Here is a 144,179-nt window from a genome sequence, read left to right on the forward strand (position 1 = left end):
GCCTTCAAAACAGATGGTTCCTGGGTAACAGGATGTCCTCTTGTCTTGTTTACTCAAGAACAAACTGCGTCTTTGAAAACGCTAAAGTCATAACACAAGATCCTCACTGGGTCTCGCCATCTTTGGGAAGAATAGTTGCTTTAAGTCAGTGTTTTTCAAACTGCGGTTGTGACCCATGAATGTTGTGAACCAAGTTAAATGATGTTTGACTAGTGTGTTTTAGTGGAATGTAACAGAAGAATCAAAGTGCCTCTCATCTAGTTTTGTGAAATTTTTGTTTCAGTGGTGTGTATGTATAACAGTATGTATGTGCCAGTTTGTAATGGAAAATGTAGTTCTTATGGTGGAGCAAGATCCAAAAACTAGAAAAATATTGCTTTAGGCAACTTTAGAAGGGAAAGAAAGGATTGACTGTGGTATACCAATATTGTGGTATGTAATTAGCAGAGTGAGCACACTCTCCCCACCTTTTTCCTTAGATGATGCGTGTGCATCTGTGTGTGTGCCTGTGTGTGTGATTCCGCATGATGTGCTAGGCAGCAGCGTACTTCCTCCTAAGAATAACATGTCATAAGATCCAGAGGTTTATTTAAGGAAACATTGCTTAGAATGATAATTTAGAAAATCTGAGAAGCAAATCTATAGCTCCACATCAGGGCTCTTAAGATGAAGAGATCCACCCTCTTTCCATTGACTTAAAATTGTAAATAAGTCCTTAAATGTTTTTTTTTTAGGTCATATAATATCTTTGCCTAAGCACGAGCCAGTCACCTCAACAACAGTAGCATAATTTTACATGGTTTATGTTAAGAAGAAAAGGTTTCACCTGAGTTATTTATGGTGCCTGGCTCCTCACGAGGCGAGTTTCCTGTATATGTATATTACCCTAACAGAAATGTAGAAAATCACCCATACTGCCTTCTGTTTCCAAACACATTGAAAAATGTTTCTACCTTCACATTCCCTGTTAGCCTTTAAAGTCTGACATCTGGTAACAAGGTAAGTATCGAAAACTAAGCAGCCACACCTCAGGGATGCTGGGGAAGTCCTTTGATAGAAAGATGAGGCAGCAGGATGCTCAGAAACTCGGAGACATTATCACCTATTATTGGAAGATTTATTAATATTTGTAAGGTGCAGACTATGATACACAAAAAGACAGTGATGTGAAATGACAGGCGTCTTCATCAGAGGTCTGCTTTGCAGCCTGTGAGTTTAGTTGTCAGCAGTACATTCAAGGCTGAGGACTTGGCGACTTGGGTTCCTTTGCCTCTGACACAAAGCAAGGACTTTCAGTAACAGCTGATGCTCCAATCAGTTTTTTGTTCACACACACTGTTGGCCATAGGAATCTTTCTTATATGCCTTCCAAGGAAACCAATACCTACCTCCACCACCATCACATTGCAAACGACCAAAAGCACATATGTTCATGATGCTTTGTTCAGAGCTGGCCCGAAAATGAATCCATATGAGAGGCACGTGACAGGAGCTGGCTATGAGACTGACTTAAGACAGCAATGGGAATGTCCCCAGGTTAATGAACTAGAGCATGTTCAAAACAGAGCAGGGAACTACCAACCTCTTCCTTCTGAGAAGATCTGACAGGCTCTTTGGCTGATTTGAAAGCAGTCCCCCTGAAGCTGACCTGGTTCTAAAGTTGAAAATGCTAAGTTTACCTTGCCATATCCTCTGACATTTTCATAGGGGTTTATTTTATGCTGGAGGTTGCTGATTCTTCCAAAATCTGGGTTTCTGGGATTTGCTGTTTATTCAGCAGGAACCTACAAAGTCTGTGTTTATTCTTGACTGAAAGAATTGAATCCACAGCATCTTTCATCATAAATATAATGCCCTGGGAGAAGATACAGCAGCAAACCAGACAGATAAGGTCCCCTGTATCCAGTACAGTGCCTAGCACACAGTAGGCACCTTAATAGTCATTGAACAGATATATGAATGATATCTGGGCTGAGATGGTCGAGGTCACGTTGGTGTTTTTACTACAATGCTTTGCATCTCTGAAATCACAGACTTCCATTTCACAAGTTAGCAATGGTATTTAATTTTCCTTGGCCAATGTTGAGTTTGATTCATGCAATAAAAAGTATGGACCATTATAATTATCTTAGATTTCCTCTCTGCGTATCTTTTTCTGGCCAAATCTTCATACTAAAGAGATGTTAAGCCACACTGCATTTTCTCTAACTTGCCTGCAAAGATTTACTAAAATAAAACAGATTGATCTTATCCAAGTAACAAAAACAAAAAAGTTATGAAATCATTTTGCTGCACAAATCTAAAATACTATTATTAACCATAATGTTAGCTTACTTAGGTCAATTCTTCAATTGCACTATTGCTTCGAACTTTCACAAATTGTCATTTTCCTTCCATTCTAAATATGACAGTTCAGTTACTAAGGAATTGTTTTTAGTTAACAATTACTTCAATTTCATATGAAACATGAGCTAACACTCTCATCAATTTTTATTCACAATTACCGTTGCTTAAGAGTTCCTACTTTCAAAAGAAAATTTGTAATAGCACAGAGGAAAACAAAAATCTCATTTTATAGGTAAATGTAAGTATCAAATAAGTGAGTAGCTTATACATTGTATCCTATTACTATCATTCTCAGTGCCTGAATACTAATCAGTTTAACTGCTTTCAAGCTGTATATTTTTAAATGCAATTAAAACATACAGTCTCACAGTAAATTTCAATGGCTTATTAAAGGCCTTTACATGGCATCAGTATCATATGTTAGAGATGAATGGTGTTTCTAATTTGGTAGCCACTTGGGTCAAGTTTAAGCAGGAAGCGTATTTATACAAGTAATGGTAATACAAACGGTCTCTTGGGAAAAGCTGTTGGTAAGGGTTTAACATTTTTGAAGTATGTTTTTGTATATCTTCAAAGTGGGCATTTTATAGGCATTGGGCCAAAGCATCTTAAAATCATGCTCCTTAGTACAGGCATAACTATTGTCAGTGCTGCCTGAATGCTCAGGTAGACTCATGAGGTGTGCATTTTTAAGGGTGAGTTGAGGTCAGGTGAGGTTCAGGGAGTCGAACCACCTTCATTTGAATAACACTCTTTAGGACCAGGACCCTGCTCCTTAACGTATGGTGGGTAAGGCAGCAGTATTGTCAGCACCTGCACCTGGGGGCCTGATGAAACTGCAGAAACTCTGCCCCCAACCCACTGAATCGGAATCTCCATTCAAACCAGGTCCCCAGATGATCTGCAAGCACTTCAGTGTTGGAGAAGCACTGGGCTAGGACCCCAAAGCCTCTGCTTACCAGGGGCCAAGTACAATGTGTGGCATTACTTTCTTTTTCCTTCTCTTTCTGAAATCATCCTCTTTTTATGATATCCCCTCAGCCAGTTTCCCTTTCTTTCTCCTCACTCCCACACTCAGTCCCCAGATCCACATGAATTTCCCAGCTCTGATATCCTTGCTTGTTATCAAGAAACCACTTCTAGTGCTCTCCACCTGAAGTCACCCAGGGCTCTCTGCTCCTGAGTAACCCTGGGAAGGTCAAGGCGTGGTAATGACTCCCAAGGATTTATTCTGCCTTCCTGCGGCTGGGCCTCCCTTTCTTCATTTATTCTACATGGAGATGCCATCCTTCTGAGTTACCCACCAAAATCCAATCTCTCTTTTCCATTTTAAATGCCTCTGTTCTGAAGGGGGAATTTCTTTGTCCCTGTTTCCGGTCATGGAATGCTGCCTTCCTAACCTGGCATGAAGCTTCTTTGCTAATATTTGCAGGGCACAGTAAGGACAAAAGGGAGCCATGCCAGATGTTTGGGGGAATCACAGACAGGGTTTACTCAGTAGAGGGAAATAGTATGCAGTTACTAATGTCCCACTTAGCAGACCCCTTAACACACTTCATTTGGCCCCACTTTTGCATTGAGGGACTCAGCCTGCAAGAAGCAATTGGAGATCCAAATTCAGACCCAGACTGGCCAGCCAGTTGACTCCTAGAAGCAATTTGGTCCCTCTGTTCTAAACTGTGCAGGGGTAAAAGGCTCTGCAAAGAAGTGAACTGGGCATTTAGAAGCAAGTTGCTTACAAATTCAGGCTCTGTGGGCTGGGGGTTAGCGCAGCCAATGGTCAAGGGAACATTTTTGGGTCAACCAGGTGAGGACCCCTCAAAGCTTCTCTGGAGTGGTCAACACCCAGGACAGCTCTCTTTAATCAGAAGAGACTGGCAGAGGGAGAAACAAGATTGCTTTCTGGCCATAGTGAGTCCGAGGACCGCGTTTGCAGCTTCCATTCTTCTTGAGGCCAACAAACCAATTCTTCTCTGCATGCTTCTTGGATATATAGGTGTTGTAATGGTTCTCCTCCAGCCTTTCCAGGAACAAACATTCCTCATTTGGTGTCTGCTAAAAAGATAAAACCAAAAGAGAGTAGGACAATCAGTGAGTAGTTTCACATGGGGGTCCCCATTTACTAGCTCTGTGACATTGGGCAAAATACTAAAGCTCTCCATGCCTCAGTCTCCTCTTCAGGAAAATTGGGGTCATGGTGGAACTTATTTCACAGGGTAGTCATAAGGACTTAGAACAGCACCTGGCACTAAAGAGCCTTCAATATGCATTTGCTATTATTATAAACTCCCTTTCCATTTAAAATCAATTTTAAAGTAATTAAGATGCTACTGATAAGAGCCATCCTGCTCGACCATAAGTACCTTGAGGGCAGGGCTGGATCTTTCATCTCTGTAGTGGCCTGGCACACAGGCCTGACCATGGAAAAACATTCAAAATAGGTAAAAACCAGACTGTGATGTAGTTGGTTGTTGTTGTTGTTGTTGTTTTAACTTGATGACTAGACTTAGAGAATAAACAAAAAGCTGCTAAAATGCCTTTTTATCCTGGTGATTTTCACTAACATTAGGATTTTACCCGAGTATTGTTATGAAGATATGCTTGTGCAAAATCTATCCTAAGCATGAAACATATCCTAGAGTGTAAATGTTTTTTTTAATGAAAATAGCTTTATTTTTTGCTACTTATAAAAAGAATCTTATAAATAGATGCTACTTGTGGTCAGGCACAGTGGCTCATGCCTGTAATCACAACACTTTGGGAGGCTGAGGCAGGAGGATTGCTTGAGCCCAGGAATTTGAGGCCAGTCTGGGCAACATAGCAAGACCCATTCTCTACAATTTTTTTTTTTTTTTTAATTAGCTAGGTGCCATGGTGTGTGCCTGTCCTCCTAGCTACTTAGGAGGCTGAGGTAGGAGGATTGCTCGACCCCAGGAGTTTGAGGCTGTAGTGAGCTATGATTGTACCACTGCACTCTAGTCTGGGTGACAGAGCGAGACCCTGTCTCTAAAGAGTGATAAAAATGCTACTTATAAGAAGAATTGTACTTTTAAAAATATACCTTTACTTTGTAAAAAGAAAAAACTATCCCAAAACCCACCACCCAGATATAGGCAACTGTTAATCACTGATGAACATCCTTCCCTACATCTCTTTATGTACATACAGACTAGATAAGGCTATATGGATATAGACTTATGATATCATCAAAATGTCATGTTTTATTTGATGTTTTAAAAATGAACAACAAAACTATGAAAACATTCAATACTGCTAACGAGAAAAATGCAAACTAAAAATTATTTATCATATGTTAGCTATCCTCCTACGTGCAAAGATAAAAAAAAAACCATTTGCACAAAGATAAAAAACCATTTGCAGGACTTAGAATGTGGGAACTAGGCACTGCCATGCACAGTTGGTGAGAAAAATTAGTGGAAACTTTCTGAAGACAGTTTAGCAATATATATCAAAATTTACAAGATGTATTACCTTTGACTCAGCAATTTCACTTCTAGGAATCTACCCCTAGGAGATGGTTGAGTAAGTGTACAACTGTATTTTTGAGGATGGTCTGTGAACCAACGGTTATAGGGGCAAGCGATTAGGAGTAACCTATATGTCCATGGAAAGGTGATTGGTTAAGGGGATAAAAGAATATCCGTACAGTAGAATCCAGTGCAGCTGCACATTTATTAAGTTGAAAATCAGCCACAACATGGCCGGGCGCGGTGGCTCACGCTTGTAATCCCAGCACTTTGGGAGGCCGAGGCGGGCGGATCATGAGGTCAGGAGATCCAGACCACGGTGAAACCCCGTCTCTACTAAAAATACAAAAAAAAAATTAGCCGGGTGTGGTGGCGGGTGCCTGTAGTCCCAGCTACTCGGAGAGGCTGAGGCAGGAGAATGGCGTGAACCCGGGAGGCGGAGCTTGCAGTGAGCTGAGATTGCGCCACTGCACTCCAGCCTGGGCGACAGAGCGAGACTCCGTCTCAAAAAAAAAAAAAAAAAAAAAAAAAAAGAAAATCAGCCACAACATATTAAAGAGTGCAGTTACTTGAAAAAAATCCAGCAACCGCTATTTTGCTTACTTGTAGTTAATCTGTTGGTAGAGGGGGGACTCAGTTTTTGAACTTTCTATTCGTCAAGATCTTAGAATATATTTATTACATTTGGGTCTAAAACAGGTATATTAAAACACTTATGCTGGGAACTGAGACATCTGACTTTGCTTTGCCTTTTTCTTTTTTTTTTTTATTTTTTTTTATTTTTTATTTTTTATTTTTATTTTATTATACTTTAGGGTTTTAGGGTACATGTGCACAATGTGCAGGTTTGTTACATATGTATCCATGTGCCATGTTGATTTCCTGCACCCATTAACTCGTCATTTAGCATTAGGTGTATCTCCTAATGCTGTCCCTCCCCCCTCCCCCCACCCCACAACAGTCCCCGGAGTGTGATGTTCCCCTTCCTGTGTCCATGAGTTCTCATTGTTCAATTCCCACCTATGAGTGAGAACATGCGGTGTTTGGTTTTTTGTCCTTGCGATAGTTTACTGAGAATGATGGTTTCCAGTTTCATCCATGTCCCTACAAAGGACACGAACTCATCATTTTTTATGGCTGCATAGTATTCCATGGTGTATATGTGCCACATTTTCTTAATCCAGTCTATCGTTGTTGGACATTTGGGTTGGTTCCAACTCTTTGCTATTGTGAATAGTGCTGCAATAAACATACGTGTGCATGTGTCTTTATAGCAGCATGATTTATAGTCCTTTGGGTATATACCCAGTAATGGGATGGCTGGGTCAAATGGTATTTCTAGTTCGAGATCCCTGAGGAATCGCCACACTGACTTCCACAATGGTTGAACTAGTTTACAGTCCCACCAACAGTGTAAAAGTGTTCCTATTTCTCCACATCCTCTCCAGCACCTATTGTTTCCTGATTTTTTAATGATGGCCATTCTAACTGGTGTGAGATGGTATCTCACTGTGGTTTTGATTTGCATTTCTCTGATGGCCAGTGATGATGAGCATTTCTTCATGTGTTTTTTGGCTGCATAAATGTCTTCTTTTGAGAAGTGTCTGTTCATGTCCTCTGCCCACTTTTTGATGGGGTTGTTTGTTTTTTTCTTGTAAATTTGTTTGAGTTCATTGTAGATTCTGGATATTAGCCCTTTGTCAGATGAGTAGGTTGCAAAAATTTTCTCCCATTCTGTAGGTTGCCTGTTCACTCTGATGATAGTTTCTTTTGCTGTGCAGAAGCTCTTTAGTTTAATGAGATCCCATTTGTCGATTTTTGCTTTTGTTGCCATTGCTTTTGGTGTTTTAGACATGAAGTCCTTGCCTATGCCTATGTCCTGAATGGTATTGCCTAGGTTTTCTTGTAGGATTTTAATGGTTTTAGGTCTAACATATAAGTCTTTAATCCATCTTGAATTAATTTTTGTATAAGGTGTAAGGAAGGGATCCAGTTTCAGCTTTCTACATATGGTTAGCCAGTTTTCCCAGCACCATTTATTAAATAGGGAATCCTTTCCCCATTTCTTGTTTTTGTCAGGTTTGTCAAAGATCAGATAGTTGTAGCTATGCGGCGTCATTTCTGAGGGCTCTGTTCTGTTCCATTGATCTATGTCTCTGTTGTGGTACCAGTACCATGCTGTTTTGGTTACTGTAGCCTTGTAGTATAGTTTAAAGTCAGGTAGCGTGATGCCTCCAGCTTTGTTCTTTTGGCTTAGGATTGACTTGGCGATGCGGGCTCTTTTTTGGTTCCATATGAACTTTAAAGTAGTTTTTTCCAATTCTGTGAAGAAAGTCATTGGTAGCTTGATGGGGATGGCATTGAATCTATAAATTACCTTGGGCAGTATGGCCATTTTCACGATATTGATTCTTCCAACCCATGAGCATGGAATGTTCTTCCATTTGTTTGTATCCTCTTTGATTTCATTGAGCAGTGGTTTGTAGTTCTCCTTGAAGAGGTCCTTCACATCCCTTGTAAGTTGGATTCCTAGGTATTTTATTCTCTTTGAAGCAATTGTGAATGGGAGTTCGCTCATGATTTGGCTCTCTGTTTGTCTGTTATTGGTGTACAAGAATGCTTGTGATTTTTGTACATTAATTTTGTATCCTGAGACTTTGCTGAAGTTGCTAATCAGCTTAAGGAGATTTTGGGCTGAGACAATGGGGTTTTCTAGATATACAATCATGTCATCTGCAAACAGGGACAGTTTGACTTCCTCTTTTCCTAATTGAATACCCTTTATTTCCTTCTCCTGCCTGATTGCTCTGGCCAGAACTTCCAGCACTATGTTGAATAGGAGCGGTGAGAGAGGGCATCCCTGTCTTGTGCCAGTTTTCAGAGGGAATGCTTCCAGTTTTTGCCCATTCAGTATGATATTGGCTGTGGGTTTGTCATAGATAGCTCTTATTATCTTGAGATACGTCCCATCAATACCTAATTTATTGAGAGTTTTTAGCATGAAGGGTTGTTGAATTTTGTCAAAGGCCTTTTCTGCATCTATTGAGATAATCATGTGGTTTTTGTCTTTGGTTCTGTTTATATGCTGGATTACATTTATTGATTTGCGTATGTTGAACCAGCCTTGCATCCCAGGGATGAAGCCCACTTGGTCATGGTGGATAAGCTTTTTGATGTGCTGCTGGATTCGGTTTGCCAGTATTTTATTGAGGATTTTTGCATCAATGTTCATCAAGGATATTGGTCTGAAATTCTCTTTTTTGGTTATGTCTCTGCCAGGTTTTGGTATCAGGATGATGCTGGCTTCATAAAATGTGTTAGGGAGGATTCCCTCTTTTTCTATCGATTGGAATAGTTTCAGAAGGAATGGTACCAGTTCCTCCTTGTACCTCTGGTAGAATTCAGCTGTGAATCCGTCAGGTCCTGGACTCTTTTTGGTTGGTAAGCTATTGATTATTGCCACAATTTCAGAACCTGTTATTGGTCTATTCAGAGATTCAACTTCTTCCTGGTTTAGTCTTGGGAGGGTGTATTTGTCAAGGAATTTATCCATTTCTTCTAGATTTTCTAGTTTATTTGCATAGAGGTGTTTGTAGTATTCTCTGATGGTAGATTGTATTTCTGTGGGATCGGTGGTGATATCCCCTTTTTCGTTTTTTATTGCATCTATTTGATTCTTCTCTCTTTTCTTCTTTATTAGTCTTGCTAGCGGTCCATCAATTTTGTTGATCTTTTCAAAAAACCAGCTCCTGGATTCATTAATTTTTTGAAGGATTTTTTGTGTCTCTATTTCCTTCAGTTCTGCTCTGATTTTAGTTATTTCTAGCCTTCTGCTAGCTTTTGAATGTGTTTGCTCTTGCTTTTCTAGTTCTTTTAATTGTGATGTTAGGGTGTCAATTTTGGATCTTTCCTGCTTTCTCTTGTGGGCATTTAGTGCTATAAATTTCCCTCTACACACTGCTTTGAATGTGTCCCAGAGATTCTCGTATGTTGTATCTTTGTTCTCATTGGTTTCAAAGAACATCTTTATTTCTGCCTTCATTTCATTATGTACCCAATAGTCATTCAGGAGCAGGTTGTTCAGTTTCCATGTAGTTGAGCGGTTTTGAGTGAATTTCTTAATCCTGAGTTCTAGTTTGATTGCACTGTGGTCTGAGAGACAGTTTGTTATAATTTCTGTTCTTTTACATTTGCTGAGGAGAGCTTTACTTCCAACTATGTGGTCAATTTTGGAATAGGTGTGGTGTGGTGCTGAAAAAAATGTATATTCTGTTGACTTGGGGTGGAGAGTTCTGTAGATGTCTATTAGGTACACTTTATGTAGAGCTGAGTTCAATTCCTGGATATCCTTGTTAACTTTCTGTCTCGTTGATCTGTCTAATGTTGACAGTGGGGTGTTAAAATCTCCCATTATTATTGTGTGGGAGTTTAAGTCCCTTTGTAGGTCACTGAGGACTTGCTTTATGAATCTGGGTGCTCCTGTGTTGGGTGCATATATATTTAGGATAGTTAGCTCTTCTTGTTGAATTGATCCCTTTACCATTATGTAATGGCCTTCTTTGTCTCTTTTGATCTTTGTTGGTTTAAAGTCTATTTTATCAGAGACTAGGATTGCAACCCCTGCCTTTTTTTGTTTTCCAGTTGCTTGATAGATCTTCCTCCATCCCTTTATTTTGAGTCTATGTGTGTCTCTGCACGTGAGATGGGTTTCCTGAATACAGCACACTGATGGGTCCTGACTCCTTATCCAGTTTGCCAGTCTGTGTCTTTTGATTGGAGCATTTAGCCCATTTACATTTAACGTTAATATTGTTATGTGTGAATCTGATCCTGTCATTATGATATTAGTTGGTTATTTTGCTCGTTAGTTGCTATTGTTTCTTCCTAGTCTCGATGGTCTTTACAATTTGGCATGTTTTTGCAGTGGCTGGTACCGGTTGTTCCTTTCCATGTTTAGTGCTTCCTTCAGGAGCTCTTTTAGGGCAGGCCTGGTGGTGACAAAATCACTCAGCGTTTGCTTGTCTGTAAAGTATTTTATTTCTCCTTCACTTATGAAGCTTAGTTTGGCGGGATAGGAAATTCTGGGTTGAAAATTCTTTTCTTTAAGAATGTTGAATATCGGCCCCCACTCTCTTCTGGCTTGTAGAGTTTCTGCTGAGAGATCAGCTGTTAGTCTGATGGGCTTCCCTTTGTGGGTAACCCGACCTTTCTCTCTGGCTGCCCTTAACATTTTTTCCTTCATTTCAACTTTGGTGAATCTGACAATTATGTGTCTTGGAGTTGCCCTTCTCGAGGAGTATCTTTGTGGCGTTCTCTGTATTTCCTGAATCTGAATGCTGGCCTGCCTTGCTAGATTGGGGAAGTTCTCCTGGATAATATCTTGCAGAGTGTTTTCCAACTTGGTTCCATTCTCCCCATCATTTTCAGGTACACCAATCAGACGTAGGTTTGGTCTTTTCACATAGTCCCAAATTTCTCGGAGGCTTTGTTCATTTCTTTTTATTCTTTTTTCTCTAAACGTCCCTTCTCTCTTCATTTCATTCATTTCATCTTCCATCAGCGATACCCTTTCTTCCAGTTGATCGCATCTGCTACTGAGGCTTCTGCAATCTTTGCGTAGTTCTCGAAACTTGGCTTTCAGCTCCATCAGCTCCTTTAAGCCCTTCTCTCCATTGGTTATTCTAGTTATCCATTCTTCTAATATTTTTTCAAAGTTTTTAACTTCTTTGCTATTGTTTTGAATTTCCTCTCGTAGCTCAGAGTAGTTTGATCGTCTGAAGCCTTCTTCTCTCAACTCATCAAAGTCATCCTCCATCCAGCTTTGTTCCGTTGCTGGTGAGGAACTGCGTTCCTTTGGAGGAGGAGAGGTGCTCTGTTTTTTAGAGTTTCCAGTTTTTTTGTTCTGTTTTTTCCCCATCTTTGTGGTTTTATCTACTTTTGGTCTTTGATGATGGTGATGTACAGATGGGTTTTTGGTGTGGATGTCCTTTCTGTTTGTTAGTTTTCCTTCTACCAGACAGGACCCTCAGCTGCAGGTCTGTTGGAGTTTACTAGAGGTCCACTCCAGACCCTGTTTGGCTGGGTGTCAGCAGCGGTGGCTGCAGAACAGCGGATTTTCTTGAGACCACAAATTTAGCTGTCTGATAGTTCGTCTGAAAGTTTTGTCTCAGAGGAGTACCTGGTTGAATGAGGTGTCAGTCTGTCCCTACTGGGGGGGTGCCTCCCAGTTAGGCTGCTCAGGGGTGAGGGACCCACTTTAGGAGGCAGTCTGTCCGTTCTCAGATCTCCAGCTGCGTGCTGGGAGAACCACTACTCTCTTCAAAGCTGTCAGTCAGACAGGGACCTTTAAGTCTGTGGAGGTTCTTGCTGAGTTTTTGTTTGTCTGTGCCCTGCCCCCAGAGGTGGAGCCTATAGAGGCAGGCAGGCCTCCTTGAGCTGTGGTGGGCTCCACCCAGTTCGAGCTTCCTGGCTGCTTTGTTTACCTAAGCAAGCCTGGGCAATGGCGGGCGCCCCTCCCCCAGCCTCGCTGCCGCCTTGCAGCTTGATCTCAGACTGCTGTGCTAGCAATCAGCGAGACTCCACGGGCACAGGACCCTCCGAGCCAGGTGCGGGACACAATCTCCTAGTGTGCCGTTTTCCAGGCCCGTTGGAAAAGCGCAGTATTGGGGTGGGACTGACCCGATATTCCAGGTGCCGTCTGTTTCCCCTTTCTTTGACTAGGAAAGGGAACTCCCTGACCCCTTGCGCTTCCCGAGTGAGGTAATGCCTCGCCCTGCTTCGGCTTGCGCACAGTGCGCTTCACCGACTGTCCTGCACCCACTGTTAGGCACCCCCTAGTGAGATGAAACCGGTACCTCAAGCAGAAATGCAGAAATCATCCGTCTTCTGTGTCGCTGGGGCTGGGAGCTGGAGACCGGAGCTGTTCCTATTCGGCCATCTTGGCTCCACCCATCTGCTTTGCCTTTTTCAAGTCGTGTGACCCCTACAGTCTCTCTTCACCTACAGTGGTTGGTGATTCCCTGTCTGGTGGTTTCCGATTATGTTGTTCATTGTTCTCTATGTGTGAGCATGTTTGTTTCTTTAGATTATAAACCCTAGTGAGGAAGGAGATGGAATCTTGTTGGTCTTCTCTCCATCCCCCAGACACAGAGCCTTGCAAATAATAGGTGCTCACCAGCTAAGTAATGCGTTTAATTTGATTCTTGAGACAATATAAAGCAGTCAGTAAAGTCAGCCTTTCTTAGTAAGGAACTGTGTAACAGGAAGTATCCTGCTTCTTATTCATTCATAATCTAGTGAAATGACAACTGGGTGAGACACTTTAGATCATTTTGGAACAAGATGAGATATAAATATAATATTTTATTGGATGACTCTGCTGCTCTGGAGGAACTTGGTGCAGACATTCGTGTTTGATGCACATGGTTTCGGGTAGAAGGAGGTAGACAGCTTGGACCTATGTGGGTTGCCCACTCCCTTGTAGGCAGGACTCACCCCTGACACCTCATAGTGGGCATCAGGCCTGTGTTCTGTGATGAAGGTGAGGATGGCCACATTCCCCACCTGATGTCTCTATTATACTGGAGCAGTTGACACACACAAAATAGCTGAGTCACAGGCTGAGTCAGCAGGCCAGATCAGCGGTGCTCCGTCCCTCCACCAGGATTTGTCAGCACTCATTATGCACTTGGTACAATGCTGAAGATGTGTGGGTTAACTATTGATTCATGTTTGTTGTTTAAATTTTCTTCTTTTTTATATTTAGCATGTTTCCCCTCCCACTCTAAATTACATAGGTGACATATACTTACTGTAAAAAAAATTTGGAAAATATAGGAAGTTATTCACATATTATAAAACCACCCATTCTCCACCCCCAGAGATAACTATATCAGTATTTTGATATATAGCCTTTCAAACTTTAAAAAAATATATATATCCTTTCCACACGCACAAGTTTGAATCAGGATGGCTTAGTGCCCAAATTTTGTGAAGAGCATGAAGCAGAGCTTTGAGATATCTCAGAACTTCTCTTTATCAATGGGGAAAATGCAAACATTTTTAGGCGTAATATATTAAGATCATATTTCAGGTCAATTGTAGTGATGGCCATGTCTATGGTGGGAGAAGGGGGTGCCTGGAGCCTATCGGAAATTAGATTCTGGGAGTTCTCCCTCAATATTTTTATATAAGTGAAAGCAGGTTACCATAAACATCAAAATTTATTTAAAGGGGGAAAAGCCATAAAACTGTGGCATAACCTAAGACAGAGTGAGGGTGAGGGGCTTCTAAGCTGATGACTTGTCTTACAGCCACCAGTGGTCTGCGACGTGCCAGCCGCTCTGATGGGCGCATTCTGTGTGTTGCACTACTGAACCCACGTACGCTCTGTGTGAGGCGGTTATGATCCATGACCGTCCTCATTTTAGACAAGGCTCAGAGTGGGTAAGTGACTTGCCAGAGTGGCAGAGGCATGAGATTTAATCATGAGTCTGAGACTGAACGATTGGCTGATGGATTGATTTTACTGCCGCTTGGAAGAACTACCTTAAAAAAATCCCCTACTGCCAAACCCCTTAAAGCCATCCCAGGTGATCTGTACTGAGCACATAGCATTTTAGAGGTTACCTATTACCTTGGTGATTTAATCTCCTGATCCCCAGTGGGCAGTGAGAGGAAACAAAACTGTATTCACATCGGGACCCTTGGCTGAGACGACAACTTCAAGAGGGTTTCCTGTGCCCTCTGTCACTTGACAATTGTATAAGTTGAAGCTCCAGACTAAAATTCCCCCTACTGACTGTCTTTTTGAAGACATCTTCATAAAAGGGAGGAAAGGGGTGTGGATTGGGCTAGGAATTACAGCCAAGCCTTAGTTTATCAACTGTTAGGATACAGAGGAGGGAACATTAAAATCTAGAAATAACTTCAAAACCTGCAGTCGTTGGTTTAAGCTGTCTCTCCAGTTAACTCCTGTCACAGAGATACCAATAGGGGCAAAATCACATTGCCTCTATTTCTGTTCCTTTCCCATAAAGACCTATCTATACATGGTCAAACCTGTATAAAGCATTAGCTATGATAGGGAAAGGGCAGGGAGCATGGAGGATTTTAGCTACTGAAGAAACAATTAGACTATGCCTCTCCATGCAGCTCATTCATCCTCACATCCTTTCAGTACCTAACATGGCACTTAGACACAGGAGACATTTGATAAATGTTGAATTAAGTTATTAAGCTTTCTATCCTTTTAGGTGATCCTTTCAGAATAAAAGGGGCTATTTTCAAAGTTTAATGCATGACATATAAACTGCGAAAGCCCAGGCTCTGCCATTTGTGTAAAAAGAAATAAGAGACACACCTATAGCACGTAGTACCTAGGTATTCAAGAAACATTTTTGAGCTGTGTGTGGTGGCCTATAATCCCAGCACTTTGGAAGGCTGAGGCCGCTCGAGCCCAGGAGTTTGAGACCAGCCTCAGCAACATAGTGAGACCTTGTCTCTACAAAAAATAAAAACATTAGCCGGGCATGGTGGTATTCTTCTGTAGTCCCAGCTACTCAGGGGGCTGAGGGGGGAGGATTTCTTGAGCCCGGGAGTTCGAGGCTTCAGTGAGCCATGATTGTGCCACTGCACTCCAGCCTGGGCGACAGAGCCAGACCCTGTCTCAAAGTGAAAAAAAGAAAGAAAAACATTTTTGGAATGAATGAATGAATGAATGGAATGGGATTAGATATTCTAAAATGAGTGACTGAAGAGTTACCAAAACATCAATCAATCTTTCCTCTGTGTTTATATGATAATACATTTGGGTGTTTTGAGAGAATACCACAAGAAACTCTTTTATGTTTGTGCCTAAAATAAAGCAGGGTGAGGGTGGGAATCCTTCTGGAAAAAATAACAAACAGAGACTAATTGTTGCTTTATAGTTTGCCTCACTCCATGTAACAAGATTTCTGGAAACCTCAAACCTTGGCCACGTCTGGAAGCATGTCAGCTTCATACTTACTGAGCCGTATAAAAGCCCGTCGGTGTCCATGGCCAAGTACTGGCCAGTCTCGGTACTCTTTATATACACCTCCCCCACGCTTTCCGCACTGAGCTGCAGCTGAACTGGAATAAAAATAACATGAGCAAAAGTAAATAAACACTACGCTTTTGCCGATAGGACCCGGCAGCCAGGACAGTTGGCCATGGAAAATTCTGCTCATTCATTTCACGGAGCCCTCAGGGATGAGCCTCAGATTAATCAAAACATAGAAATACAGTCCCTTTTTCTTTGCCTTCCAAAGAAAGCTGTCCATCGGGAATTACGTCCTTGGGAAAGGAAGGAGAGACAACAGCCGGCTCACCTACCTGTCCACCCTGTTGGTTACAAAATGACCCTGAGTGCACCTTCACGGTGCCTCGCTCCTTTCTTTCTGTCACCTGTAGGAAAATAATCACAGGAGGAAATGGCACTCACTCCCCCGGGCTCCCTCATCCCTGCAATCTTGGGATGCCACAGAGTAGGATCTGGCCAGCCTGCATGTGTTCTGCTTTCATTATCAACCTGCATAGGGGTGCCTTTTAATTGTCTGGGCCTTCTAGTCATGGGAGAGACTCCTGTCCGCAGATCGTTATTTTATAAAATCTGAGATTGCTATTTTCCCTGAGACAGAAGAGGTTCCCAGGGAGTTAGGACTGGTTGCCACATGTGAAACTCGGGGAACTCCCTCACAATGAAGTTTCCGTCAATCCCTCAGCCTCTATGGCACCCCACCTGGGGTACAGGCAGAGGGGAGATCGCCAGCTCCTGATGGAGAATGAAGCCGTTACCTGGAAATGCAGTGATGAGAACAGTGGTTCTCAGCTGGGGGTGATTTTGCTCCAACGGGGACATTTGGCAATCTCTGAAGACAGTTTCTGTAGTCACAGCTAGGGGGGTGGGTGCTACTGGCATCTGGTGGGTAGAGGCCCGAGATGCTGCTAACATCCTGCAATGCACAGGGCAGCCCCCACAGCAAAGAATTTTCCCGCCCAAAGAGTCAGCAGCGCCCAGGTTGAGAAACCTGGAGATGGAGCGAAAGGACTACGAGTTACAGAGTCACACTCTCCTCATTCACACTGATTGACACTCCCAAGGTGCTGGACACTTAATTGGAATCCAATATCCATTTGATAATTATTAACTTGTTTATTCACCCTAGGGTGCCCTCTTGAGAGAGGTGCTTTGATAATTCACATTTGGGAATTGGAATTAATTCTAGACTCTTCGGGATAATTTATTTGGTCACTAGACCGTCACAACCGTCATTACGACTAGGAGTGAAATCTAGACCAGGAACCAGTGGCTGCCCAGTAGTTAGTTCCGTAGGAGGATGAGTGGGCATCTCTGAGATTCGTCTTGGCAGAGGCCGAGGGGCAGGAGAGGCTGGAACACACAGGGCTTTGGTTGGTAGATCTAGACCCCTCATTGCCTTTTCTTTGTTTTCTTTTCTTTTTTTTTTTTCTTTTGAGACGGAGTCTTGTTCTGTTGCCCAGGCTGAAGTACAGTGGCGCAATCTCGGCTCACTGCGAGCTCCGCCTCCCGGGTTCAAGCAATTCTCCTGCCTCATCCTCCCCAGTAGCTGGGATTACAGGCATGCACCACCATGCCCGGCTAATTTTTGTATTTTTAGTAGAGACGGGGTTTCACCATGTTGGCCAGGCTGGTCTGGAATTCCTGACCTCATGCTCCGCCTGCCTCAGCCTCCCAAAGTGCTGGGATTACAGGTGTGAACCACTGCGCCCGGCCTGTTTTCATTTTTAATTTAATTTCTTTGAATAGGAAATATACTTCCATGTTTCCAAATAGCAGAGGAGATAGTGAAAAGCTTCCTTCTGGAGTGCACATCTCCTGGGGGGGATGCAGAAACAAGGAAACCCCTCCTAGACACCTTGTGTGTGTATCCTTTCTAGAGAGCTTGTGTGCATATATTGCACAGTTCTGCACCTTGCTTTTTTTTTTTTTTTTTTTTGCTTAACAACTAATTGTAGATCTTTCTACATCAGTGTGGAAAGAGTGAACTTCTTTCTTCTTGCCAGTTGAATTGTGTTCCGTTATGTAGCTATACCATAATTGTTTGACAACTTCTCTGTTAATATGCCTGTATTTTCTTATTTCTCTTTGCTTTCCTTATCTCCTGATTCACCCCCAGGATGATACATAGTTTCATCACCCTTACCTAAGATGCAATTCTCCCTTCCTTGGAAGTCTTTGCTGTAGAGACTCAGGACTTCCTCCAGCTTCCTGTGGCAAATGGAGTTTATTTAATTCACAGGAAGGAACTGGAAGCCACTGATGCACTTTTTCACAGGTCCTCCTAGGAGTGGTTAGCTCTGAGAGTGTAGCCATGAGGGAACAGGCCAATGGGCCTCCACTGTAAGGTGGGCCCTGCTCTCTCAAGCCTTCAGTCACACCACTTGCTCGCTCTGTCTTTCTGCTCCTATTCAATTCAAACTTTCCCTGTTTTCCTGGGATCTTTGCACATGCTATGCCCTCTCTCTGGGACCTTCTTCCTCCAGATATTCACAAGGTCCTTCTCCTCCAGGCCTCAGCCTAAATATCCAAAAAGAGGACCTCCCCGGTAACCTGTGACACTCTGCGCACTGGGTCCTTTCATCCCCACTCATTCTCCCTGCCAATGCCACCCTCCCCCACATCCTCCTCCTTCTCTGCCCCTTGTTTCTTTCATGGCACTTGGTACAACATGCAATGATTTTATTATCTAGGGAGCTACTGATCTATTTCTGCCTCCTCAGGAAAGTGTACACTCTGAGAGGAAGGGCAGAGATCTTGTCCTGTTCCCTCTGGGGTCCTCAGCACCTCCTACAGTGCCCTGCACAGAGTGGGCAGTCTACATTATTTGGCGAATGAATGGTGTTGGGCTAATATTGGCAGAGACGATTCTCCTGGCCCATCATCAATAATCTGTGCACTTTGAGTTATGTTTCCAATAACGCTCTGAGGGGTGCAGTAAGATGGGACCATGTGGAGAGTTGTAAGGCTCAAGGCTGGGCTCTGAGCTGAGTGACCTTGGCTAGGCTGCATAGCCTCTTAGACACAGTCTCTTTTTCAGTAAAATGAGGGGTATTTACGCTCAGTCTCCATAAAGTTATTTCTCAGTCTAACAGTCTATGGAGCAGGTAGATACATGGAATGCCAATATAATATTCTTTGGCAATAAAAAGGAACAGAGTTCTGAGGCGTGCCACAACGCAGATGAGTCTGGAAACAGTGCTGAGTGGGAAGAAAGCATCACAAAGGACCATGTGTTTTATGTTTCCATGTAAATGAAATGTCCAGAATAGGCAAATCCATAAAGACAGCAAGTAGATTCAGGGTATCCAGGGCCAGGGTGGGTGGAGATGGGGGAATTATGGTTAAAAGGCATGGGGCTTCTTTTTGAAAATATTCTAAAATGGATTGTGGTGTTGGTTGCACAACTCTGTTAAGTTGTAAGAAAATCCACTGCATTGCACAACTTAAATAGGTGAATTGTATGGTATGTGTGTTATCTCAATAAAGCTGTTTTTTTTTTTTTTTTTTTTAAATGGTTATCAGACTTTATGGTTTTCAGAGAACATTTACATATACTTTTCTGTCAATTTCTCAGCATAATCCTATATGTTTAAGAGAGATCAAAGGAAGGGGCTAACTTTATTGATCACCTACAATGTGCCGGGCACCATGCTAGTTTCTGTCTTGATATAAATAGTATAAAATTAAAGAGTGTGGGCTCCAGAACACAACTGCATGAACTCAAGTTCTGCTTGGCTGCCTATTAGCTGTGTGATCATTGGGCAACGCCTCTGTTTCGTTATCTATAGTGGGAGTTGTTGTAAGGGCTAATGCATGGAAAGTGGCCAGTACTCGTATGACTGTTTCCTCTGTGCTTTTGTGACCTTTTCTCCTCGAAGCATTCCCTGGAGGAAGGTGGTGCTTGCTCTGTCCTTTAGGTGAAGAGCTGGAGTTTGGTAAGAGTGTGTTTTATGCAACATTATACTTCTAAGAAAGGGAAAAATCATGACCAGACCCCAGGCTGAGTACTCCAAGTATCCTACTTTTTCCTGTCTTTCACACAACCTCTTGGGCTCCAATTATGGGAATGGATTGATCCAAACCCAGCCATACTCTCCTGCTCGGACCCTCTTGTGTTCAAGATCACACATGGACAAGATGGCGGGTGGCCATCCAGGATCCCATTTGTAGCCATGGAATGGAGTGAGGTTAGTTGCCTGGGACTCTTTTCAACCTATCGCCCGTATATGTAGATATTTAGTCAAACACATTATAGGTGCTACAGAAACCCCAAAGGGGAGGTCTTTTTAGGTAATCAAGGAAGTTTTTGTTTGTTTGTTTTTTCTTTCTTTTGAGATAGAGTCTCACTCTGTTGCCCAGGCTGGAGTGCTGTGGTGTGATCTCAGCTCACTGCAACTTCCACCTCCCAGGTTCAAGCGATTCTCCTGTCTCAGCCTCCTGGGTAGCTGGGATTACAGGCACGCACCATCACGCCTGGCTAGTTTTTTTTTGTTTGTTTGTTTGTTTTTGTATTTTTAGTAGAGACAGGGTTTCACCATGTTGGCCAGGATGGTCTCAAACTCCTAACTTCAGGTGATCCAGCCCCCTCGGCCTCCCAAAATGCTGGGATTACAGGCGTGAGCCACCCTGCCCAGCCAATCAAGGAAGATTTTTAAAAAGCTTTTCATTTCCTATGCATTTCTGTTTTGCTGCCTTCAATAGCACCTACTTGTCTGGCCATGGGGCTGAATAGGGTTGGCTTTGCCATTTGTGGAGTTCCATCATGGCCATGAAGAGGCCTCATAGAGGTAAACAAGAGCCAGAGGCCTGCTTAGCACATGACTTCAGCCCTCAGCCATGAGTCCCGACACCAGGTTTGTTGTGCCGGTGAGAGTTCGTCTCAAGAGTTTCCTCTGTAAATATTATTTCTCCAGGATGTCCAAGTTTCATAGCTCATTTTCACTAGATTTCTTTCTGGCTAAGTTTCCTAAACATATATCCTTCTGCAAGTAGGGCTGGCAGGAAGGAGCAACACCCAGGCTGAGCGGCTCGTGTAGCTGGCTTGGTGTCCAGCTCTCTAGTGTGACTTCATTCCAGTTTTCCAGACTTACATCCTCTTGCAGCTGCTGCTGAGGACGGGCAAGGAAGGAGAGAGCATGAGAAAGGGGGGCCTTGGGAAGAGGGAGGGGGCTGGCTACACAGCAGCAGCTCCTTCCTCGGGTAGCAGCTCAGGGTTGGGGGACGGAGAACCATTCAGTCAACACATATTCATCTACTAGGTGCTGGGACTTACGCTCAGTGCCAGCCATGGTCCCTGCACTTGGGGCTTCCGCATGATTAGGGATACAGACAAATGAACCTGGGAGTGATACAGCAACACAATAACAAAAGCTCCACTTGTTTTTGAGCTAAAAGCAAACAAAAGCACAAGAACTGCAATATTCTTTCTCTCTCTCTGTGTGTGTGTGTATGTGTATGTAGTTTTTTTTTTTAATCCCCTTTCAAAGAAAGGCAGAATATAACATATAGTGAAAAAAACAAAATTGCAGTGGGAGAATATAGTAAATCCTTGATGAAAATTATATTAAAAAACACAATACATTCGGAGGCCAAGGCAGGTAGATCACGAGGTCAGAAGATCAAGACCAGCCTGGCCAACAGGGTGAAACCCCGTCTCTACTAAAAATAAAATAATAATAATAATAAAAAAAATTAGCCAGATGTGGTGGTGGGTGCCTGTAATCCAAGCTACTTGGGAGGCTGAGGTGAGAGAATTGCTTGAACCCAGGAGGAGGAGGTTGCAGTGAGCCGAGATCGCGCCACTGCACTCCAGCCTGGTGACAGAGCGAGATTCCGTCTCAAAAAAAGAAAAGAAAAAAAAAACACAATACAACGTGTGTAGCTCATGAATATATCTATAGTAAAATATAAAACTGTGCACCAGATACTGACCAGAGTCATACAAGTAGCTGCTTTGGGAAGGATAAGAGGAACTAAGACTGGAAGAGGAATTGAGGAAATGTTTCCTTCATCCTAACTCTATTTCTTTATAAACAGTTCTGAGGTAAGAACAGCCAGCTGGTGACACTGGAGGACTCTGAGTGATGGGATTCCTGGTGTTTGCTGGTGTTTAGTCTATATCTAGTGCATAGTTTTCTATTTTACTACATATACATGAACTATGCATATTGTTTTGTGTATTTTACAAAATTTTCATCAGAGATTTGCTATGATCTCCCCTGATTCTCCTTCATACATTTTAGGATGGTAGCTGATGTGTTAAAGCTCCGTTCATAGTCAATGGGACACTTAGAGCTGGCCAAGACTCCCGCTTTTTGTTCCTGGTGACCCCTGAGATGTTGTATGACCCAGCTTAGGCTTGAGTCCATGTTGCATCTAGACCAGAGCATAGGCACTTATAAAAGGTGGGTCTTCTTGGGGGCAGATAGGGACCCAGGAGAACTGGGGAGGCAGGACGGGTGGATGAGGCACCACTAAAGCTCTAACTTCTCTGTCCACTCCCTTTTTCAATACCCCCTGACCAGGTTAGCGCACAGAGCAAATGAGGAGGAGCAAGCATCTCTTCTTTATCCCATATAGGGATCTAGGAGTTGCTATCTATGAACAGGAAGGTCAGTGTCTCTCAAGCATCCCAGGGATGAAGGGGCAAGTACTTTTTGAAAAACAAGATACATCCATGGTCCGTAGGGTAGGTACTTCATTTTCCCCTTCTGAAATGGGGACATTAACAATTAATTTAGCTGAAGAAATGGAAAGCAACTTTTAAAAAGGTACTCTAATGATAGAAATTTCTTGGAGAAATTCAAACTTAGATAAAGCATTGTAAAAATGTATGGGAAGAGGGCTGGAAGTGTTTACTTGGTGGATTTGTGACTGTATGTGCCCCCAATAGAATCCAGAGTCCTGCTCCTTTACTAGGAATGAGTTAAGAAGTGTTGGTTTGAAAACGGCCTATTTGTCAGAACTACATGTCAATGAAACTGAAACGTGCAAACTCACCTTTGTGGGTCATGGTCTTCCTTGTCCCATGCTCATTATTTAAACTGCTTCACGAGTCCCTGCATACCTGGGAAACCTACATAAAGGGGAGCCTAGAGCTTTTGCATGGCTGTGCTAGCCCCCAACTAGGTGTTCACAACTTTTGTCTGAGGAACTAAGTTTGTAGCTTTGGTTTTCTCTTCTTCTCCCCAAAGCCCTCCATTAGGTCTTAGCAGTAGTTTGTTCACAGTAAGAATAGCAATCCCTTACTTTCCAAAAGTAGAAAAAAGGAAAAAGGGTTATGAGCCTGCCAGTGCCAAGAGAAGTCAACTTTGAGGTCTTTCACCCTGTTTCTGAGCCCCAAGCTATCCTAGCATCTTCCTGTCCCATCCCAGGAAGATGTAAAGATAAGACCACAACTGGTGCATTCAATGAGGAAAATGCCTGGACAGAGAGGTTCTGCTTCTGTAGCATGTCTGTCTGTGGCCTCTAAGCCTGCTTTCCGCCTCTGCTCTCCAAAGAGAGGCCAAGAGAGATTATGTGCCTGGTTTATTCTGGGTTGGAGACTTCCCGTCCTTTGCCGTGTTTACCCAAAGTGAGGTCAGCCTCATTCAGAACTTGGTGAGGTTGTTTTATGTCAGTGGCATTTATAATTAAAATGTAACCACAAGCCGGGATTGGTAAAACATTAGAGAAAGACAGAGAAGGGAAAAAATCGAATTTGGGGGAAAATAATTCCAGTGGTAAAAAAAATATATATACACACATACATATATATATAAATATATATACATATCTATCTATCTATCTATATATACACACACACATCTATGTAAATATATATGAAAAAAACACCTTATCTTAAAAGGTGTTTGCTTCTTTAAGGTCTGAAAAAGTTGCCTGGAAAATTTTGATACAGTCCAGAGACTGAATGACATATATATATATATGCATGTGTGTGTGTGTGTATATATATATACACACACATACACATATATACACACATATATATACACATATATATATACATACACACACACCATATATGTAGTATATAGTATATATTATATAGTGTGTGTGTATGTGTGTGTGTGTATTTTAAAATTTATGTATAAAAATCCTCTATGTAATCAGATGAGGGTTGTGGGGAGGAGGGCAAGGACTCCTTCCCATCACATACGACCGAGGTGAGAGCACCCTGTCATGGAGTACATTCCTTCCTGGAGACCTTCCCCTCTCTCTGACTTCTGGCAGTGGGGTCCAGCTCTCCCCATCGTGGTCATTTGAAAAACTGTTTTGACTTCAGGTCTATGCTGGTGGGGAATAAAGTGCCTTAACTGCTAGGTGTTGAGTGATCCCAACCAGAGAATAGAAGTCTAGACTCCCCTAAAGCAACAGGGCAGGAGGCATTTCCTGAAGAGGAATCTGCCCTTTAGAAAGGGCTGCAAGGTAGGATTGTTTTGAGCAGTGAACTCTGCTAGCGCCTTTAGGATGTGGCTTGATTTATAAATATTTGATTGGCACACACTTTGCTTAAGAACATTTCCATTTGTGCAGTGAGTGGTGCCGGTAATTCTGCTCCCCACGTAGCCTCTTGCGTGCTTGGGGAGCTGAGGAGTTGTGGGCTGTGGCAGGCAGCTGAAGGTTTGGAATGCTCGTGAGGAAATAATTCTCTAATTATTGTTCCAGTTATTAATCCCATTGAGGGATAAGTCATGGTCCCCCTTCACCCGAGAGGAAACTCCCCAGAAAGATCAGAATCAATCACAGAGCAGACTTGCCCTGCCAGAGGAGTGAGACGGGGCGGGGCTTGCTGCACCTGTGCCTGGGCACATTATGCCTCCGTGTCAGGCCTCAGGGGCTTCAACTCAGATAGTCCCAGAGAAGCTGAGACAAAGAGTCACCCTCAGTTCCGCGAGCAAGCATAGCATTCACTTAATCTAACAGACTTGAAAGGTCAGCTGGTTAGGTGAGGAAGGCTCAGGAATCCCGGAAGAATGATGATCAATACCATTTTTTTTTGAGCACTTGTGTGCCTAGCAGTGTGCTAAACACTCTTACAAACATTATCACATTAAAACTCCTGTGTTCCTATGAGTGGGTGCTGTTGTCATTCTTGTTTTTAAAACAAGGAAACTGAGGCACATTGAGAAGTAACTGTCCCAGGATGATACAACTGGTGAACAGCAGTGTTGGGACCTGACCTACACCCATCCGATCCACAACACAGATGTGTTTATTGAATCAGTTTGTGGGGCAGAACTGCTGTCATGATGTTGGTGTCGGATGGTGGTGGGATATGGAAGGAGCCTTAGTCCTGGAAGCAGAAGACGTGGTCGGTGCCAAGCCCTCCCAGTTAGGAGCTGGTCACGCCTGTCAACTGCAGTGTTCTTAGAGTGATAATAATTAGTAACTTCTCAAGGTTGTGGTTAGGTGGAAGTGAAGGAGTTCAGCATAATGCTCAGCACATATCAGGGCTCATAGATGTTTATTGAATATATTGTTGACTTTGAATTTAGCTGCCACCAATACACTTCAGTTACTTATCAAATCAATGTTTACTGGGCATTTTACCAAGTGGCAGGCAATGTGCTAGACACAAGATTTGTAGTGTTGAGCAATAAGAGACAAAGTCCTTGTCCTCTAGGAGTCCAGTAGGAGGGAAAACCATTAAATAATCGCACAAATAAATGGAGAATTATAACCCTGAGGACAACTGCATGGTACGTGAGACACTCCTCAAATGCTTGTGTCCAAAATGGAACTGGCCATCTTCCCCTGGACCTGATCCTCTTCCAGGACCTCCCCCTCTCATGGTGACACCACTTACGTGTCCCCCTGAGCTGAAGCTTAGGGGCCAACATGAACCTTCTCACAAACTGTGCCCATCAGCCCTGGAATCTATGCAGCACTCCTTGGCTGATTCTGCCTGGCCTTCCTAGCATGGCAGCGTAACAAATGTTCGCAGTCCATATTGGTAATTGCCTGCAGCAGCGATCTAAGGAATGGTAACGGGACAAACCAAAACCATCTTCTCTGCAGGCCAGAAGTCCACCAGTAGAGACATTCTACTCAGGTCTCTATTAGAACAGCCCCCACACGAGCATCTGCCCTAGGGTTATACCACTATAAGAAAGGTTAGGTACTTGGAAACTCATTCTTCTAGAGGTAGGAGGAAGATACATTTGCCCAGGAATGATCAATGACTTGGGGACAAAGAGCAGCCGCGAAAGGAGTTATTTCTGCCTTGTAGAGCTCAAAAGCATACAGTTCTATCTTGTGTGATTTGTTTAAAATTTTCGATTGGCTTTTAGAAACGCTCTTTCTGAAGGAAGTCTTAACGTGTGACTCTGTCACCTCAGTCTCTAATTATGCTCAAACTAGTCAAGGAATCGAAAATATCTCCTTGCCAGGCCATGCGGATCACATTTAGTCAGGGAGCATCCGTCTCATGCCTGGCCGAGGCAATTCTGTTTCTGAATAACCCTTGAAACTCAGAAGGGCTCTGGCAGTACCACTACTGGGCAGAAGAGGGCGACAGAACCACATTCAGGGAGTACATCCGTGCCCAAGACTCCTCTCACCTGCAGAACCCTAGTAAATAGAAGTTTTGGCTTTGTGAGGCAAAATGGCAATGCTGCCATTCCCATTCCACAGGTGAGGAAACTGAGTCTCAGCAAGATTAAACGATTTTTCTGAAAAGTATCTGGGAACACTAGAGACACTTCAATTTCTAGTCAGGAAAGGACTGGAAGAGTCCCAGGGCTGGGGGGCTTGAAGCTTCTTTTGCAGAGTTTGCAAACAGAAAGAATGCATAATGGCAAGAATGTTAATTGTCCAGGGCTGCTCCAGGTAGAAAGGGGCAGAGTAGGCTTGAACTCGAGCCTGCTGACTCTGCAGTGGAATATCCAGTTCCAGTACTGACAGGTACAGGGATGGGCTTCTGGCCACCCACCCCACTTACTCTGATCTCTGTCCTCTTGGTCCTTGTTCTTAGTTCCAGAGTAAGCAAATAATAGGCCCACACAACAACTCCGAGCGTTGGCAGAGAGACCCTGAATCTAAGCCTGCATCTAGCCCCTTGGCTTTCCTGGGTGGCAGTACTGTTAAAAAGAGGAGTCTGGAAGGTCCTTAAATACAACCCTGTGTTACCATATGCTAGGCTGATTATATGGAAAGCTTGATGATGATAACTGCAATATGAACCAACACGTGCTGTGCTGTTCCTCTGTGCCAGCCACTGTGTCAAGAACGCTCACTATATTATCTCATTTAACCCTCCCAAGAAACCTGTGAGGCAAGGAATATTAGTATTCTTTTTATACAAATGAGAAAAGTGAGGGCAGCAAGGTGCAGCTGTCCAAGTTCACTTGGAAAATAATCTGGCATTCCTTGAATGCAGAAATCCTCACCTGCACTCCCCGGGCTACGTTGTGCTGCTTTCTAGGGGCTCCTGACATCTTAAGTCAGGTGGCCAAATCCACTGTGGATTCCAGAAGTTGTGCCAGCGTTACACACCCAGAGTGCAGTCTGTTGTGCTAATGATGGAATGACAACAGTGAAGCCATTTTCCATTGCTACAGAAATTCCAGTATCGGAGCCTTTTGTTACTCCAGAAGTCAAGGTTTCCAGAAGAGCTAGCTTAACCCCAAGGAACATATCACGAAGTTTGTCTTTCCTCTTGGGTTCTGAGGACCGGAGAGCATTCCCTACTTTTTCAGAAAATTGGTAAGATGTATTAGGAACACTTAAAACCCAGAGGAATTAAAGCTTGTTCCTTTGTGTTGTGTGGGGCAGATCACGTGAGCTGTGTATCATGCCTGACACAATGGACTACAATCTAAGTTTGCTAATTTGCAGTGAACATTGCTTATGTATGCTTTTTAACAAACTAGAGTCTTTTTTTGCCTCATTCTGACACCTGCTTTTCACTGAGTATAAGGCATTCAGCAAGCTCATTTGAAGATAAGCCATCAAAACAAAGCCCAAAAGAGGTAATCCTGCAGCTGCAAGCCCCAGCCTCAGGCTTCCTGCTCCTCATCTCAAGGGTCTGTGCGGTGGGTGGGGAGGAAGGAACAATGTCACCTCATGTGTAAACGCCAGCGTCCATCCCCATTACCCATGCCTCTGAGGGTAGAGCGTGAGCACCAGCAAAGTGGTCATTTGTGCTTAGAGCCTGCAACCTCCGGTGCATGGTCCATGAATAATTAAGACCACCTGATATATAAACCATCATGTCAAAGTGAGTATTTTGCATTGCATTTTAAAGCCAGTCCTACAGAAACTTCCTGCCTGCCTGTCTTCTTCTGGGTCTCCTGATTTTCCTTCTCTTGATTTGTGGCATGTTTGACTCTTGAGATTGCTGACCCTCTAAGCAGGGACTGGATCTGACTTTAGGCTTCTTTGTAACCTCTGATGCTGCAGTGGGACTCAGGGAATCTCAGATAACATCACGATAGGACCTGGACACCTAATATCAAACATGCACACCAATGCCAGAAGTACCAAAGCAGAAGGAAGAGATTTTGTTATACTTAGATAGTCAAGAAGATCCTTTTCTCCAGAGTCATACCTTCATTTATCAACACCTCTGAGAACCGGGCTGCCAGGAAGTCCTGGAAGAGATATTCAGCATTTGGCGCTAGTTGCTCCTGCTCTCCAGTTTCTGTAAGGTCTGGAGAATGAGTTTACCACTGCTGGTTACCACAGCCACATCTGCGTGATACGCAGAGGGAAAGCTGCATAATTTATGATGTGTAAGACTACAATTATGAACTAGGATGTCACAAATCAAGCCCAGTGGAAACATAACCAGGAGAGTCAGTTGACTTGAAACGGAGCCCACATCTCCGTGCAGGATTTACCGCCATGCCCATCTGGTTCATCCCATCATGGAGCGTGCAGGCCCCTGACTAGCCTTCGGGGCCAGATCTTTCACTAGTTACAGAAACCTGGGAAAACATACAGCGATTGAGCACGGCAGCCAGTTCTGTTGGGTCAGCAGAGAGTGCTTTAAAAAACTTGAAATAGAACACATTTGGGTAAGTGGTGGCCCCCACAACTCCCTATTTTCCAAACCCAGACATTTTACACATTTATGTGACTCCACCTCTGAATTGTCATGCCTGAATAGAACCTTGGAGAAGCAAGTACCTGTGCTTAAGTATGCACCTTCCTCCCACCTTGACTACAGGAGATGTCAGAAAGGGAAGGGGGTGCCATAGAGATGGGCTTACTGTGCTGGTCGCTCCTGTCCCTTGTCCCATCCACTGTGCCATCCGGAAGGATCCTCAAGAAGTGGCCCCCGTTGCTACAGTAGAGGAGTTTGGGTTTCTTGTAATTCCCTGGAGGCAGATTAAACTTCTCGGTCAGGGCTGTGAAGGTGGTGATTTCCCCTTCGGCCATGGCTCAGCAGCTACTGCTTTTGGCGCTTTCAAGACTGTAAGAAATTGAACAAACCTGTGGTCGGTTCTTCCAGCAAAGGCACAAAATGCACTTTGAAGAGAGGAAGGACAGCTCCAGGGCACAGGGCTCCTGGGTAGTGAGTAAGCACAGCCTGCCCAGGTGATGCCCGCAGTCCGCGGGCCTGCGAGGTGGCTGGTGGTTAAGGAAGGATGGTCCCAGGCCCGGGAGGGGTTTCCAGGGCATTTTTCTCTCTTCCCAATTGGACACAGCTTTGGACCAAACTGTGCATTTTTTAGAACTTCAAATTTAATCATCTGACCATGGGGAAAAAAATCATGTTTTGGTCCCTCCTTCTGGTCCACACACATCCTCAAATTAAACACCAAAGTTGCACTAAAATAGCACCCAGGGTCTGGCTGAAACCCACAAAAGCCGAGAGGCCAGGACCAAGGTTCTGCCCTCCACCCTCACGCTGCGTTGATGAGGTACCGTGAAGCAGATAGCACAGATGGCCTGGATGTTCGGGACCTGCAGCTAAAGGCACAGGAGGCCTTTCAGGGACACAACAGGGAAAGCAAAGGGTTAGTAAGTTAAGGGAACCTTCTGGATTTGCTGGGGGAAACAGAACTGGAACCCGGGAAAAAGGTACAGAGTGGGAGTAAGTGGGGTTTTTAAAGGGCAAACACCGTATCAAAGGAAATGTTATGAGACAGATCATTATGAAGGCTATGCCTGGTTCCTGCCCATTCCGTAGCTTTCCACATAGCTTCGTGTGGCACAGAGAAGGTGGCTCTGTCCCTTGCACGCAGGCTGTTTTCATCCTAGCTATTTTCTAATGTGAGATAGAACACAGAAACCACCATATTATATATAATATACCTTTAACATTATATGTAGCCACTACATGCAAACTTATATTATTAATGTGAAAATGCATCACTTACACCTCAAAGGATTAAAAAACAAAACGAATGAGCATTAGAATTGGTTAAAACATATACTTGCCCCCCCCCCATTTAGGAGAAGGAAGTGCTGGTGACTCTAAAAACTGAAAAGAAAGAGGCCAAAAAGAGACCAGGAAACTAACGTGTGAACTGCACTTTTTTTTTTTTTTTTTTTTTTTTCCGAGACGGAGTCTCTGTAGCCCAGGCTGGAGTGCAGTGGCACGATCTTGGCTCACTGCAACCTTTGCCTCCCGGGTCCCAGTTCAAGCAATTCTCCTGCCTCAGCCTCCCAAGTAGCTGAGATTACAGGAATGTGCCACCACACCAGGCTAATTTTTATATTTTTAATAGAGATGGGGTTTCACCATGTTGGCCAGGCTGGTCTTGAACTCATGACCTCGTGATCCGCCTGCCTCAGCCTCACAAAGTGCTGGGATTACAGGTGTGAGCCACCGCACCTGGCCTGGGAGCTGCACTTTGTAAGTGTGAGTAGTGAATGTGATCATTAATACATATTGATTACCAAGTGGTCTTAGAATAAAAATCATCCTCCTCATCATTAACGTATTTTGGGCTACAGGTTATCTCAAGTAATCTCACCATAATCCCTTGAAGTGGACACTAATATTATCCTCATTTTTAATAAAACCAAAGCTTAGAGATGTTCAGTGACCTGCCCAAGGGCAACAGCTAGTAAGCGGTGGAGCTGAACCGCAAAAGGAGTCTGGGAACAGAAAGCCCCAATTTGCCTTTGATCACCATGAAAAGGTTTAGTGACTTTATTAACACTAGTCTTTTTATGAGGAGTGGGGTTTTTACCCATTGCCTGGCATGTACATCTGCCACCATAACTTGTCATTCATATATTTGTGACCCAAAGGTTGGCTGGTCTCCACCAACAGCCTCTCCTTTTGTCCCTATGCCATCTGTGAAACAGGACTCCATGCATCTCCTCCTTCTCCAGGAGAAGCCCACCCCAACAGCTTCGTGAGCATCATGGAAGACCAGCAGCTACCCTGCCTTCCCTGCACTAACCATCCATCAGTGCCTGTAGCAGCCGCGTGGAGCTGCTCTCATAGGAGACGGTTCCATCATAAATCAAGACACCAATTACAATAATTTGTCCTTATGACTTTAAAATGAGGGCTCGTGTTGGAAGCCTCCATCTGTTTTCTCTGCTCCTGGCATGTTAATGTTTCTGGTACATTTTTCCCACTCTGCCGCCACATGGGCCAGCCATTGTCCCTGGTTTCAGCTACTGTTGGAGGTGCCTCCAAGAACCCCAAAGAGAATTTCGCATATACCATATAAACTATATTTAAGGTCAGATCGTCCCAAATGTCCCCTCTATCCCATATGGTGAAACTTCGATTAATTATTTTCACGTAATATAGCAACAGACAGAAAATAAATATAATACTACATATATATAATTTTATTTATGTCAATTTCACAGAGAGGATTGCAGAGTTTACGTTGCATAGTACAATCTCTCTCCATCGTCACTGTCTCTTCCAAACCTTTCTTTCTTATCCATAAGCCTCTAAATCCTTCTGTGCCCACCTCTGGCTCTCTTACTCTCTGTCCCTCTGTCTCTTCCTGTCTCTCCACTCACTCCTCTCTCCACCTACCCTCTCACTCTAACTCCTCACTCCACTCCCTTCTGGATCCACTTCTAATGTAAAGCAATTTAGCTCTTCCCAGTGTGGGTATCTTTACCCCTCACCTCTCTATTAGCACTCAACCATTACCAGATTCCCCTTCCTTAAAGTACAACTAAGAGATAATGATTTTTTTCTTTCATTTATTTTTTCCAAGCACTTCCTAAGTTATGTACTTCATTTGGTACAGGAGACAATAATTATATACCAGTGGTTGCCACTTAACTGCACAAATAGTCATTTGTATTGTCAATCTTAGGTGGGCCAAATTTTGTTTCTCCTTGTCTCTGGACTTCCTCCAGTGTAGGTCCCCATTTGCCTCTGATTGTGGGGCAATTTCATGTTAAGAATGGCCTTTCAGGCCAGATGTGGTGGCTCATTCCTGCAATCCCAGCACTTTGGGAGGCCGAGGTGGGTGGATCACCTGAGGTCAAGCGTTCAAGACCAGTCTGGCCAACATGGCAAAAACCCATCTCTACTAAAAACACAAAAATTAGCCAGGTGTGGTGGTGCATGCCTGTAGTCCCAGCTACTCGGGAGGCTGAGGCAGGAGAATGGCGTGAACCTGGAAGACGACAGTTGCAGTGAGCCAAGATTGTGCCGTTGCACCCCAGCCTGGGCGACAGAGCGAGACTCCGTCTCAAAAAAAAAGAATGGCCTTTCTTCTAGATTCTGGACCATGTGTGTATGAGCCATGCAGCCCAGATTTCATCACTGTGGAGTTTTCACTGGCTAAATGACCTCGGCCAGAGCCCAGCAGGTCCTCAGGGGCCCCTCCCTCCTGACCACAGTGTACCTGCATTTACACAAGGCCACACCTCTGCTCTCTGCCTGCTCCTCTCAGTGAGAGGGAGCATCATGAGGGTGCCTATACTGATGTCAGATGGCTCCCCAAACCCTTCAGATCCACACCTGAAAACCTGAAGGAGACGTGTAGGCTCCTGAAAATAAGCCTGGCGTCAACATGAAACTGACAGACCATGGTAGCTGAGATTGATGACTCAGCTGAAACATACAAAAAATGAAATCCCTTTTTGTTGCTAAAGGAGACCCCAGGGGCATGAAAAGCCCTTATTTTAAGCTTTATTTGTAATTTGCCTATAGTTTGAGCAGTAGTTGGTCCAAAGTTCCTTGCCAATCCACTGTTTGTTAAAGGATAGAAATAAAGGAAGTATATGGCGTGATAAAACCATAAGGCAGCAACATTAGCGGGCCCTTGGAGATTTACACAAATTGCTTTAATAAATGAATCCATTAACTAGGTGAAATCAGGCATTAAGTGTAATGGAATTTTATAGGCTCTGCTTCTTGTTACTATTTTCTTTTTAGTGGCTGTCAGAGGAGGGGATTGTCTGTGTTGTGTTGGGAAATGGAGAGGGAAATGGAGAAGATCAAGCCCAGCAAACTCCATGTCATCATTGTGCACGAAGCCCAGCCCTTTGAGATTTGGGGTACGGGTGAGATTTTAGGAAATCCAGATGATTTTTTTGATTTATCAGTGACACCTAGGTTAGAGGAACACCAAGCCTATTGGAACATCTGTGTTAAGGCTGACATACTTTGTCAGCTGTGGCCTCTGGAAGGGAATCTGAACTCTGACACATGAACAGGATGTGGATAGTAAGCAACCACTTTGGCTCTGGGAACCTGGGCGAGTCATTCACTCCTTCTGAGATGTTTCCTCTAATACTTCTCATCCTGCCTCTCGCACAGTTGTCTGAAGGATTAAATGGGTACAATATTCATATAGCACTTGAAAAATGGGACCTGACCTATAGGAGATAATAGTAACTGGTTATGTTGAACTAGTTGGAGCCTGGTGTGATCTAAGTCAGCTATGATTAAATGCTTAATTTAAAATAATTTTTTAATTGGTTTGAAAATAGAAGTTTTTCCTTCCCATATTTGGCAGAAATGAGCTAAGCTCCTCCCCCTGTGATGTAAGCCACAAACATAGCAGAGAAGATGAAAGACGCAAAGGTAAGCTATGGTTATGTAAGAAAAAATCCTGGTCTGCATTTCAGATTCAGTTCTTCAGCTTATCAACAGTTAATATAGTGACAGTTACTATATAGTTATTATAGTTATTTGTGAAGCCCATTATTTCTAGGAGACATTTGTGCTCAGCTTCGCCCTGGAAACTAAGCTGGAAGGAAAGACTGTGATGTGTTAAGAATCAAAGGAAGGCAAACACTGACATTTATTTTTTAGTTTTGTTTTTAATCCCTGTCACTGTGTAAGCAATGTGGAATGCCCATGAAGGAGGATATTTTGCAAAGTGTATAAAGCCACTGAAGGTAGATGTGTAGACACACAGGTGCTAAGGTGATAATTGGATGTATCCTCAAACCCAGCATATAAAAAACGGGCCTTAGCTTTGATTCCAAATATGCTCTAAGTCCTTGCTCCCTGTGCTTATGAATGGCATCACCCAAAATCTTAACTCTCCCTTAGAGATATTAACTTTAAATTTTGCTAAGTCAAATATACATGTTAAATGTTAAAGGTAACTACTAAATGAAAAGAAATAGAATGTATTTAGTCCAAGCAGCAACTGGTAGGGATAAGGGGGATAAGGTGGAATAAATAAAACTGTGCTTATCTTCGTGACCAGCCTGACGAACATGGAGAAATCCTGTCTCTACTAAAAATACAAAATTAGCTGGGCATGGTGGTGCATGCCTGTAATCCCAGCTACTCAGGAGGCTGAGGCAGGAGAATCGCTTGAACCTGGGAGGCAGAGGTTGCAGTGAGCTGAGATTGTGCCATTGCACTCCAGCCTGAGCAACAACAGCAAAACTCCGTCTCAAGAAAAACTAAAAAACAAAAGCAAAAAAACCCTGTGCTATTCCAAAATAATCTAGAAAAAGAAAAAAAGACAATAAAGTAAAAACATTGCTCAAAATTAGGTGGCCAAAATAAATCCAAATATAGGTATAATCACAATAAATGTAAATGTGCTAAATTTACTAGCTACTTTTTTTTTAAATCCATCTGCACTCTGATTACAAGAGACACATTTAAAACATAATGACATAGAAAAGTTAAAAGCAAAAGAATGAAAAATAGATACCAGAGAAATGTTAACAAAAAAATTGAAAACTCGGCCAGGCGCGATGGCTCACACCTGTAATCCCAGCACTTTGGGAGGCCGAGGCGGGCAGATCATGAGGTAAGGAGATTGAGACCATCCTGGCTAACATGGTGAAACCCTGTCTCTACTAAAAATACAAAAAAATTAGCTGGGCGTGGTGGCGGGCATCTGTAGTCCCAGCTGCTGGGGAGGCTGAGGCAAGAGAATGGTGTGAACCCAGGAGGCGGAGCTTGCAGTGAGCTGAGATCACGCCGCTGCACTCCAGCCTGGGTGACAGAGCAAGACTCCGTCTCAAAAAAAAAAAAAAAAAAAAATTGAAAACTCGTGTGGCTATATTAATATCAGATAAAGTAGGTCTAAGACAAAAAGAATGACTAAAGATAAAAGGGATTGCCACATAATAAGTGGATTAATTCAAAAGAAAGATATACAAATTCCAAACATGTATATATCTAATGACATAGCCTCAAAATACATAAAACAAAAATTGACAAATGTGTAAAAAGAAAATGACAACTCCACAATTACGGTGGGAGATTTTATAATACATTTCTGTCATAAATGATAGAGCAAACAGACACCAAATATTAATATGTGGAAGATTGAAATATACAACTAGTAAACTTAATTGATGAGTGTATAAAAGAACCTTGTACCCAACAATGAAGTGAACATCATTCTTATCAAGGACACATGGAACATTTACAAAAATTGACCATGTACCGGGTCATAAGGCAAGACAACCAAATAGAAAAATTTGTTTCATTCAGACTATTCTTTGGGCAGAATAGAAATCACTCCCACCTGTTCAGTTGGTGACAATGCCCTTTCAGTTTTACCTTTTTAGTGTCTCCTAAAGCCATCCTCTTTTCTCCTCACTTCTGTTGCCTTAGCACAGACCCAGCACCTGTCTCACCTGGGCTGCTGCAGCAGATCTCACCTTTCCAGCACTGCCTTCTTTCAATCCACTGTCAATTCTGCTGCTAGTGACCATTCTAACTCATCATTCCCCTGCTGTAGATCTTTGACTAGGTCATTGATTTCCCATTGTCTTTCAAGATAAAACCCAGACTCCTGCCATGACCTGTGAGGCTCTCATCATTTGACCCCTTCTTAACCCTGTGACTTTTTCTCTTATTGGCCTCTTTTTAATAGTCCCCCTACACCCTCATACTCACCCAGGTCTTAGCCCAAACATTCTGCTGCTGCCAACAGTATTTTTTTTCTCTCTCTCTCTCTCTCTTTCTCCCTCCCTCCCTTCCTCCTTCCCTCCTTTCCTCCACCCTTTCACCATGATCTGACTAAGTCACACTCACCCTTCAAAAATTTAGCTGGATATTTCGGATATTTCCTCCTTGAGCAAGCCTTATTTGGACACATCCCCCAACCCTAACCTCCCTACTCTTTCTTAAAATTCACATATACCAGTTTAGGTGGGTTCATTCCCCTGTGCTCTCCCAACAGCAGACAGCATTTCCTTTACTTCACTGCAGCGCTGGGTGTAATTCCCATCTATATCCCCCTGCCTAAACTCTTCAGTGATTTCCCATTGCTCCGGGACAAAAACAAAAGCCTTGCTGTGGCCTGAAGGACTCTGGGAGGTTCAGCCCTTACTCCCCCTCTGCCTCATTTCCCATAACGTCTCCCTCCAAACTTGCCTTCCATTTTCTGATTCCCCCCCACCCTAGGACCTTTGCCCATGCTGTTCCCTCTAGAGTGATGTTCCTCTCTTTCTCTCTACCCTACTCCCCTGGTTAAGTCCTAATTTTTCTTCAAATCTTAGTTCAACTCTCAATTCCTCATGGAAGCCTTTCCTGTCTTCCCTGAACTGAGTCAGGTTCCTCCAGTTCTCATAGGACCATTTAACATTTCTTCACAGCTCTTACTACCAGTATTTAATTACACGTTCACTCTTGTGATTATTTAATGTCTCTTTTCATGACTAGACTGTCAGCCCCATGAATAGTACAAACCAATTGGTCTTGCTCACAATGGTATCCCAGTGCCTAGCAAAATGCCTGGCACCTAATGGGCATTTGATAAACATCTGTTGAATGAGCAAATGAATGTAATTTAACTATGTTTACTTGACTGACTCCTTCATTAGTCTCGAGACCCTGGGACAGAAACTATGCCTTTTCTTTATCTAGCATTGAGCAAATACCCATGCATTATTAGTGTCCTGTGAATTCCTGTTGATTGAAGGGCCAATCCTTTCTCAGGAGCCTCTCGTGGAACATCTTATCAGACTACGTAATTAGCAAGTGATGTCCTATAGGTATTGAGAAAGAAGCTAAGCCAAGAGTCTAAATGTATTTTAATTGGGTTCGAATTAGGCCAGAATACCCTACCTTTGGTTAAAGGCAGGCTCAATCCCTGTCCTCATCTTGGAATAAATACTTCCTTATTTCTTTAAAGAAAATACTATGGAAATTAAGGATCTCAGAAAGGAAGTGATCAGCTCCTTTAGTCTCAAGTCTCAACTTATCTAACCAAGAAAAATATTTGTAGGTGGAAAAAAAAAATCCAGGTTTTTTTTATTTCTGCCACTGCGTGTTAGGCTGGCAGGGACCCACCTTCCACTCCCTGGTGAAGGAAAGTTTGCCGAAGAAAGGGAGGCAGTGTGTTCTTTGCTTTCTATTTCTTCTGCTCCACCCTCCATGATCTGTACTGGGTCTGAGGTAGGAGTGTAGCCATGGCTGACTGGCCTGGGCTAGTATCTCAGCATGTTGCCCCCAAACCATTTCTGTTCCATGAGCTGAAATCTCATCTTCCGTGGTTGACATTAAACTGTGGGCTTGACTATGGGATGGACTTGACAACGGTGTGCAGGAGACAGCTCCCACAAGCTCATGAAAGCCAATTATTAAATATTCAGGAATTTTACTATTATTAAATCCATTAATATCTTGAAATCAACCCTGCTGAGAGTATTTATATCATAGAAATTGGCAAATGCCAGGGCTTTTAAAATTCTCCTTTTTTTTCCCCTCTGATAGATGGTTGACCCAGCATACTGCTAAACTTGGGTTTGAATCCTGGTTGGACACTCGCTAGTAAATGACTCATTCTCACAGTGCCCCAGTTTCCTCATCTGCAAAATGGCGCTGCATACCAGTAGCTACTGAACAGAGTCACTGTAATCTCAGCACTTGAGAACTTGTAAGTGTTCGATAGATGTTAGCTTGACTATCATCAGCTGTGTACCCTTTTGTCGCTTTTTTTTTTTTTTGAGACAGAGTCTCGTTCTGTCGCCCAGGCTGGAGTGCAGTGGCGTGATCTCGGCTCACTGCAACCTCCATCTCCTGGGTTCAAGTGATTTCTCCAGCCTCAGCCTCCTGAGTAGCTGGGATTATAGGAACATGCCACCACGCCCAACTAATTTTTGCATTCTTTTAGTAGAGATGGGGTTTCTACCATGTTGGCCAGGCTGGTCTCAAACTCCTGACCTCAGGTGATCCACCTGCCTCAGCCTCCCAGAGTGCTGGGATTACAGGCGTGAGCCACTGCGCCTGGCCCCTTTTGTCACTTTTACGAATCATCTGGTATTGATTTAGGATTGAACAAACGATTTTTCATATTTAGAAATATTTTGTGTCATTTCATTAAAAATTTTTTTTTTTTTTTGAGATAGGGTCTTGCTCTGTCACCCAGGCTGGAGTGCAGAGTGCAGTGGTACACTTATGCTCACTGTAGCCTCAAATTCCTGGGCTCAAGTGAGCCTTCCACCTCAGCCCACCAAGTAGCTGGGATTACAGGCATAGGCCACCATGCCTGGCTAACTTTTTTTTGTTTGATTGAGACGGAGTTTCGCTCTTGTTGCCCAGGCTGGAGTGCAATGGCACAATCTTGGCTCACTGCAAGCTCCGCCTTCTGGGTTCAAGCAATTCTCCTGCCTCAGCCTCCTGAGTAGCTGGGATTGCAGGCACCTGCTACTACACTTGGCTAATTTTTGTATTTTTAGTAGAGATGTGGTTTCACCATGTTGGCCAGGCTGGTCTCGAACTCCGGACCTCAGGTGATCCACCTGCCTCAGCCTCCCAAAGGGCTAAGATTACAGGCGTGAGCCGCCATGCCCGGCTGCCTGCCTAACTTTAATTTTTTCTTTTTGTAGAGCTGGGGTCTCACTGTGTTACCCAGGCTGGTCTTAAACTTCTAGGCTCAAGCAATCCTCCTACCTTGGCTTCACAAAGTGCTGGGATTACGAGGCATCACACCTGGCCCATTTAGTAGTATTTTAGGAGTGTTCGAAAAATACCATGTTCTAAGTGATAGGTTAGAACTTTCCATTGTCATTTATAAGCAACGATGCACTCCTCTCATTTGCTTAGGTGCTCAACAGGATGTGCTAGTGATGAATTTTCAGTATATTTCATGGGTCTACATGTGTTATTGTTCAGGATGACAGAGAATGTGCTTCATAGTCTTTCTCTTCTGTTCTTTAATTTAGGTTACTTTTAATTCTAAAGATTCCCCAAGTCACTGAGAATAAACTGTCCCCTGGTTTCTAGAATGAAATATTATTTGAGGGAGATCAAGATGTCACATACTCTAGAAGTCAACAACTTCTACTCAGTGCCTGCCATGGGCAGAATGCTGCAGATGTCCTGGAAATTTAAAAAAGAAAAGAAAGAAAAAGAAAGACTTGAGATCCCTAATCCACAATTCTGAAATTCAAAAAGCTCTGAAAACTAGAAGTTCTTTCGTAATAGATTGTGGCAAAACCTGGCCCAAACTGTCCTGAGACTTAAACTCTATTTGTTCTGCTTTGTGTTAATAATACTTATATAATCTGGTACAATTACTAATGTGTTTGATTCTCGGGTGGTGTCCCAGACCCCACTGGAGTTGTTCTGTAATATACAATATATGCACCATACTACCTCGCTAAAATTACCGAAATTCTGGATTCTGAAACATATCTAGCCCAAGGCTTTTGAAATAAGGGATTATGGGTTGGTAGTAGAAATCAGTTGCTGCCTTTAAGGAGTTTACAATCTAGCCACACCAGACTCATCAAGCCATGTTTCAGATAAGAGGGACATAGATGCTTGCATCTAGTGTAACTGGCAGGAAGTGGGGGCTGTTATCTAATCCAGCTGTGTCACCAAACAGCTCAGTCCCAGCCCCAGCTTGCACACTTCTTAACGAAGAGTAGAGAACTACAAGCAGACACACACACACACACACACACACACACACACACACACACACACACAACACACACACACACACACACACACACACACACACACACACACACACAGATGTCCTGTAATGTCCTTTATTTCTTTCCTTGATTCTGTATGTTTTTTCCCTGCAGTCTGGCTTATTCACCCACAAAACACTCCCCCTCATACAGCATCATTCAGTTGGAGGTCAGGAATTCTTTTAAGTGCTTAGAGAAAATAGCATCCACTCCAAAAGGAAAAACAGAGTGCTCCCTGGTGCAATGGCGTGCTCTGCCGGCCCCCATTCTGTGTGAATTTTAATGGTACACCACGGTCCAAACCTTCCTGCCGGCCCTGGGCCATCCTGAAGACCTGCACACATCTTAAATGGAAATATCCTTCCTGCAGACGGACACATTAAAGCCCCAGGGATTCACACCAAATGCAAAGTGATTCTGCAGGGGCTCTGGCAGCCCTTCACCGCCTCCTTTAGCCTTCTCTTACTGATGTGTCTCCAAAAATCTTTTGAATCTGTTGTTGTGCAAGTTACAATTTCCAGAACCAGCCCAGCAAGGACATTCCTTTCTCGAAATCAGCCAACCTTCCAGCTTATAGGAAGATGATCTGTTGCCTGCATCTTTTTTTTTTTCTTCCCTCTTGACCTAGAAAATCTAGCTTCTCCAGACGCAGTCTTTTGAAGTATGTGTTTGTTATCTCTTTAGAAATGCGGAGGGCTTGCCCTACCATTTGTTACTCAATAGCCGACTCTGGACCTACCCGTAAATAATAAAATATGTCCACAAATAATAATATAATGACCCTTTTTGAACATTTACTGTATGCCAGATATGGTTCTAAGCACATTACATTAATTAATGCTCAAATTCTGTTAGGAAAGTATTTTTGTTTTTGTTTTTGTTTTTGGCTAGGAAGGAAATGAATAGAATAATATTCTCCGTGCAATCACCTACCGTAGCCTGTTTTAATGCCCCAACGTTCCAAAGTTTAATTAACAGAAAAGGGAAGCTGTCCTCGACTGAACTCAAGGCATTGTCTGAGTTCCCCCATTTGGCAGCTAAGGAAGTGAGGCTCAGAAAGTTTATGTCATTTTTCTAAGGTCATACCACTAAATATTAAAAGTAATGGCAAAAGCGCAATTACTTTTGCACCAACCTAAAACGTGTTGGAGCTGAGATCGGAAGGTAGGGTTTGCTGACTCCAGAGTCCACTATTTTCATTGCTGAATAAATGTGGGTAAGAGAATAAAATGCCCCTTGAACTGAGTGACTCTTGAACTTCTCTATTCTTTTTACTCTACCAGCCCCTGGAACGTGTACAGCCCATTCGTTCATGTTCTAAAGGAGGTATCCGTTTTTATTGAATGGAACTTTGCAAGTTCCTCCCCTGATGGCCTGTTCTCTTCACCGGGGTGCAGCATCCCACCATCAGCACTTTCCTGATTGTCACTCCTGTGCCTTCTTTAGGCGACCCTGCAGCCTGTGAGACCATCTTGGCCCTTGTCAGGGCAGCGATTTGCCAATGCAGATGAAGGGTGGGGGAGAGGCCAGAGACTCCTTCAGACTGGGTTGGAAATGTCATGAAAATGGAAATTCTCACAACCTGAGAGTCATAGACCTGGACTTGGGTTTCTGCTGTGTCATTAAGTTCTTGCAACCCAGGCAAGTCATGTAACCTTTCTGGTCCCCAGTTGTCTTCTCTGTAAAATGAAGCTGTTAAGAGCTCTGATCTCATCATGTTGCCATGAGAAAGGAATAGGACAAGGCCCAGGAGGGAGCTTGCATATAGTGAGTGCTAGGAAATGTCAGCTATCATTATCCGTGTTAATATGAACCTGTGTTTAGTGGGTTGATTATCTGAACTTTGATAGCAGTTGGGGTTTCACGGAGCATTTGGGATGAATAAACAAGCATCTCTGGATAGCTGTTGTGTAGACACTATATGAGGTACTTCATAATCATTTTGTATTTGCTGTTCCGCTATCATATGGGCTAGATGAACACCTCTCCGTCTTCTCCAGCCAAGAGAAGTGTGATGCCGAGAGACTGGACAGCTTACCAAAGCAAATCTGTGGCTTAGTCAATAATAAAACCCTCAGTCCCGAAATACCAGTTTATAATGTCATCCCCATTTCCAAGGGGCCCAGCCTCCCTCAAAACATTAAAAAATAAAAAGGACAAAACTCACATTTCTGCTAGACAGACAATATCCAGGCATCTCTGGAAGAACAGTTAGCAATCCCAGCATGTGGATTTGTGTATTAAGGTGCTTGGATATGAAGAAGGAATGTAAACCCCATGGAACTGGTTTCATATGTCAGACTCCATTCTGGATCTTGAAAGGGGGCCATGGAGGCCCTAGCATGCCCCGAGCACCACGCAGGAAGCAGGCAGGGGAGCAGGACCCAGGATATGCAAAGCGACCCAGTTGGTATCACAGCCAAAGGGCAGGAAGAAAACAGTCACTTGCCCCAGTGCTAGCCTTCAAGGGCCAAGTTTTTGCAGAGCCTACACTAGGACAATGTAAAACTTGTTTCTTTTTGCATTTTTTCTTTTTAAGGATGTGGTCTATTTTTAGAGGTTCCATATACTTGCCAACTCCCTTTGATCCCACATAAACAGTCCAAAAGGAACTGTTCTCCCATTTGCACTGTTTGCTCCCTGTTTCAGCACCACCGATGGCTCTCATGGTCCTGTGACCACATCATTAGTATTCTACACCTGGTTCCACTCACAACCCAGCTGTTGGCAGGCAAAGGAATCCTCCTTTATGGGAAGGAGATGGCACAAGAGAACATCACCAAAGGCCCGAGCACATGACTGGTGTCTGATAAGGGGGGAAAGGGCTTGGAGGTGAGTTAAAATCTTGAATGCAAGAAGCTAGACTAGGAGATGAGTCTGCCTTGGTATCTAGCATCTTCAGGAAGGTGCACATTGCAGTGAAGATGTCATTTATCAGGGCTGGGCATGGTGGCTCACACCTGTAATCCCAGCACGTTGAGGGGCCGAGGCAGGCAGATCATGAAGTCGGGAGTTTGAGACCAGCCTGACCAACATGATGAAACTCCGTCTCTACTAAAAATACAAAAAATTAGCTGGGCGTGATGGCACGTGTCTGTAATCCCAGCTACTTGGGAGGCTGAGGTAAAGAGAATCACTTGAACCCAGGAGGCAGAGGTTGCAGTGAGCCGAGATCGCACCATTGTACTCCAACCTAGGTGAAAGAGCGAGACTCCGTCTCAAAATCATGAGGCTAGAGATAGTTGCCAATAACTATGTCAGTAAACTCATCTGTCAAACATGGCCTCTCATGGGAGTTTTCTTTAACTTTGGCAGGTAGCTTAAAACATGGTTTGCTTTTATCCCTTCAACTCCTCGTGGTTTCTCTCCTTGTTTCTTTTTTTCTAACTGACCTTTCAAAGCCATTTATATCCTTCATGTCCACTGCCCCCTGTCATGTTTAGAGATTAAAGAATCACTATGTTGGGTGGAGTTGTTTGAAAAATGGAGAATTTTGAATTTATTGGCCTTTGAAAGCAGATTAGGCAACAAGAAGTAAGGAGGAACGTCAGAGTGACTTCTCCTTGCTTCTCGGAGCTGCCATCTTTTCGCACATAATTCCTCTTCACATTCAAGATCCTGCATTCCTTGGCTCCTTCTTGGCGTTGTCAGGTTCAGTGGGCTCTTATGAAGTTTGATAAATCTAGATGTTTAGATAGGCCCCTGGGGTGGGGCAGACAGAAGGCAGAACTTTTCCTAGTGTTTCACGATCTTGTACTCTTGAACCCTCAGTGGTGAGAGCAACTTTTCTATAGATCTGTTCAAAACTTTCCAGTTACTAGATTGTAAAATTTTATACAATGTAGGAAGTTTGATAGGCTTGATTTGCAAAAATTATCTTTCTGTGTGTAACAGGTTCTTGCTGTGTTCCCCAGCTTTTATTTAGTGCAGTGGCACGAATACAGCTCACTGCAGCCTCAAACTCCTGGGCTCAAGCGATCCTCTTGCCTCAGCCTCCTGAGTAGCTTGGACTATAGGCACGTACCACCACGACCAGCTAATTTAAAAATATATACATTTTTAGTAGAGACAAGGTCTTGCTATGTTGCCCAGGCTGGTCTTGAACTCCTGGGCTTAAGCAGTCCTTCCACCTTGGCCTTCCAAACTTCAGGGATTATAGGCATGAGCCACTGCGTTGGGCTGCAAAAATTTTCATTAACACATAGCATTTCCAGGCAGAGCATTTGCCTCCGAATCCAATTGCATTAGGCCCAGCCTATCTAAGGAAGCCCTCCTGACTTCCTTGTCCTCTATCTCAGACCGAAATGTGTTTCTTTCATGACAATTATGATAATTTAGGATTGTGTTTACTTTTTTGTTTACTTGTTATTGTCTGTCTCACTCCACACAACTGTACATGCATGCACACTAACGTAAGCCTTGTAGGGGCCCATTTCAAGTTTGTTTTGCTCACATTATCACTGTTACTCATCCTGTCTTTATTATTATTATTTAATATTTTGTTAATCACAGATATTTTTGCATTAAATTGGATTTTTGAAAAATACTGCTTAAAATATGATATTATATATACATACATATATATATATATTTTTTTTTATTATTATTATTTTTTTTTGAGATGGAGTCTCGCTCTGTTGGCCAGGCTGGAGTGCAGTGGTATGATCTCGGCTCACTGTAAGCCCCGCCTGCCGGGTTCAAGTGATTCTCCTGCCTCAGCCTCCCGAGTAGCTGGGATTACAGTCGCCCGCCACCATGCCCGGCTAATTTTTTGTATTTTTAGTAGAGACGGGGTCTCACCATGTTAGCCAGGATGGTCTCGATCTCCTGACCTTGTGATCCACCCACCTCAGCCTCCCAAAGTGCTGGGATTACAGGCGTGAGCCACCGTGCCTGGCCTAAAATATGATTTATCTTGAGTGCTTGAGTACATTTTTACCCAAAGCAAGTGCCTCCCGCACCTCACCCTAGTCCCAGCTGTGTTAGCTGGCTGACTTCTCTGAGGTCTGCCAATCGAGCCCTTGGACTGCCGTGAGGGGTTATCACATTTAAGTACTTATTACCAACCCCACTGTCCACAGTGGGTCCAATTCACCAGCATCTCCTATCTTACCTTCTGAAATAGCCCCAGCTTTTGTTCTTGGCCCCCTCCCATCACTTTTACACACAGAGCCAGAGAGATCTTTTAAAGATTATATCAGATTGGCTACTCCCTAGCTTAAAACCTGTCATGACTTTCCATTTCCATAAAGTAAAATCCAAACCCTTACCATGGCCTATGAGACCCTGTATGGTCTGGCCTCACCTACGGCTCCTCCTTCCCTTTGCCCCTCTATTCTAGCCACTGCATGTACCCTCGGGTCCTTGAGCCCACTGTGGTCTCCTCCATATGGCTGCCTTCCTACAAATTGGTCCCTCTGCAGCGGTGCCCTTCCGTAACAGTTTCCCATGGGCTGCCTCCCATGCCCCTTTCAGAGGGCAGCTAAAGTACCACCTCCTCAGAGGTCTTCCCTGGTCTCCCCAACTAAGGTAAGTTCCTTCTCTACCTCCATGATTCTCTTTTGCAGCCTCTTGTTCTCTTTCTTCCAACATTCACCATCATCTGTAATTAATTATATATCCATCCGTGCGTTTCCTTGTTTGACATCTTTTTCCCACGCTGGACTGTAAGCTGCTGGAGGACAGAAGCCATGTTTATTCAACACCTTCTGCCCAGCCCTCAGATGATGGCCGGCACAGAGGAATTGCTCAGATATTTATTGAGTAAATGAGGGAGGGAGGGAACAAATGAACAGACAAATTTTCAGCTTGTAGAATCTTGACCTAAGGACTCTGCTACACACAAAGGGACTTCAGTGTCCCATTCTGCTCTTTGTTGTAATGAACTTTGCTCTTCTAAAGCAAGTGTTTTTCCCCTAGATTATTTTTATAGAAAAAAGTGAAGCAAATATAGAGATAATTATTGATTCTCGCTCATCAAGTCCGTGTTCCCTATCACCAACATCCTCCTGAGAGCCTGCTGCAGAATTCCTGGGAACCACAGGAAATACGTCCACTAACCACTTGAAAAACACTTATAAAAATAGACCGGACTTGACCTTCTTCCTGTGGAAGGGCCTCTTTCCTTAGGGCAAACATTGCAAAGAAATTTTATCTCTTCTTAGGAACCTCTCTTTCCAATCACTTTCCCAGCAGGATTTATCTGGACATTCTCAGAATCCTGTTCCGAAATTATTTCCCCGCTGGGTGGGCCATCACTTGAGCAAACTGCTTATGTATTATTTCCATGCTATTGTTTTTATATTAAAATGATAAGATAGAAATCAAGACCTGGGGGAACTATTGGGATATTTCAGTGCACAGACGTTCCAGTAGGGGTAGCTTTATCCTCACCTGGGGTTAACACCCGTTGCCTCAGACTTCAATACAGGTGTGCTGCCTTCCTTACTTTGATCATTATCCTCTCAACTCATTCCTTACTTTTAAATTTTATTTAAATTAGCTAATTTTTTTTTTTTTTCGAGACGGAGTCTTGCTCTGTTGCCCAGGCTGGTATGCAGGGGCACAATCTCGGCTCACTGCAATCTCCGCCTCCCGGGTTCATGTGATTCTCCTGCCTCAGCCTCCCCATTAGCTGGGACTACAGGCGTGTGCCACCACGCCCGGCTAATTTTATTGTATTTTTAGTAGAGATGGGGTTTCGCCATGTTGGCTGGTCTTGAACTCCCGACCTCAGGTGATCCACCCGCCTTGGCCCCTCAAAGTGCTGTGATTACAAGCGTGAGCCACCGCACCCGGCCTAATTTTCTTATTTAAAGCAAGCTTTATCTCCCTGGTATAACCGCAAAAATTTCCTATAAATAGAAGGCAGTGATAAAGATCAATAAAATGAAGCACAGCAATGGCATTGACTTCTGCTTAGATGCTGCCTTCTGTCTGCTGAGCTCTTTTGGTTATAAAGAGAGAAGAGCAGTTCTTCTAGGGAAGTTGAAAACATAATTGTCCCAAGCCAAGGTTTTCTCCTTGAATAACCAAAATGACTAAGGAGACTGAAAGATGGGGGCTTCCTTTCTCTCTGCAGTGTTGTTCAAAGATATTTCTCAGTACCACTCAGAATTTATCTTATCAACAGGAGCACATGTACCATACTTTTGGGAAACAAAGAAATAATATTTAAGGTCTGTTCCTTTAGTGTTGTATCAATTCAACAAAGCAGGGGACATCAGTCCACTTACAAACCCTTAACTATAAGGGAGTGATATAAAAATTAGAAAATACAGATAAACAATAAAAAGTTTTAAAAGATTGTCCATGATCATATCTGCCAGAGATACCTTCTGTTAACTTTTTTGTTCATAGAGATGTAAGCATCTTACAAAGCAGAATCATATATAGAGAGAGAACTGTTTTATAACCTGCTCTTTTATGATCTGACTTTACTCAATACATTAGGAATTTCCCCCTCATTAATAAACAGAAACCTACACCTTCATTTGTAATGGTTGCATAGGAGTCCACGATAGGAACATGCAAAACTGTGTCAACTAACCTTTTATTGTTGGACATTTAGGTTGCTTGCTTTTTTTTTCTTTTAGATGGAGTCTTGCTCTGTCGCCAGGCTGGAGTACAGTGGCACAATCTTGGCTCACTGAAACCTCCACCTCCCGAGTTCAAGTGATTCTCCTGCCTCAGCCTCCTGAGTAGCTGGGACTACAGGCACCCGCCACCACACCTGGCTAATTTTTCGTATTTTTAGTAGAGACAGGGTTTTACCATCTTGGCCAGGAAGGTCTCAATCTCTTGACCTCGTGATCCACCTGCCTCAGCCTCCCAAAGTACTGGGATAGGTTGTTTACTCTTTATCACTATTATAAGCAAAACTGCTGTAGTCATCTTTGCCAACTATCCCATTACTTCCTTGGGAAGAATTTACGGAAATGGAATTACTGGGGGAAAGCACATACATTTTATTAAGGTTTTTACTCAGACATTTCTGAACGTGTGTACCTTTTACAGGCTTGAGTTCCATTTTTACTCCTTGACTTCTCTCTACTTCCTTTCTGATGTATATGTCTACTCTTTAAGGTAGAAGAGAAATTAATGTGAAAGTTTTAGATCTGCTGACTTTGGTGTCAAAATCCCCTTGTAATAGAAGAGGCTTGCTTCCTTTGCCTAAACTTCCTCTGAAGACATACAGTAGCATTCATGGAATTTCCCTGCACCCATTTTTGTGCATGTGCCCTACCTGAGGGACGCTCTTCCAGCCTGTGACTCTTGCCGGAGTCCAGCGTGCCCCAGGCTCATGGGGAGCAGAATGCCCACTGCAGCATTGGCTGAAAGCAGCTTTGGACTTGCCTTTTGCCTTTGACTCTCTGGGGCCCAATTTACTGCTTTGCTATACCACCATCAGAGGTGTCTCAGCTCCGACCTCTGTTCGAAGCTCATCCCCTGACTTCTGACCTCTCCTCCACTCCTGGCATCTGTTCAAAGCTCAGCTCCTCCATGAATCTCCAGGCACCTAATGACTCTCTTGAATCAAGACCTCCCTCGGCTGGGCGCAGTGGCTCACGCCTGTAATCCAAGCACTTTGGGAGGCCGAGGCGAGCGGATCACCAGGTCAGGAGATGGAGACCATCCTGGCTAACACAGTGAAACCCCGTCTCTACTAAAAACACAAAAGAATTAGCCGGGCATGATGGCGGGCGCCTGTAGTTCCAGATACTCGGGAGGCTGAGGCAGGAGAATTGCGTGAACCCGGGAGGCGGAGCTTGCAGTGAGCCGAAATCGCTCCACTGCACTCCAGCCTGGGCGACAGAGCGAGACTCCATCTCAAAAAAAAAAAAAAAGAACTCCCTCTAGTGAAATCATCTCTAAAGTTTTATGTGTGTTCCTTTTATCCACTGTGACCACATCTCCCACTTATTAAATGCAGGGCTTTTGTGCCTGGCACAGAGCATAGCGTATTGAAGTAATACTTGCTGAAATAAGAATCCAGCCAGTCTCCCAGATTGAAGTGAGGCTTAGCACAGCCAAGTTAAAAATGGCAGACGGTTGTGAATTCTTGCTCACTTAGCATTCCAAACGGTATCCTTGTATTTAAAATAAGAGACAGCCTAGATTCAGGGTAAGAACCATGGCTGGAATTCAGACTCCTTGCCACTGAGCAGATGTGTGACTATAGGCCAGTTGCTAGCCTCTCTGAGTCTGGTTCCTCATCTGAATAGTACTTACTCATAGAGTTGCAAAGATCAAATTCTATAATAACATGTAGAGGGAATAGTGCAGTACGCAGCATGTGATAAGCTCACCACAAATAGTATTATTAATGGCTTTCATCCTTTGGGAGTTCACAAAATAATGAAGCCTCCCTCCTCAGTTTGGACTGCAGAGCTCCTGGCTCCTGCACTTTTGTGGATAATGGGACTCTTTGACTTCTCTAAAAATCTGCTGACTCTGCCCTTCCATGGAGGAGGGAAAATAGTTGCTTTGATTATTGCTTTTTTTTCTTTTCTTTTTTTTCCACGACTCCTTGTAACAAAGAATAACAAATAGTCAGTCTGAGTAATTAGCTAGAACAGGGTAAGTCTCACCAGATGTCCCCAGGTCGATTGCTCGTTGTTGCACAAAGCTGTATAATTTGGTGTTCTTCTTTTGATTTTTTTGTACCTTTTCCACCTAATTTAAGTATCAGAAAGGCAGGGGCTGAATGTCTTAAGGGAGACTTACACTATAATGGTTGAGACTAGACTCCAGAGTCCGGGACACCTGGCTCCCCCTGTGGCTCTGCATTAACTTGCTGAGTGGCTTTGGGTAAGTCACTCCACTCCCCTGTGCCTCAGTTTTCTTCAGTTTTCTTGTCCACAGAATGGGGATGATAATAGTACCTCGCAGGGTATTGGGGAGGACTAAATGAGATAATGAATGTAAAACACCTGGCACATACTGAGGTCTCAGTAAATGTGAGTTATCGTCATCTTCATCTTGCTCAAATCCACTGCCATCATCACCTTTCTATTGTACCTGGCACAGGCTCTTCCCTATGGGAGCAGCTCAGTCAGTGTCGACTTAAGTGAATAAAATGAATAGAATATGCCGCCCGCCCCTTCCACAGAAGGTGAAATCAACAATCTTCATTTTTCTGCATATCCGAAGTCAAGCTTACGGTGCTTTATTTTAAATGAGGTTTGCAGCGCCTGACGCTGGAATTCCCAGTTACAGACCTGAGCTTCTTACCCAAGCTGCATCTTGTGTTACAAGGCACAGGACATACCATGGCACTCCCACCCTGAGCTTTCTTCCCCAAAGTAGGGCCTACCTGCATGGGAATCACATAGGTTCCCCTGACAAAGGGTTCTGATTTGCTGGGCTGAGTTGGGGCTGGCACCCACATGTTCAACAAGACTCCACAGAGGATTCTGATGTGAGACTCCCTAGTCTGGGTGATATTTTTTCTACATCAAGATAGAGGAAAGCAGTGCAGCCTAGAAAGGAAGGGAAGGCTTGACTATTTTTCTCTTTTTAGCAAAGCCACTGAAATATCTCCAAATCTACTCTTGTTTTATTTAAAAGCAGTGGTCCTGGGGACACTGCCCATTTTGATATGTTTATTTTTTTCTATTTCTTTCCATTACTCGTATTTCCTTTATTGAATTATTGTTTGTTGCTGCTGGGGGGAAGAAAATAAAACAGAGGGTGAGGCAACATAAGTGAAGACACCCCCTCCTTCTTGCTCTGTTTTGCTGTGTGAGGCTGGGGCTGGATTTTCTGCTTCTGCAGTGAGACGAGAGGCACGGGCCACTAGCAGGCACATCAATGCATCTTCCACCTTATCTGATTTGCTCCACAGTTCTGCTTTGCTGATCATGATGGTGCCTGGTGGAAAGGCCCAGCTTTCTCTGAACTGAGCCAGAAACCGGATCTCAAAAACTGGGACCTAATCACAACACACAAGCCCATAATATGATGACATCAGGCCTTTAGGGTGAGGAAGGGAGGTGGCTCAGGATTACCATGAGGTCCTGTTACATTTCAGTTTGTCTCTGCCTCTTATTTTATTTGGTAAAGTTGTTCCCAGCTGTTTAACAATCGGAGGACTCATTCCTTCACTTGACACATATTCAGTGAGTACCTACTATGTGCCAGACATAAGGAATATTGTGAATAACAAGGCAGACACAGAGAGGCTCTCTTGAAGTTTGAATTCTAGTGGGGAAGACCTTTCCCCATGCAAGCAATTTTGAATGAACTGAGTACTATAGTGGCAAAGTCCAGGTTGCCCTGAGAGCCAGGTATTAAGCAATCTATAGGACCTGGGAGACTTTGGAAGACTTCTTAGAGGAAGGGGTATTTCTATTACTAGTGAGTAGAGAGAGGGAGGTTGCAGGTAAAAGTATGTGCAGAGGTCATGAGTCCAGAAAGAGCAAATTTTACTTGGGGGGAACTGAACAGAGTCCATTATGGATGAGGGGAGAAGGCTGTGGCTGGGGAAGCTGGCAGGGCCAGGCTACACAAGGTCCTGTAGGCACCTGTCTGAAGAACTGTGGGAAACTATGGAATACTCGGGCTGGGATGTGATGTTATCAGATCTGCATTTTTAAAATGTCATTCTGGCTGCTGAGTGACTAAATTGGAGGAAAGGCAAGGAAATCAGCTGCAATTGCCCAAGTAAGAGGTCTTGGGACCTCAGATCAAGTGGTATATGTGGGTATGGGCCAAATGCTGTGTCCACTGCTCACAGCTTTCCAGCCAGGACACCTTGAGTATGTCAGCCCAGCGGCCTTCTCTGGGAGAGACAGTGGCATTTAGCCAGGGCACGGTACTGGGAGATGAACTAAACTCGAATTTTAAAATCCCAACACCAAAGATACCAGGAATATAATTTCCAAACAAGATGTGCTGCTTTGAGAATGTGGAGGTCATTGACCTTCAGAAGCAGATTTGGAAGTGAAGCACCGTGGCGTCTCTTTTTTTTTGAGATGGAGTCTCGCTCTGTTGCCCAGGCTGGAGTGCAGTGAAACGATCTCAGCTCACTGCAAGCTCCGCCTCCCAGGTTCACACCATTCTCCTGCCTCAGCGTCCTGAGTAGCTGGGACTACAGGGGCCCAGAACCACGCCCAGCTAATTTTTTTGTATTTTTAGTAGAGACAGGGTTTTACCATGTTAGCCAGGATAGTCTCGATCTCCTGACCTCGTGATCTGCCCGCCTCGGCCTCCCAAAGTGCTGGGATTACAGGCGTGAGCCACCGTGCCCGGCCACCATGGCATCTTAATAGTTGACAAACAGTGCTGGGAGCCGGAGCTCCCTCGTTGCCTGCCATGCAGCCTGGGCATCCAGGACTGTTGTCCCTGCTCTTCTGCACCCTGCCCTGGACTCACCAGATGACTGGACACATTGTCTCTTCCTTGGTGTGAGTATGATCTCAAGAACCCAATTTACAAGTCATGCTACTGTAGTTTATAACATCTGCAAAACAGTGCCATTTGTGGGAGGTTTAAGGGCAGGACAGAACCTGGAGGGGAAAGGGTGGACCAGCTGGCTCTCAAGATGCCTTCTGGTCTTATGACTCTGTGGGGCTTGGTGATGCTAAAGGAGAAAGCTGAGACCATCTGTGAGGGTTTCATTCATCTACTCAGCAAATGGTCATTAAGAATCTACTATGTTCTGGCTGCATCCTCAGACAGCGAACAAAGCATGGCAGTGAACAAAGCCGGCAGAGATTTTATTCCAGTCATTTCCGGAGGACAGCTGGTGACCCACTCTGCCCCAAAGTTCTCCTGGTCTTTGTACTGAGTAAAGACAGACGGCCCAATAGTTCCCCAGCTTTGAACCATCAGTGGCCTCAAACAAGAGTGAACTCCTTTTAGTTCTCAAATGTGCCATGCTTACTCTCACCTTGAGCCTTTGAACTGGTTTTTCCATTGGCATGGACCTCTCTTTGCCAATATCGCCACCACCTCCACCTGCTACAACCCCCAGGATATTCCTTCTTCTCCCTCAGACTTCACCCCAGAGGCCTCGCGTTAGTTATTTGAGTGTTTCCTCCGACTTTGCTCCATAGGGCAGAACCCGTATCTTGCTCAGCTTTTTATCCCATGTCTAGCATAAGCCTGGCACATAATATGTGCTTAATAAATATGTGTTGACTCACACAAAGTACAAAGATCAACTCAAAATGAATTGAAGTCTCACATGTAAGACCAGAGTTTGTAAATCTGCTAGAAGAAAACATAGGGGAAAGCTTCTTGATGCAGGTCTGGGTAATCATTTTTTTGGATATGATTCCAAAAGCACAGACAACAAAAGCAAAAATAGTTCAATGGAATTGCATCAAACTAAAACGTTTCTGGGCAGCAGAGAAAACAGAGTGAAGAGAAAACCTATGCAATTGGAGAAAATATTTGCAAACACATCTGATAAGGTGTTAATATCCAGAATATATAAGGAACGCAAACAACTCAACAGTAAGAAAGCAATCCCATTAAAAATGGGTAAAGGACCCGAACAGATAATTCTCAAAAGAAGACATACAAATGGCCAGCAGGTACAGGTAAAAATGCTCAACACTGCTAATCATTAGGGAAACATAAATTAAAACCACAATGAGATACCACCTCATGCATGTTAGAATAGCTAATATCAAAAAGACAAAAGATAACAAGTATTGGTGAAGATGTGGAGAAAGGGAAACCCTCGTACACTATTGTGGAAATAAAAATTGGTACAGCCATTATGGAAAACAGTATGGAGGTTCCTCAGAAAAATAAAAATTAGCACTACCACATGATCCAGCAATCCTACTACGGGGTATATATTCAAAGGAATTGCAATCAGTATCTCAAATAGATATCTGCACTCCTGTGTGCATTGCTACATTATTCACAATAGCCAAGATATGGAATCAACCTAAGTGTCCATTTACGATGAATGGATAAAGAAAATGTGGTATATACAGACAATGGAATACTATTAATTCATAAAAAGAGGAAAATCCTGTCATTTATGACAACATGGATGAACCTAGAGGACATTATGCTAAGTGAAATAAACCAGACACAGAAAGACAAATACCACATGATCTCACTTATATGTGGAATCTAAAAAAAGTCAAACTCATTGAAGTAGAGAGTAGAATGGTGGTTGCCAGGGGCTGGGGAGAGGGGACTGGGAATAAGGAGATGTTGGTTAAAGTGTACAAGGTTTCAGTTAGACAAAATGAATAGGTTCTAGAGATCTATTGTACAGCATGGTGACTATAGTCAATAATGTGTGGTATACTTGAAGATTGCCAAGAGGGTAGATCTGACATGTTTTCACCACGCACACACAAAATGATAATGATGAGAGGTGATGGATATGTTAACTAGCTTGATCATAGTAATCATTCCACAATGTACCCATAGATCAAAACATCACATCATATTCCCTAAATATGTGCAACTTTTATTTGTCAATAAAAGCTGGAAAAAATATTTGTTGAGAGAAAGGATGGTGGGAGGGATAAATGATGATCTGTTCCATCCAGTGTGGCATATCAGTTTACCTGAAAAGATGCATGCTGGCTCAAGTCTCCTCACAAACCAAAGTGTGTTAAACTCTGCTAGTTTGTCAATTGCCATACTGAACCCAGGTATGAGTATTTTTTGATTAAGTCACTTTGGAATGAATCATATATATTTTCTAAAACCCTGGACCCCTCTTCACAAAAACAAACCAGAGAGAGGAAGAAACTCGAGAAGAAGAGACTGAATTAAACTATTATTCATTAATTCATTCAACAAATATTTGTTAAATACTGTGATTCATCAGGCACTGGGAACACAGGGGTAAACAAGAAAAGCAAAGACCCTGCTTTCCTTGTCAATTTTGATTCCTATAAGGGGGAGATACCACATTTTTAAAAAGTGAACAGCTGACTAAGAAAATCTAAAATGGTGCTAATTCCCGTATCTCCTGGTAGAAAGGAGCCCATGGGGGCTCAAAGGGGAGAGTGCACCAGGAGATGAAGTATGGTAGGGGGTCTCTCTGAGGAAGCAGCATTGGAGCTGAGGCCTTTGCCAGGGGGGTCAGGGTTGTGCACAGAGCCACATGCACCTAAGCCTGTCTTGTGGGCTGTGATGCGCGTGAGCAGGGAGATGGCCTGTCTCAGAGAAGAAACAGCAGGATGTGGTACCTTCTTCCAGCTGTTATCCAAGAATAGGCAAGAGACTCGAAATAATCCACCAATTGAGGGGTAGGGCACAAGAGTTAATACAATCTTTTTAAAGTCAAATGCTTCTCGGAGAACCAATGCTGCCTCCATCTGAACCTGTCCTCATCCCCACCAAGTCAAAAGTCATTTCCTCCTATGACATCCTGTGCATATTGGCTGTAGCTGTTTGTGGCAGTCACTGCATTCCACCCTGTAATTAGAGCTATTTGCATCCTCTGGCCTCCCTTGGGAATCTTCAACTCCTCGAAGGCAGGGATTGGATCTTGTGCACTCCCTTCCCCCACAGACATATACTCTCTCCATATACTTACTAGATGCTCCGTGAATATCTGTTGGTGTTTATTCAGTTGAATACTAGGATTTCTGGATAACACTTTGGAGACATATGTATTACAAAAAGAGAAGAGTTTTGATTGCAGGGAAGGGAAAGATAATTTGGGCGTATAGGGACCCCACACTTAGGTGGTTCTTCTAATGGAGAATGTTGAATGCTTTGAGACTTTCCAGTGGAGATTGGCCAGGATAACAAAATAAGTTGTGAGGGCCACAAAAAGAAGATGGGGCAATGAGGACTAACTGCCTATTTTGCTGTTTTGGTCTTAGTGGTTAAAAAGCCATCGAGAATTATTTTGCATGCTTCCTTCAACTCTTGGTCCTTGTTTGATCTGAGATTTCTGCTGTTTGCTTAGCTGGTTGATTTAGGGTTCAGTTAGGGTTTCTTGTCTTCTTGTGTTTGTCATTTCCTTTTTCTGCGGGGGTTAATTTTCTATATATTCGGAATGTTTTTGTCTCGAATAATCTAAATATATACAGCTAGAATGTATTTTTTATTTAATTAGCATTTTTGAAGTATTTTCAGTTTAAGCTGAAATTCGTTTTAAATGGAACTTGATATCAATAATGAAAATGAAAAACCAGTATCACTTGCCACAGATGATCATTGTAAAGGTAAATTTGTTGTAAAAACATATTGTAATGAATCTAATTTATTTGTACTATATTATTGAGTACTTTGTTATGTCATGATTTATTATAACAGCACCACAGTATAAATGGTGTTATTTCCATTTTTACAGATGATGAAACTGAGATCTTGAGAAATTAACTCCCAGGGCTAAGAGATATTTTAGGCATCTGAATAATTATTCAATTTCAGTTTACAAATGGAATACGTAAAGAGAATCTTATGATTCCATTTTTACAGATGATAAAACTGAGATCTTGAGAAATTAGGTCACTCCCAGGGCTAAGAGGTATTTTAGGCATCTGAATTATTATTCAGTTTCGGTTTACAAATGGAATATGTAAAGAGAATCTTGTGAATTTCATGGAGCTGAAAAATGGATCTGAAGGTGGCACTGGAGGTGATTAACCTCTCAAATAGACACATAAATTAACTGCTTACTTTTGTTAAGTAAAAAGAAAATCAAATGAAGCATGGAAAAACAAAGCAGAAAAGCAAGAGTTAAAAGAACCCTCTTCTAGGAGGAACACAATAGGGCATCCACCACTGTCAGAGAAGCCAGCTGACCCTTGGCTTCCTGGGTCACCAGATGGATGCTGTCAGCAGTGACTTCACCTCCAGGACCAGGAATGGCCCAGGAAGAAAACGTTACATGGAGACAGGAAGGGAAGAGAAGAACTAGGAGCTTTGGTTCCCTCTTGGCTGTCACTTATGAAGTACACTCAAGTTCATTTTCCTTGTCCCCTTGGCCTGGGGGTAATGTCCTGATCAAGGCCTGAGGGGATAGTTCTGTGGGGCCTTTTCAGGGTCAGAAAACTCACATGCCAGCAACTTTATTTGCATCAGCAAATCCAGCTGCATCATGCAAGCACTTGACTGGCCACTGACTCCCAACACAAAGCAGATGTCAAGATATGAAGAGGGAACACACAGGGCTTCTGAACTGGTAGGACTTTGTCTTGATGATCTGGGTAAAGGACAAGAATGGGTGGCATATGGTATGCCAAGAGTGGACAACAGCAGCCATCCAATAGATCTGGCTTTGTGCTGGCTTGAGCCACGTGGGCTCCCAGAGGAGACACTCACTGAGGTCTGTGAAGGCCTTGCTGCACTCCTGCCTGAGAGAGCCAAAGAGCTGTGTGTGTTGGACTGTGGCTTTTTGAAATATGTTTGGCTGGGAGATGGGAAGAGCTGGGATCCTGTTGACCAGTGAAGGGGAGGTGGGATCAGGACAGACTCCACTTGGAGCTGAGTCCTAGAAACTGCTCTTCTGTTTTTTTGTGAACACAACATTAATGAATGCCATGCATAGGGTAGAGTAGGGAATAAATCTCTCCTAATAAATATATGGTTGCCTGATTAGGTTAGTCATTATGCTAAGCATTTGTTTCGGCAATGCTTACCAGCTAGAAATATTAACAAATAAGGAAAAACCAAGTTTTTCTTAAAGAACTAGGCACTTTCACATACACTATATCCAACGCACCCCAGGAGGCTCCATGGCTTCTGCCTCCTCATTTGAACAAACCAGCTTGTATTGCATATCAACAGATTTGCAAAATTGAATGTTGTGATATAATTCTCCCTTGAGGAAAGGGCTAAATCAAGGTCATAACAATTATCGGAGATATAAAGAACTGTAATTTAAAAGACAGTATCACCATATATGCATCGGAAAAAGAGACTACAAATTATACACACACACATACCCCAAAATATGACAAAAGCCATTCCTGGGTGGTAACAGTAAAGATGATTTTTGTTTTCTTCTTTATGTTTTTCTATTTTTCCCTGATTTTCTACAAGAGCATGTATTATTTGTATAGTCAGAGATATTATTATTCTGACAAAATCAATTTTAAAATGCTATATATACCTCTTGCTGCAACCTAGGAGGCAATACCCTGAGTTACTGCGTAAAGTTCCTCACTCAAGCCTCCCTCTAGGAAAATAGGGCTTTTCCCTTTTGGATTCTATTTGAAAATTTCTCAGTAGGGAGCAACAGCTGACCTTAAGTTTCAAAATTGTACCCATGAGAGAGGTGATCGCTAAGGAATAAGGCTTCCTTCTGATCGCTTATTATGCACATAACATTCTTCTTCATCTGGCCCTCACTTTTTCATGTTTTGTGTCAACAGACTCTTAGTTATAGTAAAACAGATCTACATTTGCATCCCAGCTCCACAATTTGCTAACCATGGGATCTTAGCCAAGTCATTTAAAATCCTTGTGCCTCAGTCTGTTCATCTAAGCTGATAGGCTTATTATGAGTATGAAATGAAATAATGCATGTAAGCTCATGTTAGCGCAAGCAATAAAGGTTGGCTATTATTATTATCCTATTGGCTTCTCCCAAACATCTTTTCCAATTCTCATGCAGAGAACATTTTTCCGACTTATCTAGGCTCTGTAATCTCAAGGCTTGTAGTGAGAACTGTGGCCTTCCAGAATGTCCCCAGGAGCTCTAAAACAAAAAAGGAAAGCCTTAAAACATACTTACCTGCTGGCCCGCGGCTGGCTTCCCTGAAGAAGTGGCAAAGCCTTTCTCTGAGCAGTGAACTCACTCACTAAGGAATCCCCCAAGAGCCTGGCCAGCCAGCCCAACTGCCTGGTTGCCTCACTGAGTTGGTGCTCTCTTTAAGCTGTTCCTTTTGTTTTCTCTGACTCAGAATATCTTAGGTCATTCTGAGACAGCCTTCTCCTCCACACCTTCCCTAATTCTACCTGCTGTCCTGGAAATTTGTCATCATTTTTGACGGCCCAGCATCTGAATCCCCACCCCATGTATTTGGAAGTTACACCCACCCCCTCATTCCCCACCACACACATACACACTTACATCTTGGTCTGGCTGGACCATTCCTGCAGTGTGATTTGGGGCCACCACACCTTCCCAGTGACTCTGGGAGCAACTCCAGGTTCTCTGAACTCTCCTTCTAAGTCTTTGGTTGCTTATAATTAAGAAACTGAGCCGGCTCCTCCTCATCCTTCATACCTACCTTAGAATAAATCCTCTGGCTGTTGGTTTCCAAAACTCCCTGAGTATGCATGTCATATGATTTAGCATATTCTGTTATGATATTTTACTATAATTGTCTGTTTATCCCCACACCCCCAGACTGTTAGCTCCCTGAGGACAAGGGCTAAAGCTGTTTAGCTTGTGATAGTTTCTCCATCATGGGCAGAGTGCATGGCACATAGTAGGCCCTCAGCAAATGCCAAATGAATGAACAAGCAACAAAACCTTAGCACACATGAGAGGACCAGAAACAAGCACGGTAGCTCCACTTGGAGAACCAGTTAACTCGCCAGCTTTCTGATATTCTGGCACCATTCCTAGTCGGATTCCAGGGGAAATCAGATTTCTTTTAGGCTTTGGCAAGGAAGAAGATCTTCCAGCAGCATCCTGAGTGGGAGGGTGCATTGTGGGCCGCGTCTTGAAATGGGTGAGTAATCCCCCAGGCAGCTCTTAGCTTTAAACCCTGGCTTGTAATGCATCATCTCCTGAAGCTCCCAGCTTAAAATGGAAAGTGGCATTACTCATGGTGAAGGGCAGGCAATAAAAAAACATTTAGGTGGGGCCAGCACAATGGAGTGAGTATTCCCTGATGGTAGATGAGAACGTCTCTGCTCTGAGCACTCACAGCCCTGGCAGACGGCTCAGTCATAGCAGGGTTTTGAGCTACACCTCCGAGCTAGCTCATCACCCAGCACCTCACTCTTTGGGGTGCTGGGAGACATCACATTCCTCAGCCTACAGCAGGCATGGTGGGAGGAAACGCCCCTGAGTCAATATTGGAAGGTGGTGGAAGGAGTGGATAAGAACCTGGGCTTTGGCATCCAACTGACCTGGGTTCCAATCCCAGCTCTTCTAGTTACTAGCTCTGTGACTCCAAGCAAACCCTCTAACCTCTCTGATCCTCAAGTTCGTCATCTGTAAAATGAGTAAAATAATAGTACCTACTACAGAGTCATTGGGATAAGTAAGAAAGACTATCCCTACAAATCCTTATCACAATGCCTGGCACGTAATCAACATTGAGTAGGGTGACAGCTGCTGTAATTGACAGAGTTATTCTTTTACCACCTTCCTCCAGCGGCCTCTGTTACTCCTCCATCCTTTCTGTTTTATTTCTGTGTTAATCTCACTCAGCTTCCATACCATTACTTCCTCCAGAAGTCATCCTTTACCTCTGACACCTCTTGAGCTCAGGCCACAGCCCAGCCTCCCTCTATAGTCACTGCTCATTTCTATCTTGTCTTTCTCTCCCTTACTTTGTTTGTTTTTTTTTTTTTTTTTTTTTTTTTTTTGGAGACAGAGTTTCACTCTGTCACCCAGGCTGGAGTGCAGTGGTGTAATTTCAGCTCACTGCAACCTCTGCTGCCTCATCCTCCCAAGTAGCTGGGATTACAGGTGCCTGCCACTGCGCCCGGCTAATTTTTATTTTTATTTTTTTATTATTATTATTATTTTTGAGACGGAGTCTCGCTGTCTCCCAGGCTGGAGTTCAGTGGTGCAATCTCGGCTCACTGCAAGCTCCACCTCCCGGGTTCACGCCATTCTCCTGCCTCAGCCTCCTGAGTAGCTGGGACTACAGGCGCCCGCCACCATGCCCAGTTAATTTTTTTGTATATTTAGTAGAGACGGGATTTCACCATATTAGCCAGGATGGTCTCGATCTCCTGAACTTGTGATCTGCCCACCTCAGCCTCCCAAAGTGCTGGGATTACAGGCGTGAGCCACCGCACCCGGCCACGCCCGGCTAATTATTTTTTTTTTTTGAGATGGAATCTTGCTGCGTCCCCCAGACTGGAGTGCAGTGGCGTGCAATCTCAGCTCACTGCAAATTCTGCCTCCTAGGTTCAAGTGATTTTCCTGCCTCAGCCTCCCGAGTAGCTGGGATTACAGGCATGTACCACCATGCCCGGCTACTTTTTGTATTTTTAGTAGAGACGGGGTTTCACCATGTTGGTCAGGCTAGTCTCAAATGTCTGACCTTGTGCTCTGCCTACCTCGGCCTCCCAAAGTGCTGGGATTACAGGCATGAGCCACTGCGCCTGGCCCTGGCTAATTTTTTGTAGTTTTTAGTAGAGACGAGGTTTCACCATCTTGGCCAGGCTGGTCTTGAACTCCTGACCTCGTAATCTGCCCGCCTTGGCCTCCCAAAGTGCTGGGATTACAGGTGTGAGCCACCATGCCCGGCCTTTTCTCTCCTTTTCTACGTGTCTGTGAACCTGTGTGTTAAGACCTCATCACCTGATGTCAGACCCTGTCATCGTTTCTTCCCCACTTCAGAGTCTGGGACCTGGCACACTGTGAAGCAAAATGTATTAGAATAAATCAATCTGAGTTGAAGGAATCCTCATGGACAGATTGGGCATAAAATCATAAAACGATCAGGGCTCAACACCAGTTTTCAGCGCCCAATACCAGTTTCCAGGGCCCCAGCATAAAGTACACGCACCCACAGAAAGAAAAGTGGCCCAAAGTCCAGTTTTATAAAATATGGGCATGGGGTAGCAGTGGTGAGAATAAAAAAATTACAAATGTAATGTTTTTCTTAGGAAAGAATATACTGCCAACTTTTCTAATAATAGGCTTATTTAGTGAGTTCATAAATGAGATTCAGACTTCTTTTAAGGAATATACTCTTTGCCTGAAGCAGGTGACATGCACAGAGATAAACAGTGATGCACCTGTGCTGAGACTGTGCCTTGCACGAGGTAGTTCTATGCCAATAAACCAGAAACACAGCTATCATCACGGACCATCAGCCAGCCCCCTAGGGTTAAGAAAGTCTCCCGCAGCCAGGCACGGTGGCTCACGCCTGTAATCACAGCACTTTGGGAGGCTGAGGTGGGCAGATCACTTGAGGTCAGGAGTTCAAGACCAGCCTGGCCAACATGGTGAAACCCCCGTCTCTACTAGAAATACAAAAATTAGACGTGGTGGTGGGCACCTGTAATCCCAGCTACTTGGGAAGCTGAGGCGGGAGAATCACTTGAACCCAGGAGGCAGAGATTGCAGTCAGCCGAGATGGCGCCACTGAACTCCAGCCTGGGCAACAGAGTGAGACTCCATCTCAAAAAAAAAAAAAAAAAAAAAAAAAGAAAGTGTCCCACTTTTTACCACTAATGATAAATTAATCTCAGATAATCATCTTAGGACGTATTGTAGTCATTCATTTATTGAGCACATTTAATGAGTAGCCTTCTATGTGCTGAGCACATTTTTGGATACCATGGAAGGTACTGTTTAAAAAAAAGTAAAAGAATGCAAGCTCTGCTCTGCCCTCCAGGACCTTACAGCCCAACACAGGAGGTAAAAACATATAAATAACTAACATGGGAGAAAAAAAAGTGACAAATGCCACAAGCCATCTAGTTTTAATAAGAGTTTCCACAAAGCAAAAATCACTTATGATGGTGATTTGGAGGGAGAGACTTGGGGTTACTTGAGATTATTCATATACATGATTAGAGTCTCACAATGTCAAGCTTGGCAGGTGCACTGGGCAGAGGATACAGCAGGGGGAACAAGTTGGGAAAATGTGAGGTGAGAACAGGAAACCATCTGCTTTGAATTAAGAGTGTCTCACATAGAATGAGTTCATGGAGGATGAGGGTAGAGCTGGAAAGGTAATTTATAGCCAGATCTTATATTGTATCCCACTGCCTGCTCAACATCTCCACATGGATGTCCAAGAATTATCCTTAACATGGCCCAGACAGAACCATTGATTCCCCCTGCCCAACTCCCCAGCTTTTCTTTTCCAAATATTTCAAGTCTTAGTAAATGTCTCCAGGTCCTCAGCCCCAAAACAGGGAAGTCAGTCTTTCCCTCTCTCCTTCACCTACCCCTATCCAACGCATCAGCAAGTTCTATTAATTCTATCTCCAAAATACATCATCAGTCTGACCTCTTCTACCTTCTCCATTACTACCACCATGTTCCAAGCCACCATCATTTCCTACCTGCCTCCTTGTTTCAACTCTTGCCCTGCTGCAGCAACATGCTTAAGTCAGATCCTATCCCCTTGCTTGCTTACAACCCTCTGATGGCATTCCATTGCTCTCAGAATACAATGCACACTCCCTACCGTGTCCCACAGGCCCCTGGTCAGGCCCCAGGCCCTCCCTGGCCCCATCACTCCCCTCTCCTCCCTCACACATTGCGCTCTACCTAGACTATGGTTTTCCTTCTCATCTTTGAACTCACCAAGCATAGACCTGCCACAGCATCTTTGCACTTGCTGTTCCCCTCTGCCTGAAAAACTGCTTCCTCAGCCTGAAAGGCTCCTCTTCCTTTAGATCTTTGCTGGTCCACTTCCTCATTGCTCATATCTTAGCCCTGATGTCACCTCTACAGACGGGTCTTCCCCGAATCTGCAGTTCAATGAGATTCCTCAGGTGACTCGTCTGCATATTAAATTTGAGGAGCACTGGTCTAGCAGAAATACGAGATTCCTGAGGCGTAAATGCTTTGAATTTGGCACGCTGGGTTTGCTCTATCTGCAGGGCATAGAGGTGGGCATGTCCCTCAGACAGTGGAAATGTGGTTCTGAAGCCACAGGGGAAGGACTGTAGAGGAAGAGAATACCTTCCCCGTGATGCTCATTGATGGCTGGAGTCCAGAGGCTGGGGGAGATCGAGAGCAAGAGAGCAGAAAAGAAGATGGAGTTTGGGGGCTGCAGGGGAGCCCTGGTGTGGGCGTGATAGAAGAGGGGCTAAGATGAAGTGAGAAAAGAAACTGATACAGAATGATTACAAAAGTCAGAGTAGAAGAGGAGGTCGAGAAGGGGGTGAACAAAAGTACCAGCTTTGGCAGAGAAGTAAGGGAACATAAAGATCAAGAAGTGACCACTGAGTTTTGCCCCAGAGATGGGTAGGTGGAGGAGCAAGGAGGAGAGGACAGGCTGAAGTCGGTGGTGAAGAGAGGGAGGGGAAATGTGGCAGAGTATGTGACCTCCAAATAAGCCAATTTGGCATATCGATTATTTTTAGTTGAAGACAATTAAGAAGAAGCAGAAATGCCATTTCTCATTTGCTTAAAAGCAGAGCATAAATTTGTGAAGTTGCCCCCTCACCACCAGGAAAGACTGAAGTTAACCACTGGAACAAACCTTACCAACTAGCCTTCCTCTCTGTTCGTTTCTCCCATATGTTTACTTTCAAAATTTGCTGCTCTAGAAACTCAGTCCTTTTCCTTTGTCTTGTCACTTCTCTAAAAATCTTTTGTCCTTCTGTTAAGCTGCTGTGGAAACTCAAGTTCTCACCACCGCGTTGAGGTACTCAGTACTGTGTGCTCCCATGTGCACGCACAATGCACTGTTCATAAACTTGTAATTCTCCTCTTAATTTGTCTTTTTTCAGTCTAATTTAAAGGGCCTCACCAGTGGACCTAAGATGGTAGACCACTCCCACCTGTTTGGATGGGACCCAGATCTAAACACTAAATTCATTTGTGTTTCATGTACACCTATATACATAGTCTGAAGGTAGTTTTATACAATATTTACAATAATTTTATGCACGAAACAAAGTTTTGACTGCATTTTGACTTTGACCTGTCACATGAGGTCAGGTGTAGAATATTCCACGTGTGGCATCATGTCAGTGCTTAAAAATTTTGGATTTGGGGTTGGGCACAGTGGCTCACACCTGTAATCCCAGCACTTTGGGAGACTGAGGCGGGCAGATCACTTGAGGTCAGGAGTTCAAGACTAGCCTGGCCACTAGCCTGGCCAACATGGTGAAACTCCATCTCTACTAAAAGTACAAAGGATTAGCTGGGCGTGATGGTGCGTGCCTGTAATCCCAGCTACTTGTGAGGCTGAGGCAGGAGAATCACTTGAACCCAGGAGTTGGAGGTTGCAGTGAGCCTAGATCGTGCCACTGCATTCCAGTCTGGGTGACAGAGTGAGACTCCATCTCAAAACAACAACAACAACAACAACAACAACAAAACTTGGATTTTGGAGCATTTTGGACTTAGGATTTTTGGATCAAAAATTCTTAGCCTGTATTGTGGTCACACCAAGAGAACAAGTGTCTTCACGCACACGTATGTTTATTGCGACACTGTTCACTACAGCAAAGACTTGGAACCAACCCAGTGTCCACCAATGTGGCACATATACACCATGGAATACTATGCACCCATAAAAACGGATGAGTTCATGTTCTTTGCAGGGACACGGATGAAGCTGGAAACCATCATTCTCAGCAAACTAGCACAAGAACAGAAAACCAAACACCGCATGTTCTCACTCATAAGTGGGAGTTGAACAATGAGAACACATGGACACAGGGAGGGGAACATCACACACCAGGGCTTGTCAGGGGGTGGGGGGCTAGGGGAGGGATAGCATTAGGAGAAATACCTAATGTAGATGACAGGTTGATGGGTGCAGCAAACCACCATGGCACGTGTATACTTATGTAACAAACCTGCATGTTCTGTACATGTATCCCAGAACTTAAAGTATAATAATAATTTTAAAAAGTGATTTGTACCCCCCACCAAAAAAAAAAAAAAAAAAAAAAGAGAACAAGTGTCTTGAGGGAGAAGGAATGGAGAGAAGCTTTTCTCAAATGAGAGACCTGAGAATGTTTGTCACTGGAGAATAAGCCTGCAGGGAAAGGGACTGAACAGTTTGAAGATGGGGAGAGAATTTAATTGATAGGACCAGGCCCTGGAGGAGGTCAGAGAGAATCAGATGAAGAGTATGGATGAGATGTATGTGTTTATTAATGCATGGAGAGGCCTAGACCTAGACAGATCCCTGAAAACAATAGCAGGATGGCTGAGAGAGGAAACAAGGCGACCGGGGGCGAGGGGACTACTTTTTTTTTTTCTAATTTAAGAAAAACAAACAGGAAAATAAGAAACACCTGTGTGCACTTTACTCTGATTTACCAAATATTCATGTTTTCTCAAATTTACCTCAGATCTTTATTTATATAAAAGAAATAAAACATTAGAAAGTTGGCCGGGCGCGGTGGCTCACGCTTGTAATCCCAGCACTTTGGGAGGCCAAGGCGGGCGGATCACGAGGTCAGGAGATCGAGACCACGGTGAAACCCCGTCTCTACTAAAAATACAAAAAATTAGCCGGGCGTGGTGGCGGGCGCCTGTAGTCCCAGCTACTCGGAGAGGCTGAGGCAGGAGAATGGTGTGAACCCGGGAGGCGGAGCTTGCAGTGAGCCGAGATTGCGCCACTGCACTCCAGCCTGGGCGACAGAGCGAGACTCTGTCTCAAAAAAAAAAAAAAAAAAAATTAGAAAGTTGTGATTGCTCTTGATTCCCTTTTTCATAACATTTCTATCCCCCTTCCTCGAGGCAACTGCTCTGATGAATTGTGTGTGTGTGACACACATCAACAGCTTGCTCCAGATGGATGGTTCTGCAATTTGCCTTCATTTGTTCAATATTATTTCTGGGATTATTCATTTTCATACATTATGTATAATATTTATTATCACTACTATAAGTACATTCTCATCTTGCAAATGGCCTACCTTTTATTTATGTACAATCTCTAGGGGTAGACATTTTTGTTTTTTTTTTTTTTTTTGAGACGGAATCTTGCTCTGTCACCCAGGCTGGAGTGCAGTGGTGCGATCTCGGCTCACTGCAACCTCGGCCTCCCGGGTTGACGCCATTCTCCTGCCTCAGCCTCCTGAGTAGCTGGGAATACAGGTGCCTGCCACCACACCTGGCCAATTTTTTGTATTTTTAGTAGAGACGGGATTTCTCTGTGTTAGCCAGGATGGTCTTGATCTCCTGACCTTGTGATCCGCCCGCCTCAGCCTCCCAAAGTGCTGGGATTACAGGCGTGAGCCACCGTGCCCAGCTGGACATTTTGTTTCTAATTTTTCACTATTACCAAAACTGCTGCCATGATCACCTTTATCCATGGGGAGAGATGCTTTTTACTATCTACTCTTTTAAACTTTCTGACTTTTGTTTTACCATATGCACTTTTAACAGGTCTCTTAAGTAAGAAAAAAACAATTTTCTTTAAAAACCCACAGATTAGTGTTTGCCAAAGTATGACCCAAGGAACAACAAAATCAGAAGTACTGGGACATTTGATCACATCTTGGCCTTTTGGCTAAGATCAAGTGTAGTCCATGGGACATTTGTTTTTAAAATGCAGATTCCTGGGCCCACCTCAGATCTACTGAATCAGAATCTTCATGGGTCAGGCCTAGGAATCTACATTGCAGTAAACACCCCAGGTGATTTTTAGGCATCTTCCAGTTTGGGAGGCACTGGATAGACAGATGTTTCCTCTGAGAAGGAGAAGGGGAAAGTGGAGTAAGGGCATGCAGGGGGAGGGATGGAGATGACATTGATTGACAGCTCTTCTATGCCAGGCACCATGCTAGGGTGTGACATTTGTGTAACTCATTCTCTTTTAAAGGACAGAAAGGGAATCCATGACATTTATCTAGATAACATTGCAAAAGGTTCAGAAAGACAGTCAAGGTGAACATGGTAGTTTAAAACGAGGTCTGTGAATTCTGATAATCTGGCCTCACCACTCACTTAGTGGCTGTGTGCCCTTGGGAAGTTATGTAGCCTCTCTGAGCTTCAGTTTCCTCATTGGCAGAAGGGTAGTAATTACAGTACTTACCTCCTAGGAATTTTAAGAAGATCAAATGATTTAAGGCTTCAGTAACCTGCTTAACCCAGAACCTAAACTTCTTAAGTGGCCAATAAATGATGATGGCAGGGAGAATGATGCTCATGACTGTTATCGTTTGACCCCTTTATAATCAATGCATATACATGTTATATGTGTGTATATATATACACACACACACACACACACTATGTATACTATGGTCTCATTATTTGAAACTATAACAGTAGTTAAAGTAGCTGGATATTGCTGTAGTATTAACTGATAGAAATCCAAAACATGCAGTCCCCATTATTCTATTATTCTCACAGGAAAATATGAGCAACAGTCTTAAGCAGCTGGTTCCAGAAATACATTCAGGAGGGACATGGAGATTTCCTATGTTGGGGTGGGGAGCAAGTCAAAAGGGTGAACATTTTAAAATTTAAGTAAAAATATATAGTTTAACACTCATACTCATCCCTAGCGTGCACACAGTCCAAATCAACCCCCACTGAGAGCCAAGTGTGTTAATGGGAGGGTGGTGCTAATGCAGCTTCAATGTCTCCTCCCTATTCGTGCTTTTGGTCAGAGAGAGGTGAAGGAAGGCGGCTGCGAGGCCTGGGGATCCTGCCTGGGTACCGAGAAAGGTGCAGTGATAACCCAGGGGCACCTGGTATCTTTCCTTCCTGGGTCTCCACCTCCTTCTTTTGGGTAACCTTCATCACCCACAGGAGCCTGAACCCACCACGACTTGCCTAGGAAAGTGGGCAAGACCCCCGGCTCTGAGTTCAGACTTGAGTCTCAGCTCTGCCTCTTAGGAGCTGGGTTGCTTAACGTTTTTACCTTTTTATTTGAAATTCATAGTCTTTATTGTTTGAGTAGTTTTAGGTTCCAGCAAAATTGAGCAGAAAGGACAGAGAATTCCTCTCCCCCAGCCCCACCCCTAAACAGCCTTCCCCACCAACCACACTGGTCCATTTGTTACAACCAATGAAGCTATGTGACACATCATTATCACCCAGGGTCCATAGTTTATTTTAGGGTTCACTCTTGTGTTATACCTTCTATGGGTTTTGACAAGTGTATAATGACATATATCTACCATTATGGTTTCCTACAGAGTAGTTTCACTGTCTTAAAAATCCTTCATGTTCTACCAATCCATCCTTCCCTCCCTCCTAACTCCTGAAAACCACTGATATTTTTACTGCCTCCATAGTTTTACCTTTTCCAGAATGTCTTATAGTGGACATCATGCAGAACATAGCCTTTTCAGATTGGCTTATTTCATTTAGTAATATGCCTTTAAAATTCCTCCATATATTTTTTGTGTCTTGGTAGCTCTTTTTTTTTTTTTTAGTGCTGAATAATATTCCACCATGTGGACACTTAACCTCTTTCCAGCCTCAAATTTCTGGGCTGTAGTACAGGGGTACTAGGTGGCCTAATCTGATAGAATTTGTAATAACGATAAACAGAACATTTATTAAGTGCTTCGTACCATGCGCTCTACTAAGTGCCTCTTTCTACACTGCCTCACATAGTCCTTTCTGAATGCCGTGATGGAGGGATTATTAGCACTTCCATTTTCCAGACAAAGAGACTCAGACCCAGAGAAGTTAAATAATTGCTCAGGGCCACATGTCCAGGAAGGAATGGGTCTGGGATTTGAACCCAGACATTCTGAAGCCAGGTCTTAGTATTTGGGCTATAATCTCCTGAGAAGGTTCTTAACAGTGTTTGCACATAGTAAAAACATGTTGCCAAATGGTGCTTCTTCTTGTTAATGTTTTTGAAGTAGAGCCATTTAAATTGTAAGGTCGTATTCTTCTCTGATGGCTGAGGATGAAGAAACACAAGAGGCGCTGGGACATTCAGAAGTCACCTAGTGCTATGGGGCAGGTGCGTTTTAGAACTGGACCTAGAAGCCTTGGGTGATGGAGGCTCTGCACTGCTCTGAAGAGAGCACTGATTCATTACTTACTAGGCCCTTCCTGTGTAGGTCATCCCACTCAAGGCCACTCACAATGACCCTGTGAGCTAATTATCCTTAAGACCCCCTATAGGAAACAGAAGGGCACAGGAGTCCCATGGTGTTCTTTGCAGTCCCCTTGAATCTTCTCCCCATATTGCCTGTGCCCACCCCAGGCCACTACTCTCCATCTCAGACCTGGGCCCACACGTGCAGCCTGGCACACATCACAGCACAGAAGCAGCCCAGGAGTGCCTGTGTCTGTCTGGGTCTGGCTGGAGGAGTGGGTGCCTTGGCGGCGGCCGCAGCCCTTCCTCATCACCTCGTCATAGTGCACACGTGTGTCCACGCCAGGCCCCAGGCGGGCAGGCTCATCCTGGGCACATCTGCTCACTCACTCCCTGTCCCCTCCACTTCCTTCTGCCCTGGATTTCCAGACAGAGTCAAAAATGGGTTCACATCAAATAAGATTTGTTTTCTTTCAGTGTCACTTTCCATTTATAGACAGCCTTCTCTTGGGAGGCTCCGTCCTCCTTCCTCTGTCTCGTTTTCTTTCCTGGGTATTTGGGGATAAACTCTTGGTGGCTGTTTTGAGCCCTGTGGTCGGCAGCCCAGCCAGTCATTCATGCAGAGCGTCTCCAGAAAGCCAGTGGTTACCTTTACAGGAGTTTATGCTCATTTCTGTGGCCTCTGAGACCTCTGTGGAGCTGTACCCACATATCAAGTGTGAATTGTTAAAAAGACACATCTGACCTGAGCCAGCAGGGTCCTCCTCCACCAGCTCAACCTGGCGAGGATGACGAGGGGGATAATTACAGCAGTCACGGCAGCCGGTACTTGCGGCACCCTCCTCTAAGTGCCTTACAAAAATGGACTCACTTATTTCTATGAGGTAGATGCTGTTCTGATCCCTTCAGGCACAAGAGGAAAGGAGCACGTAGAAGTGAAGGCTGTGGTCCACCAGACCCTAATGGGATCCAGCCCTGCTGACCTCTCCAGCCCGGCCTCCCACTCTCCCCTTCTAGCTTTGTGCATTCGCCATACCAGCCTTGATTTGGCCCCTGGGATACGTCACGTGCCTTCCTGCCACAGTTCCTTTGCACACACTCTCCTCACTGCCTGGACCACTGTTCATCCTCTCTACAGTGAATTAACCCTGACCCATCTTTCAGATCTCAGCTGTGACTTCTTCAGGGATGCCCTCCTGTACCCCTCAGCTCTCATTGTGCTGCCTGCCTGTCTTCTACGACACTGGTTGGGGCTTAAATTCTACTTTTATTTGTGTATTTTCTGATTAAGTCAGGTTCTCCCTCCAGACCATGAGGGCAGAGGCTTGAAAGTTCCACCTTGGGCCTGGTGCCGTGGCTCACGCCTGTAATCCCAGCCCTTTGGGAGGCCGAGGTGGGTGGATCACAAGGTCAAGAGATCGAGACCAGCCTGGTCAACATGGTGAAACCTCATTTCTACTAAAAATACAAAAATTAGCAGGGCGTGGTGGCGTGTACCTGTAGTCCCAGCTACTCGGGAGGCTGAGGCCGGATAATTGCTTGAACCTGGGAGGCAGAGGTTGCAGTGAGCCGAGATCGTGCCACTGCACTCTAGCCTGGCAACAGAGCGAGTCTCTGTCTCAAAAAAAAAAAAAAAAGTTCCACCTTGTATGTAATTCTAACATTGCATTTACCATGCTAGACTGACATGATCTGTTTATTCATCTATCTCATCTTTTGGTCTGTGAATTTCCTGAGGGCAGCATCCAGGTCTTTCTCTAACACAGTGCTCAGCTCAATAAATATTTGGAGAGTTGAACTGAATGAGCTGCATTTAATTGAACAGCATAATTTGGGAAAGGGCACCTGAAATTTGGGGACTTTTGATGGAGCAAGCTCACAAAATACAATCCTTTTGTACCACCTTCTTGGAACTCAATGATTTTAGAGAGAACGTTAGCTTTTTTAAGAAGGCAAGTTCACTTATAATGAACTGCTCGATAGTTCATTGAACTTTGGATAGTAGAAAGATTCTTACTTTTCCCAAAGAAATATCAAGTTTGGTTATAGAGCCAAGATAAGTGAGGAAGAAAGGATATCTGCCCCTTTGAGGTTCATCTGAAGTTTTAGCAAAAGTGGGGCATAAATAACTAGTGGAATCTTGGACATTGTGCTGCGATTTGATACCTTCCAGCCCTTGGCCTTGCGTCCTTTCCTTATCTCTCTTGGATGACATTGCCTGGCTCTTCCACCAGGGCTGCAATCTGCTGTCTTCAACTCCATCAATGTTGTGGCCTTGTTGGAAGGAAACACTCCCTCTTTATGGTTGGCTCCTTCCAGGGGCCAATCTCCCTTTGCCTGGCGAGTGGGCCCCCAGGCATTCACACGGGACTGAGAGAGAGAGAGAGAAAGAGGCAGAAGGGGCTTCTCTTCTACCTGCAGGAGGAGCAGGCGGGGGAGAGCAGAGGGCTGCAGGCCTGTGGCTCACCCAGCAGGGTTGATGAAGATAGCGCCAGGTAACCGCAGGCTCCCACATTCAAACAGGGCCAGGCCTCAGCTCTGGCCCACCCCAGCTCCAAGGAAAACAGGCAGTTCTTTGGAAAAAACTGTTTTCGTTTATCCTGCTTCCTCCTTCCTATCATAACAGATTATAAGCATGTTCCCTGGAGGACCGAATGGTGCCTTTCAAGAAGTTAGGAAGGAGCCATTTCTGAGTTGAGAGGATTAACTTGGTTCAATGTGGTAGCAGCAGCACAGGATAGATTAACTGGGAATTTGAAAGAACACGATGGAGGCTTCAGGAACACTTTATGATGCTTGTAAAATTCCAAGCATTTTGCAATAGAAACACTGCCTAGGTATCACACATAATGAGTGAAGCGGCCCTTCCCTCATCTCATCCACCATTGAGACCTGCTCCCAGCACACTCCCCACCACACCATAGGTACTCAGCAAATAGTTGTTAAATGAATACAAGAACTATGAGGCCGACCTAAGGTTCTGACAGCTTTCCAGAGTGGACAGAAAACGTCAATCTCACCCATACTTTGCTCACAGGCATTGGGTAATGACACATAGACTTGCTTGCCGTTCTCCTTTGGCTTCTAGATCTAGTTCTTGCTTATCCAAAATTACTAATTCCCAACAGCTAACAAACGTAACTGCGATCCCAATAGCTTAACTCAGATCTAAGAACAGTGTTTTTAAAAACTAGTCATCGGCCGGGCGCGGTGGCTCACGCCTGTAATCCCAGCACTTTGGGAGGCCGAGGCGGGAGGATCACGAGGTTAGGAGATCGAGACCCTCCTGGCTAACAAGGTGAAACCCCGTCTCTACTAAAAATACAAAAAATTAGCCGGGCGAGGTGGCAGGCGCCTGTAGTCCCAGCTACTCGGGAGGCTGAGGCAGGAGAATGGCGTGAACCCCGGGGGGCGGAGCCTGCAGTAAGCCGAGATTGCGCCACTGCACTCCAGCCTGGGCGAAAGAGCGAGACTCCGTCTCAAAAATAAATAAATAAATAAAAATAAAAATAAAAAAATAAACTAGTCATCAAGAAATCCTTACAGAGGAGGCAGAGCCCAGAGTAACTTGAAAATATTGCGCAAATATTGAGAAAGAACATCTTGGGGTTTCAGTGGCCACAGCAGAAGAAGCTGAAGGATGTGCTGATGTTGGAACGGGAGAGCCAGAGCAGCTTTCCAAACACTGAAAACCCGACTTGTCCTGTGGGCGGGAGCCAGGCTGGTGCAGGGGAGCCCGCAGCCAGAAGAGGGCGCTCCTAGCTCAGCGTGCTGGCCGCGCTGGTGAGATCAGAGGACCCTTGCAAAGAGACTGTTGACACTTCAGGTTTGTTTTTCCTGAGTGTTTCTGTGTTCTCTGCAGGAGTGAGGGAGGGTTTTCCTCACTCTTTGCCAAAGAATGATCTGAAAATATAATTAAACTGATGACTTCACATGTTAAATACCAAGTCCCAGGAATATAATTGTTTTTAACATTTCTAATGGACTTAAGTCTTTGATCTCCCTGAAATCTGTGAACGAATTTCCCATATCGTAACTCTTTCAACACATCTAAATGTGCCCTCAGGAACCAGTATCTTCTTCCAATATTGACTCTAGCCATAGAAAATGGATGGTTAAACCGAGAAGAGCAGACTGTTACCGCTCTGAGAGTTATTTCTACCTGGTCCATCTTAATCAGGTTAATAAGAGTTACTATGTATAAATATAGTCACCCACAATATCCTGATTAAAAAAAAAGCTGTTATTCAGCTGGGATACTTTAAAGCCTTGTTTTCCATTTACACGCCTCCTTGGAAATCTATCTTCTTCCCCACAGTTTTCATTCCCAGTCCCTAAGGGAAGAGCAGACAAATCCAAGAAGCCCTTCAAGGAAAACGGCATACTTATGTGTAGACCCCGTGACTGACAACTCCAGCATTAAGAATTTGTCCTACAGAAGGACTCACACAAGTGCCCAAAGATCAATTCATGAAGTTCACTGCAGTGCTGTTTGTGATAGTGAAAATTTGGAAAAAATGTTGCTTCAGAATGGAGTGATAAAATAAGTTACAGGTGTAAGCAAATACCAGGCAGCCATAAGAAAAAGAGCACTAGACACACATGTACATATATGAGTGGGGAAAAGGAAGCCTCAGGACAATATATCTAGAATTATCCCATAGCTTATTTTAAAAATCATGTATCTACGTGTAGACAAATAGATAGAAAACTGAAAAAATGATTACCTCTGGGGAGTGGGATGGGGTGGCTGAGGAGGAACTCACATTTTATTTTGTTACTGCAGGTATTTTATTTTTATTTTTATTTTTATCTTTTTTGGGACGGAGTTTCGCTTTTGTTGCCCAGGCTGGAGTGCAGTGGCGAGATCTTGGCTCACTGCAACCTCCGCCTCCCAGGTTCAAGCGATTCTCCTGCCTCAGCCTCCCGAGTAGCTGGAATTATAGGCATGTGCCACCACGCCTGGCTGGCTGATTTTATATTTTTAGTAGAGATGGGGTTTCACCATATTGGCTAGGCTGGTCTTGAACTCCTGACCTCAGTTGATCCACCTGTCTCAGCCTCCCAAAGTGCTGGTATTACAGGCTTGAGCTACCGCACCCAGCCCTACTGCAGGTATTTTCTAATGTAAAGGAAAAAAACAACAACTTTTCAAGAGGGCAAGGATGCTGTCCACTGAATCTTTCCCTTCAGCCCCCAAACTTGCTAAGTTCCCTCTCCCTGGATAATCCTGCCCATCTACCTGCTCCCGCCCCGTTCTCTGCTTCTCTGCACAGCTGAGCTTTCTGAAGGATGTCAGCACCCCCCAACACCTCTCAGGCATCCCCAGCCCTCTGCAGTCCCCCTTCTAGCCCACCCCTCCACCAAAACCACCTTGGAAAAGCTTGTCCATTGTCTCCTCCCACACGTGATTGCAGTGGCCTGGGGCCGTGTGGTCAGCTGTGGATGTTGTTGTTTTTTGACTTGACTTTTACTGATTCAGAGATTCCTGCTATCTGGGTTCCCTTTAACCCCCAGGAGACCTGGTCCACCACACTCGCCATGCTGCTGGCTGCTGGCTGCGGCTGAGTGTCTGCCCAAGACTGGGTCTCTACCACGTTCTCGGCTGGACTCTCAGTCCAGTGGGCAGCGGAACTTTCCAATCCACTCTGGACAATTCTCGCCCCTCTGGTTTCAGTAATAATGCTGGTGTCTGGGTCTTCTTTCTCCTTCTCTTGCTTAGTATCCTGCCCTGGCTTCTCTGCCTTTCACCACCTTTTGGAGTGTGGTGTCCTCAGGGGCCTTTCCTAGGTGGTTCTGTCTTAAATGCGTATATGCTCTCTGGGAGTGCTGGTCTGCCTCAGCTTCTACCCAGGACTCCCAAATCCTGCCCTGTGCCTCCACCCTGGTCTTTGCATTCAAAGCTCCCATCACTTCCAAGAAAGCTTCCAGGACGTTCTGCAGATAACAGCCCACGGTGGATGTCTTGCATTCTCCTTCTTCCATTGCCTTTGCTTAATTAATGACAGTACAGTGGTTACAAAATAGCCCAAGCTACTTAATATGCCCTAGTCATATTCCCTTTCCCTCACTCCCACAGGCATCTCCAAATGATTCTACCTAAATATTTCTTAAATTTTCCTTCCATCAGTGTCTCAGGTCAGGCCAGCAAATTCTCAAGCCTTATCCATGGCAATTGCTTCTAGTTTTTCTCTCTGTAGCTTATTCCCCTTACCTCATTCACAACATTGCCACCCTGCGCTTCCCATTCACAGATCCGTTCATGCTTTGCCCCGATCACATTTCCTGTTATTTCTCACTGCCTAAAGGCCACAGGCAAAACTTCTTAGCATGGCATTCAAGGCTCTTGACTATCTGGTTGCAACTTTTTTTCATTCAATCAACAAACTAAGCACCCAGGATGTGTCATGCCTTGGAGATACCATTGTGAATAAGAGAGTGTGGCTCATGCCCTTATGGGACCACATTGTAGTGGGGCTTCACAGGCAACAGACACACACACGCACACACACACGAGTTAAAGGACAAAGAAAGAAAAATTGTCAGTTGTGTTTTGGAGGATATTTCCTTCGATATCAAGGAACTGAGATAGAAAAATAGAATAAGACCAACTAGCAAGACTCCTTGAAGAGGTGACATTTAAGCTGAGACCCGAAGGAAGAGAAAGTGTAGGCTGCGGTACCTGTGTGCGTGGTGCTCTGGGGATGCTTCTGCCGTGATCGTGAACTCTTCCAAGGGAGGAACTGCCAGGTCACTTGAGTCCCCAGTGCCTGGCATGTGGTAGGCTCAATAATTGTGAGATGAAAAGCTGGATGGATAGGCAAGCGGAAGCATGCACTCTGAGATGAGCTGGGTATAATGTCTTTGGGGAAAAATTATATAACCAACAATGCTGAAGCCTTTCATTTGCTGGTGTTGGCATGTGTTGGGGGAAGAATGTCTGAAATAAGCTCTCATTCAGGTTCTTTATCACTTTGGTTCCATGGTCACCATCCTTATTATTGTGAAACAGGCATATATTTTTTTACAAATAAAAGATAATAAATTTTTTTTTGTATTTTTTTTTGATAAACAGTGCTTCACCAGATCTTGCGTCAGTTTTTTTTTTTTTTTTTTTTTTTTTTTTCTTTTAAGACAAGGTCTCGTTCTGTCGCCAAGCTGGAGTACAGTGGCGTGATCTCAGTTCACTGCAACCTCCGCCTCCCAGGTTCAAGCGATTCTCCTGCCTCAGCCTCCCAAGTAGCTGGGATTACAGGCACCCGCCACCACACCCAGCTAATTTTTGTATTTTTAGTAGAGACGGGGCTTCACCACATTGGCCAGGATGATCTCAATCTCTTGACCTCGTATTCCACCCACTTCAGCCTCCCAAAGTATTACAGGTGTGAGCCACTGCGCCCAGCCCTTGCATCAGTTTTAGGGGAGAACTTTGAAGCAGCATGAGGAAAGGCAGTGTCAGCGGTGGTTAAAAGTGCCCAGCACAGGTAGTTACATCACTGAGTTCAAATGCTGCCCAACAGCAGATCCCAGGAAACCACTCAGCCTTCATGGCTTTATCTATAAAATGTGAATAACAAAATCTCTCAGAGAGTTGCTGGCGGGAGGATTCAGTGACACATGTGAAGAGTTAGCCCAGAGCGTGGAACACAGCTGAGGGGTGCCATTGTTGTGGGAGTGACGTTTCTCAGCCTGGCCCATCCAAATGTCTCCAAATGCTTCCGAGAGAGTCACGACCAAAGATGACAGGGAACATGCCCTTTGGTCCGTTTCTCTGGTCAAAGGGGAGAAATTCTCTTGCCCAGAAGCTCTTTGACTCCAGAGCAGGCCTCTGAAAGTGGCCACTTCCACAGCAACACTAATGGGACTGCATCCCTAGTCTTGCAGGCCCTGCGTCGGGCCATTTCACTGCTGAGCTGACCGGTCCAGAAACAGGCCATGGGCAGTGTCACACGTTTTCTCACACAACATGACTGTGGTTTCTCTTCATTTGTCTCTTCTCTGGACTTCTTCCCGAGGCCTCAACTGTGCAGCAGCTGAAAACCATCTTCACGCTCATCCGGGGCGAGAATTAAACAGTCCTGTTAGTAGAGCTCTGTCCTTCAGCTCCTCTGTCTTTGGCCGCCCTCCCTGCGGCACAGCTTTAGGAGGAGCGGGAGCCACTCAACCTCTGACTGGAAGGGAAGAGTTGGCCCCCGGCACAGGGTCTCCAGCATGGAGCCCTCAGCCTGCCCTGTGGCTGCCCACCCTTTGGCCTTCATGACTCAAGTTGGGGCCGCTGGTCTCTCTTGGCTGGGTCAGGGCCCAGGGCGGCTCCTTGGCTGGCCAGCTCTTGTTGGCTGTGGGTTTCTCCTTCCCTGCCCAGGAGGTCTGCCCCCGCTCTGCTGCAGGGTCACCCCACAATGGCCTCTGGCTCTCGTCTCAGCATCTATATCACGCAGGAGCAGCAGAAATCTGGAGTGTAACACACACCCACTCACCTTCTGATCACTCCCATTCAGCCTCTCAAACTCTGCAGGCTTCCCCATGCTGCAGGGCTGCCCTGCCTTCCGTGTTCTCCTCAGCTCATCAGCAAGTTTTTAATGCCAAAGACACACACTCCATATCTTCTTTTCCAACTCCATACCCCATACCCCAGTGGCAGACAGGCATCCCCTACCATGGTAAAAGAAATCCCACAGTCTGTCTGCCAGGCCTAGCCCCTGCTATGTTACAATGGAGTGAAAGCCATTTTGCAAATCTTTCCACAAATCTTGGTGGTTGAGCCAGCTGTCTTCTTTATTGTGTTCCTCCTTCCTTCTCTGGCTCCGGGCAACAGGACTCCTGGCCCAGGCTCTGAGAAGAGAGGCTCCAAATGGAACATGGTTTAAAGGCAGGATATGTGGTAAGAGGGGGAAAATGCATTGCTTCATATCTACAAAATATTATCCGTCATACACCATTCCTCTTGCAGGCTTGCCATAGCTAATAGAACCCTTGTCCTTCAAGGTACTTTTCTTTGCTCCACTCTTACATTCATTCAACAAATATTATTGAGCACCTGTGACGTGCAGGCACTGTGCTGGACACCAGATCAATAGCTGCCTCACAAACATGATGCAGATGTTCTCATCTCCACCTGAAAAGATGCTCAACCCCATTTGCCACCAGGGAAATGCAAATCAAAAGCGCAATATCACTTCACACCCACTAGGCTGGCTTTCATCAGAAAGGCACCCAATAACAAGTGTTGGTGAGGATATGGGGAAATTGGAACCCTCATACACTGCTGGTGGGAATGTAAAATGGTGCAGCCACTTTGGAAAACAGTCCCTCAAGTAATTAAGCATAGTGTTACCATGTGACCCAACAATCCAGAACCTAAGTATGCAACTAAGAGAAATGAAAACATATTCATGCAAAAATGAGTACATTAATGTTCATAGCAGAATTACTCATAAAGCCAAAAATGGAAAGCAACAAATGATGAGTGGATAAGCAAAAGGTAGCATATCCATGCAAAACATTCAACCATAAAAAGGAATGCAGTACTGATACATGCTACAACGTGGATGAACCTTGAACACATTATATTAAGTTTAAAAAGCCAGTCACAGAAGACCACATATTGGCCGGGTGCGGTGGCTCGCTATCCCGGCACTTTGGGAGGCCGAGGCAGGCAGATCGCGAGGTCAGGAGATTGAGACCATCCTGGCTAACATGATGAAACCCCATCTCTACTAAAAATACAAAAAATTAGCCGGGCATGGTGGCGGTTGCCTGTAGTCCCAGCTACTTGGGAGGCTGAGGCAGGAGAATGGCGTGAACCTAGGAGATGGAGGTTGCAATGAGCCGAGATTACACTGCATTCCAGCCTGGGCGACAGAGCAAGACTGCGTCTCAAAAAAAAAAAAAACAAAAAACAGAAAACAAAACAAACCACAAAAAAAACCCCACATATTTTACGATTCCATTTACATGAAATATCTGGAATAAGCAAATATCTAGAGACAGAACGTAGATTAGTGGTGTGCCCGGTGCTGAGGGACGGGGAAGCGGGGAATGACTACTGATTCATATATGTCCTGAGATTAGATAGTGGCAATAGTTGCATGACACTGTGAATATACGAAGAGCCATTGAACTATACACTTTGAATGGATGAATTGTATAATTGTGAATTATATCTCAAGCCGTTAAAAATGTTCTCACCTCGTTCGCTAATTGTGTCTCTTTTTTCCCAATTTCTTAGCTCTCTTGGAACAAATGTGGATTCAACTTTCTATAATTTCGAGACTTTCTCCAACATGCTTATTAGTGGATACCAATTCAATGATTTTTGAATGGTCATTTTCCATTAGAAGATAAGCTTCAAGAGGGGAAGGAGTTTTGTTGATTTTGTCACTAGTATACCCACCATGCTTAACACAAGGCTTGACACACAGTCAGGTCTCAATATATATTTGTTGAATGAATGGATGCCTACGTGAGCTTACTTTGTAAATGGACACAAAAGCCCAGTGATGACTGCTGGTCATTCATTCATTCATTCATTCATTCAGCACATATTTTCTGCAGCCTCCTCTGTGTACAGAGTGCGTGAATGAAACAGACATCTCTCCGCCCTGGGGGAACTTAGAACAAAGGAAACCTGTAGGTAGCAGTTTTCATACTTTGATTAAATACTGAAAATAAATAAATCTAACATCCAGTAAAGGTTTAGAGTATTAAAATTGTAATTTTTTTTTTTTGAGATAGCATCTCACTCCCTCACCAGGCTGGAGTGCAGTGGTACAATCTCAGCTCATTATAGCCTCGACCTCCTGCACTCAAGCAATCCTCCCACCTCAGCCTCCCAAGCAGCTGGAACCACAGGCACGTGCCACTAGGCCCAGATAAATTTTTTTGTATTTGTAGAGATGGTGTCTTGCCATGTTGCCCAGGCTGGTCTGGAACTCCTGGGCTCAAACAATCCACCTGCCTCAGTCTCCCAAAGTGCTGGGATTATAGGCGTGTACCACTGTGCCTGGCCTGCAAAATGTTTTAAAGTTCTTCTCAGCAGGGCTTTGAAAGAAAGTTAGGCTGAGTTGAGACAGCCATACAAAGAAAAAGATTCCGAAGGACAGAGGATAGGTGAGAAGAAGGTTAATCAGGAAAGAAAAAAAAAAAAAAAAGAAAAAAGATAATGAGCTTTTCCAGCAGAATGCTTTTACCAGTTAGGAAAGCTTTTCAAGTTGTGATATTAATTTCTTGTTGAAGTAGGGAGTAAAATCAGAAAAGGAGAAAGTGCCAAGTCCTAGCCCTCATCTCCAGTGACAGGAAAGTCTTTGAGAAGATGGGAAAGTATGACTCAGTGGCTTGGAGGAGAGAGAACAAGGGTGTTTTAAAGAGATGGGGAAGATCTAATTTAAGTACAACTGCCTTCTTCACTATGGAAACTTATGGGAAAGATAGCCAAGAGGTCGAGACAGAGGGCAAGAAGATACTCCATGATGACCCGAGTTGAGAAACCAAGAGAAGCCAGCTTATAGATACACAGCCCACGGCGGAGGAGGGAGGTCTTGGAGTCAAAAATCAAAGCGAGGAAACTTGTCCAGTTGACTTTTTTTCCACACAGACAACCTCTTCGTTCCACCTCTCTCTTGCCCCAGATTTCCATCTTAACATGCAGGGATTCTAGAAAAGCATTAGCGATTCGATCTGAACAGAGCTAGGAAGTGGTTAAGACATGAATAAGGCTTTCGAAGGAGGCGGGGTAAGGCTGAAGAGTTAAGACACTTGGAGAGATGAGAGGAGGCAAGGAAGATGTGGGAAGAATAAAGTTCAGGGTCAGGGATGATGCTTCCAAATCTGGCGCAAATCACAAGTGGAGCTCGGGAAAAGAAAGAGATGGGTCCAAGAAAGAGCCTATACCATGGAGGCTTATGAACTAGGAAATCAATGGCCAGAGCTGCTGCTAGGGTCCTGCTGAAGGGGTCACCTGGCCTCACAACCAGCACCACTAAGGTCCAGGGGGAGTGAGCAGCTCCAAGTGAGCCCAGGCACAGATGAGCCCCGGGGGGAAGAAGGAGGCAAGGTGTTCTTTTTTCCTGCAGTTAGGTGCTCCATCGTGTTTTCTGTTTGCCAAGCTGGCTGCCCACCTGAAGGAACAAATAACAAAGGCGCCCCCCACCCCCCAGGCAGCATGCACTGACGGGTCAGGCAAGGCAGGGATTTGGGCCCAGGAAGTTGCCAAGGATAGATCCAGGCTCTGCGGTTCCCTAGCGCCATGTCACTGGCTATGGGCATGGACGCCACTACTCTAAGCCCTGTATTCTCTGCAAATGTAGTGATGATACAAAAGGGCTGTCGTTGGGACGAATTAGATCGTAGAGGCAACGCCCCTAGCATGGTATGGTGCTTGTAATATTTTATCAAGCCTCAGATGCACATATTTTCAGTACCTGAATGTCTCTAAAATCAGGCCATGCAGCATTCTTTTTCTTCATGGTACATGAAGTGATAGTCTAACTTCCAATTTACTGTATCTTAGATCTGATAAAATATGGAAGTAGCCATCCAGTAAGTGGCAGTGAGGTGTTTTGTGATTGCTCTGCCTGTGTTTCATTCATGGCACCGTCGATGTCCAGGGATTTCCTCTTCTAAGCTGGTCGAGTCTTTTTCCTGGTGGATGGGAGCCTGGGCTCTGGAGTCAGCCCAGCAGAGGACAAGCCTTGACTCTGCTGCTAACAGCAGTAAGATGTGGGCTAGGTGACGTCACCTCTCTGAACCTCAGTTTCCTCTTTTCTATAATGGAGATTACAGTATTACCTAAACTCATAGGGTTATTGTGAGGATAAATAAAATGAGGTAAAGTTATGTAAGGTGCTTAGCACAGTGCTGCATTGTATAAATGTTAATGAGGATGATAAAAACAAATTATTAAACAGTAATATTGAAAAAATAGTAACATTGCCTTATGTAACAGTATTACATTTTATAAAAAGTGTTATTTGTGCTGCAATCTCAGCTGCTCTGAAGGCTGAAGTGGAGGATTGCTTGAGCCCAGGAGTTTGAGATCAGCCTGGGCAACATAGCAAGACTTCATCTCAAAAAATAAAAAACAAAACCCACAAACTTTACTTTAGAAAAATATTCCTGAGATACTTTGGGAACCTCAGGACAACACAAGTGCTCTATCTCACCTTGCACCCCTCACCCCTGCCCCTCATCCACCCCCCTGCCCTTCCATCCTCCGTTCTGGGTGGGGCTTTCCATCTCCCCCTGTCCCACTCCCCTCCTCAGGACTTTGGCCCCTTCTGGAAACATTACTTTAGAGCTGTTTACCTTGGAAAAAGGACTGGCTCACTCCTCCTTGGAAAAGGTCGCCACAGGTTCTGGCTGGGATTTTCTCAAGCAATGAATGACCCGGGACCTCCCCCCAACAAGGCTTCTCTGTCTCTTCATCTTCCTGTCTCCTTTCCCACCCTGGCTCACTGCATCCAGCTAGCTGCCTCTGTCCTCCCGGAATTCCCTCAACACTCAGTGACCTCAATATGTTCTCCTCAAAGCCTCTCGTCTCTACCCAGTGAGTCCTGTCTATCAATAAAGCTTCATGCTTTTAACATTAATAGCTCACACACTCAGAGCCTCCCCATATCTTCAGAAACCCATGGTCCTTCCCACTGAAGGTTCTACAGTGATCCTCAGATGATTACGGGTCACACAGCTCTCCTCTTCAAGCACAACCAATAAGCTTTTCCTTTGGGGAAGCTGGAGAGGCCCACAGGTGGTCAAGTGTTGCCTATTCTTTTCTCAATCCCCAGTCTTTCTCATCATCTCATGAGCACTCAAGATGGAGCTAATGACTTCCCCCCAGGTTGGCTCTCTGGCAAACCCTTCTTTTTTCAAGGAGAGACCCCCCTGCTTCTACAACCTGCCTTTGATAACTGGCCTGCTCCACCACCCAGGGTCAGGAAAACCCAGACTTTTGCCTGCCACTTTGACTGCCAGTGGAATTCCATCATAACACAAGCTACTCTAGTATGGCAACTGCTGAAAGTCTCAGATTTGAATGAAACTTAACCAGTGCTCAACCTTAAGGTCTTGTTGTATTGGGGTTGAATCTGTATCAGCATCATGGGCCCTGCAGATGCCCCTGGGGGAAGCTGCGAAATAGGACTTTTCACTGGTTTCGTAACACAACAGGATGACTCTAATGGTCTAAGGAGCATGTCATACACACACACACACACACACACACACACACACACATACACACACACACACATACACACACACACACAATCCTAGCTTCTCAAAACTTGTTTCTGCTCCTTTAAATTTCTTAAAGACATGACACAATGTACTGGATAGGATGGGGTGTAAGATTTCATGAAATCCAGCAGCAGTGTGGTGTGGTTGAGTCAGAGTCTAGAAAGCACAGTGTGTTAGACAAGAATCCCAACATTTACTTATTCATCAGTCTGTCCATTCATCGGTCTGTGTATCCTCTGACATGTTCCCCACAAAAAAAACCGTGGCATTTCAGCCAGGATATGGAGGACAAAGTGGCCTATAAAGATGTCTACATTATAACAAGAGAAGCCAAACTCAAGCCAAGTAAAGAAATGGAGCAAGAGGCCTGGTATACCAGTTCACGCCTACAATCCCAGTACTTTGGGAGGCCAAGGCAGGAGGATCACTGAAAGCCAGGATTTTGAGAGCAGCCTAGGAAACACAGCAACACTTTATCTCTACATTTTTTTTAATTAGGCAGGTGGGGTGGTGAGTGCCTATGGTCTCAGCTACTCAGGAGGCTGAGGTGGGAAGATCACTTGAGCCCAGAAGTTTGAGGCTGCAGTAAGCTGTGATAGTGCCACTGCACAGTGAGGCCTTGTCTCAAAAAAAAACCAGAAAAACAAAACAAAACAAAAATGAAGAAAGAAAGAGACAGAAGAAAGAAAGAAAGAAAGAAGAAAAGAAAGAAAAGAAAAGAAGCCAGGCACAGTGGCTCATGCCTGTAATCCCAGCACTTTGGTAGGCCAAGGCAGGCGGATCACAAGGCCAGGAGTTCGAGATCAGCCTGGCCAATATGGTGAAACCCTGTCTCTACTAAAAATACAAAAATTAGCTGGGCAACGGTGGTGACGGGAGCCTTTAGTCCCAGCTGCTTGGAAGGCTGAGGCAGGAGAATTGCTTGAACCCGGGAGACAGAGGTTGCAGTGAGCTGAAATCGTGCCACTGCACTCCAGCCTGGGCAACAGAGCGAGACTCGGTCTCAAGAAAAAAAGAAAGAAAGAAAAACAGAAAAGAAATACAGCAAGGAAAGATCACCGGCTTTTAGTCCCAAAGGGAAGATGACAGGAGCAGGCTGTCCTCCCACTACCGAATGTCCCATGCTAAAGATGTTGCAGGCCTTGTGGGGCTCTGAAAAATCCAAACTCTGGACTCCCTTCCTCCAGGCTCCCTGGGGCTAGTTCCAGCCTCATCCACATGCTGTCTTGTTCATGCCCCGGGAAGGAATGGAGGAAGCGCCCTGGCTAGCCCGATGGTGACTGTCTTCCCTTTCTCAGCCTTCCCATCCTGACTGTCCCCTCTGGCCTCACTCCCACTGACTTGGGATGCCACAGCAGTCTTGTAGTCCAAGAGCCTTCCTGCCCACCAGCCCACCCCTGCTCACAAAGGCAGACCTGTCTGGAGCTGAGCGGGCAGGCCCCCGGGGGAGGGCCTGGGCTCCATGCCACTCCCTTTCTTTAAGAAAAGGGACAGGTCCAGTCCAGTGAGGGAGGGAGAAGGAATTTCCCTTGTTAAATGTCTCCTCCCAGGCTCAGGCAGAGGCCATGGTAGCTGGGTGCAAGGAAAGTTCTTTGCTTCAGGCACCTGGTCCAACAGGGCTGGGTGACTGGGCACATCACCATCCAAATTAAATCAGACTCAATCAATTTGGATTCAACACACTGTCATCTAATCCTTTGCACAGTCAAAAACGTTTCGTTTCCCTTTGGAAACTGTTACTTCCATTTCCTAGATAAAAGGTGCAGGAGAAAATGTGGTCGCTAAAGTTCCCACATTCATGATGTTTATGTGACCGTGACTTGTCACATGACCTTGGGGAGGCTGCTCTTGTCTTCACTGTCCCATCCTCTTGACATTCCCCCCCCCCCCCCCCCCCCTAAGGACTTATATACAAGGAACTCACCCAGACACAGTTAGGTAATAAAGGTGAAGTCATGGCTAAGGGCATGGGTTTTGAAGTGAAGCTTCTGGACTTTCCTTAAGTCCAGAAAGTCAATTCATCTCTCTGAGCTTCCTTTACAAAGGAGGCCAGTGATATACCTACCTCACATGTTTGTCAAAAGGGTGCAACAAGATAGTGCAAGGGAAGCACTTAGCACATTGCCTCATATAAATAAAATATGCATTCTAGCATCTCGTAATTTTAGCTATTATTTTTGTTGTGATTATTCAGGATGAATGAGATAAGCTTCCTGTCCTTGAAAGAAGGTGAGAAGCTAAGTCATAAGTACCATGACAAGCTATGATAAGTGCTGTGAAGGCTGTGCCAAGGGCTGGGGGGATGGAGGGCTGAAGAGGAAGGGGTCAGGAGGACTTTCTGGAAGATGTAGCATCTCAGCAGAAGGACAAACAGGTTTTACACATGTGGGCATGGAATAAAGGAATCACTTGAACAAAGGCCCAGGGGTAGGCAAGTAGAGGGCATCTTCTCCCAGTATGCATGGCTGATGCCGCTGAGCAGGGGGTTTGCAGGGATACACAGGATTAGTGCAAGCTAGCTTGGAGTCAGATCATAGAGGACCTTGAATGATGCCATTCCAAAGCATTTAGATTTTTTCTGCAAGCAAATGAAAGTGGAGCCAGTGGAGACTTTGGAGAAGGGAATTTGGAAATTCTTCTGGAAAATTGTTGGTTACTGGTAGGGGGCTGGGCAGAGCAGAGGCCACGGGGCACAGTGTCCTCTATTTCCATCTCTGAAAAGCTCATCAGTCCTCAAATCTTCTTGACTAGACTACAAGCTAGTCGAGGACAGAAGCATGTGCTTCCTTCTCATGATTATGTCCCCAGCACAGCCCCTGGGGCTCAATAAATAGCTGTTGAATTGAAATAGACAAAAGATCCTAAACTTGAGCCATGAGAGTGGAAGGGAGAGGATGGCTCCAAAGACACTCCAGGAGAAGAATGAAGAGGATTCTGCAAAGGAGTAATCAGAGGTGACTCGGGGGTAGAGGGACTGGAAGGATGAATGGAGAGGCTATGGGGCGTAGAGGGGCTGGAAGGATGAATGGAGAGGCTATTTACTGACAGAATGGACGCAGCCAGGAGCAGCCCATCTGGCAGGATGACTGCTGCGCTCGCTGTGGGGTGTGTCGCGGCTGAGGTGAATAGAGTCATCCATCTGCTGACTGGCAGGCAGTGGACGCGGGCTCTGGAGAGAACCCAGAATGTGAGGCAGGCACAGGAGAAGCAGAGCAGAGGGGAAAGACGGGATCTGCAAGGAAGAACAGCCTGGAGCCTGAAGAGCGAAGCAGACAGAGGCAGCCAGCCTGGGGGTCACTCCACACTCCCAGATCCCCAATGCAGCCGGTTACCACAGAGGAGCAACCCCAGGATGCTGGGGAGAAGAGGCACAGTCAGGAGGACAGCCAAGAGGTACAGGATCACAGCCTTCAAAGGGGAAGTCAGGCTGGTCTGCACTGCCCAAAGCTACAAAGAGTTTAACCAGAGTGGAAAGTGGCTGCGGGAGCCTCGGGATTGATCTCCTGCCCCACAGCTTTGCTGTTCCCGTCACTTCTGCACACTGGCACTGAGGTCATGCTTCGCAAGGAAGATCTGCATGTGCCAACCCTTGGCTCAGAAACCTTCCCTTGTTTCCTACTTCCCAGCTAGGAAGGCCAAAGTCCTTGGCCAAGCATTTAAGTGACCTCAAATCTAGTGTGAAAAGCCTCACCTTCCACTACGTCCTTCCACGTCCCAGCAATCTGAGCTGCTCCCTCTCCCCTGTTGCACACCAAGAACTTCCATGCCTTCCTATGTTGGTTCTTGCTGTTCCCTCAGCTAGGAAGGCCATTTTGCTCAATGGCTAATTAAAACTCTCCTCATCCTTCAAGGCCTGTGTCAAATGCTACCTCCACTGTAAGGCCTTCTCTGGTTTCTCCAGTCAGGAGGGTCCTTCCTTCAAGGACCCATGGTGTGGTGCTTTGCCTAGTCATTACTTCATTCTTTCTACAATTGAGTTGTTGGCCCCCATCCACTCACACATGACAGCATGAGGGCAGAGAACATGTTTTATCTTTGAATCTCCCATGGTATAGATTCTTACATGCAGAAGGTACTCAACCAACGCCAGCAAAGCACATGAAGAAATTAGGATTAAAAACCCACAAAAACCTGACAGCAGTAGATGCCACCACTTCCAATCATTTATTTGGAAATTACGATGTGCCTCACAGTTATTTGGACTTCAGGGGTTTTGCCCTGCAATTAACATCTCAGCCTGATGTTGGGTTGCCTTACAATCATCTGTGATCTCTAGGGCCATTTCGGTTTTGAGAGCACACTTTTACACATACACTAAGACGTTTCTGAGTATTTCCCATAGTTAGACAAAAATGGAAAAACTTGGCCCAGCCGTCAGAAGCGCTTTATCACATGTGCTGCCTATGACAGTGGTTTAGGGAAATCTCTACACAACTCCACCAGGATCATAAACACATTTCCTGAGCTATGAATTAAGAGGAAAAAGTTTCTCAACATGCAACACAAACTCAAAAAGCAGCTGTTCATTTAACCATCTATCATCTTCTTCTGACCCTCTGAACAGACTCTGACAGTATTTAGATTACAGGAACATACTGTTTTATTCCTCAATAGCTTGCTGTTTGTAAGGAAAACATACATTCAAGAAATGTATTCAACATGGTTCAGGAGAACCTTCTATGTATGTGTCAGTGGAGTGTCTGTGCTAACAAACGATGTCCAGTATATGAATCAGGTTAGTTCTTCCTTGGTCTGTGTTTTAGGGGTAAGATGTCTTCTGTATTGTTATATAAAACTGAGAGCAATTTAGGACTGATCTAAACAGTCCTGCTTTTTTCTTTTTCTTTTGCCTGCTTTGTTTTTGCTTTAAGACAGACAATCGTAAAACACAGCTGCTAAATAGAAAGGAAGGCTACATTCCTCTTGCAGCTGTGAGCAACAGAATTATTTAAATGTTTTCTAATCCAACAAACCTGGTTCTTGGTAAGGAAGAGAAAAAGCTAATTGTCTTTAACACTTAAGACTTTAACACTCCCCTCCTTCAGAAAATTAGGGGAAAGGGCAATATGGTCAGAGGGTATTTTGAGTGATTTCTAAATTCATTTTTCTTGGATCCTGCAGAGTAGGATGGGAGGGAGTTTTCGAAACCACTGGACTTGTGAAGAAACGCTTCTTCTAGCTTCATAACGATAGCAACAAGCACGTTCTGCACATTTGTTTCATGCCGGGCAGAGTGCTCGGGAGACCTTTACCTGTTTTACCTGATTACATCCTCTGAGGTATGTGCCATTTATACCTGGGGAAACTGAGGCTCAGAAAAATGACCTTGTCTGTGGTCACACGGCTGGTAAGGGGTAGGAATGGAATTTAAACCCAGTTGTCCAACTTCAGGACCCACATTTCAGCCACAACTGAGGTTTTTCCTAACCTAACCCCATTATGGTGGAATTGCACAAAAAACATACTTGAGAGGTGAATAATGTCATCATTCCATTACATACAAGTTAAAAGACTATACAGGTGATACCATTTTTGTTATGCACACACATATATATGCATAAATAGATAGGTAGAGAGACAAACACAAACAGAAAAAAAAAACGGAAAAGACATAAATCAATATTACCAATATTTTAACAGTGATTACCACTGGATGATGAATAAATTTTAATCTTCTTAAAATTCCTGAAATTTTCTATTTCCTATAATGAGATCTATTACTTTAGTTATTCAGAAATAATTTTTGAGTAACATATACTTATTAATCAACAATTTAATTAAACAAATAGATTTTGAGCATCTACTCCACCAAGTACCAGGCACTGTATATTCAAAATAATTAAAAAAACTACATGAAAAACAGCAAATTACTCACATCCCTGCTCTGCTAACATTTTGGATGCTCTCCTTCAGGTTTTTTTCTGTACAGTTTTTTTTTTTTTTTTTGAGACCAAGTCTCACTCTGTCGCCCAGGCTGGAATGCAATGGCGTGATCTCAGCTCACTGCAACCTCTGCCTCCTGGGTTCAAGCCATTCTCCTGCCTCAACCTCCCGAGTAGCTGGGATTACAGGCATGCACCACCACACCTGGCTAATTTTTGTATTTTCAGTAGAGATGGGGTTTCACCCTGTTGGCCAGGCTGGTCTCGAACTCCTGATCTCACGTGATCTTCCCGCCTCGGCCTCCCAATGTGCTGGGATTACAGATGTGAGCCACCGCCCCCTGCCTTCTATGCAGTTTTTAAAGTAACTAGCAACCAAGGCAGATAGTCAAGCCCTGATTTATAGTTAGGAGTTCGACCAGCTTCCGGACCTGACCGTCTGCTCCTACCGTGAGATTTCACATCACTTCTCTCTAAGCCTCAGTTCCATCATCAGTGAAAAGGATTAAGAGGGGGACCTACCTCATCAGTGATTAAGTGAGTTAATGTAAGTAAAGTGCCTTGAAGCAAACAACAGATAATAGCTATTATTATTATTATTCGATGCAGAATCTCTGCATTGTGGTACTGTTGTTTTCCATCTCCTTTCTTCTGAAGTGCAGTAACACAATAGTGTTTTTCTTGGAGAGCACGGAAAAACTGTTCAGGCTATTCAGGCATCTAAAGTCACCTTTGAGTTTTGCAGGTGAGTGGCATCACTCAGTCAAGGCAAATTCTATCAGAGTTGAGAATTTGGGCCTTTTCTCATCTTTTATTCTTAGTTGATCCAAAAATTCCTCAGGAATAGTGGAGTTGGCCCATTTGGCCTCCTATCTCAGCCAACGATACAAAGAACAGAGGTAGCTACCATGGTATAAAGAGAGAGGAGTATTTGCACACCATTCAGAAAATCAAAGAGGCAGATGTTGGACAAAGATCTTACTTGTGTTTGGAAACGTAATAAGTATGACCAGTTACAAGCAATAGGCTATCTAAACTCTATTGCTTATACAATTCTATGACTTCAGGCCTTGGTGTTCTGTTCTGCCTGATGATTGTGGGATATGGTTCTATGAGCTCTTTAGAAGGAAGATGTTTGGGATCAAGCTAATTTCTGGAAGAGCCAGCCTGATTCTATTGTGGTCCTGCTCCACTCCAGCCTCAGCCACCATTATCTCTTTTCTACATGACTCGGTAGCGCCCTAAATCATGTCCCTGCCTTTCCTCCACCCCGCTTAGGGTGAGTAGGGTCAGTTCTCCACTCAGGGGTCCACCTTCTTTATAGGAGAATATCAATCTTCAGCGAGGGTCTTAAAATGTCAATCATTGCCTGACCCCTGCTACATCCAACACGCCCAGTGACTTTCCACTGCACTCAGAACAAAGCCCCAGACTTTTTGCATGGGTCCAGGGCCCTGCATGAGGTCTTTGCATGCCTCACCAGCCTCATTTTGACTATTTTCCCCCAGAACCCTGGCCTCTATGGCATTTTAACACACACCAAGCTCATGCCCACCACAGGCCCTCCCACCTGTTCTCCCTCCCTGAGGAACAGTCCTCACTCTGCTTCATGTGTGCCTGGTGCCCCTTGTTCTGCTGGCCACCACTTCTATGTCACCTGCTCAGAGAGGCTCCCCTCCCCTCCGAATGTATAACAGCTTTCCCTGTCCTGGTGCCTTGTTTGTTTTCTTTGGAGAAGACATTTTATCACAATCCCTGTTGACTTGGTTTATTTCTTTGTTGGCCTACTTTTTCGTATGTGATGCTCTATCTGTCACCCACTCCTCTGCCCCATCAGAATGTCAATGGCTCAAGAGCATGGATCGTATCTGCCCTTGTGTTGTTGTATCTCCAGGGAGGGCCCACATGGGGAAGGTGCTCCCTAAATATGAAAGGAAGGGAGGCAGGGAGGGACGAAGAAAGTTCCCAGAGAGGGGGACACTTTTCCAAGGCAGCCCCATTTCCTGTGAATGTAGGTGGTATCCCTGCTCAACCCTAGTGTTACTGTGCGAGTTAAAAATAAAACCCCTGGGTGGAGTGAGAAGCCTTTAAAGAGGCTGGGGGAGAGATAATGAGAAACATGAGCCAGCCAACGCAGGTCCAGCAGGATGTGGGACCGGCCAGGAAGCAATGGGATCTTGGCTCCGGAAAAACACTGACTTTGGGGCTGCAATAGTCTGACCAATGCACGACTCCCGATTAGTCACCAGAAGCCTCTCTCTGGATCTGCCGTGTATGAAAAGACTTTAAAGTGGCCAATTCAGGATATGCTTCCATCCTAGAGCAAGACATGGTTAGAGGTTTCTAAAGAGATATTCTTTACAATTCTTAGAACAAGGGACTCTGCACCCCTCCTCTGCCTGCCACGGGTCAGAATAAGTGGGAGAGGCCTGGAGGGAACGAGAGGCCATAAGGCCTTCCTTGGCTCACCCTCCCTCTGACCTCCCCCAGGGCCCATCCAGCGTGGGAGCCGAACCTCCCACCACAGCAGGGCTGCAGCCAGAGATCCCAAGGTGAAGCCGCCCTCCAAAGGCTTGGCTTGGTTCAGGGGCGGCGTGAGGTGGGGAGGGTCAGGTCAATGGGTCGTTAGAAACAACTCGGCCATCGCCTTGGAAACGCTCCCCCCTGCGCCGCATGCATCTGGATCCACCCTGAACCAGCTGTGTATTAAACCCTCAGACCTCAGTGGGAGGTGGGGAAGCCTTAGGGAGGGTCAGAGTGGGACAGGAAGAGGTCCACCTTCTCCATAGGAGAAAATCAATCTTCAGGCCTTAATGAGAGGCCTAAGGACCCAGGGGAGGAGCAAGCAAAAATCCATATTCTGGCCTCCCTTGGTGAAAGGATGGGCTGAGTGGAGTGTGGGGGCTGCCAGCATCCCCTCCTCCGGACTGCGACCTGGACCCCTTCCCAGAATCCATCTCTCTGTGCTGGTGCGGAAGCCAAGTGATGTGCTCATGGTCACCTGGTGCAAGGGAATATTCTCAGACCTCGAAAACATTGATCACCACTGGGTTTTTCCATATACACAGCTATGAGGCAGTCAGGAGGACCACAAAAGAAGGGGAAGATAATTAGCAAGAATCAAGAGAGACAGCTATGCTGAGAGCTTTACACGCCACCTTGAATTTAACCTCCACCACCGTCCTCTGAGACAGAAGCTCTTATAGATAAGGCAACTAAAATATAAAGAGGATCTGTTCCCCACCCAAAGTCACCCAACAAAGGAGGGTGGAGCACTGGGCAGCCAAAATGCAAAGTGGCTGTGCAATTTACCACCTATAATAGCCTGTCCTTTTATCTCTGCAGTCAATGTCCAAATGATTTGAACTCAAAGTCCAGTGCCAGGGGACATTGAGCAGAATTTTCAAAACGTACATATACTGAGGAACCGAACACCCCTGGCTGGTTGGGAATACCAAAGCCTTTTTGTGCATTGAGCAAAAGGAATCTATTGAAGTCAACTCTTCTTTAATCATTTGTTGGGAACATCTACAACTTAAAACTTCTGAACAAGTAGCCTGTGTATCTGCCCTGGGCTTAACCTGTTCAAGGGGGCTATTTCTTTCTTGGCTAGTTCTAGGCTCCTGACATGAGGATTTCAAGTGCTTAAAAGGCACAGGATAATAATCTTCCCCTGGAACAAAAAAGGCTGACAGACGAACAGCAGGGAAACAGGTGACCTGCATGTCCTAGTACCATTTTTTGAGTTCAAGTACATTCTCATGAAGACTTCCAAAAAACCTTTGCCAGAAAATTTGCCACAGCAACAATCATTCATATCTTATTGAGCAAATACTAGGTGCTGTGCATTGTGTGCTAAAACATTTTAGGCACTCTACATGGATTCTCTCACTACATTCTTACACCAACCCTATGAGATAGGAACAAGTTACACTGATGCAGTGCTGGCATGTACTATAGACTTTAGATGTATTAACTCACATCTTCCTGTCAACAACCCTAGGACAGAACTGCTGCTATTATCTCTATTTTTATGGAATCAAAGAGGTTGTATAACTTGACCAGGTCCACGCAGCTATTGAATGTCAGATCCAGAATTCACACCCAGACAGTCCCACTCCAGGGTTCATGCTCTTGATCAACATGCTACCCTACCAGAGTGCCACAGGCTGTGGCTCTGAAATAGGGAAAGGTTAATGAGAGATGGGTCAGAACTGTCAGAAGTATTCCTGTCTTCTTCTATGTGAGCTCGCTTTCCAAGGAGCTTAGGGCTCTGCTTCACACGCCTTCAGCTAAGACATCCCAGGACCAGCCTGGGAGAATGGCAGTGAGCTTTGTGTGGCCAACTGAGTGAAGATTTCATCCTTGGAAAAAACTCATTTGAAAGAAACCATTCTGAAGTCATCCTGCATCTCTGCCATTTAGAAAGATACCCATTCTTGGCCGGGCGCGGTGGCTCACGCTTGTAATCCCAGCACATTGGGAGGCCGAGGCGGGTGGATCACGAGGTCAGGAGATCGAGACCACGGTGAAACCCTGTCTCTACTAAAAACACAAAAAATTAGCCGGGCGTGGTGGCGGGCACCTGTAGTCCCAGCTACTCGGAGAGGCTGAGGCAGGAGAATGGCGTGAACCCGGGAGGCAGAGCTTGCAGTGAGCCGAGATTGCACCACTGCACTCCAGCCTGGGCGACAGAGCGAGACTCTATCTCAAAAAAAAAAAAAAAAAAAAAAAAAAAAAAAAAAAAAAAAAAAAAAAAAAAAAAAAAAAAGAAAGATACTCATTCTTACTTCAAAACAAAAACAAAAACAAAAAACAAAACAAAACAACAACAAAAAAAATCAAGGCTCAAGGAGGAATGTTTTGCTCCTATAACTTAAATACCACCTTATCACCAAGGCAATGCAGCCAACTGCAAAGAGCCTGGACTGGCCCAGGCAGCAGCTCTCTTCTCCTCTGGGCTGCTGAACTTGCTCTGCGTAGACTGTAGGGAGCGACTCTGGAGCATTCATTCTCAACTTTCCTTTAGTTGCTGTTTCTTAATTCTGATAGATATTCTGAGGAAGGATAAGAAGAGTCTCATTTTCTAGAAGCTCTTTATGTCCTTAAAGGTATTGGTTCAGCACTTTGCACACATTGATTAATCAATGCAAACTGCTTCCACTATTCCCATCAGACTGATGGGGAAGGCAGAGATGAGCTACATTGTCTGTCTCCATGGGTCCAAGGGCTGGAACATGCTGGATCCATGTCTCCCTTCTGGGTGCCTGACATCACTTGTTTGTCTTTGATGCCCATCAGCCAAAAGAAGTTATTCATCTCTAAGCATGAATAATACCACTAGGGTGGATTTTTCCAGGCTTCCGAAGTGAGTTCTCTGCAGAGATGACACTAAGCCGACTAAGCCAGAGCAGCTGACACATAGCATAGGGTCCTGGGAACTGCAAGAGGCCAGCCCACCTGAGTTAGGGTGAGAGGCTTTTGATGCAAAAGTCTCAGCTTTACTTTCCAGGCCCCTTTCCAGAGCTATAAAGGGCAACAGAGGGTAGAAGGTCCCATTGCTGTCCTGAGTCTTGGCTTTAACACTCCCAACATTTAGTGATTCACTCAGTCATTCATTAGACTGATATTTGAGCACTTACTCTGTGGCACGGCTCTGTCCTATTCACTGGGGATATAGCAAGGAGCAAAACACACAAGGTCTTATTCCTGCCCTCAGGAGGCTTACATTCTAAGCGGGAGAATGGGTAATAGAAAGTCTTTTTAAAAATTGACAAGAAAATTACGAATTGAGGTAAGCAGCATGAAGGAAAAAGAAGTCAGAGGGAAGAAACAGGGAAACCTTTTGGAGGAACTGACAAGACAGGCAGGGCCTGAAGGATGGAAAGAGGCCTGCTACCTGAAGAACTGGGGAGAAAGCATCCAGGCAGGAGACGAAACAGCAGTTGCAAAGTCTGAGAGTCAGGAAAGGGCCTAGAACAGCAGAGGAGCAGACAGGAGGCCAGGGGCTGGATGGGTGGGGGAGATGTGGGATGGGTGGGAGTCAGATGGATCTTGCCCCCCAAGAGGCCTCCTGTCTACTTTCTCACCTTCCTGAAAATCACCACTCTCCCTTACAGTGTGCTTCAGGAACTCATCATTGCTAAGCCAAATCCAGTCCCTCTGCTCAAACTGAAGAGAAGGGAATTATTTTTGTGGCAGACAGGGTATGTGGTAAAGGCAGGGCGTTCGGTTTTATATGCAGACTTTTTTACATACGGATCATGCCAACAACAGCTGAGAGGCTCCCCAGCGATGGATGTGTTTGCCTCGGAATGGAGTCATTCAGGCACCTGCAAGGCTGCAAACACCACGCTGGGACTCTCCCTCACCCGCAGCCCCAGTCCCACCTTGCTGCTTCTTGGTGACATCATGAAAAAGGCAAATTGGGCTTCGGGTACTCTGCACTCCTCCTTTCAGCGCCCTCTGCCCCTTTTCGGGCTTGTCTCCACCCATTCTCTCCCCCAGTGCTCTCATGGGGTCTGCCTGGACTAATCTCTGCCATTCGCCACAGTCCCTGATGAATAAGTCACCTTCTGAATGCACGCCTGCTCCTGCAACTTCAGGCAAAGTACAGGCAGGCAAAGGAGAGGCTAGATTTACAAGACCTTTCTGTGTCCTTCAAATGATGCCAAAGAAGGGGCTGCCTAGGCCACTGCAGTCTGATCCTGGCCCGGCTGCCCAGCTTACTAGTTAGCCGTACTGACAGGAGAGTCCCTATTCAGACCCTTCCCAGTGGAGCCATTGCAAATTCCTAGAGCATACTCTGTTGAGGAAGGACTGTGGCTAAAACACTTTGAGGAGTGGCCTGGAACTTCACTCCCTAATGGCCATGCAGCCAACCTTGGGTGTGTGAGCTCAGAAAGCCTGATGTCTCTCTCCAGGGCTGACCCAGTGCTGAACCTTGCCATCTGCCTCTGTAGCCCATCATTCCCTTTGCTGAAATGAGAGACTGCCCTACATAGGATCACTTTCTCCCCTGGCTTTCTAGGGCTCACAGCTTAAGGAACTGAATCCTCAGTATGGCTGCACAGTATGACCCTGCCTGCTTCTTGGGTTTTGGCTCACCCCTTTGTGCCTGCACTCAGCCACAATGGCCTTCCTCCCGCTCCTTGGTGATGCCAGGCTTCCTCACGCCAGGCAACCTTTGTGCATGCTCCTCTTCCTGCCACCTGAAACACTCTGCCCTCACCAGTTGAAACCTGCCGATCCGTCAGACCTCAACCCAACCCTCACCTCCTCATGGAAGCTTTCCAGGACCCCCTGTTGGGGTCAAGTTCCCCTGCTATGTGGTTTTTCAGGACCACGCGGTAGAATTGCTGCTTGATTGATGTCTATACCCCCATCTAGCCTCTAACTTTCACGAAGGTGAGGGCTCTTGTCTTCAGGCACTGCAGTAGCCCAGTGTCTCACATGCCCTCTGGCACACAGGAGGCATCCATGCTGAGCTGAATGAACCTGACATGGCCCTCAGTAGGCCCATCCCAATCCCCTCTCCCTTTCCTCTTTTCCTCCAGCCTCCCTTCTCTTATTTTCTTTACATTTGCTTCCTTCCTCCCTCTTCACTCTTTCTGTTCATTCCTTCTTCCCTCTTGGGCCTTGGGCCTACTTGCTGCTCCCAATTTGCCAAACCTTTGCATAATGTGTAGGCCTTCAACCAGATCACCCCAGAGCCATGGCCTAGCAGGGGAACCTAGGAATCTGGCTTTCTACGGGGTTAGTCTGTTATGGTTGCCATAAGAAGCACCATAGGCTGGGTGGCTGAAACAACAGAAACTAGAAACTTATTCTCTCAGTGCTGGAGGCTGGAAGTCCAAGATCAAGGTGTCAGCAGGGTTGGTTCCTTCTGAGGCTGTGAAAGAAGGACTTGTTCCAAGCCTCTCTCGTTGGCTAGTGGATGGCCATCTTCTTCCTATGTCCGCTCACTTTGTCTTCTCTCTATGCATGACACCAGTTATAGTGGAGTAGGACCCACCCTAATGATTTCATTTTAACTTGATTATCTCTGTAAAGACCCTATCTCCAAAATAAGGTTGCATTCTCAGGCAATAGGGGATGGGGGTGAATTTCATCTTATGAACTTGGGGGTGGACACAACTCAACCCTAACACCTACCACCACATGTCCATTGCCCCAACTCTCTTCGACTCATTGAATGAAATAAAAATAAGGAAACAACAGACACATCTTCTGAAGAAATGACACAGGAGTCTGGGAATGGGATGGGCATGACAGGAATGGCAACTGGAGAAAGACACCCCACCTGAGAATGAGAAAGGAGGGTGGTACTGACAGGAGCTAAAACTACTCTCATTGAATGGCCTAGCAGTTAGTTACACATCTAGGCTCTGATAAGCAGCTAGTTCTGAGTTCAAATCCCCACTCAACCACTTACTACCAGTGAGGTTTTTCCCTTGCTCATAAAATGTGGGTAATAGTAATACCTCACTTATGGGATTGTTGTGAAGATTAAATGAGAGAACAGCCCAAGTATAGGGCTTCACACTGTACCCAGCACATAATAACTCAATATGTACCAAATGTGTTGTTATTGTTATCATAATAGGGGTGGTCTCACCAGCTAATTCAGGAAGAAGTGATGACAAAGAAGAGGGTAATTGCCATGACTGAGTCCACACAACTGTGTTCCCTCTCATAGTCACAACGAGAAAGGAAGCCGAGCAACGGCCAGACCTGATCTTCTTTAATTGTGCTCTGTGGACCAAAGGCAACAGAATTACCTAGGCCCCACCCAGAAAATGCAGAATCCTGGGTCCCTCATGAAGCCACTGAATCAAAATTGTGGGGAGCACCCAGGAATCTGATTTTTAAACAAGTTCCCCTGTGATTCTTACGCACATTAAAATTTGAAAACCCCTGGACAAGACCACAGGTCCTGGAGGAGCAGAGATGAGTCATGTCCATGAGTAATACCCCATGTTGACACAGCCCTGGTGCAAGGTAGGCACGCCCCTCACACCTGTTCTCATCACCAGCATTCCTTGGACAAGGTCAGGAGACGGTCTTGAGCAATTAGGTATAAAACAAATCTCTGTAAGTCACATTTTAAATATAATATTTAGAGGGATTACACTGGCAAATCAAATTGTTTTCATTATTGTAAATTTTACTATGCTCAGATACTTACCCAATCTTGACCTCAAGTTTAGCTTGAGGATTGTAAGGCCCCCTGGCCCAGCACGCTTGCTGTGCTTGGGGCTCTGTTGTTAGCACTCTGTTTATTTTGTTCTTGGGCACCATCCACTACCTGGTCAGAAAAACCTTAGCCCCACTGTTCCCCAGTGCCTGTGTTCATGTCTTGCCCCAAAGACCCAATCCCAGAGGCTATGGGTCCTCAAGGTTGAGATTCTACCTATGGCCCAAGCTAAGGTCCTGCCATCTCTTAGCAGAATTTCCAAATCCTGGCCTACTTTCTAGGGTCTTCCAATATCATCTGGTGCTGAATTCCTATCACCAAGCTCCATGTGCCTCTCAGGACACCTCTTATAATCCCCGCAAACCATATACAGCCTTAATCCCCGCAAACCATATACAGCCTATCAGTGAGGAGCACAGGCTCACTGGACAGCCTAGGTATGAAGCTTGGCTCTGCCACTTGGTAGCTGTGTGACCTTAGCCAAACACCCCACCCACCAAGCCTCAATTCCTGCATCTATAAGAGCCCCTACTATTATATGCAGGGTTGTCATGAGTATTGAGTGAGGTGATACACTTACGGCCAAGCACAGTGCTTGAACACAGCAAGGGCTCAATAAATGTTGGGGACCAGTCCAAAAGCTGTTCTGTGTCTGAGTATGCATACATGTGAACAAAGCTCCATGCCAAAGCAAATGTGCCTCCAAGCTACCCAAGCAGTGGCACCAGGGGTCACTCATAGAGTGTCACTTTGGGCTTTGGAGCAAATGAAAAGCAGGCTTTTCTCCTCTTTCTTTTTTTTTTTTTTTTTGAGACAGAGTTTCACTCTTGTCACCCAGGCTGGAGTGCAATGGTGTGACCTTGGCTCACTGCAAATTCCACCTCCCAGGTTCAAGCGATTCTCTTGCCTCAGCCTCCCAAGTAGATGGGATTACAGGTGTGTGGCATTATGCCAGGTAATTTTGTATTTTTAGTAGAGATGGGGTTTCACCATGTTGGCCAGGCTGGTCTTGAACTCCTGACCTCAGGTGATCCACCCGCCTTGGCCTCCCAAAGTGCTGGGATTACAGGCATGAGCCATTGCACCTGGCCGAAGCAGCCTTTTTAGAATTCACCTTTGAATAATAATAATAATAGCAAATACATAGTACTCACTATGAGCTAGACCCTGTGCTGATAAGGGCATTACTCATTTGATTCCTTCCATAACAAGGTTGTTACTTTATTACCCCCACTTTACAGATGAGGAAACCGAGGGCCAAGGTCACAGGACTAATAAGCGGCAGAATTTGGATCCCAGGCAGCCCAGCTACAGAATCTATGTACTTAGCTAATGTGTTATGCTCCCTCTCGTAAATAGTGTAATTTAATTATTAAAAAGGAAAGGGGGAAAAAAGGAAAAAGTTAAAGACAGAGAAATGTTTTAAGCAGATAGCACTGGCACCAGGATTCTTGCAAGTGAACTCAAGAAGCTCACTTCTGGCTGGGTTTAAACCATGGTGTATTTAATAATCAAAATAATTGCTATTCCTTCCCTCCCCTTTTCTCTCCCTGTAGGCCACTGGCCCAGATGCTTGTTCTTGTTCCTGTACCTTGGACTCCTTTGCTTATCTTTCCGCTGAGTTGGACACGCCAGCCCAGGCCCATTCTCTGTTACCTGCCCACCCAATCAGTCCCCTTCCTTCTCTGTGGTTGTTTGGGCTGGATCCAGTCATATCTCAATATGGGGACACCTTGTTGGTACTTGAACATTTGTTGATTAGTGAACCCTTTCTTCAGAAAAAGTACTCTCACCCACATGTATAGATGTTAGATTTACCTAAAGCATGGTATGCCTATGGCACAAACAACTTCAGATAATTTTTCCAGCAATCTAAATCAAGGGACACTGTATTAGCCATGCAATGCTTATTTAATGAGGTGGAAATGGGTGTGTCCACTGTGCACAATACCTAACCCCTGGGAGCTAGCACACAGGCTGACAGTGTCAGAGGCATTCGAACCAGAGCAACTCCATCTTGAGTGAGGGCTAGGAAAATGAGGCTGGGACCTGCTGGGCTGCATTCCCAGAAAGTTAGGCATTCCTAGACTCCAGATATTTATGGTTAAGGGAATAGATTGATAATGTTTACTACACAGACTCAGATTTGGGAGTTTCCAGATAGCCCGATATTTTGAGAACAAAGGCATTCCTAATTTTGCTTTAAAGATAATATGGATTCTTGCAAAATATAGTAATTAAGAAAATTAGGCCGGGTGCAGTGGCTCACACCTGTAATCCCAGCACTTTGGGAGGCCGGTTGGATCACCTGACATTGGGAGTTGGAGACCAGCCTGAGCAACATGGAGAAACCCTGTCTCTAATAAAAATACAAAATTAGCCGGGCATGGTGATGCACACCTGTAATCCCAGCTACTCGGGAGGCTGAGGCAGGAGAATCACTTGAACCCGGGAGGCGGAGGTTGCAGTGAGCCGAGATGGTGCCATTGCACTCCAGCCTGGGCAACAAGAGTGAAACTCTGTCTCAAAAAAAAAAAAAAAAAAAAGAAAAGAAAAGAAAAGAAAAGAAAAAGAAAAAGAAAAAGAAAATTAATCCTTTATCACAAACCCTTGTAGCAGAGCACATCTCCCTATGATCTTTTTAAAATCCTATATATACGAGCATGGTACCTAGGATGGAGGTACCTCTTACTTTTGGGAACACCCTACTCTGTCAATGGAGTAGCTGTGCTTTCACCACTTTACTTTCTTAATAAAAAGAAAGTACGTGCTTTTGCTTTGCACTGCAGACTCGCCGTGACTTCTTTCTTGCTTGAGATCCAAGAACCCTCTCTTGGGGTCTGGATCTCTTTCCTGTAACGGCAGTCCCAAGATCCTTAATAGTTCATGTGCAGTTCACAGAATGCATGTCACCTAAGTGAGCGGCTGCACTGTCCCAGGATGAGATGTCCCTTCAATGTAGATACAGCATATGGATGTCCGCCCACCATCTCCACTGAATGTTATCATCGTGGCTGGTGCCACTCACCTGTAAAGTCAAACCACTTAACCAGATATGGCTTCCTTGATCCTTTGCAGAACTAGTCAAGTCATATGTAAACAGCAGATTTGAGAGAGAGTTTAAAAGAAACTCATTGTGTTTTCTCTTAACGTTTTGCATACTAAGTTTGCTTTGGATTACATACTTCATTTGCAAACCCATTTATTCACACTCACAAAGGCAGGGGCAACAGAAGAAAGTCTCTCTGAGTCCCTCTGCCAACAGCAAATTGTTGATCTTGCCTTCAGATCTACATCTCAAGAGGGGACTTTCCTCAGAAGCCCTCAAAGACCAACACAAAGAAAACAAAGGAAAAGGGAATTTGTGACTGTGAATCAGAGTCTCCACCAAAATCCTCAGTCATCCACACTGACAAACAGCTCCGGTAAACTGCTGGCCACCCTTCACTAGGCGCCACTTCCCAAAGCGAGGCCCACTTCTTTCAGCCCTGATGCCACTGCTGCTGGCTCACTGTTACACGGAGCTGGCGGAGGGGCAGCCTGGCTCGCCCTCAGCCGGGATGCTCATGTCCTCCCACTGGGTCGGGGAGCTAACTCGTAAACAATCGCATCCTTGTAGAGAATGAAAGGAAATGTGCCAGTCACCAGTGCAGAAAGGAGGGAGGCAAATGGGGGTGGCGGGGTGGTGGGTGGATGTAACATAGCTAGAGAATAATGGAGTGTTTGAATTCTGCTGAGGCAGAGTGAGCCCTTGGGCCTGAGAGGGGTCTCCCTTGGGTCTCTGAAAAGTGGGTACTTGTTTAAATGCCTGAAATTTCCATCTCAGTATGTGGAGGGCTGAATTTCTGAAGTGCTCCTCTGCAGCAGCCTTGCATACCTTTGGCATGTAATTGTGATGTGGGTGTGGATAGTGTATGTGCCAGAGAATCTGTCCATTCTGACTCCTTTCCTAGTGCCCGTCGGAGGGGTACTGAAATGAGGATGTGATATTCCAAGATCAGAAAGGAAGGAAAGAAGTAATCCGAGTGACCATGGGGCCATGGGAATACCACCCTACCAAAACCCTGAGCTGACACGCCCAGATAATCCTAAACTTCAGCCTGATTTCTATATCAAAAGGTTAATAAAATCTAAGCTGCCCACCATGTGGACAGCTTTTCCAAGGCAGCTGAATATCCAGGCTTCCCAAGAGAGAGCTAGTGTGACACAGCAAGATAATGCTAGCCACCCTCACCACAGCCAGACTCACCGCAGCTTTCTGCTTCTGCCGAACCTCAAGGGCTGCATCCAGCACTTTAGTAAATGAGAAATGCCTGCCCCCTCCAGCCCTGATTCAGGGCCAGTGTCAGGCAGGCACTGGAGGAATGGAGATAATGTGGCGGCATGGTGCATTCATATTTTTGCAGTCTCTAAACTAGAAGTACTATTTTTACTTGTCTGTGACATCAGCACGCCCTTCCCCCAGAGCAGTCTGCACCATGGTTTAAACCCAGCCAAAGGTGAGCTGCTTGGCTTCTTGAGATTCACTTGCAGGAGTCCTGGTTCCAGTGCTATCTGCTTGAAACATTTTCTTTCTTCTCCAAGTAGCATTACATTTGCACTTGGAGACACACACACACACACACACACACACACACACACACACACACACACACGACCTCAGCTATAACCTGCTCTCTGTTTCCCAGATCAGATGCCCTGATTCTTACCTAAAGAGCTTGTAGGCCGAGGGCTGTACCTCTCTCCGCACTGGCTCAGTGCTGTCCCAGGGGAAGCAGAATCCACTTGGTGTCTTCTTCTCTGTGTTTGTCACTGTCACTGTGCTGCGGCTGCCGCCCCAGCAGCCCCAAGCCGGCTCTCTGAACCTCCAGGCTACTGCAGCTCTGAGTGGGGAGAGGGACGGGCCGTGGCATGCACATCAGGTTGCTGGCCTGCCTCCAGATACCATGCCACAGAGCTGGCTACCCGTCCCTAGGGCTGTGTGGGAAATCAAGGTGGGGGGGGGCAGGCTGGGGGAGCCAAGAATGTCAGCCTCTAGGTCTATCTCTGGCCCTTGTTTATCAGCAGAGGGGACCTGCCTTTAGACAACCGCCCACTCCCACACCACCCGCAGGGATGCACACAGCTCTAAGCAACCCCTACTCTGGACAGCCAGCAGCAGGCCCAGGAACACAGAGCCATTGGCCAGCCTGGAGGGAGGTAGAGACAGAAGACGGTGGCAGCAGCTACCCTGGGTGTTATTTTAACGTGGTTTGTCTTGGGGCAAATGTCTGAGCCGAATGGACTTCTGGCCCGTCTGAGCAGAATCCTGTTTATTTTGAGGCCTGAGTCGCCAGGGAAACAGCAGGTCGTGGCTCAGAGACTCTCCTCTGGAATCAGAAGGCTGCTGGATGAAAGGGAGGCCTTTTCTGTTCTGTCATCTGGCATCCCTGCGTGGGGTGTAGGTGTCTGTGTGTGGCAACGTGTATGTGTGCGTGTGTGTGTCTGTCTGTGCCATCCCCAGAGCCAAGCCCTACAAATGGCATTTTGCGAAGTCAATCAAGGCGAAAGCCATCCAGGTTGGGACTGGCGAGGGGCTGCAGAGGTGGCAGCTCTGTCCTCCCTCTCCACTGTTCAAGCCTGTCCCCGTTGGATGAGGTGAATCCTCAGGTGAGCTCAACTTCAGGGGTGGGAAATTCTTCAATGGGCCATGGACATCCTCTTTAGACTTCTGGCCAAGACAGGGTAAGGAAGGGAGGGAGTGGCCGGGCGCGGTGGCTCATGCTTGTAATCCCAGCACTTTGGGAGGCCGAGGCGGGCGGATCACGAGGTCAGGAGACCGAGACCACGGTGAATCCCCGTCTCTACTAAAAATACAAAAAATTAGCCGGGCGTGGTGGCGGGCGCCTGTAGTCCCAGCTACTCGGAGAGGCTGAGGCAGGAGAATGGCGTGAACCCGGTAGGCGGAGCTTGCAGTGAGCCGAGATTGCACCACTGCACTCCAGCCTGGGCGACAGAGGGAGACTCCGTCTCAAAAAAAAAAAAAAAAAAGGAAGGGAGGGAGCTGTCTGGACAAATAACTCTTTGGCTAGAAGGTGGGGAATAAGGTGGACTGAAAGGATATGGATCAAGAGCTGTCTTTGAAGAAACCAAATGAAAACATGATTAATAGTTTCCAATAATTGAAGAGTCGCTCCTCCTTATGCAGGCGTTTGACCCCAGAAGGCATGAGTGTGTGTGTGTGTGTGTGTGTGTGTGTACATGCATGCACTCCCATGTATGTACACAAGCCTGCTCACCTGATGATTCAGGTAGAGAGGTACAGATCGACCTGTCAGAACTAGAAATATGCTCTCCAGTCTCTACCTCCTCTGGGTAGTTGCTTAGGTTAGAGAGGATGGAGTTGCAGTTTGTTCCCCACACTCCCCACAGAGCATGGGGGTGTGGGGAAGCCATCCATGTGCCTTCTGAAGGGATAAGCCTTGGAGAAGGAGCTCGTGTCCTCTACTAAAGAGCTAGAGGCTCAATCATCACAGAACTCCAATCACGGACAAGCAGCAGCTCCCAAAAGGGACCTGAATATACAGAAAATGTTGATTTCTTGAGACCCTATTAATTGGAACCCTCATGAACTACCACTTCTACACATGCAAAGGATACTGATAATTTGCTTTAAAACATAATAATCTTCCTGAGTATCTGCAAGGTTCCAAAGGGCCTTCTGAATCCTTAAAAAAATATTTCGGACAATGGTTTTCCAAGTATTAATCATTATGCTAGATGTAGTATGTATGTTAACCCTTTTTAACTACGTGAAATGATAGACTTGAAAGTTAGAAAATACCCTAAAAATCCTAAGGACAGAGATGCAGACTCGGAGACTCACTCAGGTGGTACCCTTAGTTAAAGTCCTCATTGTGACTAAAACCAGGTCTCCCTGCTTTAGGTTAACCCTGTGTTAACCTGCCTGCACTATGTGGTTGGCCATTGTTGGGTAATTTAGCCCAAGGGCTCCAGATTCCCCACATCCTAGTGGAAATTAATAAGACCTTCCTACTCATATCTTCCCTGCAAACTCACAGGATTATCATGACAATCAAATGTGTCCAAGTGTGTTCGAGCACCTTGAACGTGGGGAATGCAAATGCAAGTCACTATTTTATTTCTCCATTATGTCCAGTTATGAAACCCTGTTTAAACACACACACACACACACAGCTTTTAGGCAAATATAACCCCTAGCTACTGACATATGCTAATTTATCTACTGCATATTGGGTGTTTGGCAATATTACTGTCCAAATACTAGGAAATAATCCTCAGTTAAGGTATTTACTGTAATATAATTCCCCCCAATGTTGAAATTTTTTAAAATTTCATTTTAATATCCTTCAATTTCTACATTTATTTCAACTTCTGTTAGTATCTAGATTTACCTTTTAAATAACATATATTGAGATTTTTCCCTGTCTGGAGACATGATCATGTGAATGCTTTTCAGCCCCACTGTTATTTAGAGTAGGAAGGGACTTTGCGATGACCTAGTCAAAAAGTCTGGTCTCAGAATAGCCCTCCAGCTCTGTGCCTGGAAATAGTCAGTGGAAATAATAGCCGTCGAAGCTGCTTATTAAGCATCCACAATATGCTAGATCATATGCAGAACATGTAACAGAAATCATGTCTTCTTCCAAAGCTCTTACACCACTTTAAAAGCCATTTCTGCCCTGATAGAACCTTGTGAGAGAGGCTGCTAGTACTGCAGAGGGGTCCTCAGAGAAAGGAAGAAAATTACAGGTTTAGAGGACCAAAAAAAATTCTAGTAGGTTTATCCACAGAGATGTGGGCTTGCCCCGGAGTTATCCACATCTAAAATGTTGTGGCTGTTGCCAGAGGTGAGATTTTTCCTTTCACATCCTAACAGATGGACTCAATATAGAGCACTTAGGCAGCTGCTATTACAGAAAGTGGCTCTACACCTCTCCTAAGAGCTTTAGAAGGGCGATAAAGGTAGAATGTGGTGGTTCTGCGGTTTTACTTATTTTGTGCTCTGTGCCTCTGAAAATCAGACATATAACTATCACATTTTAACTGTACCAGCATGAAAGAAGCAGAGCATTATTGAATCAACAAGGTTCAAAATGTGCCCAATATATACATTTTTTTTCTCTCCAGGCAGAACATAAGCCCTGGTGTCTTGTCCTTGATTCTTGAGAATGACATTCAATATTTGCTTTAAAAAATTCCCCTTCATTCATCCTGTTTACACAAATGATACAGTTATGTGAAACACACACCAGACACATTGCATTTTCTTTCTAATCTCATTTGACCTTGTTCAGGCACAACGAATCTTAATCAGCTGACGGGAGAAATTGGATGCTGCATGCCACTCTCTCCCTCCAGCAACACATTTCCCTCTGTTTATGCCCAATGAGGCAGTTAAATGAAGGGCGTCCTGGTCTCATGGTGAAGCAAGCGCCACGATGACAGAGGGCAATGGGAAATGCAGCAGACATTCATGGGAAATTGTATTCGTTGCTCAAGGAGACCAGCCAGCCACAAACATCACCAGAGCTGCAGGACAGAAGCTGAGTCCAATGACCCTCAAGAAGGAAGGTGCCTCACCCTGATCCCACTGAAATCCAATCACATGCCCTTGCCCTCCGCTGGTTAGCCTGATTCTTCAGCAACTTCAGAGGAGGATGCTTGGGAACGGTCCTACCCATGAGAGCTGGGTTTCCTCTCCTCTAGTATTGATTGCCTGTCGCCTATTCTACTGCTTTCCTCGATCCTAGTTTTTTTTTTTTCTGATATAGAGTCTCGCTCTGTCGCCCAGGCTGGAGTGCAGTGGCGCGATCTCGGCTCACGGCAAGCTCCGCCTCCCAGGTTCATGCCATTCTCCTGCCTCAGCCTCCCTAGTAGCTGGGACAACAGACGCCCACCACCACGCCTGGCTAATTTTTTGTATTTTTTTTTAGTAGAGACGGGGTTTCACCGTGTTAGCCAGGATGGTCTCGATCTCCTGACCTCATGATCCGCCCACCTCGGCCTCCCAAAGTGCTGGGACTACAGGCGTGAGCCACCGCGCCCGGCCCCTCGATCCTAGTTTTTTAATTTTAAAATATTTTACCTTGGCCGGGCGCGGTGGCTCACGCCTGTAATCCCAGCACTTTGGGAGGCTGAGGTGGGCGGATCAAGAGGTCAGGAGATTGAGACCATCCTAGCTAACACGGTGAAACCCCGTCTCTACTAAAAATACAACAAATTAGCCGGGCATGGTGGCGGGCGCCTGTAGTCCCAGCTACTCGGGAGGCTGAGGCAGGAGAATGGCGTGAACCCGGTGAACCCGGTTAACCCAGGAGGGGGAGCTTGCAGTGAGCCGAGATTGCGCCACTGCACTCCAGCCTGGGTGACAGAGCGAGACTTTGTCTGAAAAAAAAAAAAAAAAATTTACCTTTACATAAAACGAACACTCCGTGCACATGATAACACTGCACCAAGAGGTATAAAACGACCCTCATTAACTCTTTTTTCTCCAAAGATAACCACTATTCACTTTGAATGTATGGATCCTTTCAGGAAAGAAAACTGTCTTTGTACCCTGAATATGTGTATGCTAAAAACACACATTAGTGTGCACAATGTCCTGCGTAATTGTTTTTTACTTAATAATAGATGTTTGCACATTGGTCTAGTTCATCCAAGCACCAAATTTCTTGCCTGGAGTATTGGGGTATCTTCCTAATTTGCCTCCCTGCTCTACCCTAACCCTCTACAGTTCATTTCAGAAGGAACCTGCTAAAAGGTAAATCAGACCATGTCCCTATTTGTTCAGAACTGTCCAGGGCCTTTCCCTTGCACTAGGAACAAAAGCTAAGCTCACTACCACCACCTGCCTCTGCAAGTTCTCCCCCAACATACTCATTGCTCACCGTGCTCCAGTCACCTGCTCTTCGTAACGGGCCAGGCTTGGTCCTAGCTCAGGGCCTTCGTGCTTCCCATTCCCTCTGCCCAGAATTATGCATGCATTTTCTGCCTCTAGGTTATTTGCCTGGCTGGCTCTTTCCTGTTATTCTTGTCTCAGCTCAGGCCACCTGCACCCTGACCACCTGTTCTAAATCAGCCCCTTATCACTGTCTTTTTACATCTCCCACTTTCTTTTTCCTCATACTACTTACTACTTTCTCAAAATTATTGTACTCATAAAATGTTTACTTAGGTCGGGCGTGGTGGCTCATGCCTATAATCCCAGCACTTTGGGAGGCCAACGTGGGTGGATCACCTGAGGTCAGGAGTTGGAGACCAGCCTGGCCAACATGGTGAAACCCTGTCTCTACTAAAAATTACAAAAATTAGCCAGGCACGGTGGCTGGCATCTGTAACCCCAGCTACTCAGGAGGCTGAGGCAGGAGAATCACTTGAACTCGGGAGGCAAGGTTGCAGTGAGCCGAGATAGTGCCACTGCACTCCAGCCTGGGCGATAGAGTGATACTCTGTCTCAAATAAATAAAATAAAATAAAAATAAATAAAATATTTACTTAATTGTTCTCTGTCCCCCTACCACATACGCTGGAATACAGATTCCACAAGGAGAGCAGGGACTTTGTCTTCTCACTGTTATATACTCAGTACCGAGACCAGTGGTTCTCAAGCTTGAGTGTGCACTGGAATCACCTGGAGGATTTATTAAAACACAGATTGCTAGGCCCCAACCTCAGAGTTTCTAATTCAGTAGATCTGGGGTGGGCCTACTGAAATAGAGTTTATATTTCTAATAAGCTTTTAGCTGCTGCTACTGCTCCTGGTCCAGGGACTGCATTTTGAGAGCTACCAGTCTTGACGATGCCTGGCATATAGTGGGTGTTGCATATATATTTATTAAATGAATGCATGAGCCTGCACGTAGGATCTGCCACCTTCTTTGTAATGGCAGTTTTGTTTTCAGTTTATCATTTATTTATATTTATGGGACTATAGGCTGTGAACCTTGCCTCCTCAAAGTCTTTGTGACAGGAAGGCCCCAAGTTTTGTCAGCTAAAATGGTGCACTATCTCCATTGATTGGTCAGTTGATGATTAAAAACCTAAAGTTTAGGCCAGGTGCAGTGGCTCATGCCTGTAATCCCAGCACTTTGAGAGGCTGAAGCAGGCAGATTGCTTGAGTCCAGGAGTTCAAGACCAGCCTGGGCAACATAATGAAACCCCTTCTCTACCAAAAAAACCCCACAAAAATTAACTGGGTGTGGTGGCATGTGCCTGTGGTCGCAGCTACTTGGGAGGCTGAGGTGGGAGGATCGCTTGAGCCCAGGAGGCAGCGGTTGCAGTGAGCTGAGATCACGCCACTGCACTCCAGCCTGGATGACAGAGAAAGACCCTGTCTCAAAAAGAATAGCAGCAACAACAAACTAAATCTTTATAGACCCAAGAGGAACCAGTGAGAGACTTCTCATTCTCTGCCTCAGCAGAACATCAAACCAAAAGATGGTGCAACTCTCACTTGACATGTGACAGAGAACAGAGTGATCTCTCAGGCCTCCCTGTAATGATTTAACAACTATCCTGTTGGTTTAGATTGGGCCTTGGTATATTGGAGTGTATGCAACATAACCCCAAGCATGTTATGAAATATAGAAAACCTACTGGTTTTCCTGAGTCACAAAACCTCTTGACAAGATCTATAGCTCTATTCCCCAGGACACACACACACACACACACACACACACACACACACACACACAGACACACACACACAGAGTTTTACATTTAATTTCAGGAAGTTACAAGATGCCCCAAGCACACTTTAACCCCAAGTTAAGAACTTCTGGTTTAATAATTGTCTAGCTATTTGGCAAAAACAAACAAACAAACAAACCCAATCTGGATCCCCAGTTTCTTATTTAAATTCCTGATGAATCCGAGGTTTAAGTGTAAAGAGACAAGCCTTAGAGGAAAACATTAGTTAATAAGATTTATAATCTCAGAATGGGAAACACTTTTTGAAGCATGATTTAAAACCCAGAAGTGAAAATAAAGTAGTGAGACTGATTCCAAAAAATCTAAAATGTCTGTCCAGGAAAGAGGAAAAAAACTTTCCTGGTTTAGACTCTGAGGAGAAATTAATTGGTCCTATCTTTTCCATCTATCTTCTTCCCAGTGGAATTATGTGAGTGACTTGTGACCAGGCTGTATGGGACAAGACAAGCTTATCAGAGCTTACAGGGTGAGATCACGTCTTTCGGCAAAGCCCTGTCACTGGGTTAATTATTTCAATAGCAGTGGTTTGGGTTTTTTTAATTACTTATTTTTATTTTTTATTTTTTGAGACAGAGTCTTGCTCTGTTGCCCAGGCTGGAGTGCAGTGGCGTGATCTTGGCTCACTGCAACCTCCACCTCCCAGGTTCAAGAGATTCTCCTGCCTCAGCCTCCCGAGTAGTTGGGATTACAGGCATGCGCCACCACTACTGGCTAATTTTTGTATTTTTAGTAGAGATGGGGTTTCACCATATTAGCCAGGCTGGTTTGGGTTTTTAAATGACTTTACTGAGATATACTTCACATACTCTGAAGTTCACCCCTTTAAAATGTACAATTAAGTGGTTTTGGTATATTCACAAAGTTGTGCAGCCATCACAACTAGAATTTTAGAATATTTTTGTCACCCCCTAAAGAAACCCCATACCCATTAGCAGTTCATTCCCCATTCCTCCCTCCTGCCAGGCCTAAGCAACCACTCATCTACTTTCTGTCTCTATAGATTTTCCCGTTCTGGCCATTTCATATAAATGGAATCAAACAACATGAGCGTTTTTCCTTTAGTGTGATGTCCTCAAGGTTCTTCTGTATTGGAGCACATATCAATATTTCTTTCCTTTTTATTGCTGAATAATATTTCATTGCATGGATACACCACATTGTATTTCTCCGTTCATCAGCTGATGAACATTTGGGGTGTTTCTTCTGTTTGGCTATTATTATAGTGTTGTTATTCATGGGCAAGTTTTTGTGTGAACATGTGTTCATTTCTCTTGGGTCTAGCAGTGCTTTTTTTTTCTCTTAAAGATTTACCCAAAGAATTTATCTCTGTTCTATCTATCTATCTATCTATCTATCTATCTATCATCTATCTATCTAATCTATCTATCTATGTCTATCTGCTTGTCTGTCTGTATATATGTATTCCCCCCACCCTGCCTACCATCATAACCTCATGGAGAACCAAGCAGATTTGGGTTCTAAAGACCTCAGAGCTCTTACATTCCCAGCCTGGGACCTTCTGTGTAAAGGTCACGACTCACTCTCACTATGCCTCAGTTGTGCTATCAATGGAAGGAAAGTGAGAACACCAGCTCTTTCACACTGCCACAGGATATTGTAAAAATAAAGGAAATGACGTAAATCAATAGGATCTGCTCTTTCCAAGATACGAAGCCATATGAATAGGCCGGTGTGCATCAAAGAAACAAGATACACTTGAACCAAAAGTTTTGCCAGTGCAAAGATGACTGCATCAGCCAAGAGGCCAGTGGCTTGATGTGGGGGAATAGATGGTAGAAGAAATCACCACTCCATTCTAAAGATTTTGGTTTTCTTTGAGATCAGAATTTGGTTGCCTTCCAAATCCTGCCAGCCACCCTCTGAGGGAGGGCCCCAGCTTGGTCACCCTGGTGGGGGTTAGGATAAAGGGCAGGGCCATAATGTACTGACTGGCAGCCCAAGGGGCAAGCTTAAATTCTAAAGCCTACCCTCTAGCCAACATTTCCCGCAAAGACCACCCTAGCCCCATTTAATTAAAAAGCACCCTACTCTATGCAGAGTCCCAGAGGCACCTCTTTTTGTGAAATCCCTGACATTCCTGTAGGCTCTGGGGCAGGGGAGTGACCCCTCACCCCTGGGTAGAATCTAAAAAGAACTTCCCAGTAGAGGTACTGGGCACCCAGGTGGCAGAAGAGGGGTCTAAAATATATGTATTCCTTCCTGCTCTCTGACCAATCACCTGTGCCCTTTGCTCTTTAAACTCAGGCAGCAGGAAATTCTACTGATAGGTGTGTAAATGATTAGTGGAATAGGAAATGAGAAGGTGGCATCCTGGGTTATAATCCGCACATCACCACTTACTAGATGTATAATTTAGGACAAGTAACTCATTTCTTTGAGACTTGGTTTACCCATCTGTTAAATGGGATAACAGCAGTACTTGCCTCATAGGGCCATTGTGAGGATTACCTGAGATGATGCCTGTAGGGACTCCAGCATACCATCTGTGTTTGCTATAGTTATTATATTACTTCTAAAGTCAGAATTAAGGACCTCAAGGCTGGGCTCAGTGGCTTATGCCTGTAATCCCAGCACTTTGGGAAGCCGAGGCAGGGGTGGATCACCTGAGGTCAGGAGTTCGAGGCCAGCCTGGCCAACATGGCAAAATCCTGTCTCTACTAAAAATACAAACATTAGCTGGGTGTGGTGGTGGGTGCCTGTAATCCCAGCTACTTAGGAGGCTGAGGCAAGAGAATTGCTTGAACCTGGGAGGCAGAGGTTGCAGTGAGCCAAGATCTCACCATTGCACTCCAACCTGGGTGACAGAGCAAGACTCTGTCTCAAAAAAAAAGGAAAAAAGAAAAGAGAATTAAGGACCCCAAGTAATCCATCCATTCTCCCTCATCTATTTAGGAAGACTCATTTTCTATTGGTCAATTAATTGGATGCACTTAATCAAGCACCTAGTATCTGTTAGCTACCACAGAGACGGCTCGGCAATGAAACTTAATTTTCCCGCAAGAATGGAGAATTCAAGCTGTGTGAGAAACTAAGATACATGAAGTTCTTAAAGAACATGTAAACAGTAAACTGCGATCCTGACAGTCAATGCCATTCTGATTCAGAGAGGGGAGACAGCAAGAAAGTCTGGAAAGGCCAGATAAGGCCTCAGAGGGGAGGCAGCACCAAGGTGGGCCCTCACAAGGCAAGATGAGTTCACAGCAGAAGAGGAGAGGCAGACAGAGCTGGGCAAGGGTGGGTGAGGGAGAAGGGAGACCCATGTGAGCATGGGCAATTTGGGAGCCCAGGTGGGTCTGGGCCTGGTGCATGGTCTGGGGGCTAAGCCACAGACAAGCCTCCTGGTGTTTTTCCTACTCTCAGGGATCTCTAGGAATAACATGCCATGAGCATGGAGTCTTTTAGTCACCTGTTCCACTAATAATTATCCTTCCTATGAGAACTTCTGTCACTAATACATTTTTATGGCATGTAAGAGGGAGGAGCTGTTATCAGATGAGCTTTGAGTCAATCTAGACCATTGCAAAAAAGCGACATAGAGTGGCAACCATTGACTTCAGCCACCCTGCATCTAGCCCCCTTTGTCCTGGGATGAGAACTCTGATCATTTCTAGTGAAACACCTCTTCATTGGTTTCAGTCCATGCAGTTTTGGGGATGGGAATGACTCCACGCCCACGGCAAGGATGGGTACAATACCCACATTGGTTCTATGAGATTGACCCTGAGATTCTAGCTAGAACTAGAAAGGGAAGCACCTGTTCTTGTACGGTGCTGTGCTAGTAGGATGTCAGCTGGGAGCTGCTGCAGTCATCTGGCCATCGCAATGGGCAGGTCTTCCTGGAAACAGAAGGACACGGGGAGGCAAAGCCAAGAAATGGAAAGACAGATTCACGATGCCATCATCTAGGCCCCTGGATCTCATGATACCAAAACCTTGCTTTTTCAGGCACATGAATTAATAAAAAAATCCTCTTTTTGCCTAAATCTCTTCAAACTGGGTTTCAGTCCATGGTTACTAAATGAATCCTGACTTATTCAAATAATGACCTTGTTCCTACCAGAATTTTGTTGGTTGCTTCTTGGCATGGGTATTTGTAGTCCATAGCCCAGGGTCAGACTGCGTCCAGGATAACAGTTTGTGTGTGGAAGTGATAGTAGCATCTATCCATATCCCTAAATGGATATAGGTACATGTGCTATGAGGACGCATTAAAGGGGAGACTGAGGCTGCAAAATCTGTGTCTCCTCTTTGTCTCTGAAGTCTGTGTACAGAGCAATTTTCCCCAAACCCCTGATTTTATTTCTCTTGTTTTCAACCAGAGAAAGGAGTTCTTGAATCTGTTAAGTATGTTTTGCAGGGCTCTAAGAAATCAGGAAGAGATGGGGAAGGGAGGTGTTGGGGAAAAAGAGGCTCTGCATGTCTCATTTTTGGTTTTTTCCTTTTTGCCAACGACAAAGAATCAGCTGGCATCCTTTTATTTTCTATTTCATGCAGTGCTTTTTAAAATGAAGCATTAGGTCTACTGTAATGGGATTTGTCTAATGATTTCCTGGTAAACGTCTTCTTGGATCTCAGCAAAGATAATTCACTTAGTAGGAACCACTTCCTGCTTCCCCACTAAGAACTAGACCTACCCAGTTCTTTCTGGGAGTAAATTGGCCTTTGAATGAGAGAAGGCAGTACAGGAATATTTCACTCTAGTATTCATCACATAGACTCAAGCTTGCCACAGACCCAGATCAGGGAGGAGAAAAGGAAGGCGGGGGTGAGGGAGAACGTTCATGCTGAGCACAAGCATGAAGCCAAGCAGAAAGTCTGTAGCAATCTGAGCCCTTTGCAGAAACAGATGCACTCACCTCTTTCCTTGGCTCTGGGGTGCTTTCTTTCTGGGGCAGTGACAGCTTCTGCAATGTCCACACTGTTCTACCAGGACGGCTGCAGGCAGGCTGCTGCAGGAGGAAGGGAGTTCCCATTCACCATCAGAAGGGAGTGTCCTCCCAGAAAAGGAGGCGATGCCCTGATTCCCCTGGAGCGAAGGCCGTTGGATCCACTTGTCCTCTCTCTCCTGCTCCCTTTCTGGTATGAATGGAGCTCAGAGGAGCCCCATGAGAAGAGCTGAGTGAAACCACACACCCGTTAGCAGGTTGGCCTCCTAGCCTTGGGGATCCTGGAGAGGAAGGCAGTGGAGTGGGTCATGAGGCACTTGGGCCCCTACAAGTGCAGCTGACACTGGTATGCCCACAGAAAGGCCAAGGACAAGCACTGTGTATTTATTTCTCCCCCTCTCATGTGATCTTATTTTTGGAATGGACACAAAAGCTATTTGGGGGCTGGACAGCTGCCAGGTGAAAGGACAATGATCTCATCCGAGTTCTCTCCATGCCTCTCTCTGCACTAGTCACTGTTACCTTTTCCAATATGAGGCAGAAGGGAGCGGGTTTTGCTCTGAGCCTTACTTTCAGTACATGCAAGCAATGTGTCCAACTTACCATTTTTCTTCAATTAGCTGATTGCTACCCTTTGAGGTTTCACAGAGGATCAATGTAATGAACGAAGTCCTTACTTTTATGTCTGAGGCAAGTGAGTGTTTCTGAGTCTGGTGGTCGTGTCGCACTGTCATCATACACACTATTTTAGATGCAAAGATCCTCTTTTCAACACCAGGATGGGAGCCCGGACCCTGGAAGGCAGATGTGGGCAACGCCACAGAGCTAGGCTCTCAATGTGTTGATTCTGCCTTCTGCCCTGGCTGTTTCTGCCTCTGGCTCCTAGGCTTGTAAAACTTACAACATTGAGACAGCTTGATTTTTCACCTCTGATCCTTTCTCTTCAGACATGAATGGAAAGTTTTGAAAATGTCATGCCTGGCAAGATGCCAATTCAATATCATCCTCTTCACCATTATCACTGTTATTTACTGGGCTCTTTCTTGCTGAATGCCTTCATTTGCGGAGTACTTCTGCATTCTCGCATTTGATCCTCATTACACCCCTGCCAGGAGGGTAAGATCGCTCCTATTTGATATCCAGGGAAGCTGAGGTTTGGAAAGGCTCCTCACCTAATTTTTGGAGAAGGTAGAGTGGGGACTGTCTGAGCTCTTGGCCACTTTGCCCTATTGTCTCCCGCAGATGTGAATCGTTGACATTTCACTGTTGTTTTCACTTCCTAAGAGAGAAAACAAAACCCTTAGGGTTGATTCAGACCCACAACTTCAATCCTTGATTTCTGTCCCAAATCCAGTTATTGAAGGGGAGAGAAAATGAGATTTTCATCTGTTTACAGTCCCAGGCCCTGATTCTATGTACAGGATGGAGTCTCTGGCCACCATTCTCGTTGGAGCCATTTTCCGGTGAATAATTCACTGTGCAAACACACAGACCAGAGAGGACTGGGCTGGGCCGCCCAGGCCGGGTTCCCAATGTATCCAAGCTGGACTGCACTTTCCACTACCCTGAGAAAGACAAGAGAGATTGAGCCAACAGCTTGTCCAACACTGCCCTCTGCAGGTCACTAGGCTGCATTACCCCAGATGCGGGTCTTCAAGGCTGTCCAAAGAGGCTGGACACACCAAGGATTATTTTTAGAGAATCAGTTTCCAGGTTCTCCATTTCTGCAGCTACTCTTTCCTAAACCTGGTTTGCCTGGGCACGTGTCTGAGTTCATAATCCTTCCCCTAATGTATAAAGGAAACCATACCTGTCACTCTTCACAAGTCTTACTAAGGTGCCATTGCCCCAAGTATAAAAATCTCAAAGTCCCCAAGCTAGGAACTTCTTTAATACTTTAAGTCAGCCTCTTTTAATGATTAATTAGGCTTTTTCTTATTTAACAACTTTGCTTTTCCTCCCTTGAATATTGAGGGACAGAACCGTGGAAGCAAATCAAAGAGAATATTAGAAATAATAACAGATTAATAGGTACACTTAATGATGACACAGTTTAATTCTTTTTTTTTTTTTTTGAGACAGAGTCTCGCTCTGTTGCCCAGGCTAGAGTGCAATGGTGCAATCTTGGCTCACTGAAACCTTGCCTCCTGAGTTCAAGAGATTCTCCTGCCTCAGCCTCCCGGGTAGCTGGGATTACAGGCACCTGCCACCACGCCTGGCTAATTTTTGTATTTTTAGTAGAGATGGGGTTTCATCATGTTGGCCAGGCTGGTCTCAAACTCCTGACCTCAGGTGATCCACCCACCTTGGCCTCCCAAAGTGCTGGGATTACAGGCATGAGCCACCACACCTGGCCCACAGTTTAATTTTTAAATTCCAACTTTATAATATATTAGAAATTATGCTCTTGAAACCATATAAACTTAATGATGAAAATTAACATAAATGTTTAAATGTGGATATATGTAACATTGTTTTTCGAAATTGTTTTAGAAGGTACAAGAACAATTTGTGAAGTCTGCTGTACCCTTGGGCTGGCTATTGCTGACTGATAATAGGTTGCCATCTATCCATCCATTCATCCAGCCATTCCTCAAATACCCATTGACCACCTACTGTGTGCCAGGCCTTGTTTCAGGCACTAGATATAAAAATAGCAAAAAATGGCATGTTCCATGGCAAATTCTTAGTGATGGCCTCCTCTAGGAAGCTGAGGGAGGGAAACAGATTATGGATACACTTTTAATAATTAATCCAATAAATGTAAGAATTCAACATTGATAAGCAGTACTAAGTGTTCTGTGCAGGAAACGTGTGAGGGGAGAAGAAAAGGCACAGACAATACTTTTGAATCCCACGTAAATAGCAATGCAGATATAATAAGCAAATGATATTATAAGCAAATTGCAATGGGAAGGAGAGAAGAAAAAAGAAATATATATATACATATATATATATACTCACCAGACTATGGAGGATTCATCACCAGGCCGGGAAGCAATAGCCTGGGCTCCAGAGTCAGCCACTCATCTGTGCACAGATGGAGAGGTCTGTGAAGCTTCAGCGCAGTCTGGGACCCTAGCTCTTTTGTAACGAGTTGTTTGGCATGAGGTCCAGTCACGAGGGCCCTTCGCAACTGGGCTCAAGGAACACAAAAAGGTCAACTTGTTTTTGTGATTGTCTGTTGTTTTTCAATAACTAATGTATAGGAATAGATTGAAAAGGAGATTTCTCTGAAACAGTGCTGGATAAATGCCTCAAGGGGTTCACACAACCTGTTCCGGGACTTGGTGACCATTGTTTGTGTCCACGTTCAATTGAGTTCAAATTTAATATTTTTTTCCTCCACACCAAGGAGGGGTATTTGGTAATTAGAGAATGAATAATGGAGATTAACAATATATAATGAGGATTATTATACATTATAATCCTCATGTATATATACATGAGTTGATGGGGGAGGCATCAGGGAAGGTAGCCCTGGAGAAACGAAATCCAAACCAAAAATAAGGTATCCAAGAATCTCTATGAAAAAACTGTGAAGACTCAGGAAAAAAAGGCCACTATAACATAAGAGGATCAGGGAGAAGTAGGATCAACGTTTTTAGAGTTAGTTGGGGTTTTGTTTGTTTGTTTTGTTTGAGATGGAGTCTCACTCTGTCACCCAGGCTGGAGTGTAGTGGTGCCATCTCGGCTCACTGCAACCTCCGCCTCCTGGGTTCAAGCAATTCTCCTGCCTCAGCCTCCCCAGTAGCTGGGATTACAGGCCTGGCACACAGTAGGTGCTCAATAGGTATTTGAGGAATAGGCAGATAAATGGATGGATAGATGGCTGGGATTACAGGTGCCACCATGCCCAGCTCATTTTTTTTGTATTTTTAATAGAGACGGGGTTTCTCTATGTTGGCCAGGTTGGTCTCGGACTCCTGACCTCAAATGATCCGCTAGCCTCAGCCTCCCAAAGTGCCGGGATTACAGGCATGAGCCACCGTGCCCAGCCTAGAGTTAGCTGTTTTCATAAAGAGCCTTTGCCCTTATACAACTTCAACCTGTGTTATAAATCCGTGGTTCTCAATCAGGAGTGATTTTTCCCCAGGGGATATTTAGCAGTTTCTGCAGACATTGTTAATTGTTGCATCTGGGGTTGTTCCAGTGGCATCTAGTGAGTAGAGGTCAGGGATGGTGGTAAACTTTCTACAATGCTCAGGACAGCTCCCCATAACAAAGAATTATCTGGCCCTAACAGTCCATAGTGCTAGGGTTGAAAAATCCTATTATAAATGGGGGCAGGGCAGGCCTGACAAGTGTCTATAGTGGATGTGGATTACTTGTTTATTCATTCATACATTCAGCAAATACTTACTGAGTGCCCACTATGTCTGAAACACCATTCTGGGCATAGTTGAAGCCCACCAGTCACCCATTAACCAAAAATAACTACCTCAAATAGCTGGCCTGGTTGTGTTCCTTTGTTACTCAGCTTAAAATTTTTACCATTAGAATGGTGACAAAGCTGGTCTTATTGCCTGCAGAAAGGAGATATTGAAATGCATGGATATTATTTGCAAGGATGGTCACTGAAGAATTGTTTGCAATTGTGGAAACAACCTAAGTGTCAACAGAATGGTTGCCTAACTGTGATACAGTGGTACTATGGCCTACTAAGCTGCCAATAAAAAAGAAAGGCAAATCTCTTTGCGGTAACATGGAAAACAACCATGGAGATATTATCAACTAGACTTTTTTTTCAGAATTGCAGGTAGAATATGATTGATGTGATGTGTGTTTTTTAAAATTGGTGTATGTGTGTGTGTGTTTCCATGTGCATGCAATTGCTGGAGAAATTCTCACCAAATTCTTAAAAAAAAAAAAAAAAGCAGAGTCTTGCTCTGTCGCCCAGGCTGGAGTGCTGTGGCGTGATCTTGGCTCACTGCAAGCTCTGCCTCCTGGGTTCATGCCATTCTCCTACCTCAGCCTCCCCAGTAGCTGGGATTACAGGCACCCGCTATCATGCCTGGCTAATTTTTTGCATTTTTAGTAGAGATGGGGTTTCACCATGTTAGCCAGGATGGTCTTGATCTCCTGACCTCGTGATCCGCCCTCCTTGGCCTCCCAAAGTGCTGGGATTACAGACGTGAGCCACCGCGCCTGGCCCTCACCAAATTCTTAATAATGGCTACCTCTAGAGAATGAGAAACAAAAACAAAAACTGTAATGTGTTCGTTGGTAGTAGCCCTTTACCTAATTCCACCCTTTCATACTAATCAGCTTCTTCCTGGTTCATCTCCATTGTTATCAGTAGTCAAGTCAGCCACCAACTTCTGGAGATCCTTCAACTTGTAGGACAATATCCAATATTTGCTGTTAAATCCATGTCCCTTTAAAACTTGCCTCTAGCCAATCTTCGTAAGGTCTTCTTGGGAGCTGCTTTCTCTGCCTCAGCCACAATTCCTATGCCCATCTCCCTGGAACTTAAGCCAGTGAACTCACCAGGACTGTATCACACCATATTCTTTCAAAACAGGCTCATCTCTGTGCCTGGAAAACAGCCCATCTTTTTTTCTATGTGTATTAGTAGAAAAAAAGGTGAGATGACTGTGATCATGAATAATCCCCACATCTCAGTGGCTCAAAGGCTCCTTTCTCACTCACAGTTGGGCATGTCTGTCCATTTGCAGGTGGGTTGGAAAGCTCCATTCTGTATCATCCTAACTCAAGGACCTGGACTGAAGGATTTCTGCTTTCAAGAAGAAAAAAAAAAATAGAAGACATGCTTACTAATACACTGGTAATTATTTCTATTCATATTTTATTGGCCAAAGCAAGTCATATGGGTATACAACATAAAATGAGGTGCAGAATTTCAATCCTATCATTTGTTTGGAAGGTGGAGAGTCATATTTGGAGAACATGAGTTCTATAATTGTTGGGTGTAGTAGTCTATACATGTCCACTAAGTCAAGTTTGCTAATCGTGTTTAAATAATCTGTATTCTTACTCATGTATCTGTTCACTTCTTGCAGTTTTGTCAATCTTAGTTTTACATTTTTGAAGCTATATTATATGTACAAGGTTTTTTTTTTTTTTTTTTTTTTTTTTTTGAGACGGAGTCTTCCTCTGTCGCCCAGGCTGGAGTGCAGTGACGCAATCTCGGCTCACTGCAAGCTCCGCCTCCCGGGTTCACGCCATTCTCCTGCCTCAGCCTCTCCGAGTAGCTGGGACTACAGGCGCCCGCCACCGCGCCCGGCTAATTTTTTGTATTTTTAGTAGAGACGGGGTTTCACCGTGGTCTCATCTCCTGACCTTGTGATCCGCCCGCCTCGGCCTCCCAAAGTTCTGGGATTACAAGCGTGAGCCACCGCGCCCGGCTGCAAGTTTTATAATCATTGTACTTTCTCATAAGTTAAACTTTTTATCATTATGATAATGCTTTTTGCCTTAAGGTCTACTTTGTCTAATATTAATATAGATAACATTAATTTTTGTTAATATTTATATTTTTCCACTCTTTAATTTCAACATTATAATACAAATGTTTTAGATATGTTTCTTATAAACAGTATGCAGATTGTTATCCAATTCAATCTTTGATTTTTAATTGAACTATTTATTTACATTTAATGTAATTACTGATATATTTGAATTTAAATATACCGTCTTATTAAGTGTTTTCAGTTGTCCCACATGCTCTCTGTTCTCTTTATCCTCACTTTTTGCCTGCTTTTGGAAAATATTGTTTTTGCCTCCATTGTTTTGGAAGTTACATATCTTTTTAGTAGTCTTTTAGAGGTTATCCTATAGATCACAGTATGTGTCTCTGAGTTAGCAAAGGCTAATAATGTTAATTGGCACTTTCATTTTCTTCCATAATAGTACAAGGACCTTAGAACATTTCAATTCATTTACTTCCTCTCCTGATTTGTATGCACTTTTAATATATTTTAATTTTTTAAATCTTCAGCACTGTGTTACATTGTTTCATACGGTATAATTCATTTAGACTTCCTCAAATAGACCTTTGTGCTGGACCTCATTTCTTTCTGCGTCTGTATAACCTGTCATCCTTAATCATCTTCCTTCTGCTTAAGGAACATCCTTTAGTATTTGATGCTGGTAAAGAATCCTGAAAAAGTCTTAATTTCACTTTTATTATTGAAGGCTATTTTCACTGGACATAGAATTCTAGAGTTGACAGTTATTTTATTTCAGCACTTGAAAGACATTTAAATTCCACTAATTTCTAGTTTCCATTGTTTCTATCAAGAGGTAAGCTAACAGCCTATTACATTTTTTCAAGTAATGACAGCTACTTGTAACTTTTTTTTTCCCTTTGTCTTTGGTTTTCATCTGTCTTATTGTGATGTACCTAGGTGTGGCTTTTAAAAATTTCTCCTGCTTGCAGCTCCCAGGTCTTCTGAGATTTGTGGCTTGTTGTCTTTAATCAATTTTGGGAATTTTTCAACTATTTTCTCTTCAAATATTGATGCTGCACCGTTCTCTTTCTCTTCTCCTTCTGAAATTTTAATTCTCATTTTATCTCCATATCTCTTACTCTCTGTAGCATTGCTATCCTTTTGTCTCTTCATGTTTCATCCTGATGTTTTCTTCCAACCTACTTTCCAGTTCATCAATTTTCCGTACAGCTGTGTATAATTTTTTGTTAAACCAAGTAAAGAGTATCCACTGAGCTCTTTGCTTTTGTTAGTATATATTTTAAATTCTAAATTGTTCACTGATTATTTTTTAAATCTTTTTCATCCTTTTTAAAAAGTTCTCTTTTTTAAAAGAGACCTTTTTTTCAGTTCTCTGCCAAATTTGTTGATACTGTCTTTTATCTCTGTATGTGTAGTAAACATAATTAATTTAAAGTCTGTATCTGATAAATCCATTAACTGGAGTTCTGTGGGATTGTTTCTATTGTAGTTGTTTCTACTGGATCTCATGTTTTCTTATGTCTTTATGGGCCTGGTTATTCTCTTGTGTGCTAAAATTGTATATGAAAAGCTGGTTGAAGTAATGTAAAACTTATTGTGTTATATTCCTCCTGAAAGTACAGTCATCCCTCAGTATCCATAGCAGGACTGGTTCCAGGACCTACTGCAGATACCAAAATCCATGCAGATTTCATTCCCACAATCAGCCCTGTGGAATCCATGGATATAAAACGTGGGCCCTCCATATATAAGTGAGTTTGGCATCCTGCAACTACTGTCTTTTATATTTATGTTTGGTTGCAGATGCACCAAAACCTAATCCAGAGCAAGGCCCTAACTCTCTTCAATTCTATGAAGGCTAAGAGAGCTGAGGAAGCTGTAGAAGAAAAACTGCAAGCTAGCAGGGGTTGGTTTATGAAGTTTAAGGAAATAAACCATTCCGTAACATAAAAGTGTAAGATAAAGCAGCAAGTGCTGATGTAGAAGCTGCAGCAAGTTATTCAGAAGATCTAGCTGAGATCATGGATGGCGGTGGTTACACTAAACAACAGAGTTCCAATGTAGACAAAACAGCCTTCTATTGGAATAAGATGCCATCTAGGACTTTCATAGCTAGAGAAGAGTGGGCTGACTATATTTATTTTTAAAATCCATGTATAGGCCGGGCGCGGTGGCTCACGCCTGTAATCCCAGCAGCACTTTGGGAGGCGAGGTGGGCGGGTCACCTGAGGTCAGGAGTTCGAGACCAGCCTGGCCAACATGGTGAAACCCTGTCTCTACTAAAACTACAAAAATTGGCTGGCATGGTGGCAGGCACCTGTAATCCCAGCTACTCAGGAGGCTGAGGCAGGAGCATTGCTTGAACCCAGGAAGCGGAGGTTGTAGTAAGCCGAGATCGCGCCATTGCACTCCAGCCTGGATGACAAGAGCAAAATTCTGTCAAAAAAAAAAAAAAAAATCCATGTATAAATGAACCATACAGTTCAAACCCATGTTGTTCAAAGGTCAACTATATTTGTATTTGCTTTTGCAAGGTACCTGGGGATGCAAGGACCTGGGATCACCTTTATCCAATTTGAAGAATTAAGCTAATTGGATCTCAGCTGAGGCCCTACAAAATCTCATCTACTTCCATCCAAGTCATCTTGTCTTTTCTCTTTTTTTAATTTTTTTGGAGATGGGGTCTCACTGTGCTGCCCAGGCTGGACAACATAGGTCCAGTGGCACAAACATAGGTCACTGCAGCCTTGCACTCTTGGGCTCAAGGGATCTTCCCAAGTAGCTGGGGCTACAAGCACATGCCACCATACTACCACGCTGGGCTAATTTTTTCATTCAGTCTTAAGATGAAGACTTTCAGTGTCCTAGCCTGCCATGGGGAGTTATATGTCTACCCTCTCCTTTGGTGAGCACTGGATTCCAACTTGTGTTCATGTGACCACACAAAGCTGCCCAGGTGCTGCTTAGTCTCTTCAGTTCTTTTTTTTTTTTTGAGAGGGAGTCACTCTGCACTCTGTCACCCGCGCTGGAGTGCAGTGGCATGATCTCGGTTCACTGCAACCTCTGCCTCATGGGTTCAAGCTCCTCCGCCTCCTGGGAGCCTGGGTAATTCTCCTGCCTCAGCCTCCCGAGTAGCTGAGATTACAGGCACCTGCCACCACACCCAGCTAATTTTTCTTTTGTATTTTGGTAGAGATGGGGTTTCACCATGTTGGTCAGGCTGGTCTCAAACTCCTAACCTCAAATGATCCGCCTGCCTTGGCCTTCCAATGTGCTGGGATTACAGGTGTGGGCCACCATGCCCGGCCGTCTCTCCAGTTCTTAGTTGTCGTTTCCAGAAGCAGCAAATGTCCCAAGGGGAATAGAGGCCCAGTTATTGGGCTTGCCTCCTTGAATACCCGTCTTTCTCCAGATCATTGTTGGTAACTCTTCATTATCTTTTTAACTCTGATGTTTTCAAGCAGACTTTATTTTTATTTTTTCCCACCTTTCTAACTGTCCTCAGCAGGACAGTAGGTCTGAATTTAGTCTGCCATTACCAGATGGTAGGAAATAGACAGGTATGCATCATTTTATCGTAGTTTGCTTTACTACACTTTGCAGATATTATATTTTTTACAAATTGGATGTTCGTGGTAACCCTGCATTGAGGAAGTCTTTAGGTGCCATTTTTCCAACAGCATGTGCTCACTTTTTGTTTCTGGGTCATATTTTGGTAATTCTCACAATATCTCAAACTTTTTCATTATTATTATATTTGCTATGGTAATCTGTGATCAGTGATCTTTGAGATTACTCTTGTAATCATTTTGGGGTGCCATAAACTGTGCTCATATAAGATGGTGAAGTTCATTGATAAATGTTGTGTGTTCTGACTTCTCCACCAATCAGCCATTTCCCATCTTTCACATTCTTTTCAGGCCTCCTTATTCCCTGAGACACAACAATATTGAAATTAGGCTAATCAATAACCCTACAATGTCCTCTAAGTGTTCAAGTGAAAGCAAGGGTGGCACATCCCACACTTTAAATCGAAAGCTAAAAATGATTAAGCTCGGTGAGGAATGCATGAGGAAAAGCCAAGACAGGCCAAAATAGAGGCCTCTTGTGCCAAACAGGTAGCCAAGTTGTGAATGGAAAGGAAAAGTTCCTGAAGGAAATTAAAAGCACTGCTCCAGTGAACACACAATGATAAGAGAGTAAAACAGCCTTATTGCTGATAAGGAGAAAGTTTGAGTGGTCTGGATAGAAGATCAAACCAGCAACAACATTCCTTTAAGTTAAAGCCTAATCCAGAGCAAGGCCCTAACTCTCTTCAATTCTATGAAGGCTGAGAGAGGTAAGGAAGCTACAGAAGAAAAATTAGAAGCTAGCAGAGGTTGGTTCATGAAATTTAAGGACATAAGCCATTTCCACAACATAAAGTGCAAGGTGAAGCAGCAAGTGCTCAGGTAGAAGCTGCAGCAAGTTATCCAGAAAATCTAGCTAAGATTATGGATGGTGGTGGCTACACTAAACAAACAGAATTTCAATGTAGACAAAATGTCTATCAGAATAAGATGCCATCTAAGACTTTCATAGCTAAAGAGGAGAAAGCAATGCCTGGCTTCAGTGCTTCAAAGGACAGGCTGACTGTCTTATTAGGGGCTAATGCAACTGGTGGCTTTAAGCTGAAGCCAATTGCTCATTTTCCATGCAGAAAATCTTTGGACCCTTACAAATTATGCTAAACCCAGGCCAGGCACAGTGGCTCATGCCTGTAATTCCAGCACTTTGGGAGGTCGAGGCAGGCAGATCACTTGAGCTCAGGAGTTCGAGACCGGCCTGGGCAACAGGGTGAAACCCCATCTCCACAAAAAAATACAAAAACTAGCCAGGTGTGGTGAAGTGTGCCTGTAGTCCCAGCTACTCAGGAGGCTGAGGCAGGAGAATTGCTTGAGCCTGGAGGCTGAGGTTGCAGTGAGTCAAGATCACGCCATTGCACTCCAGCCTGGGTGACAGGAGTGAAACCCTGTCTCAAAACAAAGAATTATGCTAAATCTATTCTGCCTGTGCTCTATAAATGAAATAACAAAGCCTGAATGACAGCACATCTGTTTATGGCATGTTTACTGAATATTTTAAGCCTACTGTTGAGACTTACTCCTCCAGGGAAAGAAGGGATTCCTTTCAAAATATTACTTCTTATTGGCAAATGCATCTAGTCACTCAAAAGCTCTGACAGAGATGTACAAAGAGAGTAATATTTTCAGCTTGTTAACACAACATCCATTCTGCAGTCCATGGATCAAGAAGTCATTTCAACTTTCAAGTCCTATTACTTAAGAAATGCATTTTTTAAGGCTATAGTTGTCATAGATAGTGATTTCTCTGATGGATCTGGGCAAAATCAATTGAAAACCCTGTGCAAAGAATTTACCATTTTAGATGCCCTTAAGTACATTCACGATTCATGGGAGGAGGTCAGGATATCAACATTAGCAGGAGTTTGGAAGAAGTTGATTCTAACCATCACGGATGACTTAGAGGAGTTCAGTACTTCACTAGAGGAAGTCACTGCAGATGTGCTGGAAACAGAAAACTAGAATTAGAAGTGGAGCCTGAAGATATGCCTGAATTGCTTCAATCTTGTAATGGTTAATATTGAGTGTTCACTTGGTTGGATTGAAGGATGCAAAGTGTTGTTCCTGGGTGTGTCTGTGTGAGCTTCCCTAGTTTTGAGGTTTTGGGACTTGGACTGGTTTCCTTGCTCCTCAACTTGCAGACGGCCTATTGTGGCACTTCACCTCGTGATCGTGTGAGTCAGTACTCCTTAATAAACTCCCACTCATTTATACATCTATCCTATAAGTTCTACCTCTCTAGAGAACCCTAATACAAATTTCATGATAAAATTTGAACAAAAGGGGAGCTGCTTCTTATGGATGAGCAAAGAAAGTGATTTCTTGAGATGGACTCTACTCCTAGTAGAGATGCTGTGAACATTGTTGAAATGACAATAAAGGATTTAGAATATTCCATAAACTTAGTTAATAAAGAAGCAGCAGCATTTGAGAGGACTGACTCCACTTTTGAAAGAAGTTATACTGTCATTAAATGCTACCAAATATGGTACAGAGAAATATTTTGTGAAAGGAAGAGTCCATTGACATGGCAAGCTTCATTACTGTCATATTTTAATAACTTGCCACAGCTACCTCAAGCTTCAGCAACCACCAGTCTGAACAGTCAGTAACCATGAATATCAAGGCAAGACTTTCCACCAGGAAAAAGATTATAACTCACTGAAGGCTCAGACGATCATTACTATTTTTTAAGCAGTAAAGTATTTTTAATTGAGGTATGTACAATTTTAGGCATAATGCTGTTGTGCACTTACTAGACTACAGCATAGTGTCAACATAACTTTTATATGCACTGGGAACCAAAAATTTGTATGATTCACTTTGTTGCAATACTTGCCTTACTGTGGCAGTCTGGAACCACACCCACAGTATCTCCAAGGTACACCTGCAAATGCAGGCAGTGGGCCAGGTATACATGCATATACATGCCTTATGTGAGGGGTGGGCACTGAGGTTAACTAGAAAGCATGAGCCTATTTTTGCCTTGTGGAAATAAGGGCCTCATATTGCCAAATTTTTCCATTTTTTTCAAAAGAAGTAGGAAAGGAAATGCAGGCTTTTAAAATGTGAAATCCCAATTTTCAATTGCTGGTTAAAAAAAACCTTAAATCTTAACTAGCCAAATAAAATACATCTGGGGTCCACACCCAGCTACCCTATAGGATACTAGTTTAAAATATCTGGACTATAGACTATATTGATGAGAGAAGTGGGGTGAAAGTTGGCATCCTCTTGCCATTAACTTCTAGCCTCCCAGTAGTCCAGGCTGCCTTGAATAAACACCATACCATCATACAAAACATAGTTTTTATCTTATTTATTTATTTATGAGTTGGGGGTCTTGCTGCATTGCTCAGGATGGAGTGCAGCGGCACAATCATAGTTCACTGAGGCCACGAACTGCTGTGCTCAAGTGATCCTCTCGCCTCAGCCTCCTGAGTAGCTAGGACTACAGGTGTATGCCACCACATAAGGCTAATTTTAATTTGTTTTTGAGAGACAGAGTCTTGCTATGTTGCCCAGGCTGGTCTTAAACTCCTGGCCTCAAGCAATCTTCCCACCTCGGCCTCTGAAAGTACTAGGATTATAGGAGTGAGCCACTATGCTTGACCAAAACACAGTTTTTAAATCAATTTATGTCTTTACTGAAATCTCTTAAAAACGCCAAAGGGTGGGGTTTGGGTTCCATTCATAACACCAACATTTCTGAAGAATCCTCTTCTCTTCTCTCTTTCTCAAGTCCTCCTCATGACATCTGTATTAGTCCGTTCTCACACTGCTATGAAGAACTGCCTGAGACTGGGTAATTTATAAAAGAAAGAAGTTTTAACTGACTCACAGTTCCACAGGGGTGGGAAGGCCTCAGGAAACTTACAGTCATGGCGGAAGGGGAAGCAACCACATCCTTCTTCACATAGCGGCAGGAAGGAGAAGTGCCAAGCAAAGGGGAAAAGCCTTTCATAAACCCATCAGGTCTCATGAGAACTCATGAACAGCATGGGGGTATGTGGAGGAAAAGTTAAATCTTAAATTTGAACTCAATTGAATGTGGACACAAACAATGGTCACCAAGTCCCAGAACAGGTTGCATGAGTCCCTTGAGGTGTTCATCCAGACGATTTTGGAGAAATCTGCTCCTGTATGTTAGTTATTGAAAAACAACAAACAATCACAAAAACAATTTGACCTTTTTGCGTTCCTTGAGTCCAGTCATGAAGGGCCCTCATGACTGGGCCTCATGCCAAATAAGTCGTTACAAAAAGAACTAGGGTCCCATACCACACCAAAGCTTCATGAGACCTCTCCTCATCTGCATGGATGAGTGGTCAACTCTGGAGCCCAGGCTGTTGCTTCCTGGTCTGGTGATGAATCCTCTATAGTCTGGTAAGTGTAGTGGCCGACTCTGGAGCCCAGGCTGTTGCTTCTGGTCTGGTGATGAATCCTCCATTGTCTGGTGAGTGTGTGTGTGTATATATATATAGTCTATGTTGATGGGAGAAGTGGGGTGAAAGCTGGCATTCCCTTGCTATTAACTTCTAGCCTCCCAGTAGTCCAGGCTATATATATATATCTTCTCCCTTCTCCCCTTCCCATTGCAATTTGCTTATATAATTTGCTTATTATATCTGCATTGCCATTTACATGGGATAAAGGTTGTTTACCCTTAAAGGTATTGCGTGTGTGTCTTGTCTTTTCCCTTTGCGCATCTCTCTCATAGAACAGGGTAACCGCCCCCATGATTCAATTGCCTACCACTGGGTCCCTCCCACAACACGTGGGGATTATAGGAACTACAATTCAAGACGAGATTTGGGTGGGGACACAGCCAAACCATATCAACAGCGCAGCTGCTACTTCAGTCCTCCTTAATTTATCTCTCGAATTCTCCCAAACCCAGCTCATCCCTGGCTTGTTTCTCTTATTCTCTCTCTCGCCTTCTGATCCATTCTGCTTTCCTTAGTATGTAACACCCTGCCTTCTCTTAGGTAGACCCATCAACCCATCCTACCCATGGTACGGCACAATTCAGAATCCTTTCCCACATTTTCCCTTATTACGCACAAGAAATACTCCAGGGCCAGGTGCAATGGCTCACGCCTGTAATCCCAGCACTTTGGAAGGCTGAGGCAGGAGGATCACTTGAGCCCAAGAGTTCAAGGCTGTAGTTCGTGATGATGGTGCCACTGCACTCCAGCCTAGGCGACACAACAAGACACTATCTCAGTTAAAAGAAAAAAAAAAAGAAAAAAGAAAAATACTCCAGAACTTGGCTAGTGAAGACTAATTCCTCCTTCACGGGAAGGAAGTGGGGGCAGGGGAAAATGATGCTGTAAATACTCTAAAATATATATTTTTTCCTGTCCCATCAGCTATGCCATCTGGGATGGGGTGATGCCTGGATGAGATGTCATTTTAAAGGACATTTCTGGGACACGCTAGCATCAAGGCAAGTTTTCAGGTGGCTGCCATTTCCTTGTCATTTACCTTCTATGGACAGGACAGAGTCTCCACCCAAACCACCACCCTCCCACAAAAGCGGGAAGGAGAAGCCAGAAGGGAGAGAAATCAGACTTTTCCTGATTTGTCTAATAATAGAAAGTTGGCAGAGCACGTCATAGAATAGAAAGTATTTGATAAAAATAGCATCTGTTCAGCTTGGGACTACAGCCGGAGCTGCGTGGAAATTTAATTTATTCCTTCCTCGAGTATTCTCATTCGGGTATCACAATTCTGTCTTTCTCATTAATGAGAGAAGTTGAAAACGTTGCTTCCTGTGACCAAAATGGCTTTCTTTCCCAAGGGCTGATAGCGGAGGAGGCGACGGAGCAGCTGAGCGAGCGGCCAGCAGGGGGCGCGGCCTCGCCGTCCTCACACCCACCCCGGACACGGAGACGCGGGGCGGGCGGGGCGCCCCTTACACAAACTGCGAGGGGAGACCCGGGAGAAGGTTTTCCAAACAAGAGGCTTTGCTGACTCTAGGGGCCTAAGAATAACCACTGTGTAGTATCATGACTGCCGGCGGCCTCAGTAAAAGTGGCTTCCCTGTCGCTCAAGGAGCTCCCAGGGCTTTCTAGGCTTCCCGTTCTCCTCGTTTCCCAGGACCCACCAGAGTGCCCCCTGCAGGTCAGGACGGGAACCGACACGTGGCCTTTGTCAAAACGCATTCCAGCGCCCAGTGAATTACCGTCCTCACGCCTGTCACCTCTCCATCTCCAGCTCCTCCCAGTTCTGGCTCCTTAGAGTCCTGCTCTGGACAAAGTGGCCTTAACAGGAAATCAAAGCTGAGCCAAACTATTATTAGTTTGGCTATTGATCAAGCAGCCCCTTTAAATCACCCGGTGTTTTAATTGCAGAAAAATACACATAACATAAAATTTTCCATTTTAAATGTACAGTTAGTTTAGTGGTGTCAAGTACATTCACATTCTTGTGCAACCATCCCCACCATCCATTTCCAGGGCTCTTTTCATCCTCCTAGGCTTAAACTCCACACTCATTAGACAAAAACTCCCCATTCCCCTTCCCCCAGACCTGGCAGCCACCATTCTGCTTTCTGCCTCTGAATTTGACTACTCTATGTACCTCCTATAAATGGGGTCATATTGTATTTGTCCTTCTGTGGCTGGCTTGCTTCACTTAGCATAGTGTCCTCAAGGTTTACCCATGTTGTAGTGTGTGTCAGAATTGCCTTCCTTTTAGGGGTGAATAATATTCCACTGTACCTATATGCCACATTTTATTTGTCCATTCATCTGTCAATGGACACCAGGATTGCTTTCACCTTTTTGGCCATTGTGAGTAGTGCTGCAATGAGCATGGGTGTCCTTTTCGAGATTGTTTTGACCTGTTGGTATTTTAACAGGACTTTTTAGGAAGGTAATCCCAATGGAATAGTTCAAGGTCTGAAGAAAGCTGATGGGAACTATTTTAGGAAGAAAGAGATTTAATGTCCCTTGCATCAAACCATATCACCTACATAGGGGGCTGTCCTAGGATATATGTTCTGATATCATGCATTTCGTATTTCCTCACTTAAAAGGATAAGAAGTTGTGCCCAGTGGAGGGAAAATGTTTCTGACTCAAACAACTTCCAAGCCACTTGGCTCTCGGAATCTTTGATAGCCGTAGACTGTCAGTCAGTGACAGTGGGAAGCCAGAGAGTGATGCAGACATGAGCAGGCTTTGGTGTCAGACCCGGCGAACATGTCTCCCGACAAGAGCTTCAAATATCTTCGTGAGTGGACTCTTCGGGGTCCTTGCTGATTCAGCTTCTATCCGCCCCCGTGTGCTTTCCTGTGCCTTCAGCTCTTAGTTTTTCCCCCATCAGCATTGCAATATGCTCAAGTAGTTAACAAAACAAATTAACACAGAGAAAGCACAACCCTCCCTTAAGCCCTGCCTCTCTTCAGTTCCCATCCTTCCTCTCTCTCTCCTGCTGTAGCCTGTAGCCTGTCTTCTTGAAGGAATCATCTTCACTTGCCACTTCCACATCCCCACTCCCATTCACTCTTGAACCTGGTGCTCTCCTGGCACTGGATTCTGAGGGTTTCTGATGTAACATCTTGGTTCAACCTTCTGATGGGAACTCAGCCCCCTGTTCAAGTCAAAAGCCCTGTATCCTGAGAAGTCCTGGCACCTTGCTTCAGAGACAGTTCCTAGAATACCAGGAAAAATTTTATATATATATATATATATGTACTTCCTCATCAAGAGAAGGCCTACAAGAACTTTTGTAAGTCATCTTTCCTGGCAATGGAGTATAGAGGTTAGGGGACCAACTGTATCATCATCCACAGCTTGATATGAACCCCAGCTCTGCCAGTTGCTGGCTGGGTGACTTTGGGCAAGTTACTTAAGTTCTCTGCGCCTTCTTACCCTGCCTCTAACATGACGATCGCCCCAGCACCTACCTCATAGGCCTATTAGGATAAATAAATAATGCATGTCAAGAGCTGAGCACAGTGCATGGCTCACAGGAAGCATTTCATAAGGGTTAACTCGTGACTACTTTTTATTGGCATAACACTTAAAGGTTGACCTTAGTAATTAAGTCTATCTTGATTTTCATGCCTGTAAAATTTGAATGAACAAATGTGGTAAGACTAAAGGGTTTACTGCAAATTTTCTAGAGAATAATTGGTTCCCTAAGTGATCAGAAACATTTACTAAGGATAACATGAGGAACGACAAGGAGAAACGTCACATAGGGCTAATGAAAAGGCAGAATCTCTGAATGGAGATGAACACCCCTAGATATTGTGAGATAAACCAAAAAGCGGGAGAGTGTGATTGAACTTGTGCATCAGTGATTAGCATTGAATAGGATTAGCATGCATAAACACAGACTTTTTGGAAAACAGCCCCTTGAAAAGCTATCAGAACTAAAATATGATAATAGTCAACACAGTCTGGCTACCAGATGAGGTATTCTGCTGTTTGATAAATTTTATGAAACTGCAGACCTTATTTTAAACTATGTGGAACTATTCCAAGGACTGATTGCAGAGTACATGAATAGGTATGTGAGTCTGATAAAATAGCTGAAATAAGGACAGGATTGGAAGGACATTGAAGTAAAATTGGCACGTGTTGTTCCACAACTAAAGGCTGGAAGCCATTTGGGCAGAGGCAGAATCTGGGCTCAGAGTCTAGCCCTGCAGGGCCCAGTGTGGCAGCTGCGTGTCTCTGGAGCACTGGAGAGGAGGCTACTGCAAATTAAGATCTGCTGTAAAGGTAAGATACACACTAATTACAAAAACAAGAATGCAAAATATATCAGAGATTTTAAAAATATTGATTACATACTAAAAAGCATTAGCACAGTAACTCACACGTACTAAGCACTCAGGATATGTAGTCTATTTCTTCTGTTGTTGTTTAAACCCAAAGAGCTGAGAGTTTATTATATGTCAGTATCCTAGGTAAGACAATACTTGACGATACCCTCACAGTCTGCCAAATGGAAGAGGAAAATATTCCCACTTTAGAGAGGTGGTTCTCAAATGGGAGAATTTTGCCTCCCAGGGCCATCTGGTGATGTCTGAGACACATTTAACTATCAAAACCTGGGGGAAGTGGCTGCTACTGGCATCAAGTAGGTAGAGGCCAGGGATGCTGCTAAAAATCCTACAATGTACAGGACAAACTACCCCCACAACAAAGAATTGCCAGGTCAAAATATCAATCGGGCCCAGGTTGAGACATCCTGAATTAGTGGCTCTTGATCACTTACAGATGTGACTGATTAATAATCAAGCTCAGCAAATGTGTGGTAGAAGGAGAATTACAAATGTTATCCAAAGAGGCATCTCCTGGCCGGCAGCATTGGCGTCACCAGAATCTACTAGAAGAGTAAATTCTCAGGCCCACCCCAATCCCACCGAGTCCGATCTCTGGGGGTGAAGCCCCTATATCTACAGTTTAACAAGCCTTCCAGGTGATTCTAATACAAGCCAAACTCTGAGAAGCGCCGCTCCACTGCCCCTGTGTCCTATTACCAACTCCTGCTCATTCCGGGCCGAGCAGTAGGTGGCAGTGAATCGCAGAACGGTATTTGGACAGCTGCTAAATGCTGAGAAGGGGCTGGCTTGCGCCAGATTGGTTGGTGACGGAGCCGGTGACAATTGCTCCAGTGTTCTTACACTAGCCCACAGTTCATGATGCCAGCTTTCTCATTTCAGGAAAGTTCAGGGAACAAATCCAAACATGGTTCAAAGTCATTCTAAGGTCTCTTCTTAGTCACATGGTGTTTCCAAGGCTTTGAAATTGTTTACTTCTAACTCATGTTTTCAAAGGTGTATCCTTCAACAGAGAATTCTGTGAGTATCTGGGTTTGGACTATTCTCCTAAGACACCTTCCCACCCTATAAAATCCCAAAGTCATGAGTACAAATCATTTCTGCAGTCCTTGGACACCTTTTGGGCCAAGTATTTGACCCATCTCACGCTGAATGGACCCTCGGCCCCTCCTCTACAGTGGACCAGATCCGGTGAATGGTGAACATCCTGTTTCCCTCGATCTTTTGTCAGGCAGATAAAATTCAATGTTTGACAAACTTTGTTAATTAAGGCTGAGTGAGGTCACTGCAGTTCAGGTTATTTTCTATTTGGGCCACAAGAGGACACCCTCCACTCAGCCATGAGCATCTATAGTCTCCATAAAGCTCCAAAGTGGGTTGAGTGACGTGCTGGATTATGAAGAGGGGACAGTCACCTGCTAGAGAGGGAGGGGATGTCACTTTCCTTCTATAGAGTGGTGGGATGACGTGGCTTTGGATCAGACCTCAGCCCTGAACTCTAGAGCTGGGTTGCTCAAAGTGTGGCTCCCCGACCAACCGTATCCCCGTCAACTGGGAAGTTGTTAGAAAAGCACATTCTGGGGTCCTAGCCCAGACCTGCTGAATCCGAAGCTCTGGGGGTGGAGCCCAGCAAACTCTGGTTTAACAAGGCCCCTCCCCTCCCAGGTGATTGCCATGTGAGCTCTCGCTCGAGAACCACTATTCTCTCCTCCAGAGCAGCTTCCTGGTTGTTCTCTGGGACGCAAAACCATGGTGGTATCTGATCTCATCACACTTCTGCCGGGAGGTGAAATCAAAGAGCCTACATCCTTGATGCTCAACGTCTTCTTCAGGTCATTTGCCTGAGGACACCTGGGGATACTGAGGTCAGTCATTCTGCATGAACGTGTGCAGTCCCTGGGCTCAGCCCTGGGCCAAAGGCTCTGAGGGATGGAAGGGGCACTAAATAATAATAATTTGTCAGCCCTCACAGAGCCTCCAGTCCTCCGTAAAACGCAGGGTTGCCGCCTAGAAACAGACCAAAGGGGGCACACGACGTGGTTCTGACAGCATGGGTAAATACAAGGAAGCTGGGAGCCATGCAATGCTGCACACGTCCCCTGCCTGGCTTCATCTCCCATTCCCTCCCACACAGCTGCTGTTGCAGGGCCCCCTGCCTTCTTTTTCACTCTCAACAGCACACCCTCAGTTTGCCCTTGTTTTCATTTCCTTTTCCCCTTACCTCCCATACCTCTTTTCCAATCTCTCCCCATCCCGTTCTGGTTTTGTTGTAAATCACAAAATTTCAGGAACAGGCCCAGCAAGGACAGAAGCCCCAAGGGGCAGGAGAAAAGGAGAGAAACTGCATAGATAAGAACAGGCTTCTTTTCAGAGTAAAGACTAAGAAGACACAGCCATACTGTAATAGTAGTTACCCTTGTCCGAAGGGCAGTGCAAGCCTGGAAAAGGGAGACCACTCGTGGGCTAGGGAGTGGGGAAGAAGCTCATTATGGTGTCTGGACATGAGCTAAACCTTCACAGGGCAGGGGGACTTGGGAAAGCAGAGGGGACGGAGAGGCCATGCCAGCCCCATAGCAGGGAGGAGCTGGGGTGGGAGGGGGGCCAGGGGCAGCCTGGTGGGGAGGGAGGATGGATGGGGAGTCATAGGAAGTGAGGCGAGATGGGCTCCCAGATGGAGGAGGGAGGAGTTAAAGTTTGAGTTTTACGATAGATGTACCAAAGAGGTATGATAGGTTCTGAGCAGAGAAAAACTGTGTATATTGTTATTGTGAAGACATCTTCTCTTCCTGAGGTCACAAACTCAAACGCCTATAGCATGAAGCAGGCCACGTAAGAAGCGGGAGGGCCTGGAGGGGTCGCGTGAGCTGGAGAGCACGTGTCTACCCTGAAGTGGGCAGTGATACACAAATCTCGACAATTAGTACCGGGGCAAGTAGAAGCTCAGAGTTGCCAAGTCATCCAGTTTTTCGACAGAAGTCGGATCTCTGGATTTCTTTCTCATAATGTAAAGTTTCTTCATTTTTAAATAGGCAGCTCATTGAAAATTTAAAAAAATCTGTACACCTTTGGGTGGTAACTTCAGACCTGCATTTTAAAAAATTGGACCTGAGGGTTTGTAGTATACTCTCAATCTAAAATATTATGACCATTGTTTCTTCTTAGTTTCCTGTCCCACCCCTTTCTAGCAAATCCATTTATTATGAACAAAAAATATGATAACATCCGAGCATGAACAATGTACTGTTTTCAACACTGCACATGAATTATCTCATCCTCACACAACCCTATGAGATTATCTACTCCCACTCTATAGATGAGAGAACTGAGGTACAGAGAGGGAAAACAACTTGCTCCAAATCTCACTAGCTTTAAGTGGGGGAGCCAAGACTCAAGCCCAGGTGGTCTGACTACAGGATCCTGAGTTCAGCCTGTGTGTTATATCCTTCCCTATATTCTTTGGTGACCATATTTCAGTTGTGTTTTTCCCCCTTCCAAGTATGAGTGACAGTTGTGAGGCTGTATTTTCCTTCTTGTGTTAAAATATTGGGTTCACTGTCTTTATTGCCCGTGCCCTGGTGCCTGAGGCCCGTGAGTCAGCTGTGCTCAGTCTAGCAAGCATCCATTGAGGACCCGCCATGCGCCATGCATCGTGCTGGTGCCAGCTGTCCAATTTTATGAAACTCCATTTTAATGAAGGATACTGACAGATAGAAACCAAAAATTCCAACCTAATATGGGATGTCATGTTGAGACAAAGGCATCTTTGGTATGCACTGTGATCATACAATGGAGTCATAAATGTGGAGGAGGGGTGGGTCACGGAAGACTTCCTGGGAGAAACATCCCGGGGGCTAAGTCTCAAAGAACTCCGAGGAACACCAGGTTCAAGAGGCCAGGCATTAGAAGTCAGAGGGGTGCAGGGAAGGTCAGCAGAGTGGCGATAGGGTAGCGAGAAGGAGCCTGGCGTGGTAGGGTTGAGCCTACCTGAGACAGCTGATGGATAGGAGGAAGGGACCAGTCAGAGGGGCTGGGGAATCATGACCTGACATTGTGTGTGTTGATTCAGTGTCTACACACTCAGTGTCAGGCCATGGGGAAGACCCCACAAAGAGGGTAAGGCTCATTGTTCAAGTGGATGGATGAGAGGCTGTACCCCTCATTAGTTGTGGGGCCTTAGGCAGGCTGCTTTGCCTCTGGGAAGCTGGGTTTCCTCACCTGTGAAATGAACTCGAACTTATTCAGCTTAGTGAGTACTGAATAAGAAGATGCTGGTGCCAAGTCTAGCACGATGCCTGACCCCAGCAATCATTCAGACAATGTTTGCGATTACTATCATTTCTGACACTTAGTAAATGTTTGTCGAAGGAGTGAAAGGGAGCAATGGCTTCGGTGACCCCAGCGGCACCCAATGCAGTTGGGAGATCAGATCATCAGCTAAGCTTAAGCCTGGCCCATGATTTCCACTTGTCTTATGAGGACTGGGAAATAAGGGTTACATTAGTTTGAGGCAGACTTAAGCTTTAACATAAACTCCAAGTGACGCCATCCAGTCCACCGGAGAAGCAGCCTGCCTCAACAGGCAAGTCTGACCACAGAGACTGCAGCTGAATCAGCCGTAACTCGGAGCTGAGGCTGGTAATTTTCTGAGGCTTGTCTGCACGCCTGTGAATCTTGCGTTCCTGTAGGGTACATCATTCTGTCCAGGTGCAGACAGTCCTGCTGATGGAACTCTCCCCAGCAGCTGCGGCAACCTGGCACCTGGCATGGAGGAGCCCAACTGGTGGCGATATGCAGCCGCTCAGGACTGGTGCCAGCCACACCGGCTCCTGGGTGACGGGCAGATATGGCTGTGGCTGCCTTGCTTACTCCCAAATAGCACAAAGCGGGACAGTCTTCCTGCCATGTGGGTAGCTCCAGGAGGCCACATTCACCTCGGAGATTCCTACCACACCCAGGAAAAGAAAGAAAAGCTGCGTACAATTCTTACAATCATGCTTGTCATTTCTGTAGTCCTTTTTGTTTAAGGATCTCAGCTGCTGGGGCACGTGCAAGTTTTCCTTCAGTTTCTGTTCCAGCAATAATGTGCCTTGATTTTCGGGCAGTTATAAGAGGCCAGAGAGAAAGGGGACCTTAAAAGTATGAGCCTGGCTTACTTTTTCTGGAATGAGATAATTTCTGCAGCAGTGGGTCCCAAACTCAGCTGTGTGTTGGGTTTTTCTGGGGGAATATGACACACACAGAGGGCTGCCAATTCTGAATCAGTAGGTGTGTGGCCAGCCCCAAACACCTGCATTATTAACCAGCTCACAGGGTGGTCCCCTGACCGGCTGCCTCCAATCCCCTGAGGCACTTGTTAAAAACGTAGGTCCCTTGGCCATACCCCAGACCCACTATATAGACAGCTCTATCTAGGGTGTGGATGGATGGAGTTTCACTCTTGTCACCCAGGCTGGAGTGCAATGGCATGTTCTCGGCTCACCACAACCTCCACCTCCCGGGTTCAAGCGATTCTCCTGCCTCAGCCTCCAGAGTAGCTGGGATTTCAGGCGCCTGCCACCACGCCTGGCTAATTTTTTTTTTTTTTTGTATTTTTAGTAGAAACGGGGTTTCACCACATTGGCTAGGCTGGTCTTGAACTCCTGACCTCGTGATCCACCTGCCTCGGCCTCCCAAAGTGTTGAGATTACAGGCGTGAGCCACTGCACCTGGCCAATGGCTTCCTTGTTAACAGGTGACTTTTGCCACAGGTCCCTCAGCGGCTCTTGAACACAGTCAAGTTTTAGAGCTGCTGCCGTATGTGATTCAGACACACCGTATGACTACTACTCCAGAACAATTATGCTTGAATTTCTGTCTTGTAGACCCTAGATTTTTTTTCCCTGACTCAACTAGACTGTCCTCAGCAGCCGAGAGAAGTGTTGTTGGCCAACATAACACAAAAGAGGCAAAGAAAGTAGAAAAGTGATGTAATCTGAAGCCATGTGGAGTCTGAGGCCAAGAAATTGTGATGGAAAAACACCAGGGATCCTCACCTTGACTATGACCCAGCTTTGAGAGTTGAAACAGAGTGTGTGAAGACACTGCGCAGTTCTTTCGCGAACGAGCTAGTTGGAGTTAGCAACCTTCTCCTTGGAGAAGCTTCTGCCACTGCTTGTAGGTTTGCTTGGCTTTTGTCCTTTTTTTTTTTTTTTTTTTTTTTTGAGACAGAGTCTTGCTCTGTCACACAGGCTGGAGTGCAGTGGTGCCATCTCAGCTCACTGCAACCTCTGCCTCCCAGGTTTAAGCGATCCTCCAGCCTCAGCCTCCCAAATAGCTATGACTACAGGTATGCACCACTATGCCCAGCTAATTTTTGTATTTTTAGTAGAGACAGGGTTTTGCCATGTTGTCCAGGCTGGTCTCGAACTCCTGGCCTCAAGTGATCCGCCTGCCTTGGCCTCCCAAAGTGCTGGGATTACAGGCATGAGCCACTGTGCCTGGCTGGCTTTTGTACTCTTCTGGGCAGTCTTGGGGCAGGGACTGTGTGAGCAGAGAGTTTGGAAACTTGGATCCCAAAGGTCAGAGGCAGGGTCTGACCTCCAGGGGAGAGGAGAGGCACAGTCTGCAGATCTGGGAAGTGTTTCAGGACAGGCTTTGCTGCCAGTCCCCAGGAGCCTTCCTCCCCTGCGGGGAGCCAGTACAGAGGCATTCTCCAGGAACCCAGCTGGCCAGACAATGCCACTCTGTTCCTGAGTTTGCTGGCACCCAGGCGGTTAACCCAGAAGCCGCCTCTGTGCCCTTTAGGGCAGGCAAGTTTTAAAGCTCTCCTTTCAACTTTGGCCCAACAATATCTCACAGGGTAAGAAGATGCACTTTCCTCCCCCAAGGCACTGTTTTTCAGTATTCTTTGACCATGAGGTCCTCAAGAGGGTATCTTTTCTTCTCTTCTTCCTCTACAGCTGATGATCCCTGGGAGAATTTTTTTCTTTTCTTTTCTTTTTAGAGATAGGGTCTTTCTCTTCACCCAGATTGGAGTGCAGTGGCTTAGGCATAGCTTACTGTAGACTTGAACTCCTGGGTTCAAGCAATCCTCTCACCTCAGTCCCCTAAGCAGCTGGGATTACAAGCAAAAGCCACCATACTTGGCCCCTGGGAGAATTTCTACATGTTCAGAAGAATTCTCCCAGGAACTCTTGAGATGAGAATAACCCATGTCCCCTCAGCACTGTGAGCCAGGAACATGCAAAGTGTCTTTCTCCTACTCCATGGTGGCCAGAGATCAAACAGCCATTCCAGAAGGCCAGACACTGTGGACATTTAAAAAAATTGTTTTAAAATTTATTTTATTATATTCCATATCATGTCAAAATCTAAGATAGCTTTAGGCCGGAGGGCTCACGCCTGTGATCCCAGCACTTTGGGAGGCTGAGATGGGTGGATTGCTTGAGCCTAGGAGTTCGAGACCAGCCTGGACAACATGGCAAAACCTCACCTCTACAAAAAGTAAAAAAATTAGCCAGGCGTGGTGGCACGTGCCTGTAGACCTAGCTACCTGAGAAGCTGAGGTGGGGTGGAAGGCTCGCTTGAGCCCAGGAGGTCAAGGCTGTAGTGAGCTGTGGTCATGCCACTGCACTCCAGCCTTGGAGACAGAGTGAGACCCTGTCTCCAAAGATAGCTTTAAAATTGCATACAGTATATCTCAAGAAGAGGAATAATGCCGGGCGCGGTGGCTCACACTTGTAATCCCAGCACTTTGGGAGGCCGAGGCGGGTGGATCACGAGGTCAGGAGATTGAGACCATGGTGAAACCCCATCTCTACTAAAAATACAAAAAAATTAGCCGGGCGTAGTGGCGGGCACCTGTAGTCCCAGCTACTCGGAGAGGCTGAGGCAGGAGAATGGCGTGAACCCGGGAGGCGGAGCTTGCAGTGACCCACTCCAGCCTGGGCGACAGAGCGAGACTCCGTCTCAAAAAAAAAAAAAAAAAGAAGAGGAATAACAACAAAGAGAAATAAAGGAAGGGGAACCAATGAAACTAGGTAGAGGTTGATGCATGAACTCCTGGCACACTTACTAAAGACAGCACACAGATTTGTGTTTTTCTTTGTTTGTTTTTTTGAGACAGAGTCTCGCTCTGTCATCCAGGCTAGAGTGCAGTGGCGTGATCTCAGCTCACTGCAACTTCTGCCTCCTGGGTTCAAGTGATTCTCCTGCCTTAGCCTCCCATGTAGCTAGGACTACAGGCACGTGGCACCATGCCCAGCTAGTTTTTGTATTTTTAGTAGAGACAGGCGTTCACCAAGTTGTCCAGGGTGGCCTCGAACTCTTGACCTAAGGTGATCCACACGCCTCAGCCTCCCAAAGTGCTAGGATTATAGGTGTGAGCCACCACACCCAGCTGGTTCTAAGCTTTTTAGCAAGGAAGAAGTGGTCAGGCTGAAAGATAACCCAAATGACGTCAATTCTTTTACCCTTTCCTTTATTATTTTTTAAATCTATCATTTATTGAGCTTCTACTATGTGCCAGGCACTGTCCGAGGCACGGAGGATACAGCCACAGTCAAAATGAAGCCCCCGTCTCCGTGTAGCTGACTCTCCAAGTGGGAGAGGGAAACAGCGTGCAAGTAAACCATGCCATACGTGATAATCATATGTCAGGCGGTGCTAAGTGCTAAATGAAAATGACCACAGCATGCCCAAGAATAGAAAGTGACTGGGAAGAGGTGTGGCCATTTTAGACAGGGGTACTATGGAAGCCCCCCAGGGACTGGCATTTGGGCAGCAACCTAAAGATGGAGGCGGGGAGCGGCACCGATGTGTGGGAGAAGAGTGTCAGGCAGAGGACGGTGCGTGCAAAAGCCACAGAGCATGAGAGTCATGGGTGTCTGTGGAACTCCCAAAAGACAGCGTGGCCCAAGCACAGTAAAAGGGGAGGCCCGGAAGGGGTAGGAAGTTCACAGCACCCTGGGGATTTGTGCAACATGGCGGCCCTGGGGAGGAGATGAGGTCAGGAGGAGAATGCGACTCTCCAGGCCATGGCCTTAGGGCAGGGAGGCAATATGATTTCAAGAGACCACTCTGGCCACTGCGTAGAAAACAGGGTGTCAGCAGGGGCGGGGCATTCGTTTGCTGGGGCTGCCATAATAAAATGCCACAGGCTGAGCGGCTTCAACAACAAAGTTATTTTCTTACAGTTGTGGAGGCCAGACGTTCAAGTAAGATCAAGAGTTGGCAGGTTGGCCGGGCGCGGTGGCTCACGCTTGTAATCCCAGCACTTTGGGAGGCCGAGGCGGGCGGATCACGAGGTCAGGAGATCGAGACCACAGTGAAACCCCGTCTCTACTAAAAATACAAAAAAATTAGCCGGGCGTGGTGGCGGGCGCCTGTAGTCCCAGCTACTCGGAGAGGCTGAGGCAGG

At 44.8% G+C, this 144,179-nt stretch overlaps 1 protein-coding gene and 1 non-coding gene across 2 annotated transcripts; both read right to left on the minus strand.

The window, feature by feature from the left end:
• Positions 1-1,101: 1,101 nt before the first annotated feature.
• Positions 1,102-103,749, minus strand: FGF1 (fibroblast growth factor 1). The gene is given in 4 exon segments (XM_032158211.2): positions 1,102-4,401; positions 15,844-15,947; positions 29,112-29,314; positions 103,534-103,749. Coding segments are annotated over 4 exon segments (645 nt in total). The 5' UTR covers positions 103,677-103,749; the 3' UTR covers positions 1,102-4,206.
• LOC116472078 (small nucleolar RNA SNORA36 family) lies at positions 41,067-41,203 on the minus strand. Its single transcript, XR_004248987.1, has one exon. It is a non-coding gene; the product is annotated as a small nucleolar RNA SNORA36 family (small nucleolar RNA).
• Positions 103,750-144,179: the final 40,430 nt, after the last annotated feature.

Source organism: Hylobates moloch, unplaced genomic scaffold (genome assembly GCF_009828535.3).
Source record: "Hylobates moloch isolate HMO894 unplaced genomic scaffold, HMol_V3 SCAFFOLD_6, whole genome shotgun sequence".
Lineage (NCBI taxonomy): Eukaryota > Metazoa > Chordata > Mammalia > Primates > Hylobatidae > Hylobates > Hylobates moloch.